Raw genomic sequence first — 117,605 nt, forward strand, 5'->3', positions numbered from 1 at the left:
CAACCCAATGATGGAACTCGCATCTCCTGCACTGGCAGGCAGGTTCTTTACCACTGAGCCAGCAGGGAAGCCCCCAAGAGTGTCATACCATCGCCTGATTCCCTCCAGACTGGAAGTTGGGCGCACATTTTCTGTAAATGGGAAGATAGTAAATATATGGAACTTTACAAGCCAGACAGTCCCTGTCTCTCCCAGCTGTCCAACTCTGCCATTGTATCATAAAAGCAACCATGACCAGATGTCAACAAATAACATGACTGTGCTGCAAAACTTGAAACAGCAGCAGATGGCAGGCTGGATTTGGGCTATAGTCCCATAGTTTGCTGACTTCTGCTAAAGATGGCCTGCTGAGGAGTGGAAACGCTGGGGCTGCCCCATTGCACAGCTCCATGGCAACCAGAGTGCGCACTGCACATCCTGCTGCAGCCCAGGCTGCTGAGCCAAGGGCATGTGCACCCGACTGCCGCATGAGGCCAAACTCTTCCCCGAAGTGGTTTTGCAAGTTTGCATTCCCACCAGTGGAGAAAGATGACCCCTTCACTCACATTCCCACCATCCTTGGTATCAGTCATTTTTGGTGAATTTACAGGTAATACAGTAGCTTGGGTTTGCATTTCACTAGTAAGTGGCTGAGTCCTAATTTCATGCATTTCTCACAGCCACCTTACTCTTCTGTAAACTGAAGATGAGTCCTTTTTCCTTGGGCACTTGAGTGGCAGAAGTCCTGAGCTGCTGTATCTCCCTCTCGTCCCTGTGCCCAAACCAGGCTTACACACTGCAGAGGCAATGATGTTGATACTTCAAATGATGTCTTAGATGTTTAAAGCTTTCCTACTGAGGAGAGACAGGTGACCAAGACTGGAGGTTGAGGAACTTCCCTGGTGGTTCAGCGGCTAAGACTCTCGGCTCCCAGTGCAGGGGGCTTGGCTTTGCTTTCTGGTCAGAGAACCAGATCCTGCATGCTGCAACTAAGACCTGGCACAGCCAAAAAAACAAACAAACAAAAAAAATACTGGTGGTTGAGGCTGAGGCCATTTGGTGGGGGAAAGGGACCAAGATAGATCATATTAGAACCCTGAGCCCTATGAAGAAGGCAGCATAAGCAGCTGTCTAAGTGGTTTCCAGGGGACCCTGGATCTTATAAAACTGGCTTGGCTGTGGGATGTGGAAAGTTAGGATGTATGTGCAAGTGGAGAGTCCCTATTACCACGCCTCCTTCACCAAAGCTTCAAGTTCTGGGTTGTCTGTCTTTATGCAGGTTCATCTATATCACATATTATTTTAAAAGAATTCATAAGCTCATGTAAAAGACTATAGACCATTATTCAATATTCGTCAACTTACAGAAAGCCAATCTGAGAAACATCCCCCCAACAGATACACAGTCATCCCTTGGTATCTGCAGGAGATTGGTTATGCAAAACCGAAGGATGCTCAAGTCCCTTCTGTAACTATTCATATTGAAGTTGTCCCTCCGTATCTGTGGATGCAGAACACCAACTGGTATGATATAGCTAGGGTTTGAGATCTGGGTGCCGAGACCACCCGCTGGCTGGGTGACCTTGGGCTGATGTTCCACTTCTCTGGAACTATTTCCTAATGTGAAGAATGGGAGTAACCATGGGCCTTCTCTCATTGGCTTAGTATCGGTGTTAAATGAGATAATACATGGGAAAAGCCAGCTACGTTTCAGGGAAACAGCAAAAGCAGTAAAGGCAGGTTGGTGCTGTCTTAGTATTTTTTTTTAAATGCAATCAGAAATATAGTGGACTATCCCTTAAATAAATCCATGCAAACTCTTCTGCCTCAGGACCACTTGTCTTCTATTGAAAAAGTAGACTTGGTTTGACTAGATAAGGAGAGGCCAAGAGCCCAGCGACTTTCCCTTGGCTCTGGCTGCCAGGAAGCTGAGAGTCCATGACCAGAGGGTAGAGGGGATGTGTTAGGAAAGGGGCACGTGAATGTGAGCCACAAAATGTGCACACTAAAGTGAAAGTCATTCAGTCACGTCCGACTCTTTGAGACCCTATGGACTATACAGTCCATGGAATTCTCCAGGTCAGAATACTGGAGTGGGTAGCCATTCCCTTCTCTAGCAGATCTTCCCAACCTAGGAATCGAACTGGGGTCTTCTACGTTGCAGGTGGATTCTTTAACAGCTGAGCTACAAGGAAGCCCCATGCACATACATATTAATGTAAGTGTAAATACAGACAGCAGTCAAAGAATATGTAATCAAAATATGTATGAATGAAAGAGATCAATCAGGTGACTTTAATTAAAACATTATTTTATGAATTTTATTTATTCGTTTTTAATAGTTGTGATTTGCTGTGATGTCTTTTCTCATCCTAAATACATGCTCACTTTTAGATTCACTTTTATAATTTTATGTTCTTCTTCTTAAAGGGGTGCCTCTAGAACTCGGATCAACCCCGGTAAGACAAGGAAAAGTTGAGTGTCCTTCCTACTAGAAGATTTTCCAAGGGATAAGGCTGCAGGGAAAGCTCTCAAGCTGTGGTCCTTACATTGGCAGCATCAGTCTTACCTGGAAACTTGTCAGCAATGCAGATTCTCAGGTCTCACCCCAGGCCTACTGAATTCTACACTGTGAGGTGCAGCCCAGTGACCTGTGTTTTCATACATTCCAGGTGAACTGGAGGTACTCTGAAGCCTGCAACCCATTGACTCCAAGGGAATCAATTTCCAGATCCTCAAGGTAAAAACACACATTTGTATTTTTACCTAAAATGGACCAGCTTGAGACCTGATGTATGATCTACCATCTCTCAACACCCACAGTTCCGTCTTCTACCTTGTCAGAGGGCAGGCCTCTCACAAACCCAGAATCCACTACTCTGGGTGCACAGCCATGGTGTGTTTTTATTCTGGGGCAACAAAGCGTCCCTTTCTATTGGGCTTCCCTGATTGCTCAGTTGGTAAAGAATCTGCCTGCAATGCAGGAGATCCCGGTTTGATTCCTGGGTCAGGAAGCTCTGCTGGTGAAGGGACAGGCTACCCACTCCAGTATTCCTGGGCTTCCTTGATGGCTCACCTGGGAAAGAATCTGCCTGCCATGCAGGAGACCTGGGTTCGATCCCTGGGTTGGGAAGATCCCCTGGAGAAAGGAACGGCTACCCAACCCACTCCCGTATTCTGGCCTGGAGAATTCCATGTACTGTATAGCCCATGGGGTCGCAAAGAGTCGGACATGACTGAGTGACTTTCACTTCAAAGGGTCCAGGTAAAATATTTTTCATGTAGCAACCTGCCTTTTCCCTTCCTCCTTGTTGGCAAACAATGCCTTGCTCCAGAGGTTGTCTCCATACATTTCATTCCTGCAGCAAACTAGAGCACAATCTCCTGCCAGCATCTCTCCACCTTAGAACCCAGAGGGCAGATGACTATTACTGGACATGCATTACTACATCTATTAGGACTGAAAAATAAAGCCAGACTTTTCTGGTGAGCAAATAAGCCACAGTGCCAATTAGCTTGAAAACAAGGATCAACTTAGCCAACTAGATTAAATGATGCATATATTTTTCTAAATTGGATGTGTTAAGCCTGCAGCTTCAAGGTTCTGATGAAAACATATTTAAGGGAGGTCATAAGATAAAGGCACTTATTCTTAAAAATGTATTACCAGATATATGTTGCATTGAATATTATTTCTAAATTTCCCAGCACTCTTGAGTATTTCAGGTTATACAGAGTGCCTCTAAATTGAAAAGTAACAGATACAAAGAATAATCATTTGATAAATTTTGGAAGGCCTTTCTGAAATACATACCACAAAGTGCAAAAGTAAATGACTCTTAATAACTGAACAAAGCTTTTTGCAAGTCAGTGGTTTCCAATTCTCTGCTTGCAACAAAACTGAAAGTAAGCCCAATTAATTTGTCCACAAATGAATTCTTAAAGATAAGTCCTCATCATAAAGTATTGGGTAATTTTTTGGCAATATTGCTAAGTTCAAATAATTAAGATATCTATATCCACAGATATTTATATGTAATAGCTATAAAAATTCTTTGTATTCCTATCTACTTATTTCTGTGAAGGAAGTTACATCTATGAAAATAAGAAAAAAGATGATAATTGATACTGAAATTCATCTCATTCTGTGGTGATGTCCCAATGGTGTTCATCCAGATACATGCAATTCAACTAGAAAAGGGAAAAAAAAAAACCTGTTATGTAATCAAAGGAAATTTTTTTCAACGAAATACTACCTTTTCAATAATTTTCAAAATACATATTTATCCCATTCATATAGTAATTGTAATGTTAGCTCAATCCTGAAAAAAATGTTTTTAATACTTAGAGCTTTATGATCATAGATGTTTTAAACTTCCTATTTAGCAAACTATAATATATTTTGTGGCACACTTTGTGTGCACAGCAAAACTTTTAAAGGATTGAAATATGTTCAATCAGTATAAAATTCTGTGGTGGAAAAGGAATAAAGAAGAACGTGTTTGAATGTACTTTTATTTTTATTTATTTTCAAATATCTTGGCTACGCAGGACAGTATGTGGGATCTTTGTTCTCTGACCAGGGATTGAACCTGCATCCCCTGTAGTAGAATGGTAGGTAACAAACTTCAATGGTTTTTAGATTTAAATAAATATATTTACAAGAGTAACTTTCAGTGTTGTTTTAAAACATCCCTAAAAAATCACTTTACGGTGGCTCAGATAGGCTTTCCAAGGACAGAAGCCAGATCTTGGCTTCCATTCGGTCTTCTCGCTAAACAGGTGTCAAGCTTTGCAAACAAGCGGGAAGTTTCCTTCAAGAATTTGACCAGCCTGCCATGGAAGCTGCCCTTGGCCCTGCTCCACTCAGAGCAGGGTTTCCTCAGTGTTTCCCATGATGCAAGAAACCCTGGCCTTGGAAAAGTGGACACTTAAGGAAGACCAAGCTCTTTCAGGAGGGCATTTCTGTCATGTGGAGGCAGTACAGACCCCAAAGTGGCCACATCGTCTCCTCACACATCCCCTGCTCAGGCACAGAGGTTATTCTGAGCTGTGGGGCAAGACTCTGGGCCAGGCCTTCCAGAGGAAAATGAGGAAAACATATTCCTCCCTGGGATCCCTATTTAAAGGCTGTAGGACTGGTCCTTGGTACCAAATCTGATTTGGTCATGATTATACTAAACATGCACACAGAGCCTGTCACGTGCTAACCCACTCAGTCCACCCTATGCATATGGATTATTATCATCATCCGTGTCATGGATGGGAAAACTGAAAACAAGATGATGTAACTTGCATATCTTGGCACAAAGCTCATCGTGGTAGAGCTAGGATTTACCTCAAATGGTGTGGATCTGAGGTCCAAACCTCACCTTGATGCTCTGCAGTGGCATCCACACAGGACGCTCTAGTCCACTCGCTCCATGGCAGGCCGAGGACTCAGGCTCCCAGGGCTCAGCCTCTTGGAGAGGGAAGGCAGGGCCGAGGTGGGATCCATGGTTCTTCGGCTGTCCGCAGGTGCACTGGGCCGGCCTCAGCTTGTTAGGCAGACTAACCCATGGGACTTCATAAACATCTACCCTGCCTTACAGGGGCATGCGTTCTGGTATCAGCAGGCACTTTCCATCTCGAGACTACCCTTTACCCTGAAGCAATTTGTGATTTTTACAAAGGCCCATCAAAATTGCCACGACACAGAACTGGCATGGCAGGATCTCACAGGGGCCAAATCAGCAACCTCTTCTAGACACTGTCATGACTCAGGCAGCAGTAGGCACAGGGGCCACCCCTCCGAAACCCTCCTGGCTCGTGCTTCCTCTGGACCGTGAATCCCATCTTAACCTGTAAGAAGTTGGGAGAAAGGAACTGTCGTGCTTAAGGTAACAGAGAGAACTGCTTCCAGGCTCTAGAAAGACTTGGATGAATGGCAGCAAGAACTGCAAGTGAGTCAGTGCCTGGGAGAAAGAGGCCAAGTAAAGAGGGTAGAGACAGAACAAAAGTCACCAAAAGTGGCTCTGACCCACATGTGAAGGACGGTTAAATCATGGCGTGGCAGACAAACTGGAGTGGTGTTAGTCAGGGCTGAGCTGTAAAAAAACAAAATAAAGTTTTTATTCATCCAGTTTTATGTTTCCTTTAAAGACTTAGCTCCCCATGTTAGCCTTCTATATAATGTGCATATGTAAGTACATAAAAGAGAAACGAAATGACAACTCAAAAAAAAAAAAAAAAGAATTCTTTTAATAAAAATTACTCATAAAAATCCTAATAAATTTCCAAGAGCAAGATATTTCTTAGTACATTTATAAAAGAACATTTGGTCCTTTTACAAAAAGCTCCCTTTTAATTTAAATACATTTCTTATTTACAGATTACACATAAAATATCATCTTTAGTTGCAAAGCATATTGCACATTACAGACAGAAGCATTTGTGAATTTCAATAGGTTTTCCCAGAGATTCCAACTCTATATTTTTGTCCTTTTGTAAAAACAGATTTACCTTTCTTGGGCATAATAAATAAAAAATACAGCTTGTGTTTTGCTATTTAAAACTAAAAATACCTTTCAAAATATTATTTCTCTGCCTCTCAGAAAGAAGGAAGGGGGTAATGAATCGGGAAGGTCCACAGGTACTTGACATTCTCGCCAGATTCACATCCAGATTCAAGTTGGGAACACAACCCTGAGCCCTGTAAAACCTGGAGACACAGCCCAGACACCCCCCTCTTCTCACTTTCACAAGAGTCCCTGCCCTGCAGGAACAGGCACTAGAGAAGGAGCTGGATGTCTGGGAATGCAAAAGGAAAGAAAGATAAAGATTTTTTTTTTTTTCCCTAAAGTTCCTGCTCAGCCACTGTAGGGCTAGGGCAATCATCCAGACCGACCTGTTAACCAGCATTAAATTTGAAATCAGCAAAAGAGAAAGACCTCTGGAAAAAGGAATGTCTGATATTGCGTCTGTGAAACCCAAAGCAAAGGATGACAGTTTGCAATCATTCAATCAAGTGAACTAAGAAAATGGCTGAGGGGTGTTTTTCTTTGGTGGGGGACATGGCAAGGAGGTAAGAGAGGAATTCAGCTGAGACCCTCAGATTGCACCATGGCACTTATCCAGCCAGAGAGCTAGAGACTAACTTCCACCTGGACAGACACCATCCTGGAGCATAACTACCTAGAAAACTACTGAAGTGTGTGTTCTTGCCCTGTGACCCAGGACAGCCTCAGAACCTGGGGATGCAGAAGCTCTGAAGGACAGACTTGAACATGGAAGCTGATTTTCACCCTGGCCAGAATAATCAGAGAGCTAGCAAACACTTCCCTCATCACCTCCTCCTCCTCCAGGAAACAGAATCCCTCAGTTATACCATCTCAACCCACGAAGCCTGCCCTGGAATGATTTAGAACTCTGGGAGGATAGATTTCAACTCAATCCACAAAGGTGGCTGTAAGGTAGCTTCTCACAAAGGTTTGGCAAAACCATTTTCACTGAGTCAACTAAAGCGGAGTCTTTAGACACTAGCTGCACGTGGGAATACAAGGATGGTGCGGGCTGTTCCAAAGTATGGAACGCTTGGGATCAGGGTGTTCCCGGGGCAAGTCACAGAGCAAGGGACTTCCCCTGACACTCCTCTCCTCAGCCCTCCCCTCCCTGACCTCTTCCAACACAGAATGGAAGGAACAGCAAAAACCCTGCAGGACACATCACAGTTGTCGACATTCTGATCTTCAAAAAGAAAGCAAGATTTGAATGTGGCTCAGAGAACCTTCTCTTGTAACTAGCAAGAAATGGCATTCTGGCATCTATTCACTGAGGGCAACCTGAAAGCTTGGCAACCAGGGTGAGAATGAGCCCCTCACCCTCGGACTCACAACTGGTACAAGTCCAGGGCCTGGAAACTGAGAGGGAACATGTCTTCTGTCAACCTGTGGCCCTGAGATGCTTCTGAAACACTCAGGCCCTGGCCCCCGGTCCAGAGTGGGAGGGGCGATGGGATGCCTGAGCCCACAGGAGGGGGTCGTGGGTGTGTGATCACATCACCACGTGATCACAGAGGGCCCACTTTCTCCTCTGAGGTGCCCCATTCTCCCAAGAGGCTCACTGATAGTCCCACCTTGGCTTACCTGGAGAAAAGGCACAGGGCCCCTTGTGCATGTGTGTGTATTTAAATGGATATTGCGGTTTCAATGAAGCAATGAAAACATTGAAAATATATAGGATATTCTCAAAGAAAATTTTCTATTCAGTAGGTGAGACACTGTGATAAACAGAATGCTTCTAAAATGAACAAAAAATGTAGAATAAGAAGCATTTGATGTGGGTTTTTTTTTTCCTTTAAACAATTTGCACAGTAAATGTTAAAAAGACAGGCATTGATGACTGTGACATTTATTACTGAAAATCCCTTTTCTAGAAATCTCAAAGAATTGAATTATATATCCATTTTAAAAAACAGTAACACAAGTTTTCAAGAAGAATAAAACTCTTCTCTTTTGAAAGGAAATGCGATGGCTTACACAGCCCTCTCTTCTAGCTTTAAAAAGACTAAATTAAAATAAAATCATTTGAAGTGTGCCAGCAGTAACGAGGGCACCACACAGGACAGGTGAAGTTGGAGGTTTTGAAGAGACTTCCTACCCTCTCTGCGAAGATTCGTTTCAACCTCTGACGCTACAGGGAAGCCAAGTTCAGGGTTCAAGCCCACCTCTGCTTTCTCTGAGCACTCTGCACAAGTTCAAAGAGACATAGTCCATTCTCGCTAAGGAAATAATGACAACAAAGAAAAGAGGTGCTTTAGCACGACTTCCTTCGTATATATGCTTGCTTAAAATAGCAGGCTGAAAGGTAAGAATGGGCCAAGAAGTTTTCAGAATCTACCTACCTGATACCCTGTCCCATCCCCCTTTCACTGTGGTCTCACCATGGCAATACGAAACAAGCCTGCTAAAACCATAGCAGCAGCTGTGACATCCAGTGGCCCAAACAAAAATATAAGGCACTAATCGAAAGCCTATATTACACAGAGAAACGGCTCAAAGACACCAGGAAGTCATCTGGTCGTTTCTTTCTCCCTGACTTGGCTAATTGGCACTAGACACAGGAAACAAAAACAAAACAATCCCAACCCAAACACAGTCAAAACTGAGAATCCTTGGTTGGCAGATATAAGACTCAGATGATCACAGGTATTTTTCTCTCCCTAAAAGGCACCTGGTTCTGAAACCGTGGGAGATTCTCAGGTAAGCTCATGGGAAACAGAGACCACTACCTGGAAGACCTACTTGTCAGGCTCTTGAACGGTGATGTGACAACCTAAGAGACTGCCTGTTAGAATTCGGCTCCCTTTGTGAGCAGATAATCTTGTCACTGTGACAATCACACGGGGCACAGACGTATAACTGGATTTTTCCCCACGTGACTGACAGTCACAGGGAGGAGACCTGGGAAGGAGCCCAGTGATCCGGAGAGAGGATAACTAAACAGAATAAACAGAGCGGTCAGGGGAGCCGCAGGGCCTGTTGCACAGAAATTCATTCACAGTCCTCCGGTGGAGAGGTAGTCAGGCTGCAGTCACACGAGCGCGGGCAGAGGAGACGCGACTCGACAGACCCTGAAGCAGGAAGCTCTGAGGATCCAGCCAAAGACACCCTGTCCATGGTGCACATCGTGAGAGGCCAACTTCTACGTACCTTTCCACTTCAAAGTATATCCTTAAGACAAACAGGGCACTTTACTGAACAGAAGAGAAACACTAAAGTGTGCAAGGATCTACCAGATGTGCGCGGGGAGCTGGAAAGAAATTCCTACACCATCGTGGATGGCCAGACTTCCATCCTCCTCCACTTCAGGTTGGGTCTCGGCCTGGCCCGGGGTTCAGCTGTTTGGGGTCCGGTTTCAGATGGAGACCACACGGGGGAGGGCAGATCAAATCAAGCCCACCATCTGGTCAATCTGCCGCATGTAGATGCTCTTTAGGGGCAGGGCGTATCGCCTCTCATCAGGGACCCGATTGCACTGGAAAGAAAATCAATGCAGTACCATTTGAATGAGTTAGAACCCTGTGTGTTAATCCCTCAGAAGGGGTGACCAGATGACCTCCCCTGGGGTTTCTCATCCTGGCACTGTGGACTCTTTGGGCTTATCCTGGGCACTGCAGGATGGTTAACAGCATCCCTGGGCCTCTGCGCCTATATGCCCCTCACTCCTAACCCCCAGGACAACCCCCATTGTGACAACCAATGTCCCCCGACACTGCCCGATGTCCTTTGAGGAGCACAGGTACCTCCAGTTTAGGACCACTGATGTAATTTACAGATGAAGATGCGGAGACCAGGGAAACTAAAGACATGCACCCAGGGACTTCCCTGGAGGTTAGGACTCCATGCTTCCACTGTAGGGGGCAAAGGTTCGATCCCTGCTCGGGAAACTAAGATCCCACATGCGGCAAGGTGTGGTCAAAAAAATAAAGACATACACGCGTGCAAGTACAGATGGTTCGGACTAAAAGCTGTATCCCTTGGGTGTTTAATCGATCCAGAATTGCAAAAAGACAAAAAACTTTGGCTATTTGAAACCTGTTGCTTTTCTGAGTTTACATGATTAAGAGTGCTAAGCTTTCTTCTCCCTCTCTCTCAGAGGGGAGCTAAGTTTGCGAGCCAAATGTGCTGTGTGGAAGCAGTTTCCACATACATGCATGCCCCTCCTCAGAAAAACACTTCCCTGCTGCTCTTACTGGAACTCGCTTGCCCAGGGCCTCATCGCTGCAAGATCCAGACTGACAGGTCCTTCAGGTGGTCCCCACCCTCCCTCCCAGCTCCTGCTTTTTGTAGGAGCTGTGCCTTCTGCCTGTCCCTCTGAAACCTCCCCCTCATCATTCCAGTAGCGACTGAGAATCAAGCTCCCGAGTGAAGCCCTCCTTGGCTTGCCAGCAGGCTAATTCCTCCGTCTTCCATGTCCCAACAGCACTTCACACAGCCTCCTACTGACGAGCACTCGGCGGGGGCAGATCTCCGTCTGCACCAGACCCTGAGCCCAACCGGCACTAGGACCACAATGACTGGCCCACATCCCCGGCGCCTGGCACGACGGGATCTGGTCTGTGAAGCGAGCATCTCCTTCAGTCCAAGTCTGGGTTCCACCATGTGCTCTGCCGTGTGACCTGAACCTTTCAGTGCCTCGCTGCTTCCATCAGCAGACACATTGACTACCTACCCCTCCCAGGGCTGCTATGAGAATTTCTCATACCTAATTTCAGCACTTTGATTGGTGCTCAGCACATGCGAACTCTATAAATGCTGACTCTGAAGGTTACTTTTCTTTCTGCCCTTCCCTTTCCTTCTCAGTTATATTTTATTCATTTAACCTACACTCCATGGCCTAATGGAAATTTCAAGGACTTTGCTCTGCTCTGGCCTGTTGATTTAGTTCAGAGACTGATAATAAAGACTTTCAATGAGCCACGAAAGGAAAAAGTACAGTCTGGGATGAGAGGGCATGCCCTAACCCAGGTAGCCTGGGGGGAGGTGGCAGGACTCTTGGCAACTGAGGCTCTTCCTGTGGAGGAAGCTGGCATACAATGCATTGTGAGATCATGAGGTTTGTTCTATCACCGGATGCAGCGCCCACATCCAGACCATCCTGCTGGGCTCAAATCAACACAACTACCTTTGGCTGAAAGGACAGACTTGAGGATTTGTTTCCAAACCTTCCTCACTGCTCTCGGGGATAGTCCAAGCGTGCCCAGTTGAGCAGCGCCCCCCAACCTTTAAGTGAGGCCAGATACGTCTTGCACTTTAAGAATTTTTTGGCTCCACCACATGGCATGTGGGATCTTAGTTCCCTGACAGCTGGTCAACCATGCACCCTGCATTGGGGGAGCAGAGTCGTAACCACTGGACCTCCAGGGACGTCCTGACCCACGGGACGCTGTGCATAGGCTCCCTGGCGCTCAGGCTCCTGGTGGGGCTGGCCCACAAGAAGCTCCAGTGGATCAGAAGCGCTGTGTTCACTTTGCCAGCCCCCTCCCCACACAGTCACAGAAGCCCCCCCAGAGCAGTGGCTCCTGCCCAGAGGCCGCCCTGGGCACAGGCTTCTCTGCATCAGGGTTCCCATGACCACCCTGTCTGCCAGCACCTCAGCCCGGGGCACTGGCGGGCGGCTGCCCCCACGGTGTCCTTACACCCTGACGGCACCTACAGAAACGGCCCCCTGCTGAAACTTCTCAAATTACCCAAGCTGCGGGTGCCAGGAATATTCTGTCAGGACCCCTGAATGACAACATGATGAGGAGTGTCTTCTCTTCCTCCACAGACAAATCACCCCCAGAGACAGCAACTTACATTGGAGCTGGAGTTGATGACGTTCAGCTCCTGAGGTTTAGGCCTGTGCCCAGACTTTCCCACTTGGTCCGGCCCTCCCTCTTCAGAGAAGAACTCCTTCCACGGTGACTCCCGGAGATGTTCATCAACAGATATAATGTGTCCCTCAGTGGTAAACATGTATCTGGTTCCAGATTTGTGTACTGGGTTCTCCTCATCAAAGAGCTAGTGGGGGGAAAAAAAAAAACAGATACAATCGTAGCATGTTTGGAATTAATTCATAGGGGTGAGTCCAGACTACTTAGAGATAAGAATTTGCTAAGCTCTCAGACCAACCCAGGCTGTGAAGTGTGCATGCTAAGTGGCTTCAGTCAGTGTGACTCTTTGTGACCCTATGACTGGAAGCCAGCCCCGCTCCTCTGTCCATGGAATTTTCCAGCCAAGAATACTGGAGTAGATTGCCATGCCCTCCTCCAGGAGATCTTCCTGACTCAGGGATCAAACCCACGTCTCTTATGTCTCCTGCACTGGCAGGCAGATTGTTTACCACTAGCAGCACCTGGGAAGCCCGTGGGGCAGAATCACCAGTTATGTTTAAGTTCAGATGCCTGAACTTCCCTGACCCCATCTAGGCCTAAAGGTTAGAAAGCCCAGGGCTAAGGCCCCAGTGACACTAGTCTGTATAGGCCCCAGATAATGCTCCTCACCCTGCTCCCCTGAGAGTTCAAGTGCTGGGACTCAGGAACTGGCCCCCACCTCAGCCCTAACCTGTAAAAACTCCATAGAGAAGGAGGTACATGGCTGATTCTTCACTGGATCCCCAGGGTCTGGCCCTGACACCCATTCCTACATGGGCTCTGTGGGAACAGGGCACCCAAGGCAGCCCCTTCCTTCAGCAATGGGCATGGGGGTGAAGAAAGGTGCAGCAAGGGCATCTAGAAAGAAGACCTAGCCTAGTAGGGACAGGTCAGAGTGGGAAAAAGCAGGTGTGCAAAAAATGACAAACGAAACAAAATGTAGGACAGATCTCTTCAAGATGGGAAAAAACCTTACAGGCATCTCAAGTATTGCACAAATGAGAAAAAAGCACTCAGCAGGAGCAAAGGAGAAGAACAGGGCCAGCCCAGGTTCTCCCCCTCCCCCCATGACCAGACCGAGTTCTTTCCCTTCAAACGCCCTGGGGGTCTCCTTCATTCATTCGCTCCAGGATTTGCCCCGTGAACATCCTAGACGCTAAGGGTGCAGGACGGGATGTCTGGAAGAACCATCTGAGCCACTTGGCAGAATGACAGACTCCTGGGCCTGCTTCTGAAGCTTCCAACTCAACATAGCTCTAATCTTAACAGGGTGACTCCAACCCAGCTGCCCCTGGGCTTGGAAACCACTGAACTAGATATGGGGAACCTATCACCACTGATGGCTATCCCCATGCTGTTTCCCCACCAGGACGTCCCGACCTTTGGAGCCTAGAGAGCAAGAAAGCAGCCTCACGCCCTGGTGCAAATGCCTCACACGTCCACGGCTGAGTAGCCAAGTGGAAAGAGCACTGGACAAGGACTCAGGATTGGTTGTTCAAGCCTCGGCTCTGCCACGTCACCACCCCCAGAACCTAAGCAAGACCCCTGACCTCCCTCCGGAGATGGCAGATCCCAAGGGGAAGAATGAACACCGACCAGATGATCCCAAAGGTTTCTTCCAGATCCAAAAGTTCAGTTCTACCCAGACAGGTGAGCATGTGTGTCTGGACAGAGAGCTGGCTGGGCTGTGGGTCTCACGGGAACACACATGTCAGGGAAAATGAGATCTGAGACCCTGCTCTTTTCCTCAGAGGAGCCTTCCAACCCCCAGGCTCACAAGGGTCCTCTAAGAACTGCTGTCTGCACTCCACACGCTGCGTGACGCTAGGTCTCCGTGTGTGTGTGTGTGTTCTGGGCAGTACTTCCTCCATGAGGCCAGGAACCACAGAGGACACATCAATGTGCTTTTTTTCTGACAGGGTGGCACCCCTGGGCCAGCGAGATGCCCAGCACGGAGCAGTGCCTGCTCATGTATGTTAGATGGAAGGCAAACGGCATGCCTGTTTGCTGCATAGCACAGGGATATTCTCTGTGATGCCCTACAGGGTGGGATCGGGGTGGGGAGGTGGGAGATTCCAGAGGGAGGGGACATACGTATACTTATGGCTGATTCATGTTGTTGTACAGCAGAAACCAACACAATGTTGTAAAGCAATTATCCTCCCATTAAAAAGAAAAGAAGGCATGCCTGCTTTCAGCAGAAGAAACACTCTGGGTCAATCTCACAGCACACGTACCAGATACAAGTATTTACAGGTCTCGCTGAGGAAGAAGCTCTCCATCCGGTCCTCCTTGGACTTGTCGATGACATGATGCAGCGTAGCGTAGCCACACCTACGAAACAATCGTCCCGTCAGTCCCACGGTGCTCCCTCCCACCTGCTCGTTCATTTAAGAGGCAGAAGCCATCTATTAACAGAATAACCAAATGATCAACTGCCACAGGGGAAAATAAAATACGGTGGGTTTAAAGGCTACCTTTTTTGTAGCCTCAACTGACTGACTGCAAATTCGTTAAAAAATGGTCTGGCAGCCAAATCATCAGGTGAATGGTGGGGAAAGGGGTACAAGGGTGGTGGAGAGTGTTTGACAAAAGCATGACAAGACACCAAGAAAACTGATTGCCAACAAATTCCAAAGGACTGATTTACATTTCCTGTCCCAAGATTTATAGACTGACTTCTCATTCGGATGGTTTAAAACAGTATTTTCTAAGAAAATATTTATTTTCTAGGTTTATTTATTTATTACTAGGTTAAGAAAAGCAGGTCACAAAATTTAGTTTTCATACACATATACACACATTACAGACATATATAAATGTATAAAAAAGAGTGTAGGACTCTATACTTAAATGCTAATGGTAGTTATCTCTGCACATGGAGATCACAGTCATAATATTCTACTTCTATATTTTCTATACTCCCTTAACTTTTTAGTATATGTATTTTTTGTATAACAAGGAAATAAGTTGCTTAAAAAGAGCCCATAGAGTCCTCTGGAACTCTACAGGAACAAAGGCGAAAAACAATTTTTTGTGAATTAAAAGAATTTTTTAAATTCACACTATAATGGGCAGGTTCTACTACACAAAAAGTAAGGAATCTCCCTGCAAAATTAACATTAAAGGTCTGTTCTAAAAAGTAAAAACACAAAATAGAATATTATTACCCCAGAACGACTCAAAATAAAAGTGGTCAACAGGAAGAGGAAGGAACTTAGGAAACTAACTTGACTTTTGTGTACTTTTCCAGACTCTGCAGAATGTCCATTCCTACATGGAGGTAGAAGGGATTCTTGGTTGCCTAGAGAGAACATGAGAGAATGTGATCCAGCGGGGCCTGGGACACGCCATCCACACACACGGTGCTGCCTGCAGGGCTTCCCCGAGGAGGCGGGGTCACTTTATCCTGCAGGGTCTCGCACGTTAAAGGACTAAGGTATACTGTGAATTCTGGTCAAAGTGCACCTCCAGCCTGCTTAACTTGAATGTCAGACTGGAGATGGCAAGAAGGCCTGCTTCCAGGGCAGATCAACCCCCTGCCTTCGGCTCTCCTGATCCCCACCATGACACAGTCCTGCATCTAAGGACAAATCCAGTTTCTGTGTTGTCTCAGAACTCTTCAGAAACATCAGCCGCGAGCACAGGAAAACAGGACTTTGCCTCCATTCCACACGCAGCGCTGGGAAGAACTGCTGGACAAGACTTTTGAAGCATCTGCAGGGGCCTCCACGCTCTCTGTTCTCTAATCGCCCCCAGGACGCAGACCCGGGGCTGCTGCCTCTTCTGTCACAGGCTCACAGATGGTTTTGTGAGGGGAAGAAGAACTCTCTGGGAGGACTAGACCTTCCTCCCGAAACTACTTTAAAAGTTGGGGGAAACCTACAGCCCATTCCCAGTGCCAACCCCGCAGCAGCAGCAGAAGCAAATGACCACAAAGTCCCTGTCTCTGGATTAGGAGAGTGCAGGGAGAGGGCAAGGCGGTAAAGCCGAAGATTTCTTTGGCTTCTAAGAAAATAGGCAATGTGAGGAAGAAGCTGCAAGAGGAAAGAAACAGTGACAGAAGCCAAGAGCCTAAACCCAAGGGCAACAGACCTCAACTTACGGGGAGGCCTCAGACAGTGCCGAGTCACCCCTGCAGCATGAGTGGCCTGACTCGGCCCTGAGTCCAGGGAGGCTGAGTCATAGGCTGGCTCCTCCTCTGACAGGTTACCTACAACTCACGAGGTCTCTCTATCCCCATGAGGTCAGCTACCAGCTGCACAGGATTTCTCCCTCTTGTAGAAGCAAATGGCAAGGATTTGGTGTTTAAAAAAAAAAAAAAATTATTGAATAAATCTAAACTACAACACTGGGAATTCTTCAGTGGTCCAGTGGTTAAGAATCCACCTTCCAATGCAGGGACATGGGTCTGATCCTGGGTCAGGGAACTAAGATCCCACATGCCACGGGGTAACTAAGTCCATGTGCCACAAGCACTGAGCCTGCACACTCTGGAGTCCATGCTCTGCAACGAGAGAAGCCCACGCAGCACAAGGAAGACCCAGTGCAGTCAAAATGAAAAAATAAAAATAAACTACAACACTAATCCTGCTGGCAGAGCTCGTAAGATCTCCTTGCAAGGGCCTGCCCACTACGCACATCATTATACGGCTGCTGAACACACGGAGGGCCAGCCTCTCAGAAAGTGAGCAGCTCTGGGGCTATATTTGCAAATGGCTGACAGCTCTCGGTGTATACATATGCACGGCGTGCACAGAGGTATAAATATCTGCCTTAAACTGTGGGGGAGAAGATTCTTCAGTTAAAGTGACATTTCCTCTGGCATTCAAGTAATTTCACAAAAGAGAAAGACTGTTTTGTTTTTTTTTTTAAGGATTAAACAAAAATAGGTATTCAGATGAATCCCAGGTGATTCCCTTTCCAGCTAAGAAACAGACTTCGTTCATCTGAATAATTTACACAGCCCAGGGTTCCACAGTACATGAGGACAGAAATGCATCACCCCAGAAGAGTTCTTTGGTCCAATATATTTGGAAAACAGTGAGTACTAAATCTGCCTCTTGGCTGTTTTAAGGATGGGAGAAACAAGTCCTGGAGTGAAGACAGAAGCCAGCTTTGCAGAATGTGGGTCACACGTGTATGTGACCATGGATGCCTTCCCTGTCCTGTGGAACCACAGTTTACACTCCGCGCTCACCAGGCTCTGGGCTGGCGGTCACCCCAATAGTCACTGTGAAGTAACTTGGTTCTCCACCTGCCAGCAAGCACTCCCTGTGAACCAACTGCTCCAGGTCTTCCCAGCAGTACCTGGTAGAGGAGATACGTGGACTCCACCAGTTCGGGCCTCAGCGGGTAGAAGAGCACGTCGGGGGCCTGCAGCTGCCAGTTGTACCTCTCGGGGAGGGCCCCGTAGCGCTTCCAGATGGCGTAGTAGAAGGCATGCAGGCAGATGGCGTCTTCCACATCTCCTATCAGAACCTGCGGGAGAGACGCAGGGCCCCAGGCTAGGGTGGGGCTCTCACAGTGGCAGGATGTGACACATGGGCCCTGGGCTCCCCCTTCACCCACTGGCTATCTGATCCACAAACACAGCTGGAGACAAACCCGACCCAAAAGCTGCCTGTGGGGCAGACGCCACCCCCCATCTGGCCATCAGCACACATCCCTGAGGCCTGCAGAGGACAAGAGGCCAACTCCTCATGAGCAAAGCATCGACAACTGAGAGATGGACCGTCCAGAAATTTTACACCCTTTACTCTTCAGGCATGGCTTTGTGCTGGTTCAGTGTGGAGTAATTTTCAAAGAGAATAATGGACACATACTGTGCCATGAACTGCCCAAATCTGAAGGAGCCAGAGAACATTCTGGAACCATAAAAAGAAAAGAGGGGGCGGAACCCTTTCCAATGACTTCTTTCACTGAGCAAATAGAATTGTGAAATACCTGCAGTCCAGGGAAGAAGGCCTGCAGAGAGTCGATCCACGTGTTCATGAGCTGCCCACTGAACATGTTCACGTTGACATAGAGGGGCGGGTCCCCTTCTCCCTCGTTACAGGCTTCCCGACTGAGGAGCCAAGCAGAATGGTCAGAGAAAAGGAAGAGACACAGCTCTATCCCTGTTCCTCCATCAGCCCCCAGCGGCTTCACTTCAGCAGAATCAACATCAACCTTTGCTCCCAATACATTCTTTAAACCTTTGGAGATGGACCCCCTCTCCCTGTCAGTACAGTCCTCTAGCAAGAGATGACACCTACTATAAGACAAAAGTTCTGAACTTGGCCATCGTAACACACTGACTTGTCACTGCACTTAGCAGAAAGCACTTTGACATGCAGGTTTGACTAATATTTCCATGTAATTTGGCATATTTTCCAGCCAATGCAAAAGCATTTCTGTACAGGGCTTCCCTCATAGTTCAGATGGTAATGAATCTGCCTACAATGCAGGAGACCCCTGTTCGATTCCTCGGGTGTGAAGATCCACTGGAGAAAGGATTAGGCTACCCACTCCAGTATTCTTGGGCTTCCCTTGTGGCTCAACTGGTAAAGAATCCGCCTGCAATGTGGGAGACCTGGGTTCAATCCCTGGGTTGGGAAGATCCCCTGAAGAAGGGAAAGGCTACCCACTCCAGTATTGTGGCCTGGAGAACTCCCTGGATTGTATAGTCCATGGGAACGAAAGTCGGACACGACTGAGCAACTTTCACTTTCACTTTCCATTTGGTATATACAGTGAGTCAGTTTTGACCTGAGTGGGGAAGCCTAGTTCTTTCTGCACAAGAGTCTCATCTCTAATAGAATCCTACACCATGGGGCCTGGGCCTGGAGGAGCACATCAGAGCAAGGAGCTGAGGGACTACCACTCGATTTAGTAAATGCAGGGGCTTTAAAAAGCGAAAAGGACTGAACTCTGGCCAAACAGCCTCTTACCTAAACACAGCACTCACATGTTCGTACAACAGCTAGGGCGGAAATGTGTCTGAGAAAATCCTACCAAGCAGGCAACTCAGTAGCTGTCACTTGCACTGGCCACTTCATAGATGCCAAGTGCACAGGGGAAGACCCAGGAAGAGAGAGGAGGCAAAGGGCAGAAGCTGCTGCAGCTTCAAATGGCACTTCTCTGCCATCCTGAATGCACAACCGACAAGCAGCAAACAGTACTGTTTTCAACAAACACGCCATTTCGCTGTATAATAAAAACTAATGCCACACTGTAAACCAACTATACCCCAATAAAAATTAATTTAAAAAGATAAAAAATAATTACTAAGAAAACAAACATAGAGGAGAAAAAAAAAATGTGGTACCTGTCCTCCCTCTCATCAAGTATAAAGACGGAACCTAACTTCTCTGGAAAGTGAACCAAAACAACTGTGCTACAAGACAGCTCTACGTACAGTTAAAGCCTGAGAAACCCAGGGAAGTGTCACTCCTTGCGGCAGCCCCCAGTGACCCCTGCCTCTGGGCTGTCACACCTTTGTGCCGTCCCTCACACACTGCATCAGCCTTGGTCTGTGTGACCAACAGTCCAGCAGAAGTGCTGGTTGTCATTCCCAGGTTAGGGCGTGAAAGCACAGGGCGGTTTCTGGAGGGTCTCTTTCTGTCTCTCTCAGACCTCTCGTTCTGGGGCAGCCAGCTGCCATGAGCCGCCTATGGAGAGGTCCATGTGGCAAGGAACTGAGACCTCCGGCCACAGCCAGGGAGCAACCGAAGCTTGGCAGGGAGCCCTCCAGCCTGGCCTGAGCCATGACATGGCTGCAGCCCCTGCCCAGAGCTTGTGGGCGACCTCGTGAGAATCGGCAAGAGAACATTCGCTGTTTAAGCCACTAGGCTTCAGGGTAATTTGTTACACAGCCGTAAAGAGCCAATACACCACTTCATCCCCAAATGACCAGCTAACAAGTAGGAGGCAGTAAAATGAGGCCAGAGACCAGAGCCCGTGAATTGAATACCTCAAGACACAACTCAACTTGCTACTTGCTCAACGGAACAAGGAGACAGGCGGTGAGGAGACATACCCTCTTCTTAAGTAGTTCTGAATACTCTGATATGCAGCATTAAACATTTCTAGGTCTTCTTTTTCTCCAAAGAGAATGTAAGATTTCAAGAGGTATTCATAGAAGGAGTCCAGTCCGGCACCCAAGCCACTCTGCTTGCCGACCCAGTGGCCTGTCTGAATATTTACAACATTGCCTGTGAAAATAAGTGGAGCTCATCAGAACCCAGGGCTGAGGGGCAGGAGGCCTCCTACTTCAGCCCCATGTACCTTCAGTACCTCCTCAGTACCTTCACCCCGCACAGGGAAGAGGAGGCAAGGGTACAAGGCCTCTTGCATGATTTGACACATGGAAGGAAGACTGAAAATATCTATATTAGGATTTAAAAGTGCTGTATACAAAAGTTTCATGTGACAAGCTGCAAGGGCTTATGGAAAATTTTAAAGTTGACAGTTTGGGGTGACACTGGGTGACAAATGGGGCGACTATTTCATTTTTCGTGTTGTTAAAAAATTTGTGAGAAACGAAGGAATAATCGAAAATCACTTTTAAATGGCAGTACTTTTGCAATGACACTCTAGGCTCCAGGACCCCCAATCCAGTTCCCTCCCAGTGACAAGAAAATATTTCTCAAAATAAGACAGTTATAAGAGGCAACAACCTATTTTAAGATAATATCTTGAGCTAGTAAAATACTAATAATTATTGAAGATAAATAATGAGTACATAGGGGCTCATTATTCATGACCCTTTTTCCTACTTCAGTAGGAAATTGAATTTTTCAGTATGTTTGAAATAATTTTTTAATAATGTCTTGACCAAAATTCTGGAGGAAAAACAGAAAAATCTAATACTGGTTTAATCTGGCTTTCAACCTACTATCACACAGTGAGATTTCCGTAAAGGAGAAAGTCACTCTACCAGTTAACTCTAAATTCCTATATTTGGAACCTCATACTGAAGCAACATCATTTGCCTCTGAGGCAGCTCTTTTTATAGCATTCCCATTAACAATTATTTTCAAGTGGAATATGCCAAGGGATTCAAATCGGAAGGGAGCCCTCAGATAGGAAAAGCATGATTCCACGCCATCAAACCTTCCAGCCTCCCTCTAAGAGAAAAGTCACACGGAGAAACACTGAGGGGACCCCTCTCTGAGCTGCCAATTTTCAGGTTCCATGGCACAAGGAAAAAGGAGTGGAGAGGAGGAAGGGCCCCAGAGAAGAGGAAAGGAAAGGGGGCGATGCTCTCGGCACCAGGACCTGACAGCGTCCCCGCACCTAACAATCCCGTGTCGCTGCTCCGCAAGCTCCAAAGGGCTTTCACTGCACGCCTGGCCACCCACTCAAACGTGGAATCCCCCAGCAGTCGGCTTAGAATCCCAAATTCCACCAGGAGGGAGCCGGCACCGGCCGTGCACGTCTCATTATTGCTATCCGGAGGAACGCCTGTCTTTAGATTCACCTGGGGACAGAAAGAGACAAAGGATTTGTGGCAACAGTCAAGGAACTCACGTGGCTAGGAGGCCAAGTCACAGTGACCACACTCCACTAAGGAACCAAGCTTACTGCAGGCTGAGTCAGCCCCTGCCTCCTGCTCTACACCCGGGACAAACATGGGAACGAGTTTAAGACACACAAACAAGATGATACGAACACCAGAGCCCCGTGTTATTCATAAGAGCCAGTCTTGGGGGAATCACATAACACTATTCATTAATACGCCTCTTATCAGCAGATTTCCAGGTTCTCTTCATGGTTATGCAGCACCAGGCTTTGGCATGGGGGACAAAGGCAATCTGTGGAATCATGTAGAAATTGTAAGTGAGCTGCTATGAAGCCAGTCCTGCTCAGCAAACATGAACAAATCTCAGGCTGGCAGAGAAAGGGCACCCAGCGAGAGCGAGACAGCCTGTTCTAACATGGAGGCTCCTGAGGTCTGGCAGTTCTCCACTGGTTACCCAGAGCCTGACTCAATTCCCAGAGGAGCTCTGGGCTCAGCAAATCAGACACCACAAAGATAGAATCTTCTTCCAGATCTTGCATTTAAATCAGCAGCTAACTTACTGGTCTGTACAGGCTTTATTTGAAAGGTCCCGGTGAAACAACATACACTGAACTCCTATGGTATAGGTGTGAGGGTGTCTGGGGAAATGGACCCAGGTCAGAAATGAAGACAAATTCCCCTCACTGTTTTGTTGTAGCACAGGATACAAACCCCACCTGTAAAAGGGGCTAAGAAGACTGAGCAGAAGAACATACCTTCCTTAAGAGCAAGGATAAGTCAGATATGTCCTATGCCCAGCACACAATAGGTGTTCCGTAAAGGCTGAATGAGTTAAAACCGATGTATATCGTATTTAGGGCTAAATTCTCTCAAGGACATGGATTTCCTCTCCCACATCAGCCCCACTCCTTCCCACAAATAAATTCATCAACAAAGAGTGTTCATTCAGTCAGGGGGTGAGTTATGGAAACCGTCCACCTACCCGAGGGTAGGGGATGCCAGTCTTGGTGTTTTCAAAGGCAGGGAGGAGCCTCACGGCCAGGTCATGAGCCATGTGCAACAGCTCGTTGTCATAATCCTTAATCGTCATGTCGCCAAAGGGCTGCTTGGAGTCGGTTATTATTCTGTGGGCAGAAAGAAGGCTCCCCAGGACCCTAATGACAGGAAGAACAAAAGAATAATAATCATGTTGGCTGTCCAATCTGGTTCAGAATGACGGCAGCAGGCTCGAATCCCCTATGGACTTAGCACTGCCTGAATCAGAGGGCCTGAACTTACTGACCCCCTGACATTCTTTCTGGCCCTTTACAGGGGACAATCAATTGCTAGCAAAGCACACTACTGAAGGGAGAAGGTGATCCGTTCATCTGAGTCTACTGAGAATATCCACTTCTGGTGATAACCTTGGTTGGTCATCATCATGATCTCATCACAAGGGAGCGGCCTCATCAGTCCCAGCATAAATATCACTTTTTAGTACTAATAAACCACTCTTGGTTTCTCTCACTTGGGGGAGAAAACTCAGCCAAACAAGAAAAGAGAAAAGAGCAAGATAACAAATACCAAGTAACTCTTGTAGCTCTGGCTGCCAAACAACATGAAATTCTCCAACTTCTGGTGCAGAGGCAAGGAGAGGAAGAGGAAGAGAAGAGGAGAGAATGGCCCACTGAGAGGCGGAGGCCACCAGCTTACATCCCCAGCCCTCAGGGGCCATGAGTTCATGTCCCCTCCAATGAGCTGAAGTAGACTGTGACATTTTTCAGAACTTTAAATAAACGCTACATCTGGAATGTTATGCAGTGACACAATTTTCAAAGTTTCAGTGGAAGAGGAAAGCCGTCACAGTCTATCAAACTAAAAAGGTGAGATATAAAGGATGAGTCAATACATTAGAGGGAGAGATGGAGGAAGTTAGGGGGGTAGGGGGGGAAGGAAGGAGAGAGAAAGACACACAGGGAGCAAAGTGACCCACATGGTCAGCAGTGGTTTTCTGCAGGTGGTAGGTGAGATGAGAAACTGATTTCTTCAGAAATACACAGGGGTTTTCCTAGGACACAGTGAAGGAAATGAGACCACACGTAAAGTGAAATCATGAAAAACTCTTTTAAAGGGACACCTATCTTAAATACACATTAAAGTGTCTTTCTAATCAGCCCCAAATGGAATTACTTTGAAATGGCCAATTGTTTCAGTTTTGATCCATCCAAAAGAGATGAGAAGGGGACACTGAGCCCACAAGGTCTACATGGACTCCCCAGCTGGACCCTGTGGCCCATGAACCCTCACAGGGATATTCCCCTCACTCACACACACGAGACCGGCTTTCAGTCTGTTTGACAATCCTTTTACCTTATGGTGGCCTCGAAGACCTGGACGGTGGAATCTTTGTCAAAGGAAACTGTGTTGATCACTAACTTGACTGCTTTCTGGAACTCGGATGAATTTCCCATTATCTTTAAAAAGAGGAACACAAGCCATTATGACGGCATGAAATGACACTGAGGTTACATGATCGCAGGATCTGGGCCACATCATCTGAATATGTGTACGTGCTGCGGTTTTGCCACTCATGGGAGAGAAACACAAAAAAGACCCGTTATCTCTTAGAATACATTCTGGGACAGATGGCAAGCCCATTTCCACCAAACTGAACTGTATCTGCAGATGGCAAAACTTTGACAATAACGCCTCATAAAATCATTAGCAGCCGTCACCACCCCTCCTCATCCTCCCTCAGCTTCACTCTGATTATTTAGCAAAGCAGGCATTACAGTTCCTGAAGTTCCTGAAATGAGTTAAAACCAATCCCCAAATAAAAGAAACAAAAAACACGATATTCCCTCTGTTCCTCAAAGAATTCAACAGCTTGGGCGCTTGGCTCCCAGGAGACTAAAACATCTGGGAAACTGACTCTTTGCTTGTTACCCAGATGTCTGAACACGTTGAGAAATAGTGGTATTATCTTTGGGAGGACAGCATAAGGCCAATGCCATTCAAAACCAACACAACACGCAAGTAACCAGCCTTATGTCCTCTGTGAAAAATATTCTAGAATTATGATTCCTATTTTTGGGTGTGTGGATATGGTATCATTCCAAGCTTCTCTCTCTTATGTGAAGTGCAAATTGAGCATAAAATTTGATAAATTAACCAGAACTGAAATGTTTTCATGCTGTTCAAAATTTTACGACCACCCTGGGACTATAACGACAGCATAAGGACACATCCAAAAAAAAGAAAGAAAAAACAAATGGTGCCATTCAGATACTACTTTTTCAAGTGTTTCTTATCTCCTAGTATTTATTGATCTAGTGCATCTTTTTGTCTTTTTCTCCCCCTCTTATTTTGCTGTTCCATGCAGAGAAAGTACAGTTTCTTTTCTGGCTTTTAATTTTGTTTTTTAACAAGATTATGCAATCCTGCTGCAAATTGCATAAAGCAGTCAAGGGACTGCTATTGTCTGAGTGTTTCCCAAATACACCTGTTACAGTTTGTTTAAAATGTCAGCAAAAGCAAAGGGAAACCTCAACAGAAGTAACATCTGAAAAAGAAGGCTGCAGTGTACATCAAAGACCAGATATTTCTACTGTGAAAACCACAGAAATGGGTCTATTTCCCTACAGATGTTCACCAGCAGCAGAATCTGTTAGCAGCTGCAGATGCTGATATGAGCTCAGAGCACATGCAAGACAGAGGAGGAAGGTTTCAGGGACACCTTGTAATTTACCATTTTAGAAGCTACAGAACAGAGTAATGATGCTCTGAAATCATTCACTCAGGCTTAAGAAGAGCTGGGTTGGACAGAAGCATTACTTCTTTACTGTAAAACTTCTCACAGCCTTGAAAAGGCTGGTGTCCACAGTGGCTTTCTAAGAGTGGGCAGACTGGGAGGATTTCTCAAGTTCATTTGAGAACAGAATTCTCCTTTGCAGGAGCACACCCTTGGAATCTGTGTTGGGAAATGTCAGATGCGTCAAAATTCATTTTCTTAACATCTATTTGTACTCCCACCATGTATCAGACACCATGAGGTGTGGACAGAGTGCAGTGATGAACAGGGGCAAGGTCTCTGTACTTCACAAGCACGGCAGAGAGATATAAAGATACAACGGGACCAAATGAGAGGGCTCAGGGAGAAAAGGTGGCCTTTCATAAGCTAGATATATATATATGTCTTAGGATTTTTTTTTTTTTTTTAAGCAACATTTGTAGGCTGAGTTAGCCTCTGGTATCTTCAACGAGTTAATTCTAATTAGGATGAACATGCTAGTCCGGGTGGCTTTCCTGGTAGGTTTAGCAGGAAAGAATCTGCTTGCCAATGCAGGAGACACCTGGTTTGATCCCTGGGTTGGGAACATCCCCTGGAGAAGGAAATGGTAACCCACTCCAGTATTCTGGCCTGGAGAACCCCAAGGACAGAGGAGCCTGGCGCGCTATAGTCCACAGGGCCGCAAAGAGCTGGATACAACTGCATGACCAAACAACAGCACTAGTCTGGGCCCATTCTGATTGGTGACGGTGGATACTGACAGGCAGCAGCCATCTCTTGAGAAGGAGAAATTAAACAGAAGGGAAACTAAACTGCTGTGCAACTACAGCCTGGGAGCACGCAACCCTGGACTTCCTGCAGACCGTGAGCCCAGGAGCACACACAAAGACCACCCAAGCTCTCCCCAGGTTCTGGTAATTTTGCTGCTGGCCAAGGTCTAGGACAGCCGTCATGCAAACTTAGCTGGAATTACCCAATTCTAACTCCTGACAGTTTTAAACTCTTTTAAGGACAGTTAAAATGCAGGATTGGGAATTGGCTAGAGTAAAAATTTTCTAATGGTGAAAGTGTGCTGAAACAATGAAGAAGAGCCAAGAGGCAGTAAAATTAGGTTTATAAGGAAACTTTAACATTCCACTGGAACTACAAGCCCTGGCCATGATGCAGAGCACGTGCACAGGGCAGCCTGGTAATAAGAACCGTGCAGGGGCCGGCCTGTTTTCCACGTGCAAATGTGTCCCGAGGTCTCCAGCTGAGGGAAACCGATAAGGCCTGAGGAGGTAAAGGCAGTCTCCGAGTTGGCAGCCCAAGTCTGGAGTGGGCAGTGTCCACATGAAACTCAGAAAGCAAAGAACACAAGAGTGTTCACACAGAGGGTCTCTTGCAGAGGCTGGGACCAGGGCTTGGACCTGCTCTCAGGGAGTCAGGAGCTGTGGGACCTTTCAGGGGATCTTCTCTCCTGGAGATCTTGACTTTCACTTTGAAATCTTAACTCCAGTAACTGTAAACTGGTTCCTTTAAGGAATAAAATAGTGGGAAACTGGGACAAAAATAGGTTTCCCCAAAATAATCACACTGCCTTCTCCACATTTTTAGGGGGATCACATTTCCCCTCATTTCACCTTCAGTGTTTATCTTGCTCTCCGTGTTAAGCTCATTAAACAACAGCTATGAATACATTCTGAGTATCACATTTCCTGGAATTCTCATCCCTGGGGGGAAGCAACAGTATTAACTCCAAAATATCTTAATTAACTTCAAAAAATAAATAAATAAATAAGGCCGAACACTTACTGCAAGGGTATCCAACGCATCAACCAGAGTAAGGGAATAATTCCCTAGCACATCATTGATGTTCAGATTTGAGCTGAAAAAGAAATGAAAATTACACAAAGGTACTTTAAAAGAGGGGGGAAAAAAGACAATAAAACTAAACACTCATTAGAAACTAAAATTGCTGGAAGCCTTTATTTATTCAGGGACTCCTGTGGATGGATCAGTTGGGCAATGGTCCTTCTGCCACACAAGGGACAGCCTCTACGGAGTCGCAGGAGAGCAGAGACGCATGCATTTATACTATGGTATAAAAAAAGAGCATGGAACAGGAAGCAAGGAGATGGAAAGCAAGAGTCGTTGCTCTGTCTGAGACCCAGTTGTATCGCCATAGATGATCTCTCTGTCTAGCTTCAAAAAGCTCTGATTTCGAAATCATTAGGAATGAAAAAGGAGAGGCCCTGTCACATGACCTGTCTGTAACTAAAACTTGAATACAGAAATCAGACACTGTGTCAGATTACACACACAAAGCAGCAAATAAATACCTCAACTACCGTCCCCATCTCACTTATCTGCCCTTTGGGCGGGGGTGGGGGGGGGGGGGGGGGAATAAATTAACTGCTTTCTACATTGTTTCACTAACATCTCACCCAAAGAATCCCCCCAACCCCCACTCCCACCCCAACCCCACAGCTCCATGAATCTTGAGGAGTTTTAACAGGATGGAATTTTAACAGAAACAAAGGCAGGGCTTCTCTTATCGAGAGCTGTCTTAATGCTTCTGCCACACACCTCCTGCCCCACAATCAACACCCATCGCCCATTCTGAAATCATCTTCAGACGCCAACTTCAGGACCGCAGCGAGGTTAACTGACAAGTTGTTTGTAACACTAAAAAAAAACCCACCAAGACGACAATAACATATCTGGGAAAGGTGGGGATGGAGAAAGACTGAAAGTCATCAAGTCGGTTTGACAAACTCTAGGGGGCTCAGTTGTTCCCATCCCATTCCTGCAGACCCAGGAAGTACTAATACCTGCAGAAGCTTGAAATGATTTGAAACTGAGGAGAGAAATGAAAAAGACGTACGTAAGGAGGGAAACAGGATGACTGTTTAAAGGTTATGCGTATCAAAGACCGAAGTGAAAAAGCCCTCGTTTTATTTTCAGCAACTGATGCTCCGATATTATGATATCTTCCACCCAATCCCCAGACCACGTTACCTACTCCTTGGGTGTCTCTAAAGGGTCCTGTCCCACACTCCTGGGGACAGCAAGCATCTCTGTGCTCCTAACGCGTTCTCTGCTCTCTCAGAGGCCTCTTATCTGCCTTAGCTGGGGCCCACATGGCGTAGGCGCAAACAGCTCCAACACTTCACATCTTCTCTTGCCTGAACCTTAGTTTTATGTTGCTTATGCCACTTAGTCTAGGGCAAAGAAGGTATAGCAAAACTTTACCTACATTTTGTGCAGCAGGCTATCTAGAAGGGGCTGTCTAGGAACCAGAGCAAACCAGTGTCTCACAGCCATGAAGCCAGCACACAGCACGGCTGAAGAACTGCACCTGCTGCTTCTAGCTGTTGATTCTTTCTAAACACACGTACACGATTGTAAAAGGTCCTCTCAAGACAAGAGATGCGGGTTCAAATCTGCACTTCAAGGACGGTGCCAGCCAGAAAGGGTATAGGAAGTGTCAAAAGCTGGAGAAGGGCAAACAGACAGAGAGATCCTCAATTCAACCAACTCCAGATCATTCTCCTGGACTTAAATATTTACCTCCCTTGCTCTGCTGTTCAGAAACAAAGAGCTGGCTCCAACCACCCATCTCAGCAGAAAATGGGGCCCCTCATCACTCAGCCTCCAGGTTAGATGTTGGGTGAAGTGCGTGTGACCACCTTCCCGAGCAATACCCTCTTCTGCGGCATCTGTCACCCTCTCCACCTGCCCCAGCCCCTGGAAGGAGTGACTGGACTGGAGCCCTGTACTCCGTCCCATGTTTTACTGTGCTTTTCCTTTTAGGACATAGCTAAAAGGGACTCAGGTTTAAAATACTTCTCAATAGAACACCCTTGCAGTTGCTGACAAAGAACCAGTACAAGAGCTGTCACAGGAAAAACTGTATTTGTGATAACTGGCACTTCCTTCTCTCCATTCAGTCAGACAAATCCACTCAAAAGATCTAAGGCATTCATTAAAACACCTTTAAATTATTTTCTACCATATCAGGGCTTCCCTGGTGGCTCAGCAGGTAAAGAATCCCCCTGCAATGCGGGAGACCTGGGTTCGATCCCTGGGTTGGGAAGATCCCCTGGAGAAGGGAAAGGCTACCCACTCCAGTATTCTGGCCTGGAGAATTCCATGGACTGTACAGCCTATGGGTTCGCAAAGAGCAACTGGGCAACTTTCACTTTCACTTTCTTTTCACCAGATCACTGATACACACTCTTTTCAAATGTGCCAAGAGAGAAGAAAAGAAAAATGGAGAGAGGAAGGAAGGAAAAAATAAACATCACAAAAGCCTCTTGGCCTAACACCACCAAACGATCAAGATTCCATTCAGGTTCTGTAGAGACCTTCTTGATCACCATTCAGCCTGGAACTCAAACTTCTGGTACAGGGAAGGGTATTTAAGAATCGGTAACAGGTTGGGCTCAGAAGTGCTCGTCTTTCCACATAAGCGGCTGCCAAATCACAACGGCACTCCACTTAATTCATCATGTATGGCTATATTCATGACCCTCATCCCACTTTGAACTTTTAAGGTTCTTCTCAACCCAGAACAGAGAAGATGGAGAGAACTTTGGCCTTTTATAAAAAACTTCTGGTGATGCTGCTAACAATGCTCACATAGTGTGTTCAAAATTAAAGGTATGTGTTAAAAAAAAAAAAAAAATCCCCCCACATATACTTAACCTGCTCAGAAATCTACCTGGTGCTGGGTAGGCACACAGGTAATATAACAAATAGTCCCTGTGTTCCAGGGATTTGATAATCTGGGGAGACAAGACACAGGGAAAGGAAGGTGAACTCACAACACTATTCAACTGTCATGCGATATTAAAACGTGGAACAGCAGCTTCAAGGAAAGGACCCAAAAGGAGAACTGAGTAGATCAAGGACAGTCATCTTCAAACAGTTCAATGACGTCATGGAAAAAAAGACTTGAGTCTGATTCTGGACAGGCCAGGATTTCAGGAAGGAAGAGGAATGTGGAGGAGCCATCCTAAACGAGAGGTGCCTAGGAACCAGTCCATGTGGGAGCCAGTATAGGTTTGGTTTGATTTGCTTTCTTGTTTGAACTGCAATAGCGTTGGGCAGAAAGCAAAGAAGGGTCACATACCCAAGGTCTGAAATAACATTGTTGGTTCATGAGACTGCAAATTTTTAATGTCCAGATTTACTTGAAGAGACCTGAATTTGGATCCTCCAGCCCAAACTGGGGATGTGAGAGGAATCGAGTTTGCATAGTGATCTGTAGCTGGACAGAAACAGTTGCTATTTTTAAACAGTGTTCCGGTTTTATTTATTTCATGTCAATACTTCTCACCCTATCTCCAGTCAAACAAGACAGGCAAGTTAAGCCTTAAGTAAATGTGACTAAAAAGAAAAGACACGTATGTTTAGCACTCGCATTTCATTTCTGTACTTTTTACACATTATTCAAATTGTTATTTTATTTTTTACATGAATCATGAGAATTCACTTGACAACAATTATAAGAATACATCTGCTTAAAATAATTATCTGGAATATATTTATTACGGGCTATTTATTTCAGAGATGTAAATGTGGCCTACTGTTCCCTCAAATATACTAAAGTGTGAGAGCAGCTATGTTAAAGGAAAAGGAGGAAGAAAAATCAACTTTTCACTTTACAAATAGCCAGGGTCTACTCAAGGCCGCCATAATCCCAGAGCTCTTTCATCTCCTCAAAGACACCAAGGCTGACTAACCAAAACGTTTATTATTAACCTATGGGCACAACTTCTCATACAGTATCCCTTCGATATTTCTAACTCCGTCTTTCCAATAGCAACGTATCTATCTGTCTCAAAGCGACCTGACTCCAACTTATCCAGACTGTCACTGAACAGTCAAACCAAATCAATCATCAGCATATGTCATCAGGAAGCAAAGAAAGTCAGTTAAGCAAAACAACTCAATTTCCTCCAATCTGGAAGAGTCCAGTAATATTTTTTAAATTTTTGAATTAAAAATTTTCTCCCCAAAAAAATTGAGATAGAAAATACACTTCTGTGTATAAAGCCTGATACAGTGAAACATGAAAAAATAACTTATCAGTTTCCTACAATTCTAGAAAGGCCCAGTCCTTCTAAGTTAACCCGGGATGTGCCCATGGCTTCATGAAAAATCATTCTCTCCAAATGCAATTTAAAACAAGAATTTGTAGATAATCAAACCATTTTTAAAACTCTTCAATCCCCTTTAGTGTATGGGTTCCTTTTTAGGACCTAAGGACTGAACTTGGCTGCTTCTCATCAGGTGAAGGAAATCACAAGCCTCAAATGTCCAAAGAGCCCAGCAGGCCAACTCCTCCAGTCCCACCCGAGGGGAGCGACCCACAGAAACACAGTCACCTATCCAGTCTAACAGGGTCAGTGTCTGTCAAGGCACACTGGTTCCCTCCAGCTAAGAGGTCCTCAGCTGGGAGTACTGTTCTCTTGGACTCTGAGGTCAACAGCGGTGACCCTTGAGCTCAGCCTCTGCAAACACGGTTGACAGAACGGGAGGACTGGCAGACCTTTCCTCACAGCTCTGCCATGAGAGTGAGGGGGATTATGGGACAGACCCTACAGGGCAAGGAAGGTCACGCTGAGTATCAGGACCCTAAATCTGGACCACTCAGTCTCTCTCTCCCCCTCCCACCTAACCATCCTCAGCCTAAGGAGCAGTCCCTGTAATAAAGGAGAAAGACTGTAGCCCTGTTCTGCCTACAACTCACTGCATGGCTTTAAAAGTCCCTTCTCAGGATCAACTCCTGAATTTTTATATTTTTATACAGTTAAGTGGAAGTTGGCTAGAAGTGGGGAGATAAGAGCTCGTCTTGAAGGTGCATTTCAGTTTGATTTGACGTTCACCTGGAGAAAGGGTTGGAGATGGATGTCTAAGCGTCCCCCTCCATCCCCGGCCCCCAGCCCAAGCCAGTCCTCGGTAAGTGCCACTGTCCCTTCAGATCTCTGGGCCTCAGTTTCCCCATCTGTAAAAGGGCTCAGGTGTCCAGTAACTCAGAGATTCCAGGGGAATCAAGACAGAAGACAGCCACCGGCCCATCCACGCAGCCCCCTGGCCCAGGGCGACCTCAAAGTAGGTGAGCCGAGACGCCAGGCGCTGCCCCCGGGAAACTAAACACCCGGGCAGCGCCGGAGGAACCCGGAGGACCCAAGGCGGCACCCGCCCGGACGACGGAAGGAAGCGCGTGCGGCGCGCGCTCCGGGGCGTCTCGCCGGCGCGGGCTACTCACGGGTCCCCGCGGTCGGGTCCTCGCCCGCGGCAGTGGATGGGGTTGAGCTCGTCCTGAGGAAAGGCGTGCGCCATGTAGTTGTCGTAGCCGAACACGAACATGCCCCGCGCCAGGTCGCGCATCTGGGCGCGCAGCTGCGGTGGGAAGGCGCTGCTGTAGCGCTTCTCATACTCGTCCCGGCCGCGGCCCCGGCCGCCCAGCACGTAGCCCCAGTGGGCCGGGCCGCACACGCCCTGCCCGGGCCGCCGCGGAGCCCGCCGCCGCCTCCCCTCTGCCGCCCCGGGGGCCGGTGGCTGCAGCCACGACGGCCCCGACAGCCCCCCGGGCCGGTCCGCCGGCCCCGAGGCGGGAGATGCGGGGCCGTCGGGACCCCTCAGGCGCTGGAAGCCGAAGCTGAGCGGGAAGCGCTGGTAGAAGCCCATGCTGGGCCCCAGCCCGAAGACGAGCCACAGCACTCCGTGGAGGCCAAGCCGAAGGAGTACCAGCCCCAGGACGAGCGCTCGCCATTGCATGGTCGCGAGGGCGCCGCGGGCATTATTTTGAAACGCGGGGGGCCTTCCCCGCCGACCACCGCACCCCACGCCCGCCCCGCAGCTCCGCTCACTTCCCCTTTAAGGAACTCCCTCGTGACGCACCAGGAACTGGCCCATTGTCCCCCCACCCCTAGCACCTCGAGCCCGGCAGGCCAGTCCCCGCATTCGCCCGCCCAGTCGCCCGGATTGGCCCGGCCCCGACCCGGCCTCGCAGGGAGCGGCCCGGGACTCCCCACCGCGCCATAGGCCGCCCGGACGTCCTCAGAGCCGCGAGGCCCCGCCCCTCCCTTCCGCCCCGCCCCCGGCCCGGCGTCCGGCCCCGCCCCCTGGGCAGTCGGAGTCGGACCGGCTGGCGTGGCGAGTAGGGGCCGCTCCGGCTCGGGACAAGGCAACTTCCAGCCAATGGGAGCGCGGCACGGGAGCAGCCAGCTGCCGGACAAGGACGTGGCCACGGGCCCGCCCGGTTCCGTGTAGAGCCTGTTTCCCGCGGACCTGGGGAGGAAGAAAACCACTCCAGCTCTATGTTAGGGATGGTGACAGATAAAAGACGTAAGGAACGAGGAGGAACAAGGACATTTCTGTAGGGCAGGGTTTTTCATTTGTCTATTACCTGGTGGGGGTGATGATCCTACCGTTTAGCTTAAGACTGCACAAAACGGTGTCCTGATTTCTTTTTGTTAATACATCCTATTTTGTACCTTTAACACTTTATTAAAACACCCTAATTTGTAAGAATCTCTCACAGAGATTGTTATTCCCAGCTCCTGTCCACCGAGGTCCAAAGGAACGTCCCGAGAATGTATGTATAACGAGCGCTCTTGAGCAATTTTTAGCAACCGTCAATCTCAGGAAATACTGAGGTAGGTTATATTGCCTTTGTCAAGGAAAGAATCTTTTTTAAAAGGATCAGGATTTGGGGGGAGGAGTCAAAACTGCCGCTGCCACTACCGAAGTATTTTTACCGTATCTATTTGTGGCTCAGCTCGTAAAGAATCGGCCTGAAATGCAGGAGACCTAGGTTCGATCCCTGGGTTGGGAAGATCTCCTGGAGAAGGGAAAGACTACCCACTCCAGTATTCTGGCCTGGAGAATCCCATGGACTGTATAGAGGGGTCGCAAACAGTCGGACACGACTGAACGACTTTCACTTTTCACTTTTTCATTTAACCATGTCGCTTCTTGCCCCTCCCACTGCTACCATCTCTCCTGTACACTGTCGTCATGACCTAACCTTTGGGGTGTGGGAAAGATTCCTGGTCAAATCTTTTACCCCTCTGAATCTGCTTCCCATGGGCTTCTGCGGTGGATCAGCGTTAAAAAAGACTGCAATGCAGGAGATACAGGTTTGATCCCTGGGTGGGGAAGTTACCCTGGAGAATAAAATGGCAACCCTCTGCAGTATTCTTGCATTGGAGAATCCCATAGACAGAGAAGCCTGGTGGACTACAGTCCATGTGATCACAGAGTTGGACATGACTGAGCAACTAAACCACCACCACCATCTTTCCATAATTAGTAAGGTGGCAAATGTCAGCTCCAAAGGATTATTGCTTTCATGGGATGACAACAGTATGAGGGTTTTATTTTCTTTTGTTTGCTGAATTGGAAATGTCTGCTAAGTTTTGCCCTCCATAAGTTTAAACCATATGCCTGTTATACTGAGGTTCCTGAAAAGGTTGAGAAGCAAGGCCTGATGGTTAGCTCAAATCAGACTGGCTGAGGGACCAGGGGAGTGATTAAGAGGATGATGAAGCTGTCATGTGGCCTACTCATCACATCCTCAGGGTCAGGGGATTTTTAGGAACACAGAGGAGGTATAATGGGGACTAAGAAGGAACGTAAAGAAACATCTGATTATAATACAAGGTAGCTGGCACATAGTAAGGCCCTTTTTGTTGACTGAGTCTTATTCTTGTCCAAAATCCTGCCTGCCCAAGCGTTGAAAAGAATGTAAAAAGAGTTGTAGCCTAGATCTTTTGCCTACAGATTCCTCTCTGGGAAAGGCACCTAGGGACTCTGCTGAAAGTCCAACTTCAGGTCTTGATCCTTAGCTTTCAGGTCTGCCTCCTCCAGAACTTGCAAAGTAAATAAGAATATTAAGGACCATGTCGTATGTTTCCTAACTTATATTGCAAATTTGAACTCATCACAGTCAACTGCAGACCACATTGGTAATAACTCCTATCTTCACATTAGTTACAAGCTCTAACAAAAGACCAGGACCCCCCTGGTGGCACAGACAGTAAAGAATCTGCCTGCAATGCAGGAGACCCAGGTTCGATCTCTGGGCCAGGGAAGGTTCCCTGCAGAAGCAAATGACTACCTACTCTAGTATTCTTGCCCAGAGAACTCCATTCTTGCCTGGAAAATTCTGATGGGTTCATGGGGTCCCAAAGAGTCAGACACAACTGAGCAACTAACAAAAACAAATCTTTTTTCATAACCAGAGAAAAACCATTTGACTTTTGAGAGATGCTTTTCATGGTCAAACTGACAACAGTTGCCAGTTGTATATGTTGAGCGAGTTTCAAAATAATTTCACGTGTTCTCATTTAATCTTTGCAGAAAAGCTTGTAAGCTCTGTTCCATAAGCCATAAAGGGAAGAAGTCAGGTTGAGGGGGGCTCAAGTTCTCCAAGCTAGTTGGCTCTAGGCAGAAAGAATTATTGCCCTGGTTTCTCACACTTTAGTCCCAGAAACTCACTGTAACTAGCTGGCCCTCAAAGGAAAAAAAAATTGGTGCTTCCCTACTCTTCCCAAACCAACAATGCTGACGCTAGTGTCCTGCACAGCCTAAGATTTAGGGGTCAGACTCACAGTGTTTCCTTCTCCAATTAAACTGAACAGTAACAACAAAAATCTCATGCTAGCCCTTTAGACTAGGTTCCCCTCAAGGTAAATGTAGCTAAGATTGGAACAACACCCAGCTCACACAAGAAAACCCAATCTTAAAAATCATCTCCTTAAGTAACTGTCTTGTGATAGATGTTCCCATACATAATCTCACAAAAGCATCAGGGGACTAATTAAAGGGAACACTGAAATGCACTATGGGAAAAATGGGTAACACCAGAGATAACAGCTAAGAACCTAGACTCAGAAGTCGAACTGCCAGGTCTTCAGGGCAGATTATAGCACTGCCCTCTGAGTAACCTTGGGAAGTTGTATTTCAGGACCTGTTCTCTCATCTGTAAAATGAGGGTGATAAGATAGTACTTACACATACGGTTTTGAGAATTAAGTTTATTTGTATATAGTATACCTACAACAGTGCTGCATACATGGTGAGCCCTATCTAGTTACTAAGTCATGTCAGAATCTTTTGTGACCCCATGGACTGTAGGCAGGCTCCTCTGTCCGTGGAATTTCCCAGGCAAGAATACTGGAGTGGGTAGCCATTTCTTTCTCTAGATCGTCCCAACCCAGGGATCAGACCTGCATGTCCTGAGTGCAGGCGGATTCTTTACCAATGATCCACCTAGGAAGCTTGAGCTGTATTATTATGACACATGAACTCTGGGTTAAGACCTGCATCTAATATAAGTACCCAGAACGTAAACAGCTGAGGTCTGTTGGATGAATTAAATAACTAAGCCCCTATTATCAAAGCAGTATTTTAGGAGGAAACCGAGTATAAAATAGGACAAGGGCTAAAACTCACCATAGTCTAAGAACAGTTGAAAAAGCTTTGAATCAAGTCTAATTCCAGCTCTATTTAACTCAACCTGTTCAGCTTCCACACATCAGGGTCCATTCAATCTCTGTCTGACTTTGATAGTTGAAGATGACTGCTTACATCTATTTCAGTTCCTTCAAAGATATCCTCCATTGTAAACACACATTACAGTTTTGAGGATCAGTTTTGTAAGGCTGCGTGGGTGAATCAATACACTAGCCTCCTGAAACTGCAAAGCCAGAAAAAACTCTGGCCTTTTGATGACCCTAAAGAGCAGTCTCAGAGCTTGCTATGTGAAATATCAGGACTAGAATAGTCTATTAAAAGGAAGGATTTAAAAAAATAATAATAATAATAAAAGGAAGGATTTTTCCCCTCTAAGAAGTTATAAGTGATTTATTACCCCAAACAATAATGTAAAAAAAAAGATGATTTTCAAAATTCTGACTACTGCTTCTTTCTGAAGCAATATATACTCGCTTTATAAAGGTGGAGTAAGGGAGAATAAACAAACAATAAAGAGTGGGGGGAATACCTGTAACCCCATGATTGATTTGGTAAAGATCCAACTCCATAATTCAGTAATATTGTTTCCTTAGCTAGGTAAGAAAAGCTAAATTTTACATTTGTTTTAAAACTGGACAGTAGAGAATTATCATCTGTACCTCTTGTAAGGGCATTAGTCTCAAAGTCTGTCAACAGACTAGGTTGGCAAGACACAGGGACAGAGACTAGTGGAAATAAAAACTAGCACATCCCCTGAGGGGGCCAAAGTGGCAATTCCCAGAGAAAGTGCAAAGGCATTTACCCTTTGACCCAGTCATGTTTCTGTGCATTGCTGCACATGGACATAATGATCCATCGGAGTAATGTTTATAAAAGCAAAAAGTTTATCTTTTTTCAATAAGAAAACACCATAAAAGATAAATTGATATTAAGAGGGATGGTAGTGGAAGAGCGGTAACTCAGTCATAGGTGAATAATGGGGCTTACATATGAAAAAAATCAAATTATTGGGAAAATAAAGAACTTAGAAAAAACATGGTGAGCTTCCTTGCCCACATGTTCTAACTGCTAAATCAAACACAGCATGTTTCCAACAAGAAATGATTTTCATCACCACCATTCATATGCCACATCCCAGCCCTTTTATTGATGCATCCAGAAAAAGTAGCAATGATACAAATTTGTAACTCTTAAGGGTGAAGAGAGCTAGCAATTTCACAAAATGGCTACTGGTTAAGATGATTTCTTTTTCCTTAGGGGATTATACAAGTAGAAAAAGAAGTCATCTAACTCATGTATTGGGTAATAGTAGAAAAGATGGACTCTCTTAATGTAGAAACAAGATAGTACATTATGTAATACAGACTGTACAAAACAGAAGGCTGTAGATTATGTAAGAGCTGGTTGGAGACATACTATAATTAGCAATCTGTTGATGTTCTACTCCCCCAGCTCAAAGGGAGCATAATTTTTGTTGGGGGATTTCCCCCTCCCTTACTATTTTAAAGGAAGTATTTTCTAACTGCCCCAGGTTTCTCCAAGCTTTAGAAAAATTGCAGCAGAACCCTAGTAACATAGCAGTTATAAAGTATTAAACATTCACTCTAAATATGTGCCCCCAAATTGGTAGTATATATGTGGTTTATATTTTTCCACATTGTATACCAGAATATATTTTTTTGCAGTCTGGGAGAAATGATTTAACATTTTTAATGGCTTTCAAAGCCCATGTGGCTACAACATTTCCTTCAGACAAAATGTAAGTTGTTATGTCATTCTGTAAAATGTCTGTCATCTCTAGCCCTTAACTACGTTAAAGTTATGAAATTTAAGCCTTTCTGTGGTTTCAGGACTGTTTTAGGAGGAACACACAACACTAACAATCACTGGGATACCAGGACCAGTGGGCATTTTCATCTCTTCCGTGCCTTCTGTCTCACCACCATCCAGATCCCTAGGCTGCTAGAACCAGAGCTCGTTAGTGGAAGAAAGGATAGTAGAAACCCTCTACTATTCATAAGGGAAAACTGCAGAGCCAAAAGGGGTTCAGCAATTCACCAGTCACACAATCATTAACAGCAAAGAAAAGAACTCATTCTCTTAAACACCCATCCAGCACATGGAACCAAGCTAAGGAAGCATTTTAAGGTGACAATTTTTTCACACCACAATCCTTTGATGAATACAAGACCTCCAAGTCCCAGTAAAATGAGGTTAAGGTATCCCCTCCTTCTTAATTTCTGCCAGGAAATCTACATTACCTACATCACCGGCTACCTTGGGATTTTAAAATAGAATTACCTTACCGGAGAGAGCTTGTTAATGAAATGGAATAATGAATGACTTTGGCTGTTGTTCAGATTAAGGAACTTTCCATTGAGTCTGTCTGGGACGTCAGTGACTCGTTTTCCTAAGAACATTCAAGAGGCAGCCATTACAAAAGTACCTATTTTTATTAATAGCTGAATTTTAAACAGAAATTGTGTGGAAAATATTTACTAATCAACAGGAAGCACCTGCCATGGGTTGCATTATTTGTAAAACTGCAAACTGAAGGGAAATCAGGCAAGCCTAGTGTTTGCTTTTGGAGAAGGAGATGGCACCCCACTCCAGTGTTCTTGCCTGGAGAATCCCAGGGACGGGGGAGCCTGGTGGGCTGCCATCTATGGGGTCGCAGAGTCGGACATGACTGAAGCAACTTAGCAGCAGCAGCAGCGTTTGCTTTGTCTTCAAGTATGTTCACTGATGTACATGTTGCTGACGGTACCACCTTTAAAGTTTGGAACAAAATGAAAATATTTCACATACTGATATAGTGGTTCCCCCAATGACACATTTCTAGAGAAAAGCATTCAGCCAATTGGGCTTCCCAGGTAGCACTGGTGGTAAAGAACCCACCTGCCAATGCAGGTAGACCCCACAGATGTGGATCTTCTGGATCCGGAAGATCCCCTGGAGGAGGGCAAGACAACCCACTGCAGTATTCTTGCATGGAGAATCCCAGGGACAGAGGAGCCTGGTGGGCTACAGTATAGGATAACACAGAGTCGGACACAACTGAAGCCACTTAGCACACATGCACACACATTCAGCCAACTGGATGTTACAGCTATGGTTCCAGCTACAGTAGAATTAATGCTCCAGTTCTCAATCCTCCAGTCCCTGAAAAGGCTGAATTATAATACCAAGGCAACATTTCGGTGTAACTGGATCCTACAGGAGAATACACAAGGCAATTAGTTCCTTAGTCAAAAACAATAAACACAAAAGCAGACACAGTCCAATTCATCCCATTTACTTGACAAAATCAAAGGGACTAATTTTAGAAGTCTCAACTTTTGAAAGTAAATATAGACTTAGAACTGAGGGCAAAGTAAGCTAAATTTATATCCTCTCCCCACCCTGCTCCTAAAACACTCCTCCTTTAAAATACCACTTTAGTAGGAAGCTGCTGAGGACCAAATTGATAGCTTGACTAAATGGCTCCACCAATTCAATAAAAAACTTAAACCTGATATCCAGTTACTTCTATCCTAGAAATGTAAAAACACACACGTCACTGACCAACACTGTATGCTTGTACAGAGTGACAATGTGGATATGGAAGATTTAAAGCCACGTTGAACTCCTCTGAAAAAATACAGAAAATCATTTCCCCAATAGCTTTGATGGAATAAATGTTCACGTTCACAGTGTGAAAGATAACATACTAAACAAAACAGATCAAATGTTTTACTTTAGAAGTGTGCCTCTTTGGGAAAACCACCATGTTTGATACTTTAAATCTTTTCACTCTAGAACTGAAGTCAGTAAGGAGACATGTCTTGCAATTTCAGTTTATTAATAGTTTTGTTATGATTTTAAAAACTGGATTACAAAATGCTTAACTAGCTCTTGCCACTTATTTTCAAAAAGTCCTAAATTTGGTGTATTATGACAGTTTACAAGATCTTCTTGACTTAGGGATTAAACCTAAGTCTCCACATTGGGAGTGGATTCTTTACCACTGAGCCACGAGGGAAGCCCATTACAGGTAATATCATTGCCTCCATCCCACCCCACAAATCGCAGTGTCAGTCCTATGAATATTCAAGTGCTTATTTCAATTTTAACTGGCCCACAGACCCACTTCTTTGAAAGCTGAGCTTATTTCCTTCTAGCACATGGTCTATAGACTGTGTTCATGGTAGCTTTCCAACTCCTTTCCAATGTGTCAGCACCTTCCATGATGATGCATATTTTAAGTTCAAACTGTCAATACAACCCTCAAAATGCAAGTTTATTGAATAAAGCTGAGAAGAGCAGTAAACAGACAAAAAAATGCATCCACCTAAATTAAAAAAATTCACGTATTTACAAAGTTCGATAACTGTTAGGTTTCACATGCAGAAGTTAATGCACAGGAAAATGTTGGTAGTAGTGTCTGGTTGTCTTGAAATGCTGGAAGCAATGAAGAGACACACAAACACATTACGGTTTAGCTGTAGGTCAATTAAACGAACCTATGCGGTCCCCGCAAAGTCACACATTCTAGTTCTGGTTCCTCCTTTTAGGCACAAGCAAGTTGCCACATTCTTTGTAATGGTTCAGTGACCATTAATGGCGTTGATATACAGTAGCAAGTTTACATATCCCTTTGTTTACAGAACCATCTGTCCCATCAGGGAAGTATGCAACATGCATCAAAGAGTAAGAACAGAATTTTAAAAGCTGAGGTTCTACTCATAAAAATGTTAGTGGAGGAAAGCAAGTAGTGTCTGTGCAACACGGTGCAGAATATTTTTGTACAGAATATTTTTAAGGCCATGGCAGTCTATAAATTAAAACTGGTATCATTAAAAGAACTTACAGTTGACTGCACTTTGAGTGCTCAACACGTTTGGAAATGCACTGTCTACATGAGTGCTGCTTAACAAAAGAAACAGAATCACACACAGTGTGAGGCAACACATAAGCAGGTGTACCACAGACTTTGAGCTACTACAGTGGGCTATGTAAGTAACGATTCACAAGTGATCCAGTTTTCATATGTCCCTTTATGTGTATGGAGATCACTAAGCTACAAAACATGTTCATGGAAGTCTGTACACATCTCCGTAGCACAGAAGCGAACAACAGACAGCATTGGTTCCTCCGCTCTCTGTGTGATTATTCAACAACCTGCAGACACTGGGCATGATTACATCAGAGAAAGCAGGCAGGTCTAGAGTTGTCACAATAATCAGGATGTCCAATGGCACCAGACAAAACAGTGCCAAAACTTGTATCGGTAAGAGAGAAAAATAAGACTTTTTGTCTCTAAGTATCTATTGTGCTGAAAGTCAACTTTACGACTGGATATAAAAAGTCAAGAATTAAGAGTGTCATGCAGCAACACTGGTTTAATAACTGGACAGAGAAAGAACAAACAGGTGTGTGAACAGTCTGACATTCTTAACACGTTTTATTATATTGGCTGGAATGCTCTAAATTCATGAAAGCTTTTGAGAAAATCTTCAATTCCCAACCCCTTAAAAAAGTGTGTTGAACCAGGAGAGAAAAAAGGAGAAAAAATATAGAAGTAATGATCTGGACAGATACAAAACAGTATGCCTCAGTTCCTCCTGTACCCCCAACTGCTTTCTGGAGATGAAGAATTCTCACAGAGCAGAATGTGTTTAAAATTCATTGCCTAAGATCTTCCCAGTGTAAAGAACCAATAACAACATTGATCTGGTGCCTCTACTCACTCTTTGCAGACCATTTTTTAAAATTCCTAAGGTGTAATTATACATTTCACATGCATTTGTGAGATATATAAACATTATGTTTCTATCCCACATGAGTCAGGCTAAAGGTTTGCTAAATACTGTGTGTGGCACTAGAAACTTCATGCTGTATCAAGTCAGTATCAGTATTAAGCTACTGGACTCTATAATGAAATATCATAGATAGACATTTACCGAAAACCAATAGAAAAACCTGGCCCAGAAAGACCAGAACAGAAGTATGCAATTTTTCTTGATTTAAGATGGTCAAAGTGTGTTTTGTTTTGTTTAAAAAAAAAAAAAGCTCTACACACTGTTAAAGACAAGTATGTATAAGAAGTCTTTTTGTGTGTGTTGACTTTATCATGACAACTCTAGCTGATTCTTTATGAAGGATTAGGGATATACATCTTCAGCAATGCACATGAGAAATAAACTCTGAAAAAGGCAATTTCTTGGGTTTAGGAAGGACCGTATTCTGGGAAGTACTTCAGAGGAACGGACAATAATTCTAGGATTAGAGCCAGGAAGGACTGGAAGACTTCAGGAGATGCTTCAGCTTCTTCTAGATTTTGAATGTTGAATAAGCCACTGAAGTGTGATATCTAAAGATGGAAGGAAAAAAAGTGAAGATGTTAAGACATCAAAGTGAAGAAACGAGATATCAGAGATAATATTTAAAACGCGGCTATTTCAAAGCATACGTCAGGCCTGCCCTCTTCTTTTCTGCCTCTCTACTACTGTAATACATAGGTATCTGTATCTGTACTACTCTTCTTCATGACCTGACCTTTGAGAGGTTAATCTGGAAACACGAGGAACTGAACAGTCTCCAATTTAAAGGTTAAATTGTGTACAGAACAGCATGTGCCTTTCTTTATTCATTCAAAAGTTTAATGATTGCCTGTGAGATCAGGTATTGTATGTGAAGTCCCAGGAAGGTAAAGAGATGGAGGAACCCCTCTCTACTTTCCAAGTATCATTTGGGTTTAGAGGATGGCCCTCACAGAATTCCAGGCACAAGAAAGCGCAAAAGAATACACAAAGGCAGGAAACTGTGTTGAGCTCTGTATGGATTACAAGTGATAAGAGGTGGCTAAAGTACAGGGATGGGGAAGGGATGCCGCTCACTGCTGAGGCTAGAGCAGGGGTTCTCAAGCTCACCCTGACATTGGGGGCTGGATATTCTTTGGTAGGAAGGTGGAGGGGAGAGTCTTTCCTGTGTATAGTAGAATATTTTGCAACATCTAAAACCCTGACCACAGGATGCCATTATTACCACTCCCACCCTCAGCTGTGAAAACAAGTCATGTCTCCAGGGAACTCCAAACAGCCCCTGTGGAGCACAGCTGTCTTCAGTTGAGCACCACAGGCCTAGAGAGAGCCAGATACCCTTATGTGCCATTCTAAGAGGCTCGGAAGTTGGGATTTTATTCTCAAATCAATAGGAAGTCATTGGAGAATTTTAAGCAGGGAAGCTATACTGTTTATTGTAAACTGTAAGTTCACTGTAGCAAGTTCAACGATGGCAATGGAGGAGGGCACCTGGGAGGGCTGCCAGTATAGAGACTGATCATTCACAACACAAACAGCAGAGGGACGAAGGCCTGAACCAAATCGGGTGTTTTAAGAACAGAGGAATAAAATGGGAAGCATATTTAAAATACAGAACTAACAGGACTGACCAAATGCAGTGGGTGAGAAAGAATCTCTTCACCTGAATAAGTGTGTGTTTATCACGCAGCTGCTGACTAACCCAGTGGCTAAAGGAAGAAGAGATGTGGAAAAGAAAAAAACTAAGAATTCGGCAGTGAGCACATCAGGTTTGAGGTACAGAAGGTTAACACATGGAGACGTTCAGCAGGTAGTTTCAGCTACACAGATCTGAGGAAGAAATGGAGATACCACTGTGGAGGTGGCAACTGAAGCTACAGTGGCTGAGAATAGCCAGGAAAAGCACTTTTGACAGAAGAAGGCAGCTAAATCAAAACACTGAATTACTATCCCTTGAGTTCTTTAAAATGTGTTACCCGAATAAAGGATACGTGAGCACCTACTAAAAGCAGCACTCTCTTCTCCAAGCCTGGAGAATGTTCAACCTCCCAATTTTCCAGCTAACATTCATGACAGAAACTGTAAGCCAAACACTGTATATAAAGAAGAGCCTAGAGCTGAGATGTGAACAGACACAACCTGTTCAGAGCTGGGGAAACAATGTTGAAGCAGGTCATTTGCACTTCAAAAGGAGGACAGCAGTGTGTAATATGAGCAAAGCCACTATCACTAGGACTGAAAGGAGGCAAAGGGAAATTTGAAAGTGAAATGACTAAGTTTAAGTATTTAAGAAACACACGGTAAAAGCAAACCAACCAACCTATGGACACTGGACTTAAGTAATACCCTAAAGACAGATGAATCCTTAAGACCAGACTAAAAGGCAGGAAGTAAGATATTCAGATGAAACAGTAGTTACCCCTATGATAAAAAAAGGCCACAAGTATCAACCATCTTCAAAAAGACCATCTTCCCTGAAATAATCTACCCTATGCGTAGGGCTTCCCTGGTGGCTCAGAGGTTAAAGCATCTGCCTGCAATGCAGGAGACCTGGGTTCAATCCCTGGGTCGGGAAGATCCCCTGGAGAAGGAAATGGCAACCCACTCCAGTACTCTTGCCTGGAGAATCCCATGGAGGGAGGAGCCTAGTAGGCTACAGTCCATGGGGTCACAAAGAATCAGACACGACTGAGCGACTTCACTTCATGCATAGTTTGAGGACATATTACTAATTAAACTAAGGGACCTCATGCTCCCATTAGAAACCTGCAAATATAACATACAACCCAACCCATGTGCAATGAATACTTTAGGGAGCAATTTAGAAAATTCGTAAATTTGGTACTAAAATATATTACAAAAGCTGAAATTAAAGAGAGTATTCTGAGATTTTTTACTCAAGAAGCTTGACTTGACTGTTGCACTTCTCGCTCCACTTCTCGCTCCAAATAAACAGGCTTTACAAACTAATTTTGAATCTAGTTAACAGTGGATCCATTTCCTTGAGCTTGATAATAATATGAAGTGAACCAGGAGTTCTACGATCACAAACCTGGTGACCATGGAGCTCTGAAGTAAACTGTGAAGATTGGGCTTAAAGAGCATTAAGAAGGTCTCACCAGTTCGCCTGCATTTCCTTCATAAATGAGCAAAGTATCTGACTAGTTTGTCACAGCAGAAAATAAGGGTTTTAAGGGAGTAATGGATTTACAGAAGCGCACAATGTACTAAAAATCATGGTTAGTATAGAACAGGGTCTCTCAATCTTGCCACTACTGACATTTTAGGCCGAACCATTCTCAGCTCTGGAGGCGATAGGATGTTTAAGACCACTATGGTCTCCACCCACTAGATGCCAGCATCATTCTCCTCATAAGACAACTGAAAGAGTTTCCAGGGGGAAAAAATGCCAAATGTCTCTGGGAGAAAAATAATCCCTCTGTGAAAACCTCTGCTGTGTAAGTAAATGGTCTCTTGGGGGCACAGCTTAAAACTTAACAAGAGTTCCCCTCAACATAGGAAAAACATTTTAAATAAACTTGAAGTAACCCTAAGTGCTGGAATAGTCTGTTCTCAAATGAGCTAGATGATCCCAAAATAACAAGTCACTTATTCTATCTAATTAATAGTGGAGAGTTTGTGTCCATCAGCAATGTAGTGGGCTCAGACTGCTCTGGGTGGTCTTTAAAGGAAACTCAGAATCAGTGAGAAACACCATCAGTACTATAAGCAAATTAGAGCAGGTCTGAGGGGAAAAGGGCAGGAGCTGAGATACAGACTGGAAATGACTGGGAAAAAAAGTTAAGTACAGTAAGAAACAATACATATTGCACAAAGGCTAAAGAAAAAGTGTCAAAAAACCTTTTAAACACACTGTTTTGGCACTACTGATTTATTACATTGTATTCTGGTATACTTTTTTAATTGATGAATTGTCTATGGAAGAATGGTGAGCGAGAGAGAATTTGAAGATGGGGAAGGAGCCATGAGCCAAGAGAGCAGGCACTCTCTAGAGGTGGAAAAGGGCCAAGAAACAGATTCTCCCCTCTACAGCCTCCAGAAGGAGCGCGCCTGTAATGTTAGTCCTAGACTTTAGCTCAGTGAGGTCAGTGACAGGCTTCTGACTGACAGCATCAAGAGAAAACAAATATACTCCTGTGAGGTCCCCCACAAGCTAAACACTGCAATTCATTTTTTTACTTACTCTTGTAAGAGAATTTTGAAGTTGCTGCCACCATCCCCATTTTACAGATGAGTACAACGCAAAAATCTAGGAGTTTAAGTGCTCTGTCCAAGGCCAATGAGAAAGTAACTTAGGACCAGGTGTTCCACGCTGAGGCTGCCTTACGCCAAAGCCCACGCTATTTCTAGCCACTACGCAGCCCTGATGGAGAGCCTCTTTTTTCTATAGTGACCCACTGAGAGAAAATTTTTCACCAGTGACCACCAACTGGGAGAAGTGAAGGAGCCATGAAAATCCCTAGGTTCCTACCCATCTGCTTCAAGGCACACGCATCAAACTCTCCTTTCAGACTTCAGTGGAGTCTGTCATGTCAGACAAGACGGCTTCAGAAGCTTTTGTCACAAAGTTATCTTTTACTAAGGAGTATTTTTTATTGCACTGTTACTGGTCTTTTCACTTGAGCAGCCAACACTGAAAAGCCTTTCATCTTGTCAAACATTTCTCTTTCTTTTCTTTTTCTAACTTTCTAATCGTCTCCATGCCAATATACTTGAATTAAATAATCCCTCACCAAATTAACAGACTGAAGTTGAGTCAGACATATTTATTCTTTACGGATACTGTAACTGGATCGAACGGTGACCACTAAAAATTCACATCCACCTGGAACCTCAGAATTTATTTGGAAATTGGGTCTTTGCAGACATAGGATGAGGTAATTCTGGATTAGGGCTGGCCCTAGTCCAGTAACGTGTCCTTGTAAGAAGAGAAAATAGACCCTCAGACATACACGCAGAGGAGAAAGCCATGTTGAAGCCAGAGGAAGAGGGTGGAGATACAAAGCTACAATCAAGGAGAGCCAAAGACTGCTGGCAGCCCCACGCCAGGAAAAGGCAGGGAAAGATCCTCCCCTAGAGCCATCAGCGAGAGCACAGCCCTGCTGACACTGATACCAAACTTCTACCCTCCTCAACCTGAGAGAATGAATTTCTGCTGTTTCTAAGCCACCCCGTTTGTGGTACTTTGCAGTCCTAGGAAATTAATACAGAACATTAAGTAGGTAAAGGGTTATTTTTGGCTTATATGCGAGTGCTAACATACTGCAGTAATATACTGGTTTGATAAATGAAAAATCCTTATAGTGCCTGTAAACCAACTTCTGTTAAGTCTTATTTCAAGAACATCATTCTGTTATAAAGCACAGTTAGACAATTAATCTCATGTCTTTATTGCATTTACTTCTTTAAATAGCACAGAGCAGATTCAGGATACTGTATTTGTTGCTGAAAGGTATAATGTCTACTCTTTTTCCTGAGGCAAAAGCAATAGTACTTTATAGGAGAAATCAAGTAAACAGAAATAAAGGTAATAAACAGTAAAAAGAATGAGACATCCCTTCTATTGATATCAACTTCTCCACAAATATCAGTCATTTCTTACCTATATTATCCTTTTCTTTGCAAGAAATTGAATAGCAGCAAATTTCTCTATCCTGAATAGCAGACAGATTCCTGTAAGAAGCAGAATTAGGAAAGTAAGTCTGGGCTTTTAAAACCATTGTCATCTTATCACTCTATGCTTAGTATTACTTGTTCTTTTAAATTCTTATACTGAAGAAACTGTTATTACTAATAAAATTTTACAGGTTACTTCTCTAGTATGTCAAGTTTATCTACCCCAAAACAGGGCTATGATCATTACTAAATAATGGAGCAAAGCTAAACAAAACCAAAAAACAGTATATTTTGTGGGCAAAACAGAACCAGTTTTTTTATAAAAAACCCATCATTCATTCTTAAGACATACATTTTTTCAATTAGCTGTTTCTCATCCAAGGCATTAGGAAGATCTCTCTTGTTTCCAAGTACTAGCACCTTTAAAAAGAAAAGTCACTGAGTAAATTTTATGTAAGAAAATGTCACAGAAGCATATTCACATGTGTTCACAGTAAAATTAGGAGGTTACCATAGTATTAAAAGCATATTTACATGACCAGTGGCCTATCTCATTCACTTCATAATTCAAATAAGCATTTACTCTAACTTCTATTAATGCCACGCAGATGTCTAATTCAATATGTGGCTACCAACTTCTATTTAACATATTCTAAGTCTATGGTATGCATCCTGTTATTTCTTAACAAATCTTTACCAAAATATGAATATGATCTTAACTGCCAAGGGTGGAGGCATGATTTTCAACCACTGTTACCTGTTAGGCATTGATCTAACAGGTAACATGTAAATAAGACTTTAAAATTCTATATCCATCCTATAAAATATCATGTATACATATTAAGACAGTGGGTAAGTTTGGGAATCAGGATTAATACAGCAGCCATCAACTCTGAGAACAAACGTGTCCTGTGATTTCTAGATGTGCTTTGCAAAAAGAGCAAAGTGGAGAGGGGCATCCCAAAACCATTCTGTCTTTCCCAGGTATCTCCTTTCTGCCTTACAAAAAGCAAAAACTATGAGTACACATAATGTATTTGATAACATCCTTACTCTGAGTCAATGTTCTCCGAGAACTTATCTTTGACCAAGCCTAAGAAAGTGCACACCATGTCTACCTGTCACCTCGTCAAACACGTGTCAAACCTATGTCTTTCACTTGAATACAAGTCCCACCCCCACCCTCAACTCCAGACACTGTGACTGATTCTACTCACAGGCCCTAGCCTCTTATTCTCACAAAGAAGAAAGAGCCAAGAAAAGATGCAGAGTGCAAGGAGCACCAAGAGCTCTCGAAAGAATGCTGAAATCATAGGGGTCAGAGAGCCAAAAGCCAAATCTCAGCACCCTTGGGCAGCCTGTCCTCTATTCTCCCATTCTTACCCCTTTCCAAACTCTGGCAGCTCAGAAGGTAAAAAATCCATCTGCAATGCAAGTACCAGGTTTTGATCCCTGTGGTGGGAAGATCCACTGGAGAAGGGAATGGCAACCCACTCCAGTATTCTGGTCTGGAGAATCCTGGGGACAGAGGAGCCTCACGGCTACAGTTCATGTGGTCACAAAGAATCAGACAGGACTGAGTGACTAACACTTTCACTAGTCTTACTAAGTCACCCCAGGTTCTCAACTTGGATCTATGAGTTTAAAAAAAAAATACATCCCAGTCACTTGTGATCAGTTCTCAGTTTTGGGATTGCCTGGCATCTTAGTCCTCTTCCTACATTTAAGAAGTCTTTCAAAAAAAAAAAAAACAAAGAAATCTTCCACCTTATGACTCTGCCTCCCAATAAAGCTACTTGCTTCTGTAGATAATTTCTTTTCCAGCCTTCTTTTCTGCTAGAGAATGGACATATAATTTACGAACCAAAACTCTGAATGCAGAGCCAGTTTTACAAGAAAGCAGGAATATTGAACCCATTCTGCTACAGAAGGATCATCAACTAAATGACCTTCCAACTGGAGCAATTGTGTCTGGTGTTCACAAACTGAGTGGGGTCACCAGACTTACTGTATGATGTCAATCTGGATGTGGTCCTAGCAGCTGCTCAGCTGTCCCAGTATGTTTTCTCAACACCGGTTATGGGAAGCCTTCTCAAGACTCTGTAAACTACCCAATATTGTTTCAATGAATTCCTCTCTACTTAAACAGCTTTCTACTGTTTGCTACTAAGAACTCTCACAGGGAACAAGATTTTTTTCTTTTTTAACTTATGGTATGCAATATTTTGGTCATCTGATGCAAACAGCTGACTCACTGGAAAAGTCCCTGATGCTGGGAAAGATTGAGGGCAGAAGGAAAAGAGGGTGTCAGAGGATGAGATGGCTGGATGGCATCACCAATGCAAAGAACATGAATTTGAGCAAACTTCAGGAGCTGGTGAGGGACAGAGAGGCCTGGCATGCTGCAATCCATGGGGTCACAAAGAGTCGGACATGACTAGGCAACTGAACAACGACATGCAGAACTACTTAACATAGAAGAAAAAGGATAGGCCTTGAAGTCAGAAATAAACAGATTCAAAACCTGGCTGTGTAATACACTGGTCGCCATGTGATCCTGTGCAAATAACAACTGTTACCAGGAGGAATCACACCATCAACCTCAGTACACTGTGATTAACTGAGATAACATACTTCAGAGATCTGACCCTCATGACCTTGTCATGAGGGTAAAGCCTGGGCCTTTTCCAGCATTCTTTCACTCAACAAATGGCACCACCTTCCATCTAACCATATTAGCCAGGAACTAGGAATTACCCTGTTTATCTTCCCTGCTAAGTCTGGTGGACTGTATTCCTAAATAGCCTCCACATCTATTTCCTTCTCACAACCTTGTCTATGACCACCCCAATCCATGGTACTCTATTTTGCCAAGACAAGTTCAAAACTGTCTTGAACTTGAAAACTGTTTCAATAGCTTCCTAAAACTGTCCTCCTTATGCTAAGCTGCTTCAGTTGTGTCTGACTCTTTTCCACTCCATGGACTGTAGTCCGCCAAGCTCCTCTGTCCAAGGGATTCTCCAGGCAAGAATACTGGAGTGGGTAGCCATGCCCTTCTCCAGGGGATCTTCTCAACCCAGGGATCGAACCCACGTGTCTCCTACGTCTTCTGCACTGGCAGGTGGGTTCTTTACCACTAGCGCCACCTGGGAATAGTCCCCGTACAATCCATTTTTAAACTGAAACAAGAATGATTTAGATAAGCCTGAGCATTTAAAACAGCCAGTCCCACCCAGCACAGCCTCCTGAAGTACCCTTGCTATCACAGGCTCACAATGCTCTACCTGTCCACTCTGCTCAGTGCTCTAGGGACACCAGCCTCCTCGCAAATCCCACTTCCTAAGAGCCTCTGCCTGCAACTCTCTTTTCCTCCAATTTTCACATCCCTCACATGCCTACACATCCCTCACATCTCAGCTCAAGCAGCACTTCTTGGGGAATCTTTCCTTCTTCTCTCAAACTATATCAAATCTCTCCTTCATAGCACTTATCAGAGCTGCATTATTCAAGCCATTTTCGTATCATCTACCTAGCTTCCTATTAAACCATAAACCCCATGATGGCAGGAAGCATGTTTCTATCTACTTCTGTTCACTACTATTTCCCCAGGACCAAGCACTGCTTCTACTACATACAGTTCACTAAACAGCTTAAGAAATGACTAAATAGCACACTGCCCAGCATATGATGGATACTCAGTAAATATAAGCTGTCCAGACTTTAAAACAAATAAGACACTCTACTAATTTCAAACATAATTAACTAAAATGCATAATTAAACTTTTAATAATATAACTACAAATATTATAATCATATAATGTGAAATTAACCATACTTACTGGAATTCCTTGTAATTGCGGTTTATCTAGAAGATTATGTAGTTCATTTCGAGAGGCTTCTATCTTTTCACGATCTGCAGCATCTATCATGTAACTTTAAAAAAAAAAAGTGATCTCAAAATGCCTCCACCATATTCTTTGATGATCACAATGAACAAACTTTTAATTTTCTTAATTTATACTACTAAAACTGTTGATCAAAATTAAGTCCTAGATTTTGAAAGGCTGTCACCCGAAAATACTTTTTAACAGACTGTCCTACAGATACAAACTACTATATACAGAATTAGATAAGCTGCAAGGATATGTTATATAGTACAGGAAATTATACCCATTATCTTTCAATAACCCATAATGGAATATAACCTGCAAAAACACTTAATCACTATGCTGTACACCTGAAACTAATACTGTTAAGCAACTATACATCAATAAAATAAGCAGAGAAATAGACTGTTCTTTAGGGGGCTAAGACATGACAGTAAAACATGTATATCCATTAGCTCTTAGCAACATAGAGAAAAAAAAACACTCATTTGATGATTTCTTTTTTTAAAGTCTGATGTTAATGGGAAATTATACTAAGAAAATACCTAAAAATGATTTTACTGCCAGAAATAAAACTTAAGCCTTTAAAAGTATGAAAAATGACTTATTCCCTTGAAACCTAAACTGACTATAAGGGGGGATGGGGGACAGGGCGTGGGGGTGGAAGGGAGGCAGCTTACACAATAGCATTGACTCCTCTGCAGTACCGTTCCCACATGCTCCGGAAGCGGGGTTGTCCTCCTATGTCCCAAATCTTCAAATCAAGATAGACAAATCTTAATAACAATGTTTCAAATAACACAGTGACGAAAAAAGTGGCAGACAGAAGGGAAAAAATGAAGCAGATATGCTCAGCTCCACAATGTTAGAGCCAAACTGCTTTGGAAAAATTTGAGCTCAAACAAGCTCTTGACCTGGAAGTTCCTGGGGACATTTCTGAACTTGAAGTTCGTATTTAATACGTTTACATTAGATCTAATAGGTGCTGCCTGAGCAAAGATTTCATTTTGGGGCCATACTTTCTTTGCCTGTTAACCAATAGATTTCCAATACTGAAAACCAATTTTTAAAAAAACAGTACTCTTAGAATCTGCATGATCACACATCATCCACATTTGAAGTCCAAGAGGAAAAAAAAAAAAACCTCTTCATTCAGAATCTATTAAAGTGTAATTGTCTGATGGGGTATATATATTAGAATGTAATCATTTTAAATTATTCTGTATATAACAGAAAATATTCCTACCTAGGTGCTTTTCTTATATAAAATTATTTTATCCATATGAAAACCACCAACTACAGTCATTTCACTATTATGGCTACTCTGGAGGGCTATGTAAAGGTCTTAAGTCATGATGTTTATCTTCAAAAGGCTTCCAATTTAGCTACAGACACTGGATGCATCCATAATGACATACACATGAGACATTAGAAGCTTCATTAGATAAGCTACAGAAAGAATTTAGTAAACAGCTTCTGTGAGCCAGAAGGACTGGGTAAAACGGCCATAAGGGTTCAGGCTATAGAAGCAAAACTCCCCACATGAACAAAGGAGTCAAAAATAATAAAAATAAATTAAAAACCGGTCCAACAGTCCACAACACAAACCTATCATACTTATTCTAGAAACAAAATGATGTTAAACTAATTAACTTTTTACTGTTTTAAAGTTTCAATTTTGGGGCTTAGTAGTAAAGAAAGGAAAACTAGGTTACCTTATTTGCTACCATAAATACAATACTAAATTACCAATATTATAAACAGTTACTCTCTTTCAACATAAATTATTCATGAAATATATGCAATATTACATTCCAAACACTCTGAAGATGGGATTTTTCTTTCCTAGGAACATCTAAATCCCAAATATTACTTTTGCCAACCCATATGCAAAGTTTTTCATGAGACTGAACATTTCAACACTTAAACATCAGAAAAAGAAGGAAAAAAATTAATTTACACTCTTTTGGAACATGCCCAATTAAGAATTGCCAATACTCATGTAAAAACCAAAGAAACAGAAAAACTCCTAATTTGTATGTGCTATTAACAATTTACATCAAGTACAGCAAGCAGCTGACGTACCTTTATTGTGACGTTACCTTTAGTTACTTTTCTCATGTTGAAGCCCACTGTAGGTATCATATCTTCACTGAACTGACCTGACTGAATGAAAGAAAACATTTGAAGTTAGACTAATTGTTACTTATTAAAACTGCAACACTGTATAACCTTTCACATCAACTTTACTTCTGTACCCATATTCAGTTCAGTTGCTCAGTCGTGTCCAACTCCTTGTGACCCCATGAATCGCAGCACACCAGGCCTCCCTGTCCACCATCATCTCCTGAAGTTCACTCAAACCCACGTCCATTGAGTCGGTGATGCCATCCAGCCATCCCATCCTCTGTCATCCCCTTCTCCTCCTGCCCCCAATCCCTCCCAGCATCAGAGTCTTTTCCAATGAGTCAACTCTTCGCATGAGGTGGCCAAAGTACTGGAGTTTCAGCTGTAGCATCATTCCTTCCAAAAGAACACCCAGGGCTGATCTCCTTTAGAATGGACTGGATGGATCTCCTTGCAGTCCAAGGGACTCTCAAGAGTCTTCTCAACACCACAGTTCAAAAGCATCAGTTCTTCAGTGCTAAGCAAGTAACTATTTTTCAGTGATGGTAACCTTCAGAAGATACTCCTGATAGCCATAGATTCTGAAGAGATGCATTTTTTTTTCATTCACATTCTCCTTTTAAAGATATTTTTGAAACTAATGCAAATTTTACATATTTTTAAGTTTAAGAAAAATACCGTACAACTACTTAAGAAATCTGTTGTGTAAATTTCCTCCACCTATACATACATTTTTTTATACAAGGTAGAAGTAAATCAGAAGCAAACAGTCAAAGTTTTCTATCTGTAGCACTGAAATTATATTGACAATACTGTTAAAATTCACTGTTGCTCTTCTGAGTCAGCTTTTTAATAATGCTTACAAAATGTTTTTTCATAAAGATGATCCTCCTTTTATGTAGGATTCTATTCAATTCCATTCTCTTTTTGGTTTATGACCTTCTTGTCAGAGACCAAAATTAAGTCTCTTCTAATACTATTTATATTTTTAAATGTTTATCCATCTGGAATTTGATTACACAGTGTAACAAAGGTCCATTTTACAAGTGGATCTATAAATCCACACTTTCCTGACTAGATTGATGTGAAATGGCAAATTTCATATAGTGGCAGTTCTATAACTGAGTCCTCAATTCTTTTCCATTAGTCTTTTTTTTTCCAATTGGAAATAAATTAGGATTACACGAATTACTGTAGCTTATCTATATATTATTCTAAATAGCAGATCAAGAATTCGGAATGTTTAGAAATGTGGTTCATTGCTCACATTTGAAATAGACTTTAGAAAGTAATTATTTCTGTTACAATACTGGCTGCCTTTTATCAACTCTTGATATTGAACCAAGTCTCTCCACCCAAGCACATATGTCTGTCCACTCAAACCATTCTTTATATCCTCCAGTGAAGTATACCTAATGAGTCACATTAATACTGATTTTATATATTATGTATTTTGCGAAATATTTCTCAAATGATCTGACTTGGGAATATAAACTGTATCAACACAGGGGACTGAATATAAACTGTATCAACAAATGGGACTATTTGAAAGTCCCTAACGTCGGCCAATTGTTAGCCACACATTCATTTCAAAATGTCTACAAGTACTGAGCACAATGAATTCCAATTTCACAAGCTAATTTCTTCTACATAACCCCCAAAATGTTCTACTTCTTTTTCTTTTCCCCTACTGTTCAGTGGCATTTGGGCTAATTTCAGAAAAAATGTTAACACAACCATAATCACTATTTTATTTACACCTGTGAAACAGTATAATTTTCAGAACTTTCACATATATGATTTATATGTGAAGATTTAGTTGTGATATCAAAACCACAAATATCAAAACTAGCCATGACAAAACCTGATTAAAACATGGGCAAGTGAAGTGAAGTCACTCAGTTGTGTCCGACTCTTTGCGACCCCGTGGATGGCAGCCCACCAGGCTCTTCTGTCCATGGGATTCTCCAGGCAAGAATACTGGAGCGGGTTGCCATTTCCTTCTCCAGGGGAACTTCCCAACCCAGGGATCGAACCCAGGTCTCCCACATTGCAGGCAGACGCTTTAACCTCTGAGCCACCAGGGAAAATATGGGCAAAGCTAACATCAAAGGCATGCTCTATAAAGGAAATAAGCTAATAACTTCATTAACACTTCTGTTCTGCAAGACACAATGTCAAAGAGACTCAAAACAAGCCACAGAGTAGAGGAGAAATATTTGCAAAAGACATCTGATAAAGATTATTACTGGAAATATACAATAGAACTGTTAAAACTCAACAATATGAAAACAATCCAACTAAAATATGAGCCAAAGATCTCACCAAAGGAGATACACAGATGGCAAAGAAGCACACGAAAAGGCGTGCCACATCATACGTCACCAAGAAAATGCAATTCAGAATAACGGGATACCACTGCAAACCATTTAGAGTGGCCCAAATCTGGTATTTCTTGATAACACCAAACGCAGATGAGGATGTGGAGCAAGAGGAACTCTCAGTCACTGCTGATAGGTTTGCAGAATGGTGTAGCCACTTTAGCAGACAGCTGACAGTATTTTACAAAACCAAACATACTCTTACCATACAACCCAGCAATCACACTCCTTGGTATTTACCAAAAGGGCTTGAATACTTAAGTCCACACAAAAATCCACACATTAAATGATTACAGCATCATTGTTTATAATTGCTAAAACCTAAAACAACCAAGATGCCCTTCAGTAAGTGAACAGATAAGACCAGTACATCCAGACAATATAGTATTATTCAATACTAAAAAGAAATGAGCAACTAAGTCACAAAGAACATGGAGGAACCTTAAATGCATATTTAATGAAAGACCCAATGTGGCAAGACTACATACTGCATGATTCCAACAATACGATATTATGAAAAAGAGAAAACAGTAAATAAAAATATCAGTAGTTGTCAGGGGTGGGAGAATGAAAACAATATGGCAGTTCCTCAAAAAACTAAAAACAGAATTGCCACATGATCCAACAATTCCAGTTCTGAGTATACACCCAAAATAACTGAAAGTAGGAATTTGAGATATTTATACAACCATGCTCACAGCATTATTCACAACAGCCAAAATGCGGAAGCTACCTGAGAGTCCATCTGATGATGCACAGAGAAACAAAGTGTGGTCTACTCCTACAATGTAACACTGTTCAGCCTTAAAACCTTATTCATCCTACACCATGGAGGAACCTTGAGGACACTGTGCCAAGTGAAGCAAGCCAGGCACAAAAAAGACAAAAACTTCATGATTCTCTTTCTATGAGAAACCTACAGTAGTTAAATTCATAAAGACAGAAAGTAGAATGGTAGTTGCCAAAGGCTAGAGCGGTGGAAACGGAGTTAATGCTTAGCGGGTATGGGATTTCAGGTTGGGTAGATAAAAAGTCCTACAGATGGAGAGTGGTGATGGCTACACAGAAATGTGAATGTACTTATTAGTACTGAATTATACACTTAATAGTTAAGATGGTAAATCTTATATCTTGTGGATTTTACAATTATAAAAAGATTGTGTGATGCAAATGAAGGCAATCATTATCATTTTATGGAACAGGAAATAAATTACCAAGGTCACACTGCTCAACAGTGGTTGATTACTTTTCTTAAAGTTACCCATTGTGAATTATAATAGGCTTTAATTAATGAATATCTGAGGAGAGGTCTGAGAAAATGCCTCATTTATTTGGTATCATTAAGAAAAGAAGCTATACCTAATGAGGCAGGCAGAAATTGGTGCTGAAGTTTTTAGGTACCAAAACTTCTAAAACAGCTTGCACACAAAGCTTTCTAAAGTGCAGTACATACTTGGCTAACTTTTCACAATCCTTGGAATATGACTGAATGTGTTCTTGGTGTTTCAGGGTAATTTTACCAATTGTAAAACAAGAAAACTAAACTCCATAATCCTCAAGGGCCCTTCTGGCAGTAAAACTGTACGATTAACGATCATGATGTAGGGGCTGCAGTGTACTGAGCTGACCCTGAGCTGTCTTAGTTGCTCATCTCTTTCTTCACCATTACTTCTCACTGCTGGCAGATGTTAACCATAGTTTCCCTCACTCACCTGCCACTGATAACCTGCACAGGCTGAAAATTAGGTAATCACATCTTTGGGTTTTTAATTCCAAATGTCCTGAGTACAGCACAATGTTCAAAAAACATTTGTTGGCTCTGATGAATGGATTTTGTGGAATAACAACTTATAGATTTGGAAGCATTTTCTACTTCTTTCTTAGTGTCAAATCTTAATTGTCACTTTTCAAAGCTTGTGTTGAATGACTAAGCCACTCAGTTGGCAGCTGTGCTCTAAATAACAGAATTTATTTCTATGCTGTCAAAACACCACTAAACTGAGACTAGCAATGTAGGAAACAAGTAGATGTTTTAAAAACACTACTTAATTGTGTATTATGCTCTTTATTTTAACAAATACTTAAATAGCATGAAGCACTGTTCTAAATAGTCAGTAAATATTAATCAATATTAACTTACTTAATCCTTATAACAATCCTATGAAATATTTAGCAATATCCTCATTTTTCAGATGAGAAAACCAAGGCAATGACAGGTTAAGCCATTTGCTCAAAGTCACATTATTTTTAAGATCTGTAAAGAGAAATAAAAAGATGCTTTCATACCTGTCGTCTTAAATAGCATATCAAATATAAACTGATCTTCACTTAACACAAATTCAAGATCATGAATGGCACTCACAGTGATTCTGGGACAATGGATGAAACTGCAGCTACTATGCACACCTAGAGTCACAAGGTTGTATCTCTGGAATTTGTTTGGCTGGGACGAAATAAATTTGAAGCAAAATAAGATGGTAAAATACCAGTTACACTAATTACTAACCACATACAAGTCATCTTACCTGAAGGATTAAGCTATCTTACCAGAAGAAAAGGAAATTGGAAGACTATCTCCAAAATCACTTACAGCTCTAGCATTTATGGTTTTATGTTTATTCATCAGTTCAATTCAGTTCAGTTGCTCAGTTGTGTCTAACTCTTCAAGACCCCACGGCCTGCAGCACGCCAGGCTGCCCTGACCATCACCAACTCCCAGAGCTTGCTCAAACTCATATCCATCGAGTCGGTGATGTCATCCAACCATGTGATCCTCTGTCATCCCTTTCTCCTTCCGCTTTCAGTCTTTCCCAGCATCAGTCTTTTTCATGAATCAGTTATTTGCATCACGTGGCCAAAGTACTGGAGCTTCAGCTTAAGCATCAGTCCCTCCAATGAATATATAGGGTTGATGACCTTGAGGATTGACTGGTTTGATCTCCTTTCAGTCCAAGGGACTCTCAAGAGTCTTCTCCAACACCACAGTTCTAAAGTATCAGTTCTTTGGCGCTCAGCCTTCTTTATGGTCCAACTCTCACATCAATACATGACTACTGGAAAAACCATAGCCTTGACTAGACGGACCTTTGTTGGCAAAGTAATGTCTTTGCTTTTTATTTTATGCTTCTTCACAGGCCTCTCATTTAAAATATACTGCTATATTTAAAATGGATAGCCAACAAAGACCTACTGTATAGCACAAGGATCTCTCCTCAGTGTTATGTAACTGAGGATTGGAGGGGTTTTGGAGGAGAATGGATACATGTACATGGATAGTTAAGTCCCTTCGCTGTTCAAGTGAAACTACCTCAACACTGTGAACCAGCTATAACCCAATATAAAATGTTCTTGGTGTTAAAAAAATTAAAATTGAATAAAATATAGTTAAGTGATGAATGCCTTCAAGAGCAGGAAAAATGTGACTTTTTCTCCCCACAAAACCATTAGTATACCAAAGGCTAAAAGCAGACATTGTCCCATAAAGTTCATTTGTGTCAACTCCAGTACACAGAGCTTACCTCAATTTATTACTGTGCATCGCAGGAGTAAGGCAAAAAGAAAAGGAAAGAGAAGAACCAAGGTAATAGTTAACTCCAGGAAGGCAGAAACATGAGGCAGAGGACCTGTACTAGTGAAAGGACACTTCACTGGCAGTAAGAATGGGGAAGATGTTTATTCTTTGTATCCAGATTAAGGTAGAAATGCACCATGCAAGCACTGGCTGCTCATATACCACGGTATCTGACACTTGTGAGAACACAGTGAAATACCCAGACTTCAGTGCTTTAAAATAGAGATTCCCAATGCAACAGATTCGGTTTTACAGTTGCTCTCAGAAATGGACAAATGCAGAAATCAAGCTGGGAACAACATGGGAGAAGTTTCGCTCCACTTGATCTGTTTCTCTGTAGTAGCAGTCTGATCCAATTCAATAAACTTTAAACACAAGTGGAAAAACATCTGCTTTGACAAATCTCTCACAGGTTTTTCTCTAAGAATCTTCTTATTTTTTAAGGCTTTAGTTATCAAGATACTTTGTAGAGACAGAGTGAAATAAGGAGCAAAAACAAGAGACCCAGACTACATTTCTCCTCTCAGCGAGAAGAAATTACTTTCACATGCTAAGCAGAGCAGTCTTCTCTCTTTTTAAACAACATTAACTATGACGCAAATCGTTTAAATTGCCAAAATTTACACATTTGACAAATGAGAAGATAAAGCAAATAAATATACAAGTAATTCACTTTTCTTTCCAAGAACGTTTAATTGGAAAATTATTATTAATACCCATTTTCCTAGTTTGTATCATTATTATGGTTCTTATATTTCACTAATTAGTGAAATTACTGCTAATAATATTACTCTTACATTTCAAACTACAATAGTTAAAAAAAAAGAATGGCAACCCACTTCTGCCGGAATTATTTAAAATGAAAGGTAGATCTAGGAGAACATTTTGATGAGGAATAAGGTATTTCCATTCCTTAAATGGTCTTAAAGTATACCTCACAAACCACTTATCAGCTGCAGAGGGAAAAACAAGAAATTATACAATGAAGAAATCAAGACAAAATCTTGACTTCACATGGACTTCTCAAATGGGCTTCATGTGCCCACAGAAGTATTACCATGAAGACACAACATCCCTCCATGTATTTCAACTGAGAAGGCACAAACTAAATCTAATCATGAAGAAACATCAGACTGACCCCAAACAGAGGAACATTCTATTTAAAAGGCAGGGGGAGAGGAGGAGTTTCAAAGATGCCAATGTCATAAAAGATCAAAACTCTAAAATGTTTCAGGCTAGACAGAAGGTGCTAAAGAGACATGATGTCTAAATGCAGTACCTGACCCTAGACGGGATCCTCTACTGGGGAGCAAAAAACACTATCAACAACATTACTGGCTCAACTGACAAAATAGTGATAGATAACATCTATGAGACATCAATTTTTTTAAAACATAATAAAGTTGGCAACTAAATTAGTCATGTAAGAGAATATTCCTAAACTCAGAAAATACAAATGTCAACATTTCGGAACAACGGGCATGGCATACAGGTCTTACTCCTATAGGGTGACATGCACAGCACGCGAACGCTACAACGAATGAGGGGGATGTCTGGCCTCAACAAAGGGCATATAAATGCTTCTTGGAGTACTTTGATTCCCGCAAATTTTCTGTACATTTGAAATTGTTTCCAAAGAAAGATTTCTTAAACAGGATAATCAAATATCACCTTCTTGTGTATCATATCTAGGACACATCTAGAATTAAAAAAATAAATTTCCTACTATTATATTAGTGAAACTCATGAACAGATTCAACCTTAAGAAATTATGACAACTAGTTCAGGAACAAATCATTGCTTATCTAGTTCTGTCCTTCAATGTTCTAAAAGGATACTGACTTACAAATGTCTTCTAATAGAAAAATCCATATTTAATCATTTCTATATAAAGGAAAAGCCTCTAGGCTTTGAAATTGGCATTTTACAATCTACTCTGATTTTCTGTATTTTAATATTTATGTATAAGCTGGGAAATGAATTAAACACAATGTGCCCTCCCAAGTCTAAGTTCCTCTTAGTCTGGGTGAAAACTATCTCACTTTACACATACCCTTCTTCTCTTCTTTCTCAGCACTTCATAGATTCCACTGTGAGCACATATGTCATATCTGAGGCTCTCTTTTTTTAAGGGGCTAGAAAAAGTAACAATCATTCACTATAGCTGTATTTCAAGGATCATATCATGTTCATTTTCTTTTTAGAAATCTTTGGACAATTTTCCTTAATTTCCAAAAAACTGTAATTTGTTTTCAGTTTTAACTGCAAACCCAGAATTACTTCCAACTACAGACATAATTCCTTCCCACAGGACATCAGTTTAAAAGGACATATTTAAGCTTCATTTGAGAGTTAAATCTTACTGACCAAAAAATAATATCTCTCAAAATCCCAGTTGGTTCTGACTTCAGTTTGTTTTAAGATGAAGGGATTCCCTTCAGTCCTTACCAAACAAAATTAAGTAGCACGCAAAATTTTCAGATTTCAGGTTTCTTAGGGGCCTGGTCAATTAAGGCTTCTCATCTTCAAATGGCACAAATTCTGAAAAAGAGCTATCACTCCAAATAAACTAAACTCCTAAGTTATTTTTCTGAAGCAAATCAAGTAATAAAAACCTTCAGCAAAGTCATAAATTTATAATGTCATCCTTCAAAAAAGAACAAAATTTTCAACAACAGTCAAAAAAGCTTCTCACTCTTCAAAAACACTAGCCAAAAAGATAAAAGCATCCTTAGGATCTGGCATCGGCAAGCCCCCTGTGTAGACTCTGCTCTAGATGTCAATATTTTCCATCTGCTCTGCCAACTCCAACTGACTGGCAGCGGCTTCCACCTGGGCACAGTGAGTGTTGTGCTCTTCTTCCTTCATCTGTCTTATCCACATAAATGAGGTATTTATGAACTCTGGTCTGGATGTTCTGATGGAGGCAAGCCAGTTCCAAAACTCTGCTGCATAGATGATCCAATCAGCAGCAGTGGACACAGATAATGGATCTGGGCTCTCCTGATTCACAAACACCTATGACTGTTCACTCCCTTCTTTATGGTCCAAACGAGCCGCTGCTGTTGTTTAGCTGCTCAGTCATGACCAATTCTTTGTGACCTTATGGACTGTAACCCACCAGGATTTTCTGTCCAGGGGATTTCCCAGGCAAGAATACTGGAGTGGGTTGCCATGCCCTCCTGCAGGGGATCTTCCCAACTCATGGATTAAACCCACGTCTCATTATGATTCCTGCATCAGCAGGCAGGTCCTTTACCACTAGCACTGCTAATACCAAGACAGTACTCTGCAACAATCTCCTTTACAAAGACAATTCCTGAGGATTAAAATGTCCTCAAACTCACAACTTCTATTAGGAGCCTGAAAACCTTCATTCCTGAAAACCGCTATTCCTGAAGAAAATTCACTTCAAAAAGTCTCTAACTACTATTTCGTATATCCATCATAATTTTCATCATAACTTGCATTAACAGCACATTAGTAATGGTTTTACACATCTACTGCGTTGGTCAAAAAGTTTGTTCAGGGTCTTGTACTATTACCATCTTACGGAAAAACTTACAAGAACTTTTGTGCCAACCCAGTATCTCCAAAGAACTGCTGAAGAAAACTCAACTTGTTTGTAGAACAATTTGACAGTGAGCATCCTAGTCAACCACTGGGCAACCCCACGTCACAGTGCAGCATTTTTCACTCAGTCAGAAATTCTGATGATATAACAACAATGTGAAAAAAGGGCTCCCAAAGAAATCTGTGCTGGAGAGCGTAAGCATATACACAATTTGCTAACTTGTCAAGTCATTAATGTCTGGATGTATTTCTCCCATGAACATCAAGAGTCCACTATACATCTGTAAAATACACCTGTATCTTTACATTAAAAAAAAGATTATCCTACATAATCTACACATGTGGGATCAAGCAGATTCTAAAGTCAGAAGCGTGAGGGTCGGGGGTGGGGGGGGGGGGATTAGCATCAGTTCGGTTCACTTCAGTCACATCCATCTCTTTGTGACCCCATGGACTGCACCACACCAGGGCTCCCTGTCCATCAACCAATTCTGGAGCTGGCTCAAATTCACGTCCATCAAGTCAGTGATGCCATCCAACCTTCTCATCCTCTGTCGTCCCCTTCTCCTTCTGCCTTCAATCCTCCCCAGCATCAGGGTCTTTGCCAATGCATCAGCTCTCGGAATCAGGTGGCCAAAGTACTGGAGCTTCAGTTTCAGGATCAGTCCTTCCAATGAATATTCGGGACTGATTTCCTTTAGGATGGACTGGTTGGATCTCCTTGCAGTCCAAGGGACTCTCAAGCGTCTTCTCCAACAGTACAGCTCAAAAGCATCAGTTCTCTGGTGCTCAGCTTTCTTTATGGTCCAACTCTCACATCCATACATGACTACTGAAAAAACTATAGCTTTGACTAGACGAACCTTTGTTGGCAAAGTAATGTCTCTGTTTTTTAATATGCTGTTTAGGTTGGTCATAGCTTTTCTTCCAAGGAGCAAGTGTCTTTTAACTTCATGGCTGCAGTCACTATCTGAGGTAATTTTGTAACCCAAGAAACTAAAGTCCATCACTGTTTCCATTGTTTCCCCATCTATCTGCCGTGAAGTGATGGGACCAGATGCCATGATCGTCATTTTTTTTGAAGCCAGCTTTTTCACTCTCCTGTTTCATTTTCAAGAGGCTCTTCAGTTCCTCTTCACTTTCTGCCATAAGGGTGGTGTCATCTGCATACCTGAGGCTATTGGTATTTTTCCCTGCAATCTTGATTCTAGCCTGTGCTTCATCCAACCCAGCATTTCACATCATGTACTCTGTATGTAAGTTAAATAAGCAGGGTGACAATACACAGCCTTTATGTACTCCTTTCCCAATTTGGAAGCAGTCTGTCGTTCCATGTTCAGTTCTAACTGTTGCTCCTTGACCTGCATAAGGACTTCTCAGAGACAGGTAAGGTGGTCTGGTATTCCCATCTCTTGAAGAATTTTCCAAAGTTTGTTGTGTTCCACACAGTCAAAGGCTTTGGCGTAGTCAGTGAAGCAGAAGTAGATGGTTTTTTTGGAACTCTCTTGCTTTTTCTATGATCCAACGGATGTTGGCAATTTGATCTCTGGTTCCTCTGCCTTTTCTAAATCCAGCTTGAACATTTGGAAGTTCTCAGTTCACATACTATTGAAACCTAGCTTGGAGAATTAGTTTGCTAGCATGTGAGATGAGTGTAACTGTGTGGCAGTTTGAGCATTCTTTGGCACTGCCTTTCTTTTTAGATTGGAATGAAAACTGACCTTTTCCAGTCCTGTGGCCACTGCTGAGTTTTCCATATTTGCTGGCATATTGAGTGCAGCATTTTCACTGAATCATCTTTCAGGATTTGAAATAGATCAGCTGCAATTCCACATTTCAGGCCTTCATACTATCATACTGGTTAAGTCTCTAGACAATTCACCTACTTTTTTCATTTTTACTTTCCTTTTTAACAAATACCTTTTCATTAAGAAAGTGACAAGAAAAAAGAAATAGAAGGAATCCAAATTGGAAAGTAAAATTGTCATTGTTTCATACAACATGGTACTATATATAAAACAATCCTCAGTTCAGTTGCTCAGTCGTGTCTGACTCTTTGCGACCCCATGAATTGCAGCACGCCAGGCCTCCCTGTCCAGCACCAACTCCCGGAGTTCACTCAAACTCATGTCCATCAAGTCAGTGATGCCATCCAGCCATCTCATCCTCTGTCATCCCCTTCTCCTCCTGCCCCCAATCCCTCCCAGCATCAGAGTCTTTTCCAATGAGTCAGCTCTTCGCATGAGGTGGCCAAAGTAGACACCACCAAAAAACTCATCAAGAATTCAGTAAAGGTGAAGGATACAAAGTTAATATACATACATCTTTAGTGTTTTTACACACTAACAATGAACTATAAGAAAGAAAGCAAGGAAAAAGAAAATCCCATTTACAACTGCATCAAAAAGAACAAACTATCTAGGAATAAGTCTGCCTAAGGAGGTAAAAGACCTTTACTCATAAAACTATTAGACACTGATTAAAGAAATGGAATATTTGCTGTCCACCTAAAACTATCACAACAGTGTTAACTGTCTACACCCCAATACAAAATAAAAAACTTAAAGAAAAAAATTGAAGATGACACAAGATGAAGAGGACATATCGTGGTTGTGGACTGGAAGAGTAAATGTTAAAATAACTATACTACCCAAGATTATCTACATATTCAATGCAATCTCTATCAAAATATCAATGACATTTTTCACAGAATTAGAACAAATAATTCTAACATCTATATGAAAACACAAAAGACCCCAAGTAGCCAAAACAATCTTGAAATGAAGAACAAAGCTTGAGATGTCACACTATCTGATTTCAAGCTACTCTACAAAGCTACAGTAACCAAAACACCATGGTGCTGGCACAAACATAGGCACATATATCAATGGACAGAACAGAGCGCCCAGAAATGAACCCACACTTGCAACCAAGTCTCCCTAAAACCAAGTTCCCTTACCAAGCTTATCATTACTCTCTCTATCCAAAACCTTATTCCCTTTCATGTAATCTCTGGCCTCAATTCTGTGCTAACTGAACACTAATCAACCAGAGTTGGATGACTAAAACTGCTATTGTTATCATTAATGTCCTAAAACTACTATCACACATATCATCACTAACATACAAACTCAGGTTGTTCTCCAGGGCAAGATGAGCTAACAGGCCCCCAAGCCATGGACCATTTGGCCAGATAACCATAAACCAGACTCCCAAATCTACAATTAAGGAATGCCACAGAAATGTCACATGACAATGATTAATCTCAGCCTCTTTGTTCTTCCTTCCTTTAGAAATCAAAAAATAAAACCTAACTCAATACTGAGTAGAGTGGCTCTGAGGCCTGCCTCCTACTCCCTTGCTTGGCATCCTGTAACATATCCTGACTTTGCTGCAAACTACCACTGTCAAGAGTCTGACTTTCTGCACCACGGGTACATGTGCCCTAGGCAAGTAAGTAATTTCCTGTATTTAAAAGTTTCTTTCCGTCTTTTGGTGAAGAATTGGGTATTTAGGCAACTAAAATGAGAGACTTATTTTCCACTGTATGCCCTTCTGTGTGCACACATAGAGCCTATTTCAAAAAAAAAAAGGTATAAAAACAAAAGTTTTTCCTTCAAATCCTGAAATAGACGTCCATGATTAAACTTAAAAGAAAGATTTCTAGAACCAACCAAAAGCTACAAAATCAATGAGTTATGTAGGTAACAAGAGTCCCTAATCTTAAGGAAAACACTGGTAGAAATCACAACAAATATGCAATCCACAAATGGTAAAATGAATTTTGAACTCTTTAAAACAAAATAAGAAAGTCAAGTCTTTATTGATCTACTGAAGATCTATTAGAGTAAGCCAGAATCAAAAGAATTAAAAAAAAGAATACTTTGAATGTAATTAAAAAGGCCCATCATAGAAAAGTAAAGCCAGATAACTGATTAATAATCGTTTGAGTATAGTTTAAATTATCCCAGTGGCTGTAGATTTACTATAAGAAGTCTTGCTCATTTCCTCAGGTAATGGATGTTTATGTCAGTCTTCTGGTTATGCCTGTGACTCTGGAGAGAATCATACTGGGTTATTACCCAGGTTCTACCACTTGCCTAGCTGTAGGTCCTTCTTAAATGTTCCTTACCTTTGCAATGTCCCTCTTTCTCCAAATGTAAAATGAAGGTAACAAGTCTCGATCTCAAGTTAAATAAATTAAAATATATACACCATTTAGAACGCCTGCTTCAGGCACTGGTTACAGGTACAGTGGAAGCATTGAATATTTGTTACCATCAGCAAACATCACACAAGGTCCATGAAATGTGATGTTAGAAAGTAGTTCACAGTGTTCTGGTTAGGTTTAGGTAAACACACTCCACCCTAGCTCTTTCTGTGAATGTAACTGAAAACCATGGACTGAACACATGCAGCAGCTAACTGAGAACTCTGAAAGGAGGTATAGCAGATAGATCAGACAAGGAAATCAGAACTCAAAACACAAGCAATCTGATGCTATTTCCTAGCTGCTTTTTCCTTCCCTCTCAATCTCCCAGAGCCTGGATCAAAGGCAGCCCAATTGTCAGAAATGTGTACCAAGCATGGACAGAGAAAGCTCAAGGAGGAGGCTTCTGATTTTGGTGTGAGGACTGTATGGGCACTTGTGCATGCGTGTGCGTGTTTCTGGGTGGGGGAGGGGGGAGAGGGTGGATAACAGGACAGACAAAGTGGAAATCCTCTGGGTTTTTTTCTGTCTCCTGCCATAGTCCCCAAACAAATCAAGTCTGGAAGCCATGAGCACCTAACAACAGCTATGCCCAGGCAAGTACCTTGAGAGAAGGGAATCTTCTCTAACCAAAGGAACTGTGGTCCAAATAGTACTTGGGAGTGGGATGGACAGGGAGGTGGTAGGAGAAACAGAAGGAGAAATTCCTGTTGAGGTTTTCAGGCAGGGTCTTCATTCTCTCTTCTACCACTTAGTCCTTGAGACAGATTCAGTTGAGGGAAGGACATAACAAAGCAGGGAGACTGAACCCATCTACCCATCCATCCCCCCCAACTTTCTGGCAGCGGCGGGTGGGGAGGGGGAGGGGTGAAGGGGGTGGGGATGCGGGTGGAGTCAGGACAGTATCAGAGATTCATAAAGGAAAGGACTAGGTAAATGGACCCCACAAAGTTGTATACGAACTCCTGAGCTCATCCTCACACTGTGATATGTGACTCTGACCCTGAACAACTTATCAAAAGCCTTGAGAGCTAAACTATGATGTAGACCACTAGCCAGATTTCCAGTTAATCCCCTCAGCAGTGTAAGGCAGGAATGATCCCAAAAGTACTACTGCAAACTGGACTGACATTAGAACCAAAGCCCACAGAAAAAGGCAAATTGGAGCCTGTGGCCTGAGTCTGGGTCAACTGCCTGCTAAAACAAAACAACAAAAAACATTCTCCAAAGAATTTAAAAAAATCCCAGAGTCTCATTTCTAAGTACCTAGAATAAGTAAGTATGTGAAGAATCAAGAAAAATTTCAACAAGCAAGGGAAAAAGACAATGAATAGATGCAAACATCAAGATGACCAATATATTGGAAATAACAGTAGCTATCACACCCATACTCCAAGAAGGGTACATACTCTTGAAATGAATGGAACAGAAAGCTCCAGCAGGTAAACAAAAGCCATAATATAGAACCAAATGGAAATCTTAGAAATGAAAAATACAATGACCAAAATTTTAAAAAAAACTACCTCACTGGATGCGCCAATAAAAGAATAGAGGTAAAAGAGAAAACTCAATGAAGTTGAATATAGATTAAGAGAAATTAGCTGAACTAAGAAAAGATGGGGGGGTAGGAGTCAACAGAGTCTCAAGGATCTTTAAGATAATATAAAAATGTCTAACATTCATGTCACTGAAATCCCAGGATAAGAGAAAAAGAATGGTACCACACGAGACTTCAAATAGCCAAAATCATCTTGAGAAAAAAGAACAAACCATCATGCTTCCTGATTTCTAACTCTATTACAAACCTGCAGTAATCAAAACAGAATGGTATGCACATAAAAAGCCACAAAGATCAATAGAACAGAATAGACAACTATGAGATAAACCCATGCATATACACTCAACAACTATTTACAACAAAGGAGCTAAGGATATACAATAAGAAAGACAGTCACTCCAATCAATGGCACTGGGAAAACTGGACAACCATAAAACTGGACAGTGGTCCCGTCTCACTGACCAAAGAATGAAAGTGGACCACCATCTTACATCATACTGAAAACATTAATTCAAAGTGGATTAAGGACTTTAACGTAAGACCTAAAACTGCAGCACTCCTGGAAGACACAGGCGGTAAACTCACTGAAAGGTCTTGCTGACAATTTTTTAAAATTTAACCTGAAAAGCAACAAATGCAAAAATAAACAAGTGTGAACTACATCAAACTAAAAAGCTTTTGCAAAGCGAAAGAAACCATCAACAAAATGAAAAAGCAATGTAGCAAATAGGAGAAAATATGTACATATCATGTAACTGGTAAGGGGTTAATACTCAAAATATAAGAACTCATACAATTCAACAGCTAGCAAAAAAGCAACTGGTTAAAAAATGGACGGAAGATCTGAAGACATTTTTCCAAAGACATACAGACAGCCAATGGGCAGATGAAAAAGTGCTCAGTATCAGTAATCACCAAGGAAATGCAAATCAAAACTACACTAAGAAATCACCTCACACTTGTTAGAATGGCTCTTATCGAAAAGACAACAAACAGCAAGTGTTGGCAAGGATCTGGAGAAAAGGAAACTCTGCTTTTGGTGGTAATATAAATCCGCACTATTGGCCACTTTGAAAAATGATATGGCGTTCCCTCAAAAAATTAAAAAAAGAACTACCATATGACCCAGCAATTCCACTTCTGGGTACTTATCTGAAGAAAATGAAGACTTTAACTCAAGAAGATATATGCATCCCCATGTTCAGTGCAACATTATTTATAAAAGCCACGATATGGAAACAACCTTAAGTATCCAGCGACAAATGAGAAGATTTTTAAAATGTGAGACAGTTATATGCACATGTGTTGCACACACACACACACACACACACACACACACACAATGGAACATTACTCACTCTTTAAAAAGAATGAGATCCTGCCATTTGGAACAGCACAGGTGGACCGCAAGAGTAACGCTAATTGAAAAAAGCCAGACACAGACAAATGCTACATGATCTCACTTATACGTGGACTCTAAAAACAAAACAGCAAAAAACATAAGCTTACAGATACAGAAGACAGACAAGTGGTGGCCAGAAATGGGTGAAAGGGTCAAAAGTCACAGAATTCCAATTATAAAATAAGTCATAGGGATATAATGTACAGCATGGTGACAAAAGTTAATAGTACTGTATTAAATATTTGAAAGTTGCCCAGAGTACACCTTCAAGGTTCTCATCACAAGAAAAAAAGTTTCTTGGCAACTATGAAAGGTGACAGAGGTTAACTACACTTATTATGGTTATCATTTTGCAAGGCATATGGATATTTAATCATTTTGCTTCAGATCATACAACTAACCATTGTATGCCAACTACAAAATAAAGAAAAAAAGAGAAGAATGGCTGAAAATGTTCAAAATTTGGTGAAAGACAAACAGAGATTCAAGAAGTGCAACCAACCCAAAACAGGGTAAGCTCGAAGAAATCCATACCCAGGGACATCATAACCGAACTGCTGAAATCAGACAAAAAAATCTTGAAAGTAGCCCCAGAGAGAAATGATACATGAAAATAGCAATTAGAATGTCTATGAGTAACAATTTGAATGATTATGAATTTCTCACCACAAGTAATAAAAGTCTATTCAAAAGCGCTGGGGAGGGGGGGGAACTGTCAACCTAGAACTCTATATTCAGTGAAAATGCCCTTCAGGAATGAAGATAATAAGGACATTCTCAAAGGAAGGAAAACAAAAAGAATTTGCACCTGGCACACATGCTCTAAAAGAAATACTAAAGGAAATTCTTCAGCTATAATAGAAACTAACAGAGGAAACCTAGAGTTTAGTAATTAAAAGAAAGCAACAGAAATGGTAATATTTGGATAAATGTAATAAACTATTCACTTTCTCTTTACTATAAAATATTTGATAGCTGAAAGAAAAAACTGAAACTTTGGTATGGTTCTCAATGCATACAGATACAATATCACACATAACACACAGGGAAGAAAGTAAACAGATCTATATGGTGGTAAGTTTCTACTTTCCACATGAAATGATAATTTTTAGTAAATTAGGTGTATTTTAATCCCAAGGATACCACTAAAGGAGCTATACAAAGAGAGCAGTCAAAACCTCAAGAAATTAAAATTCTAAAAAAGTCCAAGCGAACAGAAAACAGGGAAGAGGAAAAAAGAACAAAAAACGGAGACAAACAAAACAAACAAAATGGTAGAAGTAAACTCAAGCATACCAAAAATGAGAGTAAAAGTAGTCTAAACACACCAACCAAACAACAGATTGTCAGAATATATGTATTTTTAAGAAGATTCAACCATATGCTATCTTCAAGAAATCCACTTCAAATAAAATGACAGAGGTAGGTTAAAAGAAAAAGGACAGAAAGAGTATCACCATGCAACCATGAACCAGAAGAAACCTGGAGTAAATATATTAATATCAAAATAGACTTCAGACTAAGAAAAATTATCAAAGATAAAGAAGAACACTAAGTAATGATAAAAGAATCAATTCACCAAGAGCATGTAAGTCCTCCATGTGTAAGCACCTAACAAAGCTTCAAAATACGTAAATTTAAAACTAATGAAACGAAAAGGAGAAATAAACCCACAATTACAGTGACTTTGGAATTACTCTCATGCTAATTGAAAGAACAAATAGCAAGAAAACCAGCAAGGATGCAGTTAAACAACCAACAACAAACGAGGTGTAACTGACATTTATAGAACACTCAAGAAGAGCAGAATACACATTCTTTTTAAGTAAACATAGAGCATTCAAGATAAACCAAATACTGGCCATCAAACAATACTGGAGAAATGTTAAAAGGTTCAAGTCACAGAAACTATGTTCTCTGACTACAATAGAATTCAACTAGAAATAATTAATACAAAAGTATCAGGAATAACCAAATATAGTCTATCGGGCAAGGAGGAAGTCTCAAGGAAAATTACAAAATATTTTAAACTAAATAAAAAACTTATCCAAAGTTGTGGGATGCAGCTAAAGCAATGCTTAGAAGGAAGACTCAAATGTTTATATTCTTCTCTAATAAGAAGAGCCTCAAATTAACAAGGTGAGAAATTTTTAAAAAAAGAACAAATATGTACAACACGATGACTATAGTTAACACTGCTGTATGGTATATTTGAAAGCTGTTAAGAAAGTAAAATCCTAAGAGTTAATCACCACAAGAAAAAAAATTTTTTCCCTCTTTTTTTTGTATCTAACTGAGATGATGGGTCTTAACTAAGTTGTGATAATCATTTCACAATATATGAAAGTTAAGCCATTATGCTGTATACCTGAAATGTACCCAGTGCTTATGTCAATTATACCTCAATAAAACTAGGAAGGCAGGGTGGGAGAGAAAAAAATATCCAAAACAGGAGAAGGAAACAATAAGAGCAGTAGTTAATAACACTGATCGGAAAATCCTCTGATGTAAGTCAAAGGAACCAAGGGCTGATTCTCTGAAGATAAATAAAATTGATGAACAACTGACCAATAAAAAAGGGGGATAAAAATTACAAACAGCAACAATGGAGATATTACTAAACTCAACAGGTAGTAAAGGGATAATAAGGAAACACTATGAACTCTATGCACACAAATGTAACAACTCCAGTGAAATGGACCAACTCCTTAAAAGTCACAATCTACCAAAACTTACCCAGGAAGAAAAACTTTTTAACAGTCCTCTACTTACTAAAGAGGGCTTCCCTGGTGGCTCAGTGGTAAAGAACTCACCTGCAAATGCAGGAGACATGGGGTTCGACCTCTGGGTAGGGACGATCCCCTGGAGAAGGAAATGGCAACCCACTCCAGTACTCTTGCCTGGAGAATTCTATGGATAGAAGAGCCTGGCGGGCTACAGTCCACAGGGTCGCAAAACAGTCGGACACGACTTAGCGACTAAACAACAGCGACAATTTATTAAAGAAATGGAATTAGTAATTTTAAATCTTCTTAAAAAGAAATCTCTGAACCCAGATATTTTCACTGGGGAACACTACCAAAACAATACCAACTCTACAAACTCTTGCCTAAAAACAAAAGAGGGAGGAATATTTCCCAGCTCATTTTATAAGTTCAGCATTACCTTGATACCAAAAAATAGTTTACAACATAAATAAAAGTTGATACTGTCCGAAAATAAATATAAATTCTAATTTTCAAAATACAGCAAATCACAGTTCCACATATAGAGCTGTTTCTCTGAGAGTGTGTTTTCTCTTTTGACTGTACCCATGCTTCAGTTTTAGGCAGTGTTAAAATCTGTTCCAACATTCACTACATAGAGAATTAAAGACAAGATTACTCTGTGTTGGAACTTTACTCTGTGTTGGAACTTATCCGTGAGGCTTAGTTCCTGAAGCACCATGAGAGCATTATTTTTAAAACTGCCACACATGTCCCCAAAGTGAAGAAAACAACTAATCACATCCCATCTTGGAAGATGATTCCATGACCCCCTCCACCTCTGAAAGAACATGACTAGGAAGGTCACTGGGAGCCCCACGAGCTCTGTGTCGCAAACTCCCCTAATTTCTCTTAGACAAAACACCCATGAAGAATTGAACTGACTCATTCAGAACTCCCAGGTCCAATAATATCCATTAACTACTTTTGCTTCCTGTTCATCTCCATTTCTTGAAGGGAAGTTATATGGGGGTTTTTCTGGGCCATGTAACTGTTGACAACATTTAACACAATTTTCTGAGTCTGCCTCATTCTATTTCCAGGGAAACAAATTTCACTGTTCACTGAAACTGTTAATATCTATTAGCGGCTTTTTAGATCTACAATTAAACAAATGCCAATTACTGAGAAATTACCAAGAAACTGTCTCCTAGTTTAGAATTTAACGCGTGACTCTTACTGCTACTTGGAACCCTTAAATGTTAGAATGAAAAGTTCTCTAAATATAACCAAGGATTACAGCATATCATGCCAGATGACAACACATGCATGATCTCTTATCAGTTTCCTTTTCCATCTGGAAGGTATAAATGAAGCTACTGAAACCCTGCTCCACAGGTTTTTATTTCATAAAACGGGCAAGCCTCCCTTATCTTTTAAGGACTAGCCAAGGCATTCTTGACAGCAGTAGTGGAGGCAAGAAAATGTCTCTAAACATAATTGTGATGTCAGACTCTGAGAAAACAAACTGTGAGACCTATCCTTAGGATACATTAAAACATGAATTTTAATTTACCAGCCCTTTATTGCCTACTTATAAAATCTTCCAGCCTTGTGGATTTACAACCTTATCTCACCCACTAATAACATCATGTGGCTTGCTTTGTCTTCCCCCACTGTAAAATGTTTTGCAGCACTGTTTACCTTTTAAAAACTTAAAAGTCAGTAATTCTGCCTCAACGTTTTAAACTAGAGTATATCAATTCTTTTAGCTATCTGTTTATCTGCATATCAGTAGAGACATCTCTGATTCAATATTTATCAGTCTGGCAGCATATATGGCTGCACAAAATGCCATGGTCTGAATACATTCTCTCTCAGTGGTTATTTTTTACCCTCTGGCTCGCTGGGTGTCCCCAAAGAAACATTACGCACTGTGAAGTTATTCCATTAGCCCAGTCAGTATTATCAGGATTGCTTCATACTAAAATGCAGCTCTTAAATGGTGGCCAGGCATGAACACTGCGTCACTGCACACTGCTCAGTTCCAAACCGCAGTGCCTTCTAAGAGGCTAACATCGTATTTATTCAGTAGCTGTCTGCAGCCCCGCTTACTACCATCTGGGTGGGGAGTTTGGCAGGGAATGGAAAGTGCAAAAAGAGACTGAAGTAACAAGAATATTCTCCAGCGATATGTGTTTACTGCATCAAGAACATATTACTTATTAGCTAGGATACATGCTGTTGGCTTACCCGATTAATAACAAAAAAGATAACAATAGTGGCAGATCTTTCATTTTACTGGCCTCATTTTACAGAAAAGGAAATCAGAAGTCAAGGTCTCAAGATCACATACTCAGCTAAATAGTGGCAAAATTGGAATCTGAACCCAGATCTAAATTTCAAAGCCATAATGTTACTCTCTACCCAAATATAATACTTTGAGTGCAGCAATTCCACTCCAGCTAAAAAAAAAATACTTCAGGCATTTGAGGGTTATTTGACAGGCAAGGGTCATTATTTGTACAGAAGCTTGAACCAATGTTAGGATGTTCAACAACAGCAACAACAAAAAACACACTTAATGATCAACTGAGAGTTTGTAAATAGCAATGGATACTATGTTAGTAATCTACTAGCACTTGCAATAAAATAGCAACTTAGAGCTATCAGAATCTCTTCCACCAAGCCAAAGCTAGTGACCACAGAGTTACAAACAGGAAGACAAGTCAAACAGACTAGCAAATTTTTCAAAGGGTTACTCCAAACACCTTAGTACATCTATAGTGGATTATGGCAACGGATAGTCTAGTATTTTAGTTTCTCTCTCACAATAATGGAAAACACATCAACATTCAGAAACTGGTCCTCTGAGCCCACAACACCTCTACCCTAAAACTCAGAAGTCACTGAAACAGGATCCCTGCTCAGTGCTCACTAAGGAGTGAGGGCTTTCCATTTCACCTACCATTTAGCTGGAGCACATTCCCCTGTCTGAATCCCCAAATGTAATCCCCAAATGTCACATCAACCACAATGATAATTACCAACCCTGGAGCACTCTACCCCAGGGACTGTGCTGATTATCTTACCTCATACCGTGAGTGCATGGGATACCTAGGGTCACTCCCAAATTGCCAATGAGCAAACTGAAGCTTTGAGGGGGTCACAGAACTTGGGCAGATCAAGAATTCAAATTGAGGCAGGTCTGATCCAACACACTTAAACATGACCCAACACTGCCTCATTCTGTTAAGTCAATAATTAGGAAGCAGCTACTGAGTCAGGCCCAGAGCTACACAATAATAAGGAAGCTTACAGTCTGGAAGCAGACATAGAAGAACAGATAAGGCACAAATACAATTCTGAACAAAGTACTGTGAAAACAGAGCAATTAACTTTCCCTGATGTTAGCCCTAAACAATATATAAGACAGAGTCATCTAAGGGAAAAGGAACACTGGGAGCTAGAAACTGTAATGTAGGCCAATAAAGAAAGGTGTAGGCCAAAAAAGAATGGATGTCTCATTCTCCTTCATTACCAGAGTCTAACATGTACTCCAAAGGCCTGATGCCTCCATCCTTCTCCCCATGTCCACATTGCTGATTTTCACTGGCAAATTTAAGACCTCCTCCGAAGTGTCACAAAAGCACAACACTAAGATTTAGAAATGCTCTTAGGAACAACAAAATAGGGACTAGTAAAGCAGACAGGTTAAAGCGTCTGCCTCCAATGCTGGAGACCCAGGTTTGATCCCTGGGTCGGGAAGATCCCCTGGAGAAGGAAATGGCAACCCACTCCAGTACTGTTGCCTGGAGAATCCCATGGACTGAGGTGCCTGGTGGGCTGCAGTCCACGGGGTCACAAAGAGTCGGACACGACTGAGTGACTTTACTTACTTACTTAAAGCAGACTTAAAGCATACAGCGCCAAACAGCCAAAGAAAGCTGAAACTACAAATGGACCACCGCAAGACCCCAGGTAATTTCCAAACTAGTCTCAGTCGCAGGACTTGGAAGAGCAGTACTCACCGGGTGGCAAAGCAAGCCTCAAGGATTTGTCTGTAAACATGGACTCATCGCACCTCACCATTCTTATGGAACAGAACAGTCAACCTAAGAGTTGAAGTTGAATTCCAGCTTTATCTAAAACCTGTGTTATTACACCTTTCTTTACCTTATATAATTAATATACACTCAACAAATGAGCCAATAAAAAAGTACAGCGCCTTGTGTATGAAAGCACTTCTTAAAACAGTTTAACTAAATAAATGAAATGAAAAGATTTCTATTGAATGCCCTCTGTAATGGAAATAAAGGAAAAGGATGATAAAGAAATAGTAGGATGTTTAGGAACACTATGGTGTTGTTGGCACAGCCACCTCCTGTCTTGTTTTATGGTAACGTCCAAATGTTCCAAAATGAACTGGTGTCTGTGAGCACTGCGAGCACCATAAATCCACGACAGACCACACACACCAAGTGAGTTTCTAGGCAGACATCAAACAGCCTGACATATGAGAGAAAAAATGATATTCTGAGCCTAATATTATCCACAAGCTTACCCAACACATAAGAAAAATCCCAACTTAAATCCCAAAAGAGCAGATACCCATGTTTGTTGTTGTTGTCCAGTTGCTCGGTCACGTCCAACTCGTGCAACCCCACGGACTGCAGCACCCCAGGCTTCGCTCTCCTTCACCATCACCCGGAGCTTGCTCACACTCATGTCCGCCGAATTACAGAAGCCATCCAACCACTATATCCTCTGCCATCCCCTTCTCCTTCTGCCTTCAACCTTTCCCAGCATCAGGGTCTTTTCCAGTGAGTTGGCTTTCCACATCAGCTGGCCAAAGTACTGGAGCTTCAGTTTCAGCATCAGTCCTTCTAATATATATTTGGGCTTCCCTGGTGGCTGAGGGTAAAGCATCTGCCCACAACGCGGGAGTCCTGGGTTTGATCCCTGGGTCGGGAAGATTCCCTGGAGAAGGACGTGGCAACCTGCTCCAGTATTCCTGCCTGGAGAATCCCATGGATGGAGGAGCCTGGTGGGCTACATATATAGTCCATGGGGTCACAGACAGTCAGACATGATATATTCAGAGTTGATCTCCTTTAGGATGGACTGGGTGGATCTCCTTGCAGTCCAAAGGGCTCTCAAGAGTCTTCTCCAACACCACAGTTCAAAAGCATCAATTCTTCAACATTCAGCCCTCTTTATGATCCAACTCTCACATCCATTTCTCTGCTGGCTCAGACGGTGAAAGCATCTGCCTGCAATGTGGGAGACCCGGGTTCGATCCCTGGGTCGGGCAGATCTCCTGACAAAGGAAATGGCAACCCACTCCAGTACTCTTGCCTGGAAAATTCCATAGATGGAGGAACATGGTAGTCCATGGGGCCACAAAGAGTCGGAAACAACTGAGTGACTTCACCTTCACTTCTCCCTTTCTCACATCCACACATGACTACTGGAAAAAGCATAGCTTTGACTAGACAAACTTTGTCAGCAAAGTAATGTCTCTGCTTTTTAATATGCTGTCTAGGTTGGTCATAGCTTTTCTTCCAAGGAGCAACCATCTTTTAATTTCATGGCTGCAGTCACCGTCTGCAGTGATTTTGGAGCCCCCAAAAATAAAGTCTCACCGTTTCCATTGTTTCCCTATCTAGTTGCCATGAAGTGATGGGACCAGAGGCCATGATCTTAGTTTTCTGAATGTTGAGCTTTAAGCCAACTTTTTCACTCTCCTCTTTCACTTTCAGCAAGAGTCTCTTTAGTTCCTCTTTGCTTTCTGCCGTAAGAGTGGTGTCATCTGAATGTCTGAGGTTATTGATATTTCTCCTGGCAATCTTGATTCTAGCTTGTGCTTCCATCCAGCCCTGCATGTTGAAAGCACACAAAAAACACATACCAACTTTTCTCTCCAGAAGAAAGACACTAAACCAGGTATGTTCCAGGGACAGAAATATCCCCTTCAAATTAAGCAGCAAAAGCTTCGAAGACTGTTAGAGTCTGAGTCACTGAATGCAGCTGTCTAAAGGACCTGTTATGGACGGCCTGCATTCTGGGCACAGATTAACGTCCCTAAACGCCAAAAATAAGTCAAGATAGTCCAACTGCAATTCAAAGTAGTGGAGATACCCTGCTTGGCCCTTGTGTACAAAAGACTGGCAAGACATGGAATGAAATTTCAAAACTCAGTTTTAGTTCCACTGTACTTAAACATAGCACTAATTTCCAAACATCGTTCCCTTTATATCATTAATTATATAATACATTTTATAGTCAATGCATCCCCTTCTCTTCACCATACCCTCTCTTCTCTTTGTATATACAAATGTATATAACCCCATATGGGCTACTTGTTCATCACACAAGCACATTTCCCACCATTCACTTAAATCCTTAAAAAGGTCTTTGACTACGAATTTCCCTTGGCTTGACCCATCTGATTCAACTGCTCAACTGTACTCACTCCACTTTCATAATAATGCTTACTACATTCCCTGACTCCCTATCCCCATTTCATTCTCTCTCAACTAGATCCTCGTAATAAGCTGGTAACTTTTTGATGGTCTCTACACTGCTACTAAGTTAATCCTTGGGAAACACAGTTCTTCATTCCCTTGAACAAGAATCTTGAATGCCTCCCCATGCCTACAGATTCAAACTTAGTCAAGGCTTTTTGTGAACTAGATCAGCCTATTTTTCCAGTCTTCTGTTTCTTTCCTTCATGCAGGCAGACTACAGACAGTCCTATGTGGTCGCCAAGAATTAGACACAACTGAGCATGCACTCACATGGGTTATAATTAACCTGACAAAAGTTTTTGCCCTCAAACGTGTCTCTGCTTCTCCTTTGCTTCTCCTACTGTTCCTTCACGGCACTGGACGCTCCAGGAAGGGAAGGAAACATGTCTGTTTTGTTCTTCGTTATACATATGCTGCCTAGAACAATGCCTCAAATAACTACTGAACGAATGAAAACTACTCTAATCAAAGCTTAGCTTGACAGCCATTCTCAGCATGGTCCCACCAAAAGCCAGCAAACTGCCTTTCTAGAACTCCTCTGATGTCTTCCGTGAGGGTAGGGAGATTTCCAGAGCATTATGAGAAAATTTTAAGACAGTTAATATTTCTAACCTATACATGACTACGATAAGGCACATATTCTACTATAAATAACCTTGTCTCGTACATTTATAAATCATCTCCTACCACAATGCCCTGCACACAGTTTAAGTGTGACAGAACAGACACACTCGTTTACTGTTAAATTCATTCATTCACTCAACATTTAGAGAGCTTGTTATGTGCCAGGCACTGTTCTTTGCATTGGGATGCAGCATTGGAAAAAGGAAAAAGCCCCTATGGAACTAACAGATGAAGACAAAAAGCAAGATAACTTTTGATGGTGGTATAAGTGTGGTGAAAATTATGATGGAGGTAATATGAGCAATCCTGACTGGGGAAGATATCCATCCTTGGTTTCAGAGAGGAAGAGATCAAGAGTTCTGCCTTGACCTGACTGAACCTGAATCAGCTATCACCACGACAGAAGGTAAATCAAACAGCCTAGACTACACGAGGCCACTCAGTCTGCACAGCATGATCCATCACTGTCATCAGGAAAGCATGTGCTGGACGTCATGCTAAGTGAAATAAGTCTCCCAGAGGAAGACGCATATAGGCATCTAAAACAAAGAGCAAAACAAGCCAGACTTGCAGGCACAAAACAGATGGGATTAGGAACAGACGAAAGGAGGTCAAAAGATACAAACTTCCAATGACAAAATACGTAAGTCATGAGGTGCCATGTACAGAAAGGCGACTATAGTTAAGAACACTGTACTGTATATTTGCAGTTGCTGAGTTAATCATCATAAGAAAAAAAAACTGTAACGATGTAAGGCTAGTGATGTTAGTGATGTGAACTGGATTTGCTGTGGTGATTATTACACAATATGTACAAACAGAATCACTGTTACACACCCAAAGTTCATGTTACACGTGAACAACATCAATTTTTAAAAGTATACATTTGTATATACAAAGGGATGGGGGAAAATGTGATGGATATCCAGCTTAATATTAACACTAATTAAACCTTAATGGTGTTATTATTATTATTTCCTATTTGTATCAGCACTATTTAAACAATATGGATTTAGGGTATTTAAAAAAAAAAAAAACATTCTAAGGTTTCTTGGTTTTTCAAATTTTTGACTGGAGATTAACTGTTTTACAGTGTTGAATTGGTTTCTGTTGTATAACAATGTGAATCAGCTGTAAGTACACATAAATCCCCTCCTCCTTGAGTCTCCCTCCCACCCTTCCCCATTGTTTTAAGGTTTTTAATTCAGCCATTGAATAAAGAAATAAAATCAAAATAAGGAAACCAACAGCTAGTGGAGTGAAACAGGTAGATTTTGGAAGGGGAAAAAAAGTGAATTTCCTCCCCTCAATTTCCTTCTATTCAGAAATGACCAAATCTATACATTTGCTAAACCATTCTCCTGACAAAATGACCTTTCATGAAAAAAGTAAAGAAAAAGTAGGCCTAGTGATGAGTGTCTAAACCAGACCTTAAGGCACCTTCAGAGAGGAAACACTGCCCAAAGCCCTTTCAGGCCCAGTCTGCATGCAGTCTACACAGCCCACTTCTCATCTAGGGGAACAGACACTGTCTGTTGGGACTTGCAAATTTACAGCAGTCAACGGTGATTTAAACCCACTTGACCCTTAAATCCCGGCTTAAAAATTACACATGCAAGAAACAATACTACGGTCTTGTCCAAAATTAAAATTGTTTTCTGTGCATACACTTGGTACAGAATACCTATATCCTAGAGGGCAGGTATGACTCAAAAGGGCCATTCTTTTCTCCCTATTAGGTTCAATCTACCTTTCCACCTTTTACATCTCAATTTTTCTTCTGGGAAGAGGCTGAGATCTTACAACTAGCTTATATTGGAGCCTTTTACTTTCATTTTATCCTCTGGTCTCTGAGTAAAAGGTCCAATTCTGGGTATAAGAAAACACCACTACACTCTCAAATAGTAAGGTTCTCAGTGCTTATTCGCTCTTTAGAAGCCTCACAACTGAAGAACAGAGAAGTTAAATGAGTTGGCCACAGTCCTGCTATTAGTCAGTGGTAGGATAAACAAAAGAACAACTCATATTTCCAATTCCCAGTTCAAACTGTTTTCACAACAAAAACTGCAATTACCTACACACACACACACACACACACACACACACACACACACACACACACACACACACACACACACAGAATTATACAAGTAGATCCATCAAAAATTACTAGCCTATCCAGGAGGCTAAAACATTTTCCTACCAGCCCACTTCAGCTATCAAAAAAATTCAACATGATAAAATATAACATGTTCAAGATTTTTCGAACAATTAAACAAAACAAAAGCTTACTTCCTAAACAAAAGCTACAGTTAAATATAATCAACAGAAATATAAACAGTAACTCAACATAAAGCTGATGATTATACCCAACATTACTCCCAACACACAGCAGTCACCATTTTTTTTTTAGTTACCATTTCCTGAGTGCTCTCTATGTACAAGGCACAGTGCTAAGTACAAGGCTAAGCACTTCACAAACATTCATTTAATTCTGAAAGCCACTCAAGGAGGCAGTTCTTTGACTACTACTTTTTACAGAGGAGGAAAAATGAACCACAGGTGCTAACAAAAGTGATGTATAGCTAAGTCAGTATTCAAACCCAAATCTGTCAGACTCCAGCACTCATTTCTAACTACGCTACACTTCGCACACTGAAATATGAATATGGGTTCATAAAGACATTTGTTCTTAATTTTGTATTTTAAATGCAATGTTTGTCTACTGATAAATACATTCTGAGTACCGAGCATGTGCCAGGCAGTGTTTAAGGCACTTTTATACTTGAGAGAACAAATAAAGAGAATTTCCAGGGAGATCACATTATATAAACAGTAACCTAGCAGCTAACACATGCCTTATTCTGATCACTGTTTAAAGTGTTTTCCAAGTACTGAAAGTGAAAGTGAAGTCGCTCAGTCGTGTCTGACTCTTTGCGACCCCATGGACTGTAGCCTATTAGGCTCCTCCATCCATGGGATTTTCCAGGCAAGAATGCTGGAGTGGATTGCCATTTCCTTCTCCAGGGGATCTTCCTGACCCAGGAATCGAACCCGGGCCTCCCGCATTGCAGGCAGACGCTCTACCGTCTGAGCTACCAGGGAAGTATTAACCCACAAGTATTAACCCACAGTAACTCTAAGAAATGACTATTACTCCCATTTTACAAATAAGGAAGCAGATACTGAGTTGAATAACTTACCAAAAATAACACAAGAGTCAGGATGTGAACCTAGATCATCTGGCTTTCAACTCCTAACCTCCCTGCCATTTTAACTCAAGTAGCCACTTAAACATATTCTAAATAAACTCAACTATACCACATTCATATGCCAAAAAATTTAGGCTCAAAATATATTCTTACAGTAATACTATTCTGGAGGATGCTTAAGTAATTCCTATCAAGTAAATTGGTACAAAGGACATTTTTAGAATCAGTTTGCCAATCATCATTCAATTTTTCCTTCTTAACAACAATTACTTTTCTAACCCCAGTCTAGAAGAAAAGGCCTCAATTTTCAAGATAGGTGTCACTACTTAAGATACCTGAATCCTAAAATTATTTTGCCAGCATTACAATTTTTAAAAATTACAGTATTCTTGGACATCATTTCTAAGTGAACCCTAAAGCTTTACTACTATTTTAAATTTTTTAAAGTTCCTGTCAGGATATGAAATAAGAATGTTCCTCTATTAGATAAAACTGGGCAAACTATGAAATCAGATCCAATGTCTAATTTAAGAAACAGTGTAACCTTAAAAAAAAAAAAGCACAATAGAATATAAGACCTGTGGTTTTGACTTTGAAGAAAGAAATGAACTGAAATTACTCCATTACAGATTTTGTCCCCTCTCAGAAAACTAAAATCCTTAAATTATCATTTGATTTTGACCTATTCAGCAAACAGGTTAATAGTTTTTCCTTTTTTTTTTTCATACAAGAGCTCAGAAGACATGAATCAACTTTTACAAGTATAAATGATACTCAAGCTATAAGTTTAAAAATTTAATATGCTTTTGTTTCAAAAAGTGATCTACCTAGCAAACTTCTTTAGACTCTGGTTTAGAAAAAAAATATTTCTAACACCCCTCCCTTCAAAAAGCAGCATCCCACTATAGCAGGACAAGATTAGTTAAGGACTCCATGGAAATACATCATAATTCTGGAATACTAACTCCTAATGCAATCCACCAGTAAGTTTAAAACTAAACTGTAATAGCTAAAGGGAATGAGCTGTATTTTTATGGGTTGTCTAAAAGTTCAATTAAAAAAAGAAAATTGAAGAAGGAATTATGTTTTCTACAGTCTTAGTCTTAGCAGTTGCTGAAGCATAAATGGTACTTCTTAAAACATGAAAACAGAGCAATTATCTGATAGGATAGTTTAAAAATACTGCTGGTTAACTTTATAACAAAACTAAGTATGCCCTAAAAATACCATAGGACAGAGTGCTTAAATGAAGCCCAAGTTTACGTAGTATATAAAATCTGTTCAGAAGACCTTCTAAGTAGCAGTACATACTTTCTGGAAAACAATTTTGGCCATTTGACATGAAATATGTTCATGCCCTTGATTCAGTGATGCCAACTCTGGAATCCATCCCCAGGAAAGGCAGATCAAATTGATGTACAACAGCAAAACCCTGGAAACTACTCAAATGTCCAATAATGAGGAAATGATCGAATACATTATGGTATATCCACAAGATATGCTATAACAGAATAAATTATGAAGGCATTAAAGATGGTTTCAGAACAGAAGAATGCGCACACGATAATTAAAACAAACCAGGATACAAATATTATAAATAGTATATCAAAACTTAAAAAAAATTAGTGTTTGGATATACATATTATTTAAAAAAAAAGAGATGAAAAGGAAATACTTTGATATGCTGACAGTAGTTAACCCTGGATGGTGGGGATAACAAGTGGTTTCTATGTTATAGTATTCTGTCCAAATTTCTACTAATGACTTTGTGATAGTTTGATAATTAGGAAAAAATCTTCTAAAAATAGTAACTTTTTTATAGTACAATGAATTTTGTATGCATGTTCAGTGACATTCTTTATCTTAAAAGCAACTTAATATTTGAGAAACTTAGTAAGTGCTTTAAGTTGTGAAATATCCTCTAAGGTAGTAATTTAAAATGCCTTAATGCACTCTTAACAGCTTCTTAACAAGAACATTTTGCTCTGGGATTCTAAGCCTGCACTGGAAAAAATAATGACTGAGGGGAAGAGGATAAAAAAGTTTGAAGAAACGCTCCTTAGCAAGTTGCTTCCTGTTCCACAATTCCGAATCTCTATCTGAAGGCAACCCGGAAGGCCAGCTCCGACAGTCACAGTTCAGATTTGCTACTTTACTGACCTCTCTCCCCTTCCCTCTCTCCTTCCTCTCCTTGACCCTTCCTTTCCTTCCCTGTTTTTCTAGTCCCCTGGTCCTGAACGCAGGAATCTGGTCGATGGGCCCTCAGCCTGAGCTGAGGATTGGAGACTGACCCGAATTCTGGTTCTGATTTCTGGCAGGGCCAAGTTCCAGTCCTCCCTTCTCTGGAGGCCCAGCGAAAAGTCTCATAACGCCTGGGCATCTGTAGGTGGCAGGAGACATCTGTAAGGCCACCCCTTTCGTCCCCCCTTCTCCCGCCTCCTCCCCCTTCTTCTTTCAACCTGGCTTCCTTTCCTCCCTTGAAATCTTTGATGTTAGTACTTGGATCTGATTTAAGGGCTTCCCCGGTGGTGCAGAGGTTAAAGCATCTGCCTGCAACGTGGGAGACCTGGGTTCGATCCCTGGGTCGGGAAGACCCCCTGTAGAAGGAAATGGCAACCCACTGCAGTATTTTTGCCTGGAAAATCCCATGGACTGAGGAGCCTGGCGGGCTACAGTCCATGGAGTTAGAGAGTCTGAGAGGACTTGGCAACTAAACAATAACAACAAACATAGTTCAATAACCAGTTATTTAAATGTTCGAATGTTATTTAGTTCAAACGCCTGTTAGCCAGTTATTTAAATGTTCGAACGTAATAATCTTCCACTGTGCTGTGTGCCTCAGTTCAGTTCAGTCGCTCAGTCGTGTCCGACTCTGCAACCCCATGAATCGCAGCACGCCAGGCCTCCCTGTCTAGCACCAACTCCCGGAGTTCACTCAAACCCACGTCCATTGAGTTGGTGTTGCCATCCAGCCATCTCATCCTCTGTCGTCCCCTTCTCCTCCTGCCCCCAATCCCTCCCAGCATCAGAGTCTTTTCCAATGAGTCAACTCTTCGCATGAGGTAGCCAAAGTACTGGAGTTTCAGCCTCAGTATCAGTCCTTCCAATGAACACCCAGGACTGATCTCCTTTAGGATGGAATGGTTGGACCTTCTTGCAGTCCAAGGGACTCTCAAGAGTCTTCTCCAACACCACAGTTCAAAAGCATCAGTTCTTCAGTGCTCAGCTTTCTTCACAGTCCAACTCTCACATCCATACATGACCACTGGAAAAACTAAAGCCTCGACTAGACAGACCTTTGTTCGCAAGGTAATATCTCTGCTTTTGAATATGCTATCTAGGTTGGTCATAACCTTCCTTCCAAGGAGTAAGCGTCTTTTAATTTCATGGTTGCAATCACCATCTGCAATGATTTCGGAGCCCCAAAAAATAAAGCCTGACACTGTTTCCACTGTTTCCCCATCTACTGCCATGAAGTGATGGGACCAGATCCCATGATCTTCGTTTTCTGAATGTTGAGCTTCAGGCCAACTTTTTCACTCTCCTCTTTCACCTTCATCAAGAGGCTTTTTAGTTCCTCTTCACTTTCTGCCATAAGGGTGGTGTTATCTGCATATCCGAGATTATTGATCTTTCTCCCGGCAATCTTGATTCCAGCTTGTGCTTCTTCCAGCCCAGCATTTCTCATGATGTACTCTGCACAGAAGTTAAATAAGCAGGGTGACAATATGCAGCCTTGACGTACTCCTTTTGTTGTTCCATGTCCAGTTCTAACTGTTGCTTCCTGACCTGCATATAGGTTTCTCAAGAGGCAGGTCAGGTACTCTGGTACTCCCATCTCTCAGAATTTTCCACAGCTTATTGTGATCCACACAGTCAAAGGCTTTGGCCTAGTCAATAAAGCAGAAATAGATGTTTTTCTGGAACTCTTCCTTTTTCTATGATCCAGCGGATTGGCAATTTGCTCTCTGGTTCATTTGCCTTTTCTAAAACCAGCTGGAACATCTGGAAGTTCACGGTTCACGTACTGCTGAAGCCTGGCTTGGAGAATTTTGAGCATTCCTTTACTAGCGTGTGAGATGAGTGCAATCGTGCAGTAGTTTGAGTATTCTCTGGCATTGCCTTTCTTTGGTATTGGAATGAAAACTGACCTTTTCCAGTCCTGTTGTTACTGCTGAATTGCTGTGTGCCTACTTGCCCCTAATTCATGGGCAGATCATTCTTTCCCCTAATTCATGTCTCAAATACACACATACACACACACAGACTGTGTATGTGTGTGTGCGTGCCTGTGTAGTCCCCAAATGGTAGTCAATACGCTTGACACTGGATTTAAAATGCTGTTCATATCCACAAGAGGAGTATGCTTAGATTCAAAATAAATATTTAAGGAATTAAGATCTCCTGATTCACAGCTCTATGATTCTAATCTCAGGTAGATCTACAGAGGTAGGTAAGGAGAAAATGCACTAGCCCTGGGTTCTAATTTTATCTCTGCTACTAATTAGCCTTAGGAATTTCACTAAACATTTCTGGATCTCCTGGCTACATCTATAAAACGAGGATAAAAGTAGACCACTTAATTTTTTTTTAACAAACTTAAAAAAATTATTCTAGGTCCAAACTTCTACAATCTTTCCAAGTATCTCCTTTTCGTAATTCTCAGAAGTAATAAACTTTTCCTTTGATTAACCTTTGAGCTATCAACACTTCACTAAAATGTAGAGAAATTTTTATAATACTACTACTTTCAAAAATACACAATGTCTATAAAACTTATCTTATCCATTTTGGTAAATCCTACCAAACATTTCTTCATAACTATCCTATAACCCATCTAAGAGTCTCAGTTAAGAGTAGAGGTTACTTAACATAAATTACACATACAAGACACATGATTTATTATGCAATAACTGCCATAACATTTAGCAATGAGCAGTATTTCATTTTCTAACATTAATCAAAAAATTAAAGACTTGGAGGTGTTTTTTGTTTTAAGGTTCAAAACAAAGATAACACAATATATACTAAATGTCTCTATATAAAATCAGATTACATGAAGTATCACTTGGAGTTTGAAACCATAAGAAGATGAATTTGAGGACTAAGACTCTCTGTAAGCAAACTGCCTCATTTCAAAGTAGACCAAATCCTACATGTAAGTAATTCAGCTTCACAAACCTCTACAATAAGTTAAATAACATCTCTCAGTCTTCTTAACTTTTAAGGCAGTAAATATAGCCACATTTTAATGTGATGTTTACAAAAAGTTGATGTTTATCTAAGAAAACCAGTTTCACCTCAAGCTTTTCATACCTGGAAAATTACTTTGAATTTGAGAAGTAAATGGCCATCTTTCTAAAGTGACACATAGTGTTCAACACGTCTGAATCTCTGAGTCTATAAATCAAACATTTCATACATAGAATAATGCAGTTGATTTTTTTTTAAATAAAGCTAAATTTACTATTTTAGACATGCTGTTTCTATCTAAAACTCTGTAAAATTCACTATAGATTACTAACTTTTTCCTCACCCTCAATATATACGAACCACAGATTAGGTTAAAGCCTGAGGTTTAAAGAAAAATTTACTGAGGTCTCTTTTTTCCAGGCTTCCCTGGTGGCTCAGCAGTAAGGAACCCACATGCGAACACAGGAGACGGGAGTTTGATCTCTGGGTCAGGAAGATCCCCTGGAGAAGGAGATAGCAACCCACTCCAGTATTCTTGCCTGGGAAACCCCACTGACAGAGGAGCCTGGTGGGCGTCCATGGGGTCGCAAAAGAGTCGGACAGGACTTAGTAACTGACAACTTTTTTGCAGCATCTTAAAGGCCACAGGCAATCACAGTCATGATTTTTTTTCTAACAGAACCCAGTCACGTTATGGTCTTTTCCTGGTGGCTCAGATGGTAAAGAATCAGTCCGCAGTGTGGGAGACCAGGGTTTGATCCCTGGGTTGGGAAGATCCCCTGGAGAAGGGAATGGCTACCACTCCAGTATTCTTGCCTGGAGAATTCCATGGAAAGAGGAACCTGGCAGGCTACAGCCCATGGGATCGCAGAGAGTCAGACACGACTGAGTGACTAAGACTGCATCTGCAACCCACATTGTATCATTCAGAAAGAAGAGTCTAGGTAATTCCCAGGCAGTCCAGTGGTTAGGATGCAGAGCTCTCACTGCCAAGGGTCAGGGTTCAATCCCTGGTCAGGGAACTAAGATCCTCCAAGCTGCACAGCTTGCCCAGAACGAAACAAAAATAGGAGTCTAACGTTAAAATAATAGTTCACTTTGAGTTCAACAGCTTTCCAGATGTTAACAGATGGGGGGAGAGGGAGGACATGCTGTGATTACTTGTCATGATCTATGAATCCACTACAGCAGTCCATATTTGAATACCTACACAAATGCAAAGGAATGACCCCAACTAATTCCCTTCTAAATATTTTTCAAAATACCATTTCTGCATTAAATGACTGTACCCACTACAAATAATACAACACTTACCATTTATCTAGCCCCTTCTATGGGCAGGCATGATGCTAATCACTTAACATCTGTCATTTCATGCACTCGCAGCAACTCTGTAAGAAACCTATTATTAACTCCTCTTAATAGATGGGAAAGCAAGGACTGAAAGAGGATACAAGGCTGCTAAGTGGCAGAGCCAGATTGCAAATCCAGGGCTGTTTGACTTCAAAGTTCATGTTCATTATGTCAAGCTAAACTGTCTACTAAACACACAAGCATGAAAATCGAGCTTATGGTTCCAGGAGTTCCTCAAGATTTACTAAAATCTTTTTAGGTTTCCCAACCATAACTACTTCTCTGTAACAAATACAACTGATTGTAGTAATAAACCTACAAAACACTATAATTAAGTCTTCTCAAAAAGAGAGGATTTAGGAAGAGACACCAATTCTTATCCCAAAACAGTATCAGAAAATTTACAATTAAATGATCTCAGCTTATCTTTTCCACATCATACAAGGAGTTCAAATATGAATACTCCGCCAAAGCCTGAAGTTTTTTCTTACTAATTTTAGTGGTATTAGATATCCATTCCACTCTTTTAGGCCTGTTGAAAAGTCATCTCAAGCCTCCGGCCCAATAACATTACAAGAGCCAAACAAGCAGGCAAGTTTTCCTTATGCTTATATGCAATATTCCTCAAAGGAAGTTTGGATGTCTGCTCATCTCTACTTCTCCTTCCTGTTGCTCTATCACTGCAAGGACTAACAGTCACAAGTTACACAAGTTGTGTTCTCCAACAAGACAGGCGTGTTTGAATCATTCCAGTAACCAAACCAGTTGGACAGCGAGTCGCCAATAAAATAGGATTTCACCCATCATCTAAACGGTGGAGAAACTGCTGCCATCTCTCTCAAATAGCTCAAAAGTTCATCCCTGACAAGCTCAAGACTGAGTCACAGCAACTCCTGGGCTCTAAATGAAGACTGACGAGAATCGTTCACTCTTATTCCCTCCCCTGCCAACCAAACGAGCAAAATTTAATTATCCTCCTTCCCTCAATCACCGATGAATAAACACCACACTCTATATAGGTTCCCAGGGCAATTTCTTTCCCTCCCAGAAACTCATTCCTTGGGCGTGGAATGAGCTACGTTTCTACCCAGTCCCTTCCTTTCTCTGTCTGTAAGAAAAACCATTACATTAGACCAACACCTCTTTTCCAACTTTATGCTGACTGCAAATCTTATCCCCTAGACGAGGGCTCTAGAAATAGAGACCCCACCCACCCAACTTCTTGGCTTAGTAAAAGCTGTGCACTTGTAAATCAACTATACTTCAAATAAACAAATTAATTTAAAAAATAAAAGCCGTGCACTATTATGGACTGGCAGGAAATGCCTGTCTTTAGCTTTACCGGCGATCGCAGCACCGTCTATTCGGCCCCTCGGGGAACGGGTGAGAAAACCGATTAACTGGATTACACGGGACAAGCTGCCCACAGAATTGAGGGATGAGCCCACACTGGCCCCTGCTTTCCTCACAACGGTGCTCTCCATCCCGAGTGGCCAGTTGAGACAATCTCAATTATTTTAGGCTTTCTCACGGGACACACGGACTCGCCAAATTCCACCCCTCGGGAAACTGACAAGCTAAAGTTAACCCCTGCGCGGCCAGCAAAGATCAAACCCGAAGGAAATCCCAGACCACCACCACCACCACCAAGAGCCTTAAAAATGTGACAAGGCCAATTACACCCTTTCCAAACCCCGGCTGCGACGAGGACACGGGGACACGGCGCTTGGAAGAAGACGACTAAATGGAAATAACCCTTCAACTACCGACCGCGCCGATACACCAGCCACCAACACGAGGGAAACTCCAGGTCCTGACGCCCGGGTAGGCGAAGAGCACGGCTGCCCCCTCCCTCGACACGCACACTCCCAAGAGCCCCGCCGCGCCGAGGGGACCCCCCCCCCAACCCCGCCACCACCAGCCTGGCCTTCGAGCAGAAGCCGGGCCGGACTCGCGGGCTGCGGCGCCCCGGGAGGGTAATCGGGAGGGCACTCACCGCGATGACATTGACGAAGGTGGTCTTGCCCGAGTACTGCAGCCCCACGAGCGTCAGCTCCATCTCCTCCTTCCAGAAGAGCGAGCGGAACCAGTCCAGCAGGCGGGAGATGAGCGCCAGCATGATGGCGGCCGGGAGGGAGGACGGACGGACGGGCGAGCGAGCGGGCAGCGGCGGCGGCGACGACCTCCACACGAGCGGGCCTCGGCCCGGACCCCCCCAACGGCTCCTCGGGGCCCCGGCGCGACACAGGCGGACACAGGCGGGCGACGGCGGCCGGAGCCAGGAAGCCGAGCGGGTCATATGACTCGCCCTACCCCCCACGCTCGTCCCCGCGCCGCCGCCGGCGCCCACGGCAAGAGCGGCAAGGCCTGTCCGGCCAGGCGCGCCCGCCGCCTGCAGCGCCACCTGGTGGAGCCTCCGTGCAGCACCGTGCACCGGCGTGCCGCCCTTGGGCTCCTTTCCTACTATAGTCCTTGGCTCATTCCTGTTGATCCATTCATCATTCATTTTCTCTACAATTGTTTACTGACTGTCAGCTCAGTGCAGAAAGACTTCAAAACTCTGGGGGTTTCATCATGAAAATCCCTGTCCTACGTAACAAAAGATGGAAGCCACACGGGCTTATCAGTAGGGGAGTGATTAAACTTTAGCAGATTCCCAAAACTGAATACTGTTTTTCAAAAGATGAGAAAGTTTTCTGTAAACTGATATGTAATGATGTCCAGGAAGTATTTTCAAGGTACATAAACTAAGGCACCAACTATGCATTATATGATATTTTCGGTATAATATGGGAAAACAAGAATACATATGTACATATATAAAACACATATTATGGTTGCAGAAAGAAATACTGGAAGACTAATAAAAACAGTTTTCTATTGGGATGAGGTAAACTGGACGGTCAAAGGCAGAAATGGGAATGAGACTTCACTGAATATCTTTTTATATCATTTTCACTTAAATCATCCAAGTGAGTCGCCCGTTGAAAAGTTTAATTTAATTAAAAGGTACGGTTTTCCGATTTTAGAAAACCCTCCCTCTGAGGAGCTTACCTTCCACAGAGGGAGAAGAACAGGGAGTGGCGCCTGTTCTAGTCAGACTAGACCTCTCGGAGGAGGCAGCCCTGGCTGTGATGACCTAGAGGCCATGAGAAGGAGGGCCAGGCACTCGTCCGGAGGAAGCGCGTTCCAGACAGAAAGAACAGCAGACTCTGAAGCGGAAAGGTGTTCAGAATGCTCTAGGAACAGAATTCAGCGCTGTCACCTCAGATTAATAAGACAGGGAGTGGGAGGAGAGATGGATGGAGGCAGAGGCTGGGATCAGACGAAGGAAGGCATGGGGGCTCTAGTTCGATCTCGGTGTAATAGGGAACTGGGAAGGTGAACCAATTTATATTTTTAAAAGTTTGTTCTGGCAGTTCCAGGCAGCAATGATGGTAGGAAGGCGTTACGGATTGAATTGTGCCCCTGCAGAAGATATGTTGGAGTCCTGACCTTCCAGTACTTCAGAATGTGACCTTTGCAAACGGGGACCAAGGCCGATATAATCAGTTAAGACGGTCTTAGTGGAGTACTGCTGCTGCTGCTGCTAAGTCGCTTCAGTCGTGTCCGACTCCGTGCGACCCCATAGACGGCAGCCCACGAGGCTCCCCCGTCCCTGGGATTCTCCAGTAGGCGCTTAATCGAAAACGACTGGTGTCCTTATAAAAAGAGAAGACACACGGGCACAGAAGGGGAGAAAACCACGGGATGACAGCGGCAGAGACAGCAGTGTCGCAGCTGCAAGCCAGGGAACACGAGAAATGGCCAAGAGACCACCACCTTTCCACTTAATAGAAAAGTCACTTCTTACTTCCTGATTCTAGTTTCATATTAAAAGGAAGAAAAAGCTTTATATCGGGACTTCCCTGGGTGTCCTGTGGTTAGGACTTGGCGTTTCCACTGCTGCAACCCAGGTTCAGTCCCTGGTGGGGAACTGAGATCCCGCAAGCTGTGTGGTGGGAGCAAAACCAAAAGAAAACCAAAAAACTAAAACTAAAAACTTTATAATGTTTTGTCATAAAAGCACAGTATGCTGGTTGTACAACAATCAGCAAGTACAGAGGCATAATAAGAAAAAGGTAATCTGTCTCTGGGCATCCTCACTTCCCCATCTCTGATGTAACCCATTTGAAGAGTTTACTTTTTTATTGATCAAATAAACATTTATGGGCTTCCCTGGTGGCTCAGACAGTAAAGAATCCACCTGCAATGCAGGAGACCTGGGTTCAATCCTTGGGTTGGGAAGATCCCTTGGAGGAGGGCATAGCAACCCACTCCAGTATTCTGGCCTGGAGAATCCCATGGACAGAAGATCCTGGTGGGCTGCAGTCCATGGGGTTGCAAGAGTCGGACACGACTGAGTAACTAAGCACCCAGCACCAGCAAACGTTTATACACATATATGGGGTAGAGAATTTTCTCTTAAGCACAAAAATGGCAACATGTTGTAGGTATTATTCTGAGCTTCCTTTGTTCACCTGCAGTTAAATACATTTCATTAAAAATAAAACCATAAATATTCAAATATTCAAAACATCATTTCCTAATTATTTTAATACTGTTTACTATTAGCTATAATTCTTGAAGCTATGTACATGTATCCACAGAATGGAAATACCATATAATGGAGAACATTTCTTTTCAAAAGTCTGGGTTCATCGATGTCTCATTAGTAGCTTGAGATTAACCACTGGGGATATTTGCACCACTGAAATTAGCAAACACTACAAATTAGACTCCTCCCTTCCCCAGTGAGCCAGTTATTAGACATTTATTAGCGCACCACTGAAAGTAAGTACATAATTCATAGTATTCAAATGAGAATGAAATAAAATAATTGCAAATTAGATGCAGTAAGGTAATGAATGGCAAGCTGATATATTTACAGCGTTTACAGAAGAAGGAACCTTGTGGTATGACCCCATCCACCTATCAGCGGTGTGAACTGTGCAAGTCGCTTAACCTCTCTGTGCCTCTGTTCACTGTAAAGTGAGAGAATTGTTACCAGCCTCAAAAGGTTATTGTGAGGAGCAAGTGAATGAGTCCACATGAAGCTCTTCATATAGTGCCTGGCACAGCATTCACGTTCACAAAATGCTAGTTATTATTTCTGGAACATAGTGACTCCGGACATTTAGTTAACAATATAGGGGCTCATTTTCTCATCTGAAAAACAGGGGTAAAGATACCACCTTTGTCTGCTTTTTTAACCAATATCGTGTACAAAGTCCTATGTGTGTACTCCTCCCTTTGAACTTTATTTAGAATTAACTTTTAAAAATGGGAATGCCAGATCATGTGCTCATATACATTCCCAGGTCACATGTAAAGGTCAGGAATCCCAGTGTCCTAAGAATGTGGATGAAGAGAACAAAGCAAGTCAGAATAACGCATGTGCTTGCTATATGACTGTTGTATAAGAAAAGGAAAATTCTATGGCATCAGAGCTAGAGGCATCCTTGAAAACCACTCTAGTTTTAGATATCAGAAAAAGAATTTGAAAAAGAAGGTACATGTATATGTACAAGTAAATCACTTTACTATACCCCTGAAACTAACACAACATTGTTAATCCACTCTACTCCAATATAAAATAAAAAGTTAAAAGTAAAAACAGAATGACTCGTTCTTACCAGGTGTGTGAGAAGTTGATCTGTTCCAGCTTCTCCATTCTTTGGCCACTGAACAAAGCTTGCACTGTGTCGATCTCAAAAATAAATAATCAATAAGAAAAGAAAAAGGCAAAAAAAGAAAAAGAAAACAAAACAAAACGGAGACACAGAGGAGGAAATATCACAGCTAGGGACATGATTTTAAGTTGTAATCCCCTTAAGAACAAGGACCATTTTGATCTAAACCAATAAAGTCATTCTGAGAAAATTAGTGGTTAGTGCCTCATCTCTTAGCTGTCTGTTTCGTGAGCCTCACATGTGTCTAATGGGATAATAGTTTTGGACAAAGAAGAAGATGGGTGTGACACATTCCATATGTTCCCACTGGCCTGACTATCAGCCTCACAGTGTCTTAAAATGACAGCACCTGAGCCTTCTCCACAGGACACAGTTGCATCTTGGCCAAGTCAGTCAAGGAGCCAGAATCTTTTCTTAGCCATGGACGTCAGCCCAGGTTATAGAGAGAGTCCTTCGAAATTGACAAGGGGAAGAATGTCAGCTTTGTCTTTTAAAAGGAGGGTAGGCCTCAGAAACAGGGAAGCAAGAAACAATTAGGGTGTTCTATTTATTTATTTTTCTTTATTTGGCTGCATCAGGTCTTAGATGGATCACACAGGATCTCTCATCACAGCATATGGACTTTCTAGTGGCGGCACAAGGGTTTCGTTGCTTCCTAGCATGTGGGATCTTAGGTTCCCCACTAGGGTCTGAACCTGCGTGCCCTGCATTGGCAGGCAGATTCTTAACCACTGAAGCACCAGGGAAGTCCCAGGAAGTTCTTTCTCTTTAGATGGAACACTCATCATTACTCTAAAATGCAGCTAGTTAACCCCATTGTAAGAAAAGTCAATCATTAGAGAATTCCAAGGCTACTCAACACTGGGTGATGAAAAGAGCATTCTGCTGACAGGAAAAAGCCTTAAATTAAAAGTTCTTCTTCTGGCTGAAACTAAATAATGACCTTGGACAAATCATGTCCCCTCTCTGGGCTTTAGTTTCCAGTATCTCTGAAAGGTACAAAGGGAGGTAAGGAAATGAAATAAAATGCAACAAAGTAGAATAAAATAGAAAAAGAAAAGAACACAGGTACAAAATAGAAGCATTAACTTTTTTGAAATGGATCTATCCTTCATCCAGGTCATCACTGCTTTTTGGTGGAGTTGATTACCAGTCAGTGTTATGGTTTGGGGGATAAAAGTCTAACCAGATAAGAAAGGGGAGGGGTCCTGGAGAAAGAGAACCAGTAAGGCTTTCTTGATGTTCAGTTCAGTTCAGTCGCTCAGTCATGTCTGACACTTTCAACCCCATGGACTGCAGCATGCCAGGCTTCCCTGTCCATTACCAACTCCTGGAGCTTGCTCAAACTCATGTCCATCAAGTCAGTGATGCCATCTCATCCTCTGTCATCCCCTTCTTCTCCTGCCTTCAGTCTTTCCCAGCATCAGGATCTTTGCCAATGGGTCAGTTCTTTCATCAGGTGGCCAAAGTAATGGAGCTTCAGCTTTAGCATCAGTCCTTCCAATGAATATTCAGGACTGATTTCCTTTAGGATGGACTGGTTGGATCTCCTTGCAGTCCAAGGGACTCTCAAGAGTCTTCTCCAACACCAAAGCTCAAAAGCATCAATTCTTTGCCGCTCAGCTTTCTTTATGGTCCAACTCTCGCATCCATACATGACTGCTGGAAAAACCATAGCCTTGACTAGACCAACTTTGTGAGCAAAGTAATGTCTCTGCTTTTTAATATGCCATCTAGGTCTGTCATAGCTTTTCTTTGAAGGAGAAAGCTTCTTTTAATTTCATGGCTGCAGTCACCATCAGCAGTGATTTTGGAGCCCCAAAAATAAAGTCTTTGCTGTCTCCATTGTTTCCCCATTTATTGTCATGAAGTGGTGGGACTAGATGCCATGATCTTCGTGTTTTGAATGCTGAGTTTAAACCAGCTTTTTCACTCTCCTCCTTCACTTTCATCGAGAGGCTCTTTAGTTCCTCTTTGCTTTCTGCCATAAGGGTGGTGTCATCTGCATATCTGAGGTTGGTGATATTTCTCCTGGCAGTCTTGATTCAAACTTGTGCTTCATCCCGGCATTTCACATGATGTACACTTCCTGTAAGTTAAATAAGCAGGGTGACAATATACAGCCTTGACGTACTCCTTTCCCAATTTTGAAATAGTCTATTCTCTTTCTTGTGCAAGAGAAGCCATTCTTTGGCGTAAGTCATTTTGTGATCTAAGCCTGGCCACAATGTTTGTTTTTGAGCAAGTCTCAGTAATTAATGATCTTAAGGAAACAAGGGGAAAGCAGGCAAGAAACAACAGTTCAGGAACAAAACAGAGTCCAGTTTCTCTTCCAGAGCTATACATACAATCTGACACAAATCTCTGAGTTCTGCAGGAATTAAGGTCCCCACATGCTGAGACCCCAGACTGGGGGGAACCTAAAGAATGATGATGTTGACCTCTTCTGACTCTCGTGACTTTAATCAACCAAAACGTGGATCCTGGCAAACCTTTGCCCCACTTCTAGGCTGAATTCTCTTCTGCTCAAGCCCTTTAATGAATATGCACACACTGTCCAAGCCCCTTGATGAATATGCATGTCCTCAACTAAAGTTTTGCTGTTCAAGAAGGCACTGCTTTGGGAAAGATCCCGGTGTTCTCCTTACGCGCTGCAAGTAATAAAACCTCTTTTCTCCGGCTCTTTGGCTTAGTTGTATCTTTGGGCTCAATGCTCACCAAGCGGCAAATCCACTTGTAAGGTAAGAAAACACACATTCTGGAGTCAAGGAGTGGGCTTGCATTCCAGTTTTCTCCCTTCTGACTTTTGGCAAATTACTACACCTCTCTGAGCCTAAATGGAAATAATATCTACCTGTCAGGGCTTTGGACTTCCTTGGTGGCTCAGCAGAAACGAATCCCCTGCCAATGCAGGAGACAAAATTTCGATCCCTGGGTTGGGAAGATCCCTTGGAGGGGGAAATGGCAACCCACTCCAGTATACTTGCCTGGGGAATTCCACGGGCAGAGCAGTGTGACAACTTAGGGTTGTCACAAGAGTCAAATGAAACAATGCAACATTGCCTCTCAGCACAGAGCTCTGTGCACAGAAGGCGCTCCTTAAATGCCGCTACTGATGCTTCTCACATCCGAGATCCCAGTGCCTCACATGGAAGTTCCATGTTGTGTGTTCCTGTGACAGGCACACTACCCAGCGAGTGACCAACACAGTCCCCTCCTAAGGCTTCCCATTCTACAGTCACATGCCCTGGGGGTCCTGTCTGTTTCCAGGGGCACTTTGGAAGCACTTAGGCTACATCCTGTGGTTTCAGTGAAGCCAGAACTTCTCAACCTCAGCACTATGGGCGTTTGGGGTCACAGAATTCCAGCTGTGGGCAGCTGTTCTGTGTGCTATAGAATCTCTAAAAGTATCCCTGGCCTCCATCTACTAGGCCCTGGTAGCACACCTTTTCCCCAGTTAGGACAATCAAAAGTAGCTCCAGACATCCCTTAGGGGCAAGGCTGCCCCCAGCTGAAAAACTGCTGGATTCAACGTTACTCTTTTGTGTTTGTTTTTTCCTATTTGCTTGCCACCGTCCTGTCTTTCAAATCCAACCTGGGCCAATGATGTACCAGAGGTGGGAGCAGCGGCAGTGGCACCCAGGTAGGAGGCCTATTTTATCACGAACCTCGCTCAATACTGCAGTGCAGAAATACTAACTAACAAACAGCTTATTGCTACAGGTTTGCTATTGGGTTTATCTTCTCTAGACAGCTAGCTCCTTTCTGGGGACACCCAGCAGCCCTTGCTGCTGTGCCATTGCTCTGGTGCAGTTAAGGTTAGGCTTCTCCCCCTGCACCCATATTCTTACACCGTCAAAAATAACCTGCACATACTTCAGGTTCAGTAACAAATATATGGAGTGTGAAGAAAACTGAAAACAACAAATTATTTTAGGCAAATTTCTCCTGCTGCCTAGGTTGAGCTGCAGATTGGACCTTTGGGAAGGGGACAGAGGATAAGACTGGCAGCTTCTGTTTCCCAGTGTTTTCATCTCCCAAGGCTGCTATAAAGAAGGACAGCAGATTGGGAGTTTAGACTCCAGAGATGCTTTGTTTTACAGTCTGATGGGTAGAAGTCTCAGACCGAGCTGTCGCAGGATTGTTCCTTCTGAGAGATGTAAGGGAGCATGGTCCAGGCCTCTCCCGCAGGAGAGGTAGATTGCTGGTAGATTCTGGTAGATTCCTGGCACCGCCTGGCATTCCTGGGCTTGTACAGGCACCACTCCCCCTCTGCCTTCATCCTCATATGGCATCTTCCCTGGTGCAGGCCTGACTCTGTGTCCAAATTCCCTCCTTTTATAAGGACACCAGTCATAGAGGGCCACCTTAATAACCTTATCTTAACTTGATTACCTCATTTCCAAATAAGGTTACAGTCTGAGGCATTGGAGGTTAGTCCTGCCTAAGGGGCTACCTCCCATCAGTAGGACGAACATGAAATTTCTCATCCAAAGCGGACCCTTTTGAGAGTGAAAGGGGGTGCTGTTAATAATTATGCCGGAACTTTGAAAGTCAATCAGAACCACCCTGGTCAAACTGGGGTCTACGGTCACCCTACCCATGAAGCACAGACGCAGTGGAGGCAGGGAGCCAGGCGTGAGGACCAGAAAGTGCCGGCTGGACTGGCACAGCCGTGGTAGAGACTGGCCTTCTCCAGGCGAGGCAGGTCTTTCAGGCTGGTGGTGTCCCTCGTGGTACCCTGGAAGTACCTTACTTGCAGTTCACTGGATTCAGGCAAATGCATCTCTGTGTTAGCAGGTGCCTTAAGGGTTCTTTCCTTTAGAATCAGAGCACTTAGGAGTCTTATCTCTTTCGTTTTTGCTGAGATCTCCTCACTCCACCAGGAGGTCCCAACGGACAAGACCTAAGGCAGCTCCACCTCAGTTCTCTCCCCTGGAGACCCACATCCTCTCCCTTGGGAACACTCACTGTACTTTGTCTTCACAAATTTTGGGGGTAAGCTCACCCCCAGCATGGTAACACCTTTTCCTCTTCAATCAGAACAACTAGTCACCCCAGGGCCACATGTTTTAGATTTCCCAGGTGGCCTCTCTAAATGGTCCCTTTAAAGCCCGTTCCCCTCAGTTTTAAGTTAAGAGAACTAGCCTCACATGCCCCCTCCCTGGCTGTAAGGTTGGGGGGAGACTTAACTCATCAACAGCTCTCTTCAAATACTTTTTCCTTCAATTTCCCTCTCTAGGTCCCTTTCCTACCCTCAGTGGGGGTGAAGTGTTCAGCGCCTCCAAGCCATCTCTCTTTGCAGTTCTGCAAGGCAATCTCACATATCTCACTGATACGTGACATGAATTTTGTTTTTGGTGCTTCAGCCAAAAGCCGAACAAAACGGTTTCATCCAAACCGTTTTTTACCCTATTATTATTAACCGGACTGAGGCCCTCTGTCTGGGAAAGCGGGTTGGCCTTACTTGGCATTCCCAGCCCCTGGCTGCAGGTCAGACACCTGGTGGGTGGTTTAGTGGCAAAGTCGTGCCTGACTCTTTGTGACTGCATGGACTGTAGCCCCCCAGGCTCCCCTGTCCATGGGATTTTCCAGGCAAGAATACTGGAGTGGTTTGCCATTTCCTCTGTCCAGGGGATCTTCCCAACCCAGGAATCGAACCGGGGTCTCTGGCACTGAGGCAGATTCTTTGCCGATTGAGCTCCCAGGGAAGATCCAATCTTCCCTGAGACCTAGCAGGGGAAGCTGTAAATGTTTGCCAGTGAATGGAGTAATGGCCAGTTTCCAGTCCTCTCCACATTCGGATCTCTCTCCTTTGACATCGTTTCAGTTTGGTCGTATTAAACCCCTAAGGCAACCTGTGATAATGCAATAGACAGACGTAGAACAGGGAGATGTAAGTGAACTTCCGTCCAGCTTTGGAAAGGATGCCCTTGGTTCCCGCAGGCGGGGTGCGCGCAGGAAGCTGGGCGGCGGGAGCGGAGGCGCCCCCACCGCGAGGCTCCCTGCGGTCTCCGAGCCGCGCCGCTGCCTTTGAGCTCCAGCTGGCGGCTGCCGGGCGCACTGCAGGGCTCCTTCTGGCAGCTAGAGAGAGGAACACGGTTCCCAAGCGCCGCGGGATCGTCTGGGATGCTCCGGGAGAGTTTCATCGGCTGTCAAGCCAAGTTCAAAGGCGGCCTGGAAGCTTTTAGAATAGATGTGTCAGCCCAAAACACCCCCGGCGTCGACCAGACTCAGGCAGGTGGCCTGCCCTGCGGATGTACTGGGGGAAGACTGATTCTAGGCAGCCAAAGAAAACTTTGTTAATGACATGGGGTTCCACATACTGCTCTGCGCCAAAAATATGCTGTGGAACAGAAACACTTGAATAGACCTTTCAGAGTTTATTTTTTAAGAGTTCATTATTATTGTACTGGATGTTTGTGAGGGATGATAAAAGCGCTTGGGGAAATAAATTTTGACATGAGCGGTACTTTTTAGAAAATAATTTACATTATATATACTGTAAATTATACAGGACTTGCCTGGTAGCTCAGTTGGTAAAGAATCCTCCTACAATGCAGGAGACCCCGGTTCCATTCCTGAGTTGGGAAGGCCCCCTGGAAAAGGAATAGGCTACCCACTCCAGTACTCTGACCTGGAGAATTCCATGGACAGAGGAGCCTGGCCGGGTTGCCATCCATGGGGTCGCAAAGAGTTGGACACAACTGAGCGGCTAACACACACATACACATGCATATAATAGAAGTAGCCTCTGATAGGTATGTGAATCACCTTCACCTCCTTGGACCCTCAGGTTCACTCCCTCTCAACAGTGGTAATCACTATTGACAGTTCTTTGAGTTTCACTGGCTCCATGGACATGAGTCTGAGTAAACTCCAGGAGTTGGCGATAGACAGGGAGGCCAGGAGTGCTGCAGTCCGTGAGTCGCAAAGAGTCCGACGTGACTGAGCGACTGAACTGACCTGAGTTTTCTTTAGTAATAGTAGTGATAGTAAAAATGATAATGGCAAAAACAGATCAAGGACTCACTTATGTGTCAGGCACTGTGTTAAATGCTTTATATAGACTGCTTCATTTAATCAGTATGTCCTTTCCATGTGATGGATACTTTTACTACACCTGCTTTACAGATGTAAAAACCAAGACATAGAGAAGATGGGTAATTTGTGTTAAGTTTGGGCAACTTTCTGCTGATTTTTCTCATGCGTTTATGAAGATATGTGAGTGCATGTGTATGTGTTTACGTACAATTTCTATTAATGAAATTAAGTATAATATGCTTCTGTGAAATCTGCCTTTTTCCACTAAACACGTTAGTGTAAGTGTTAGTCGCTCAGTCGTGCCCGACTCTTTGCGACCCCATGGGCTGCAGTCCACCAGGCTCCTCTGTCCATGAGATTTTCCAGGCAAGGATACTGGAGTGGGTTGCCATTTCCTTCTCCAGGGGATCTTCCCAACCCAGGGTCTCCTGCACTGCAGGCAGATTCTTTACTGACTGAGCTACAAGGGAAGCCCCAAACACATTAGAGGCACCTTTAAACCAGAAGTAGCCTTCTAATTTGGCTACTTTCACAAAAGCATATTACACTCAAAGCCTATAAGTAGCCTTCTAATTTGGCTTCATTTCACTGAACAAGATAATCTCCCTAAACCTCAGTTTCCATGTTTTCACCAACATGACAGTTCGCTTATGAATGTGAAATACCTGCCTGGTACATAGTAAGTACTCAAGAAATCACAACTGTTAATATCCTGATTAGCATTCCTAGTTAATGGTCAGGTGTACCACTGTTAGAGAAGCGTGTGTGTATGTGTGTGTTTATTTGTTTCCATTTAATGCAATCATCCTAATGCAATTAAAATCTATTGAATTTAAATAGCTTGCCAGTTCTCTCTGGGTATTTTGCTTTGAGGGCTTGATTTTGTGGGCTCAATAAGAGGAGGGAAATAATAGATAGCTGCTAATTAATGTTTAAGCTACTTTCTAATGAGGCTCAGAGAAGCAAACAGAAAATGCAAAACCAGTGAAATGCCAAGAAGAAATCCAACAACAGGAGATCAAGTCTAAAGCCTTTCACCTCAGGGACTTCCTTCACGGTTCAGTGGCTAAGATTCCACGTTTACAATGCAGAGGGCCCAGGTTTGATTCCTGGTCAGGGAACTATATTCCACATGCTTCAACTAAAAGATCTCATGTGGTGAAACTCAGATCCAGAGAAGCCAAGTAATAAAATCAATAAAATTAAGAAAAAAAAAAACTGTCACCTCATCCCCAAACAGAAACAGACCTATAGACATAGAAAACAAACTTGTGGTTACCAAAGAGGGGAGGGGAGAGGGATGAATTAGGAGGATGGGCTTAACCCACACACTACTGTATATAAAACAGACAACCAACAGAGACCTGTTGTAGAGCGTGGGGAACTATACTCAGTATTTTGTGATAAACTATAAAAGAAAAGATGGAGAAGGCAATGGCACCCCACTCCACCACTCTTGCCTAGAAAATCCCATGGATGGAGGAGCCTGGTAGGCTGCAGTCCATGGGGTCGCTAAGAGTCGGACACAACTGAGCAACTTCACTTTCACTTTTCACTTTAATGCATTGGAGAAGGAAATGGCAACCCACTCCAGTATTCTTGCCTGGAGAATCCCAGGGACGGGGGAGCCTGATGGGCTGCCATCTATGGGGTTGCGCAGAGTCGGACACGACTGAAACGACTTAGCAGCAGCAGCAGCAGCATTAGGGAAAAGAATCTGAAAAAGGATATATATGTGTGTGCGTGTGTGCGTGTGTGTGTGTATAAAACTTTGCTGTATACCTGAAACTAACAACATTGTCAATCAACTATAGTTTAAAAAATAATTTAAAATAAATAAAAAATTTAAAGTCTATGTACCTATAGCTGACTCATGTTGATGTTTGACAGAAAACAACTAAATCCTGTAAAGCAATTATCCTTCAATTAAAAATAAATTAATTTAAAAAATAATCTTTCATCTCATCCATCAATCCCTCTGGCCTCTCGAACTCGGTTCCTGAGTCTAGATCTGCCCAGAGCCTGTCACTGAATGAGCCTTTACTGAGAGCCTCTTTCACAGAGCTCAAGTGCAAATCTGGATTAATGAGGACATCCCTATTTGGTTTTTGTTTTTGCCAAATCTTTAGAGTACTACAGGATTTCCCAGGTGGCCAGGTGGTAAAGAATCCACCTGCCAATGCAGGAGACACAAGAGAAACGGGTTTGATCCCTGGATTGGGAAGATTCCCCTGGAGAAGGAAATGGCAACCCACTCCAGTATTCTTGCCGGGGAAATCCCATGGACAGAGAAGCATGGTGGGCTACAGTCCATGGGGTCACAAAGAGTCAGACACGCCTGAGCAATTGAGCATGCATATAGAGTACCACCCTACATAGTAAATTGCAATTGGCCTCAAAAGCAGAGGTTGCCAGTTGAAGCCATGGATATTTAAGTTCTAATAGAGGATCCCACAGTTGCGGTGGTAGGGATTCTAAATTCTCAAGTTTCCAAGTAGAAAATGGATTTGTTATCTCCTGCTTATTTCTTCTTACCTTTGCTGAAGCAAAACAACAAACTGAGTATCCTTTGAAATTGTGATATCATTCAAAAAACATTTGATGGGCGCCTATTATGTGTCAGGCACTGTCCTAGTCCCTAGGCAACGGGATCTCAGTGAACAAAACAGAAAAAAGAAAAACCCCTTGGAATTTTTGTTCTGCCAGCCTGAACTTCCAATGCGCCATGAAAACCACAAGCCATGATGATCTATTTTCAGTAACCTTTCTGTGACACACATGGTAATGTAATAAAAATAATAATTCCTTATGCTTATTTAACCTGTATGAATTGCTTCCTGACCCCGGGGTTTGCAGTGACTCTATGTCTTTATTTTTAAAATAGAATTAGGAGCTGTTCACAGGCCTATATATCAAGTCTAGAAGGGAGTCTGGTATCTGTCTGTTGGGGGTGTTCTCTTGGCCTTGGCATAGAAAATTATAGAGGGGACCTTAGAATCCAAGAAGGGGGTCTGCTCAACAGGAGGCATCCTCACTTCAGAGCTGACCAGAGGTACTAATGTTCCAAGCTATCACTTGATGTCATTGTCAGAAATGAATCACCCACTACAACTATGACCCAAAATAATGAACTATCTGTGTTGCAAGGCACCAACCCATCAGAAGATAAGCAAGCTGCAGTGCCAGGGAGGGTGCTGGGACCCCCATCATTCCTGAATTTAACCTTTGTTCATTAGATCATAGATACTGGAGATGAGGGGGCAAGCAAGGGTAGAGTTGTCAGGAGAGAACACTGGAGGGGACAGGGGATTGAGGCAGTGGCTACGGGAACCACCATTACGAAAGTACTTCAATGTGTCAACCACCTATGCAGTCACTGGCCCCACTGATGGCCTGTCTGTCAAGTGGGGCTGGAGACTGTGGGAGTGGATTCTTGCTTGCCCCACTTCATGCCCTAGAGAGCACTTCCCTTGAAGAAACGTAGATTATGTTTGTTCCTTTCCTTGACCCAAGGAGCCCTTCACTGCACTCTACAATATTTGAACACAGTTCTTACAGACATCCTCCCATGAGATCACCTTTCCCCAAAGGGGCTGCCTCTGTGAGGGCTCTGCAGTCTGGTGGAAATGACATCGCTTGCTTCCTTCTTATTCCCGAAGGGAACTTCTCAGAGAGTCATTTGAACTTTTGGTCAACCCAATAAAATGCTAATTTCACCCTCTTTTCTAGGCAAGGACATTGGTCCCACCTTTTCTAAGAATGGCCACCACAAAACCCTTGACACACAGGTTGTGCATATACCCCCCCCCCCCCCCCCGACACACACACACCCTTGAAGAAAGCTACCTGTATTTTGTGCTTAGTCGCTCAGCATGTCTGACTCTGCGAATCCATGGACTATATCTCACCAGCCTCCTGTGTCATGGAATTTTCAGGCAAGAATACTGGAGTGGTTGCCATTTCCTATCCCAGGGGATCTTTCTGACCCAGGGACTGAACCCATGAATAGAAGGAATATCCCAGGAAGCTGAAAATGCAGATTTCCTGGGCTCCATCCTTCTTCCCACTCCTCCCAGAGTCTAGTTAATCAGGCATCCACTGATACACAGATTTTTGTATTTTAAACAAAATACTTCCCCGTAAATAGCTCTGAGGAAGATGATCACATGGAAACAAAACCCCGATTGGTCCTCAGCAAGGACGTCGGCTCCACTTTGTGTTTCGGAAAGCAACGTCAGGTGTGTTGCCCTCTCCCAAGCCCTAAGGCTGAACCTAGAAGTAAATGCTAAGCTCTAGCTTTGGTTGTCACACTCACCCTATTAGTCTATTTCCTGTAACTTGTCCTCGGCAAACATGCCCAGAGATTCCTTTGGAGATTGGAGGGTTTGGTGTTTCTTTTTTTTCTTTTTTTTTTTTTTGGCTGTGCCCTGCAGCATGTAGGGTCTTAGTTCCCTGACTAGAAATGAAATCCATGCCCCTTGCATTGAAAGCACAGAGTTTTAACCACTGGACCACCAGAGAAGTCCCAAGATGGGATGTTATTATTGCGCTAGCATGGTCCCTTTCTCCAGCCAAGCAATCTCTATAGCTCCAATTGCTTCTTCGATCAATGAGGCACAGGAGTCAGCCCAAGTCAAGTATCCATCTTTATGTTTGTTCATTTAGAATACATATTTCCCACAGAGATTGGACAGCTCTTCACCATGCAGAGTGGAATGAAGAATTTCATGCCCCACACAGCCTTAGAGGGTGGAGTTTCTCATGTTCAGAGAGTTTTGGTGCCATTTCTGATCCAGTGAGCCACGGCCTGAGATGTGAGTTCATTTTTCAGATTGTATGACAAGTCTTGGAAGAAAGCCCCTCATAGGAATATTTTCCTCAGAGGAGATAAAGGCAAGCAGGCTTTTGAAGTTTTGTGGAAAACTCTCAACTTCTCCATGTGTTCTGGCCCTGGGGTTCTCCGTGGGTTCTGACTGGGGTCGTATGGTACACACACACAATGGAAAATTATTCAGCCTTTAAAAAGAAAAAAATTATGCTGTGTGTGCCAACACAGCGGGCCTGGAGGATATTATACCAAGTGAAAGAGCCCGTCACAGAAGGACAAGTATCGCATGATTACACTTCTGTGAGGCTTCTAAAAGAGTCAGCTTCTTAAAATCCATGACTGAAACAGCAGTTACCAAGGGCCAGGAGGAGGGAGACATGGGGAGGCATAAAGTTTCAGTTAGGTAAGAAGGATCAGTTAAGTAAGAAGAGATCTGCACTGCAACATTGTTCCGACAGTCAACAGTAATGTACTGCACACTTAGAATTTGTTAAGAGGATAGATCATGTGCTGTGTTCTTACCAAAATAAAGGAGGTTTTTCATACCATAACTTTGCTTTCCATCATGTTGAACGTTCACTTCTCCAGAACTTAAAAATTCATTGTGTGACTGACCAAATGTTTTTCTTTGTCAAATTATTTCTGCTCAGAATTTTTGTTCCATTTTGAAAATGTGTCTGTGTGTGTATGTGTGTGTGTGTGCGCGCATTACTTTTTCAAGGCTTCTGGTCAGCTGAGGACAGAATTTAGCCTCCCAAGGCCTGCTGAGAAGATAAAGGAGTTATTTTTATATATGCTACTGAAACCATAACTATGAAGAAAAACAAAGTAGAAGAACCAGGACCAGAGCTAAAACTGGGGGAGGGAGGCATTCTAAAAGGTAGAAGCAAATGGAATTTGGTAAAGGGAGAAAAGGGAAGAGAGAAAGCACTCAGATAAAGAGCAATCCTTCCCAAGGACAAGAGAAGCTTGAAGATGGGAATCCACAGGGTAGGGCAGCTGGGAGGCCATCACGGGGTTAAGAGCAGCGTTGCAGTCATCTATCGTCGGGCTGCAAGTGGCGAAAAACTTAAAACAATGACAACAATCATTTTGCTTACAAATCTGCAATTGAGGCAGACAATTCAGTGGGGACAGCTGTGTCTCCTCCTCACCGCACTGGAGCAGTTCAAATGCTGGACCTGGACCACAGGGGCTGCTTGCTACCTCTGTGTGGTGTCTACAGATGTGACTTCTGGGCAGCTCAGCTTCTTACATGGCAGCTCAGGGCTCCAAAGGGACATGTCTTAAGAAAGAGCCAGGCAGATACTGAAGTGACCCTGTGGCTTAGCTCTGGAAGTCATATAGCATCACATCCACTGCAGACAGACCATCTCCAACTCAAAGGAAAGAATGCACACTTCGCTTCTTGGTGGAACAGTGTCAGCATCACATTTTAAGAAGTATATATGAGATGGAATATTTTTGCATACTTATCTTTGAAAAATATAAGCTGCCACAAATTGTGTTTAGACTACACCAAATGATTAAGGAAAACAAAAAATAGTGAAGAGAAGGATTAAGAGGTACAAAGATAACTGACCCAAGAAGGAAGAAAAAAAAATTCAGCGAAAAAAGATTTAATTTTTAAATAAGAACTAATTAAGACCATCAAAATTATTCGAGAATATTTTACATCCATAAAATAATATAGGCTGATATGAGAAAGACAGAAGCAGAATAAAAGGATCTGATCAAAATTAATTATTGAATGAACTGACTGAATAATAGAACAGATAAAGTGAGGCCTAAGACAGCAACCTAGAGGATAATCTTGAAAAAAATCCCCTACAATGTAGAGCAAAAGCAAAGAGGTGGAAAATCTTTTTTAAAAAAGATTGTATCTACTCAAAGGAGTTGAAAACTTGTGTCTACACAATAGCTTCCATACAGATGTATATAGGAGCTTTATTCACAATTGCCAAAATTTAGAAGCAACCAAGATGTCCTTCAGTAAGTGAATGGATAAATAGACAGTGATATATCAAAACAATGGATTATTATTCAGCACTAAAAACAAATGAGCTGTCAAGCCATGAAAAGACATGGAGGAAACTTAAATGCATATTCCTAAATGAAAAAAAGGCAATCTGAAAAGGTTACATACTGTGTGATTTCAACCATATGACATTCTGCAGAGAGCGACACTGTGGAGACAGTAAAAAGATCAGTGGTCACCAGGGGCTGAGGGAAGGGAGGGAGGGATGAATAAACAGAGCACAGAGGATTTTTAGAGCAATGAAAATAACTCTGCATGATGTTGTAATGATGGACACATATCTTCATCCGTTTGTTCAAGCCCACAGAATATGTAACACCAGGAGTGAACAATGATGTAAACTAGGAACTGTGGGTGACTACGATGCGTAAGTGCATGGTCTCTCTGATTTTTTTTTTTAATTATCATTCTGGTTAGTGATGTTGATAATGGAGGAGGTTATGTAAAAGATTAAAATGTTGAAGAACATAGAAGATAAGTCCGGTAGGTCACAACTGTTATGTACTAGGACTATCAGAAAGAGATGCAGCCACAACAAAGAGGAGAAAGTAATCTCCCTAAATAGAGGAAAATGTCACGATAAAAAAAGATGGGGTCATCTGGGAATCTAAAAGGTCCCTGAGTGCTAAATGGATTAAATAAAAAGTTCATGAATAGAAACACACAATTGAAACTTCAGATTTCTAAGATAAAAGGAAAAAAATCCTTCAAGAAATACTCATATTCTTTGCACCAGTACTGTTTATCTGCAAAGCAGAGACCCATCACTGTCACTGAACTTCTCCTCAGCAAACATGATTCGAAAAGTCAGTGACATCATGTTTTCTAGTTTTAAATGGATTTTTTTTGATCCTAGATTTCTATACACAGCCAACACGAATCACATGGAGACATATTCATACATGCTAGGATACATATACTCTCAATTGAAAAATAAAATTCTAAAATAAATATTTAACTACTATGAGATACTACTATACATACACCAGAGAGGCTAAAATTAAAAAAAAAAAAAACTGTCAAGTATTGGTGCAGATGTGGAGCAACTAGGAACACATACACTGTTGGTGAGAGTATGAAATGCTGCCACCACTATGGGAGAACAATATGGCACCTTTCTGTAAAGTTCACATGTATTTATTTACTCTATAACCTAGCAAAAGGCATTCCTAGGTGTGTAAATGAGAGAAATAAAAGCATAAGCACACGTCAAGACTTATACACCACTGCTCATAGTAGCTTTTTTCCAAAGGAAAAAACTAAGGAAAAATCCAAATGCCCATCAACAGAAGAATGGAAGAAAAATATTTTTGGTATATTCATAAAATGAGATTCATCTGTAGAAAAGAACCAACTACAGATACCCACAACAACATGGATAAATCTCAAAAACATTATGTTGAGCAAAAGAAATCAAACACAAAGGACTCCAAAGGTCTAGTTGCATTTAAGTTCATTCTAGAAGAGGTCAAAATAAACGATGGTGCTAGAAGTCAGAATAGGGGTTACCTCGGAGGAGAGGGAATAACTAACTAAAGAAGAGCGTAAGAGAACTTTCCAGAGTAATAGGAATGTTGTTTGTCCTGAGATTTGTACACTTAAGATCTGGGCATTTTCCTCTACATAAACTATGCCTCCATAAAGGTATCTACAAGGGAAAAAAATATCAAGAGATAAAATTCACCAGTTTTAATGATTGGGTGTAAAAGGAGGAAGAGATGGGAGGGCTGACACACAAATATGATTCTCAGGAATCTTCAATGCTATCAGCCGAGCCTGAGAATAAAAGGGTCATGAACAAAAGTGTCAGAGCTGGAGTTCTCAGCCAATAGTACATGATGACAGGATGGACTTTGTTGTAAGTAACTCCGTACCATCAGTAGCTACCAAAGTTGCCAATTGTCTGTTTTAATATTTTTAAATCAATAAGTGAGGTTTTCGATGATAGCCGTAAGGAGGGCATTCTAACAAACTCATATTCCAATCTGCAGTCTCTGATGGACAATTACAAGGTAAAAATTCAGCCACCAAAATAGGAATGTGCATCACCTACAGTTTACCCAAGCCATAGTGACCTCCTGGAGAAATGAAAGCACTCATCTGCTTACAGGACACGTCTATGATTATCCTGCAATAAACAGAAGTCCAGAACAACATAGAAATTAAAAAGGAGACAGTTTAGCAAAATGAGAAAAAAAAAATTCAAGCAAGAACATAGAGTAAGACAAAAAAAAAAGCAGCAGTGTGGTTAAGTATGATCCAGAAGAAGAGAGGAAAATTCAAAAGCAAAGAAGGGAGGTACCCTTGAACACTGAGGGTCAAGGCATTTCCTGCCAGGTAGCTGAAGTTTAAGGGCACAAGATTACGTTCTCTTCTCTATGGATTCAATTAGATTAATTTAGCTCTTCGGGCTTCCGTGGTAGCTGAGATGGTAAAGAATCTACCTGCAATGCAGGAGACCTGGGTTCTATCCCTGGCTTAGGAAGATCCCCTGGAAGAGGGCATGATAACCCACTGCAGTATTCTTGCCTGGAGAATCCCCATGGACAAGAGAAGCCTGGCAGGCTACAGGCCATGGGGTCACAAAGAGTCGGACTTGACTGAGCAACTAAGCACAGCACAACTAGTGATTACTTAATGAAAATATTATAATAGTTATATTAAATTTGAAATTTAGACTCAGTCTTGAAATGGATAAGAAAAGAATTATCGTCTTGCCAGTAGAAAAGAAGAAAAATAAAAATTTGAAAGTGTGTGGAGGTGAGAGCTCGATGGAGATGCTCGTGAGTTGATTTCCATTTCCATCACTGGGGAGTGTCAATAGACAAATGTCTACATTTCAAAAATAAACTGAGGTTTGATAATATTATTTTAGGTCATGAAGATCACCATTATAAAAATAAAAGAGAACGCCTGGGGGGGAGGAAGAGTTGTGGGTACAAAGGTAGTAGAGAAAACGCACTGTGTTCTTCATAACTCATGGCCTGAAAGCAACAGATACCGTCTACAGTCAATAAGATATGAATAAGCAATAGTGTTTGAAATAAATATTAACTACCTGTGAAAAAAAGGGAAAATGAAAGTGTTAGTCACTCAGTCATGTCCAACTCTTTGCCACCCTTTAGACTGTAGCCCACCAGGCCCCTCAGTCCATGGGATTTTCCAGGTAAGCATACTGGAGTGGGTTGCCATGCCCTCCTCCAGGGGGATCTTCCTGACCTAGGGGTCAAACCCACATCTCCTATGTCTCCTGCTTTGGCAGGGGGGTTTTTTCACCCACTGAGCCATCAGGTAAGACTCTACCTGTAGAACTTAAAAATAATGAAAAATTGTCATCTCTGAGAGTGAGTGATGGATTCAAGACAAGGATGGAAGTTTTAAAATGTTAACTTTTTAGTTCCTTTAGATGGCTAAAATAGGGACCATGGTGGAGCAGATATTAAATTTACTTATTAGTTTTTTCTTTGAACCGATTTGCAGGGCAGCAATGAAGATGCAGACGTAGAGAACAGACTGATGGACCAGGGAGGAAGGAGTGGGTGAAATGAATGGATAGAGCAGCATGGAAGCATACACTCTACCATATGTAAAGCAGATAGCCAATAGAAATTTGCTGTCTGGTTCAGGGGACGTACTTGCTTTTATTTTTTGTTTGTTTAGGGTGGCTCTGGTGGGAGAGGCAAAAGCCTCCCCATTCCTCCCCAAGCTTTCCCTTGGTATCTTCCATGCTTGCCTTCTTCTTCTGCTTTAGCTTTGTAGGATTTTTTGGTCAGAAGTCAAGCCACCAAGGTATCCCATATGACGATTCCTGAGATCACATGTGGGAACTACCAACTGGAGGGGTGAGAAGCCACTGAAGCAAATCTGAAGGCTGGCTGCCTCACTGTGCTGCGTTGAACATTTCTTGGGGACCCCAGGTAAGGTCAGAATGACACCAACTTGCTCACTATCATTCTAAGGGATTAGTTTAAAAATTTATAGCTGATATAAAGTAAATGAAAACAAATGCATTAACATAAACAAGAAGCCTGACCCCTCTCACTCACTCCCCTTCACGGTCATACATAGGCCTCCTGGGTCCATGGAGGAACTTCCTCTCAAGCAAGGTTCTCAACTCTGTGAGGTAAAGAGGTGCATCTAGAAATACGTGGGCAGCATTTTGACTGTTAAATAGTTGAATAACAAGTCAAGGATGCTAAGGATGGTACAACGTGTAGGACCTTTCAGCCAGAAATTACCCTACCCGACACAGCGATGGTAACCATTCAGTAACACCCCACTAGGGTGATACTCGGGCCTCTCTGCCCACCTCCTTCCCTGCGCTGGGGGAGCAGTGACCTCTCTTAACTGGTGGCTCTGGGAGCAGGAATGAGGAGGGTAGCTCAGGCCATGGTGGAATCAGGCCTTGGGATCTGCCAGCCTGAAAATGTTGTATGGGGGCAGCCTACACTTCACTGAGCAGTGGATTGCGCAGCAGGCTCTGTTCTTATGGGAAGACCTGGAGTCCTTCCGTATCACAGCCTAGGTGGGAAAATCTGTTAATTCCAGTGGAGTGTTAGCAAGACCTTTGGGACACCGATCTGAAGCCATGGTCTACAATCACTTTTGTCAATAATAGAGATAATATCTTTATCTCCATTTGTCTCTCTGCTGTGTCTTATTTTCCAACTGTTTTGAACTGGGAAAGGAATCAAGGAATGTTATTTATTGGCATCAAGGTTAAAAAAAATGTCTGAGAGATTTAGAATAGTACAGGATATAAGTGTTCATAATCTAGTTTTTTTTAGTGATCTTAAATGTTAAAATACCCATCATTTGGAATGATTTATTTACATCATATGAATCTCAGGATATTGAAATGGTGTTTTTACTTTTTAAATTGCACCTAGCCTGGGCCTGCCTGGTGACCCAGAGGTAAAGAATCCGCCTGTCAGTGCAGGAGATTCGGGCTCAATCCCTGGTCTGGGAAGATCCCAAATGCCTCAGAGCAACTAAGCTCGTGCACCAGAACTATTGAGGCTCTGCTCTGCAGCCTAGGACCCGCAGCTATTGAGCCCACGTGCCACAACTACTGAAGCGCATGCGCCCTGGAGCCCACGCTCTGCAACAAGAGAAGACACTGCAATAAGACGGCACACCACAGCTACAGAGTAGCCCTGCTTGCCGCAACTAGAGAAAGCCCATGCTTAGCAACCAAGGCTCAGCACAGTCAAAAATAAATAAATAAATAAATAATTTTAAAAATATAATTGCACCTAGTGTAACTCTAAACATACTTGAGGCTGCTTTGGAAAAAAAAAATGCATACAATTGTGCAAGATTTTCTTTCTTGCTTTAAGAAACAATATGAAAAATGAAGGCCCAAGAACAAGATAAAGCATGCTCTATGGTCTTGTCCAATTTTTAAAAGTAGGCAGCAAATTAAATACTAAACTCTCAGGTGGCCAAAGCAGAAAGAAAACAGTTTCAATACTGATTTTGATCACTGAATATAAGATTTAAATAAATTTTGATTGATTTTACACACACACACACACACCCTAGTCAGTGTACCCGTTGTTCTGGAAAAACTAGCATTGATGCCTGAGCATCGATTTCTTCAGAAGTCTTCATAAAGGGCATATGGGCTGATGTAACGGCTATTCCTCCAACATTACCTCTAAAGCAAGTATAGAGTGAATTACTTTCAGCTGTTTCTTATGATATTCTTCAACACAAGCCATGAGTATGATGCCAAAGCATAAATTTAATAAAATATCTCCTTCAAAGACCAAGGCAATTCAAGAAAGTCACCCTCTAATAGTCTGGCTCAATGCCCAAACTTACAAGGATAGATCGTCTCACCACTTATAAACATCTTCGAATAGCAGCTATTATCTTGTATATACGATAAAGGTTCAAATTCTATACTGTCAATACTCTGTCATCCACTCTAGGACATAAATTATTCCAAATCTTGGACATTTTTTAATTAAAAAGGACTGGGAAATCTAAATGCTTTTTGGCTTTGGATTGTACTGCTTGGATATTTTTTTCAATAGTAACAAATTTACTTCCTCTAGTCTCTTTTTCTTGGTTGTCTATATCCTCTGATCAACATGTGAACTCACTCACAGAGTATAGGATGGAAGAATTTTTGTACACTAAGGTAAGACAATAAGTCATTATAACTTTCACTTATATTCAGGTTTAAAAAAAGAAAGAAAAGGAAGGAAGGGGGAGGGAGGGAAGGGAGAAAAGAGATGGAGGGAGGGAGGGAGGGAGGGAAGAAGGAAGGAAGAAATAAAGCTTTTCCTTCACTCAGCATCCAAATGACCATTTGGCAGTACAGTATTGGAGGCACTTTGAGAGAGTTCCACAATGATTGCTGATTATAAATGCACTCTTTTTGGGTTTTTCTGCTGCATGGGAGACCTCTTCTGTATCACTTCAAAAGCTTCTGACATGGCCAACACTGTGGCTCTCTCTCCCAACTCCTTGGGATCCTCCTCTGCATAATCCAGAAAAAAAAGAGGGGGGGGGGGTCTGTGCCCAGAAAGCCACCTTTCATCAGTTCAGGAGAGGAGGTGATGGCTAAAGTCTTCTGGTTTTGTCCCGAGGGCACACAGTTGTGAAATGAAGTCCATAATGCTCCCCACAAGGTTGCAATGAGTTGAAGCACCAACCTGCCTTACTCAGGGCAGTCGGAGAGAGAGCTTGACAAGACATTCTTGTGCCGGTTTCCCTACTGTTTCACTCCCTTTTCCTGCAACACTGTTCTCTGGGACTACATTCCCAAGTAAACCAGCTGCAAATAAGACTTTGTACCAGGCTCTACTTTGGGGAGAACCTGGCTAAGACATCTGTCTCTAGCATATTTTACTATGTTCCCACTTATATGGATTTACAGATTTTTCTCCTTCAATTTTAATAAAATTAACCTTCACATAAAAATATTTTTAATAGATTCATGCAGCAAATCTACTGATTGAAGACAAACTGAAAATATAAGCACAAGATGATAAGAAACAGAGGTGATTCTTTTCTTATACTCCAGATGAATACATCAGCTACAAAGGAGAAGAAATAGGTTTTGTTAAT

General features: G+C 42.5%; 2 protein-coding genes across 3 annotated transcripts; both read right to left on the reverse strand.

Moving 5' to 3' along the window:
* Positions 1-6,198: 6,198 nt before the first annotated feature.
* Positions 6,199-33,518, reverse strand: EDEM1 (ER degradation enhancing alpha-mannosidase like protein 1). Of its 2 annotated transcripts, XM_027958134.2 has the most exons (12): positions 32,906-33,518; positions 27,442-27,514; positions 24,228-24,331; positions 22,861-23,032; positions 21,653-21,836; positions 20,394-20,568; positions 18,320-18,440; positions 17,684-17,854; positions 15,604-15,677; positions 14,611-14,707; positions 12,318-12,521; positions 6,199-9,993 (listed from the first exon to the last, which is right to left on the reverse strand). In XM_027958134.2, exons 1-12 carry the CDS (start codon positions 33,415-33,417, stop codon positions 9,904-9,906), a joined length of 1,977 nt encoding a protein of 658 aa, XP_027813935.1. In that variant the 5' UTR covers positions 33,418-33,518; the 3' UTR covers positions 6,199-9,903. The 2 variants fall into 2 exon arrangements, with proteins under 2 accessions (XP_027813935.1, XP_042091857.1); XM_042235923.2 differs by lacking the exons at positions 6,199-9,993; positions 15,604-15,677 and having other exon boundaries at positions 12,495-12,521.
* A 9,903-nt stretch (positions 33,519-43,421) lies between these two features.
* Positions 43,422-93,002, reverse strand: ARL8B (ADP ribosylation factor like GTPase 8B). Its single transcript, NM_001162559.1, is given in 7 exon segments — positions 43,422-43,471; positions 48,544-48,614; positions 48,910-48,977; positions 52,397-52,490; positions 53,125-53,198; positions 54,530-54,610; positions 92,880-93,002. Coding segments are annotated over 7 exon segments (561 nt in total).
* Positions 93,003-117,605: the final 24,603 nt, after the last annotated feature.

The sequence above is a fragment of the Ovis aries genome, chromosome 19 (genome assembly GCF_016772045.2).
Source record: "Ovis aries strain OAR_USU_Benz2616 breed Rambouillet chromosome 19, ARS-UI_Ramb_v3.0, whole genome shotgun sequence".
Classification (NCBI taxonomy): Eukaryota; Metazoa; Chordata; class Mammalia; order Artiodactyla; family Bovidae; genus Ovis; species Ovis aries.

What these genes read in the sequence shown, in the direction of transcription:
- EDEM1 (XM_027958134.2), bottom strand. Translation starts at nt 33,417, where the DNA reads ATGCAATGGCGAGCGCTCGTCCTGGGGCTGGTACTCCTTCGGCTTGGC. An exon ending in CTGGCATCCCCTACCCTCGG is followed by an intron (nt 21,837 to 22,860) that starts GTAGGTGGACGG and finishes TTCTGTCCCCAG; the next exon opens with GTGAATCTAAAGACAGGCGT. An exon ending in CCACGTATCTCCTCTACCAG is followed by an intron (nt 15,678 to 17,683) that starts GTACTGCTGGGA and finishes TGTTCTCTCTAG; the next exon opens with GCAACCAAGAATCCCTTCTA.